At 40.4% G+C, this 121,896-nt stretch overlaps 2 protein-coding genes across 9 annotated transcripts; both read left to right on the top strand.

The window, feature by feature from the left end:
- Window positions 1–22,021: 22,021 nt before the first annotated feature.
- On the top strand, window positions 22,022–42,461 carry ABHD17B (abhydrolase domain containing 17B, depalmitoylase). Of its 6 annotated transcripts, none has more exons than XM_061365323.1 (6): window positions 22,023–22,166; window positions 23,941–24,023; window positions 25,745–25,858; window positions 28,843–29,317; window positions 39,858–40,037; window positions 40,948–42,461. In XM_061365323.1, the coding sequence occupies exons 4-6, from the start codon at window positions 28,851–28,853 to the stop codon at window positions 41,165–41,167; spliced, it is 867 nt and encodes a 288-aa protein (XP_061221307.1). In that variant the 5' UTR covers window positions 22,023–22,166; window positions 23,941–24,023; window positions 25,745–25,858; window positions 28,843–28,850; the 3' UTR covers window positions 41,168–42,461. The 6 variants fall into 6 exon arrangements, with proteins under 6 accessions (XP_061221304.1, XP_061221307.1, XP_061221308.1 ...); XM_061365322.1 differs by lacking the exon at window positions 22,023–22,166 and adding an exon at window positions 22,173–22,393; XM_061365324.1 differs by lacking the exon at window positions 25,745–25,858.
- A 17,686-nt stretch (window positions 42,462–60,147) lies between these two features.
- On the top strand, window positions 60,148–121,246 carry CEMIP2 (cell migration inducing hyaluronidase 2). 3 transcript variants are annotated; one of them, XM_061365327.1, is made up of 24 exons: window positions 60,148–60,276; window positions 80,248–80,584; window positions 85,613–85,753; window positions 86,285–86,846; window positions 89,447–89,616; window positions 90,400–90,588; window positions 93,709–93,878; window positions 96,963–97,172; window positions 97,557–97,762; window positions 98,306–98,375; window positions 101,500–101,628; window positions 103,428–103,516; window positions 105,483–105,614; window positions 106,067–106,102; window positions 106,800–106,955; window positions 110,936–111,113; window positions 111,594–111,809; window positions 112,563–112,771; window positions 113,314–113,499; window positions 114,642–114,861; window positions 115,459–115,557; window positions 116,772–116,920; window positions 118,179–118,285; window positions 119,026–121,246. In XM_061365327.1, the coding sequence occupies exons 2-24, from the start codon at window positions 80,260–80,262 to the stop codon at window positions 119,220–119,222; spliced, it is 4,146 nt and encodes a 1,381-aa protein (XP_061221311.1). In that variant the 5' UTR covers window positions 60,148–60,276; window positions 80,248–80,259; the 3' UTR covers window positions 119,223–121,246. The 3 variants fall into 3 exon arrangements, with proteins under 3 accessions (XP_061221311.1, XP_061221309.1, XP_061221310.1); XM_061365325.1 differs by lacking the exon at window positions 60,148–60,276 and adding an exon at window positions 64,964–65,165; XM_061365326.1 differs by lacking the exon at window positions 60,148–60,276 and adding an exon at window positions 76,654–78,950.
- Window positions 121,247–121,896: the final 650 nt, after the last annotated feature.

Consider the following 121,896-nt stretch of genomic DNA (forward strand, 5'->3'; position numbering starts at 1 on the left):
AGCAAGGAGAAGCAGGCACCTGGCCATCAGCAGTGCCTCTGAGGGTGTTTTCTCCAGCTTTTGATCCTTGCAGTTTCTCTCTGCTGTTCCAGACAGGACAGACATAAGGATGATGCACAGATCATACTATGGTACCTGGAAAATGCCTGAAAAAATACCCCGTCCTGCCTGGAAAAGACACAGTCCCTGTCTCCGGCAACATACCGGAAATATAACAAGGGAAAGTGTAGAGTCCTGCATCTGGGCAGGAACAACCCCAGGTTCCAGTATAGATTGGGGAATGACCTGTTAGAGAGAAGTGTAGGAGAGAGGGACCTGGGGGTCCTGGTGGACGACAGGATGACCATGAGCCGACACTGTGCCCTTGTGGCCAAGAAGGCCAATGGCATCCTGGGTTGTATTAGAAGGGGGGTGGTTAGTAGGTCGAGAGAGGTCCTCCTTCCCCTCTACTCGGCCCTGGTGAGACCTCATCTGGAATATTGTGTCCAGTTCTGGGCCCCTCAGTTCAAGAAGGACAGGGACCTGCTGGAGAGAGTCCAGCGCAGGGCAACTAAGATGATTAAAGGAGTGGAGCATCTCCCTTATGAGGAAAGACTGAGGGAGCTGGGTCTCTATAGTTTGGAGAAGAGAGGACTGAGGGGTGACCTTATTAGTGTATATAAATATATAAAGGGGGAGTGTCACAAGGATGGAGCCAGGCTCTTCTCAGTGGCAAACAATGATAGGACAAGGGGCAATGGGTACAAACTGGAACACAAGAGGTTCCACTTAAACTTGAGAAGAAACTTCTTCTCAGTGAGGGTGACAGAACACTGGAACAGGCTGCCCAGGGAGGTTGTGGAGTCTCCTTCTCTGGAGGCATTCAAAACCTGCCTGGACACGTTCCTGTGTAAACTCATCTAGGTGTTCCTGCTCCGGCAGGGGGATCGGACTAGATGATCTTTTGAGGTCCCTTTCAGTCTCTAGCATACTGTGATACTGTGATACTTCCCTTCATTCTTCATAACCTGGACTGGGGGAGGGAGTACTTAGCACTTTTGGAAAGAAAACATTCAGAAAATTTCCAGGCTGGGGATGACTTTCAGAAAAACACACTTCCAAGAGATGCTTCACCAGTCTTCTGTTTCTTTGGTTAGTTTTGGTTTGGTTGGTTTGGTTTGATTTGGTTTGTTTGTTTTCCCTTGCTAAAATGTATCTTATTTGCAGTGTCATGTAACCAGCAACAAAATCTTAGTTAAAGATTAATCTTAGTTAATCTTACTTAAATTAGGCCTGACAATAGCATTTATACATCAGGTTGAAGTCATACTCAGGGAAATCTGGTACACTCAAACTAGAACTTCCCCCTGCATGTGTAACAGCAAGTGAAGGATCACAGGCCTTTTGTGGACCCATGGCTATGGAATTTGCATTTTTTTCTTTTTTCTTTTTTGTATTACTGTTCAGAAATTCCAGCTTGAGTGAAAAATAATAATACAACCTCTTTTTATTTTACAGATATAACCTTGATGACATCAGGCATGTGTAAACTGATGTCTACTGGAGTCTGCAGAACCCCCAGAAAAAAAAATATTGGTGCAAACTAAGGCAGCCATGCATGAGCTGTTACACAGTAGTTGGTATTGATCAGAGCTAACAGCTGCCAATAGGAATGTGGAGCGGACAGGTGGGGAAGGAGGAAATGGCCTTCACTGGTGGCAGATGTACAGAGGAAAGCTGATAAAATGTCAATTCCACTTAACTGAATGGCTGAAAACTAAATATTTTTGGGGCCAGAGCCTTCCCAGACAGCAGCTGGAGCATCTCTGCTCCAGAACTGAGACATCAAGTGAGCGTGGTGTCAATGGCTGAGATAATAGATGCTCGTGATGGCTGGCAGAGCAGGAGATCCTGAGAAGCCGCATGCCAGCCCCGCACACCAGCCCTGCTGCAGTTGCTGCCACCACTACTGGCCCTTCATGGTGGAAAAGGGGAATGGCATGTGAGGACAAGAGGGCTTATGGAGCAAACATGGCCAGTATTTAACTACCTACTTCACTGAGAGAAAGCAATGATTTGATTTCAGCCCCTCTCACCTGAGATCCCACTAAGGACTGGTGCAAGAGTTACTTGCTTGGCATGGGGAAGCAGCACAGATCTTCCAGCCCCAGCCTCTGCCAGCTGGAGACATTTCTCATGCCAATGTGGGACCTACAACTGCCACAGAGCCTGTTTCAAGAATATATGGAAAGTTTTAAGAGTTATGGATCACCAAAAGTAGTTTCAAAATGTTGGCGAGATGCTGTGTGGGCGTTTGGGTTGCAGTGTTACTTCTGCCTGAAAGCACGAGCTGATGCTGTCGTGTTCATGCTCACATTTTCCAAACCAGAGGTGTCTAAATTCAAAATACATACACAAGGTTCTCTAACTGATGCACCCCATTCTGAAATCTTACTGTATGAAAGGTGCTCAGAAACAAGGTGACATTGCCCTGTGTTGGGAAGAGACTAAGGAGGTCTCCTATAACTGTCTGCTTCCTCCTCAGCACAAGTTTTGGTTGTCTTCCTCCCTGAACTGCTGGCATTATTGCAACTTTCAGGTCTCTTACACTGTACAGTCATACACTGTAAGAGAACACAAAGCAACCAAGAACTCCTTTTCCTGGGCCCCATACTCAGTATTTAAATTATGTTTCAGGCCAACTTTTAGTGGATCAGTGCTTAGGCACCTAATATAGAATCATAGAATAGTTAGGCTGGAAAGAACCTTAAGATTGTATAGTTCCAAACCCCTGCCATGGACAGGGACACCTCACACTAAACCATGTCACCCAAGGCTCTGTTCCAACCTGACCTTGAACACCACCAGGGATGGAGCATTCACAACTTCCTTGTGCAACCCATTCCAGTGCCTCACCACCCTCACAGTAAAGAACGTCTTCCTTAACCCTAACACTAAACTTCCCCTGTTTAAGAGTGAACCCATTACTCCTTGTCCTACCACTACAGTCCCTAAAGAAGAGGCCCTCTCCAATATCCTTGTAGGCCCCCTTCAGATACTGAAAGGCTGCTATGAGGTCTCCACGCAGCCTTCTCTTATCCAATCTGAACAGCCCCAACTTTCTCAGCCTGACTTCATATGGGAGGTGCTCCAGCCTCCTCCTCATCCTTGTGGCCCTTCTCCAAATTTGTTCCAAAAATTCCATGTCCTTTTTATGTTGAGGACACCAGAAATGGACACAGTACTCCAAGTGAGGTCTCACGAGAGCAAAGTAGAGGGGCAGGATCACCTCCTTCAACCTTTTGATGCAGCCCAGGATATGGTTGGCTTCCTGGGATGCGAGTGCACACTGCTGGCTCATGTTCATTTTCTCATCAACCAACACCCCCAAGTCCTTCTCCACAGGCCTGCTCTGAATCTCTTCTCTGCCCAACCTGTAGCTGTGCCTGGGATTGCCCCGACCCAGGTGGAAGACCTTGTGCCTGGCTTGGTTGAACTTCATGAGGTTGGTATCAGCCCACCTCACAAGTGTGTCAAGGTCCCTCTGGATGTCATTCCTTCCCTCCAGCGTATCAACCGAACCACACAGCTTGGTGTCATCAGCAAACTTGCTGAGGGTGCACTCAATTCTACTGTTCTTGTCACCAACAAAGATGTTGAAAAACATCAGTCCCAACACCGATCCCTGAGGGACACCACTCGCTTCTGGTCTCCAGCTGGACACTGAGCCGTTGACTACAGCTCTTTGCATGCGGCCAGCCAGCCAGTTCTTTATCCACCGAGTAGTCCATCCATCAAATTGATGTCTCTCCAATTTAGAGACAAGGATGTTGTGTGGGACAGTGTGGAATGCTTTGAACAAGTCCAGGTAGATGACGTCAACTGCTCTCCCCCTGTCTGTCAGTTCTGTAGCCCCATAATAGAAGGCCACCAAATTGTTCAGGCAGGACATATCCTTAGTGAAGTCATGCTGGCTGTCACCAAGCACCTTGTTGTTTTTCATGTGCCTTAGTATGCCTTCCAGGAGAATCTGCTCCAAGATTTTGCCTTGCACGGAGGTGAGACTGACTGGTCTGTAGTTCCCTTGGACTTCCATTTTCCCCTTCTTGAAAATGGGGGTTATATTTCCCTTTTTCCAGTCATCAGGAGCTTCACCTGACTGCCATGATTTTTCAAATATGATGGACAATGGTTTATCAACTTCATTCGCCATCTCCTTCAGGACCTGCAGATGGATTTCATCAGGTCCCATGGACTTGTGCACCTTCAGGTTCCTAAAATGATCTCTAACCTGATCCTCTGTGGAGACAGTGTTCTCACAGGAGAACGCATAATTGGTACATAAACTGAAAAATCCTGAAGGATACAGCAAGGCCGTGAGAGGCCCGATGAAGCTTAAGCAAGCTAGAGAAGAAGAAGCTGGAATTCACTGAGTTAATGAGAACTGTGGACTGTTGGCAAGCTTTCGAGGTCAAGTTCTCACACCTGTGCTTAACCAATTGTGTGTTAGTCACTAAGGGTCTTCAAGACATGTATCCAATCATAATATGCCAAATCACTGTAAGTGCCTGTGAGAAATGGTATATAAGGAGTTAAATCTTTGTAATAAATTGGCATTCGCTGATCACATTGATCGTTCCTGCGTTGTCCGTGACTCCCGCGTCGACAAATGGCACCTGAACAGGGACCCTCAGATCGGTAACTTGTGGCATGCAAGTTTGAAGGTCTGATCAAAGAAGAGGGGGCGGAGATCCGGTCGAAAGTCAGCGCTGCCCCGGCGCTGTGAAGTCAGATGTCTGCAAACAGTGGAGTAACTGTGGGATCTTGCCCTGGTCAGGTAAGCAGCCGGCACTCGCCTTCCAAAGAGGAACAGGCAGTAATGGAGCTCCTCCAACATATTCTCTCTAAGAGAGGACTGCAACATGATAGTGCCCCCTCACAGAGGCTGTTAAAGTGGGCCCATGATCGTGGCTTTATCCCCACAGAGCAAGCTACCTTTGAGGTTTCTCAATGGGAGCGCATAGGCAAGGCGTTGTGGGATGAGATTAGTAAAGGGACAAAGGAAGCCCTGAAGTATTCTTGTATGGAGATTGATAATTGAGACTTTAAAGGAAATGAAATCGGAACAGGCAGCAGTGGCATCTGTTCTCCAGGCCGCTGCTCCTTCGCAAAGTCAGTCAGAGGCAGGGAAGAGTGCTACCTCTATGGTATTTGCTCCTCCTGTTGTGCCTGGCACGGCATCACAGAAGCCTCCTCGGCATAAGGGGGAAGTGAAATGGCGTTTGCGCCCGAAAGTACAGGCAGAAAGTGCAAACGCGATCACTTTCGACCTACAGGAAGAAGACCCTAAATCGGAATTGGAACCAGACCCAGAGTCTCCGGCAGAACCGGATTTGTACCCTCCCCTTCCTGATCCCAACTCAGACTCAGACGGTTCCGACAGTTCGGCTCGTCGGCAGATGCGAACCAGCCTCAGTAATGGTCAGCTGCGACAGCTGCTGAAGAAATTAAAGTATTGGAGACAAAAGAAACCTCCGAACCCTCTGCTCCACCCTCCTACAATCTAGTAGTAAAGAAAGGGGAGTGGGAGGGGGTGTTGGGCACAGGGTAGGGGATTATGGTAATAACCCTGCTAAAGATCAAAGATGCAATTGTTATGGGGGAATTTTCGGCTATGGGTCCCTCGGCATTCCCGGTGTTTAACACTCCACAGGGGGGAAAGGAGTGGGAGGCATCGGATTTAAAGGCAGTAAAGGAGGCGGGTCAACCGGTAACATCCTACGGGTTAAAATCATCGTATACTCAGGCAATTATTGCACATATTTTTCTGCATATATCTTAGCACCATATATCCATATGATAGCTCAATCGTTGCTTACTCCCCACCTTCAGATATAGGGGGCACAGCAGAGGAAAAGGCTGGATACATGGCTACTGCCTTCGCCACTGCTGTTAAACCCCTTCTACAATAAGGTTAGGGTGATCGTGGGGGTACTAAAGGGATGAGATGTTATAATTGTGGACAGATGGGACATTTTTAAAAGAAACAGTGTACTGTAAAGAAAATTAGTTCAGCAGCCCCCCCCCCCCGGTAGTGTTACTGGTTTTGCAGATAAATGTATTAGATATGACAAATTTGGACACAAGACAATTGAATGTCATTGCTTTGCAACCTGGCTTGCCTAGCCCTTCAATGATACCTCAGGGTTGGGATTTAATAGCAATTGATTTAAAAGACTGTTTTTTCACAATTCCTCTACACCCAAGCGATTGTGAAAAATTTGCTTTCTCTGTCCCAGCAATTAACAAAGGAGAGCCTCCTAAGAGATATGAATGGGTTGTTTTACTTCAAGGTATGGAAAATTCTCCTGTTCTTTGTCAACTGTATGTTGCCTGGGCATTGCAACCGATCTGACAAAAACTGCAAAATTGTGTTATCTATCACTATATGGATGATATCCTAATTGCAGGCAAAGATGTAAACAAGGACCATCTGCTCTACCTGCTGCAATCAGAATTAGCGAAAGCAGGACTGGTAATTGCACCGGACAGGGTGCAGCGTGAAGCCCTTGGAAATATCTTGGGTGGATCGTTTCCAGAACTGAAATTAGGCCTCAAAAAGTTAAAATTACCACACAGATAAAAACCTTGTCTGACGTGCAGAAATTGATGGGTGATATTCAGTAGATCTGCCCTTTGTGTGGAATCACAAATGATGTTCTACCTGATCTCATGCCCCTTTTAAAGGGTGATTCAAAGGCAAAGAAAAAAAAAAAAAGTTCTATTAAAAGCTCAGAATGAGGCCTTAAATCACATCATGACAAAAATCCCTACCTCTTATGTTGCTCAATGGAATCCAGATTTACAGTTTATTCCGTTTATTGTCAACAGTGAGTATTATCCATTTAGTCTACTAGCACAGTGGGATCTTAAAAAGACTGGTTCTTTATGCATTTTAGAATGGATTTTCCTACGTAAAACTGTAACTACTCGGTTAGAAGTATTTGCTCTTTTGGTTATACGAAGTTGTTCACGTTGTCAGGAAATTATGGGCTGTGATCCATCACAAATTTGTTTGCCACTTACTAGGGTATGGTTAGACTGGGCACAACAATCTAGCTCTGCTATTCAGTTTGCTCTGATAGGTTTTGTTGGTCCTCTTAATATACATTTTCCACCTCATAATATGTTTACAATGCTAAAGAATAATCAGTTTGAAGATGTTACCTTTTATCCTAGTAAACCTGTTGTAGGATTAACTGTCTTTACAGATGCAAGCAAAATCAATCACACAGCCGGATATGTTTGCCAAACAGACGATGGTTGGAAAGAGCAGAAGATATTTGGTCATTTTTCCAATTTGCTACAAACGCTAGAGCTAAGTGCTGTTATTGCAGTATTTCAACAATGGCCTGACGCCCCTCTTAATATTGTCTGCAATTCTTTATATGTTGTAAGCATTGTTCAATGTATAGAAAGGGCAATTTTACAAGAAGTCAGTAATCACAGGTTGTGGATCTTGTTAAAAACCTTATTACATCTTGTGAATACTTGTAAATGTACATATTTTATTATGCATGTTCATAGTCATTCAGGCCTTCCAGGAAGCCTTAGTGAAGGCAATAACAAAGTGGATAAATTAGTTGCCCCAGCATGGGCAGGGCCCTCTGTAAATATCTTTCAACAAGCTCGAGCATCCCATGCCTTCTTCCATCAGTCAGCAAAGATGTTAGTTCGACAGTTTGGACTGTCCCTAACAGATGCCCAAGGCATTGTGCAATCTTGTCCCAATTGTCAAGGCCAAGCAGTAGGTATAGGCCTTGGAGTCAACCCTCGAGGCCTCCAGCCTCTTCAGCTTTAGCAAATGGATGTGATTCATGTACCCTCTTTCAGGAAACTGAAATATGTCCATGTTACTATTGACACTTTTTCTCACTTTGTCTGGGCCACTCCCCAGGCTGGTGAGACTGCGCGCCATGTAATCATACATATAGGTGGTTGCTTTGCAGCTATGGCAGTACCTTTACAGCTAAAATCAGACAATGCATCTAGCTACACTTTCTAGATTTTTGAATACTTGGGGTATTTCTCATATCACTGGTATTCCTCATTCTCCTACAGGACAAGCTATTATTGAACGAACACAACAAACTTTGAAACGGTTGCTGGAAAAACAAAAAACGGGGGAAGAAGGACTTACACCAATAGCAGGGATACAGAAAGCTGTATATGTTATGAATTTTTTGCTATTGACGGGAGATTTTAATGACCCCCCCTGCTATAATACATGGTTAGGCATTAGGTGCAGGTTATATGTCTAAATCTCTGGGTATTCTGGTCCAGTACAAAGATTTGGAAAGTGGCATTTGGAAAGGTCCTGAGGAAGTAAAACTAATTGGTCAAGGTAATATGTGTGTAATTACAGATTCTGGTCTGTGGTGGGTGCCAGCTCGATGGGTGAAACACTGGAAAGAGTCAGCACTGCCCCAGGACGCCCCCCTCGTCAGTGATTGAATGAGTTGAAATTTGAGCTTAGGACATCCGTTTTATGGATGTTTTCAGTCCTTCTTAAAGTGAAAGGAGCAGTCTTTTTTATGTTAAAGTAAAAAAAAAAACAAACCAAAAAACCACCACCAATAACACCACCACCACCCCCCCACCCCCCCACCCCCCTCAACCTTCGCCGCCACAGCTGCGAAGACTGAGGACAGAGATGAAGATGATCCTTTTGAGTCAGGCCCTATTGACCCCAAGAAGGAGCCTGTGCACCTCCATCAGACTGCTGTTGCTGCTCCTGAGGTTCTGATGCCTGATAATTCTGATGCTGACCTGGATGGTCCTTTTGACCTGGAGCCTATTCATATGGAAAAGAGCCTGATTTATATCCCCCAGATCCTCATGTTAAATGCACAGCTGTAAAGGGAGAAGTGAGACCAGTGGGGGATGCAGATGTATTGTGTGCTTTCCTGGTGGTGTATGTTCTGCATCAAGACCCGCAGTGGGAAGGTCTCTCGTATGCTCTTATCAGGAGTATCGGGCAGACTGTGATGGACTGAGGACTTATGACCCCATATACAACTCATTTAATACATTCTCTCTGTGATACTCATGTACTAGAAGCTGGTAAAAATAAGTATGTCCAGGTTTCTATCGACCTTTGGAGACCTTTATAAATACTGCTGGCTACTTCTTCCAACATAGGCTGGCCACCTGTGTCGGAATGAGTGTGCATTTTGGTCAGTATAAAAGCCCAAGCCTCATGCGATGTGGGGGAGGCAGAGCCTCTGCGGGGACGCCTGCTAAGGCTGAGCCTGCCACCCCGCACTGCAATGATGCTTCTTGGAGCTGGTTTCCTGTTAGTCTCCACAGGGTCCTTGTGCCATGTTCTGTTCATGGGATTGTGCAGTGAAAGTAATGATTGTCGGGATTTTGTGCTTCAAATATTGTAGTTGTGTGGACTGTGCTTGTGGGATCCCATACGTGTGTGTGTGGGTGTGTGTTGAGGGCAGACGGTGTTCTGTGCATTTTTTGTTGTTGGGTTCATGTAAAGGTTTTTAACGGGTAGCAGTTTAACATTTCGGGCAAGAAAGGGTTAATGCAAAAGTGCCGTTGCCGGCAGGTATTTACTGTTGCTGCTGAAGCAGGCAGGCAGCTGTAGCTGCTGCTGAGCAGGCCGGTGTTTGTAGCCGTGCAAAGCAGGGTGAGCAACTTCAGAAAAAAAAAAAAAAGAAAAAAAGGTGATTTGATAAGAGTTCAGTCCCCATGCTCAAAAACAGCTGCCCTCCGATTCGGCTCCCAGTGCTCCACCGGTGGAAGGACCAGGATGGACACCAGAGCCGAGGAGAGAAAAAACAAAACAAAACAAAATAAAACAAAACCAAGCTTAATATGTTTAAAGTAACCTGGGGATGAATCCAGGACTTGGAGGAACAGATAGATCGGTTGAAACAAGAACTACTAACTGAAAAGGCGAGAGGGGTAGTGCAACCACAAGCCTTACGAGCCGTCACCTAAGCAGCATCAGGGTGGCAGATACAGAACCTATCTACTTCTCAAGAACTGATAACCTGGAGGAGGGGGTGTATTTGTGTCCTCCTGCCTACAGGTCCATGGTGACTGCCTGCAAAGTTTGTCAAGCCTTGCCATGAGCTGGACAGACAAATGGAGGAACCTGATGCCTCAGCTGCAGGAGCTGAATGTGAATACCCCAAGCAGAATGAGATAGAGGAAGAGAAAAAAACAATGATTGCTAAACATCATTTGAGGGCAACTGAAAAGTAACAGCTTGAATATGTGTGTTTGTAAAGTAGCTATTGTTAGAGGCTTTGATTTTGTGTATGAAACCACCTGTATTTACTAGCCAGTTGCTGATAAGAAACTACACCTTGTATTATATGGATTTGTCACTTGTAAAAGAGATGTCAGAGTATGCAAATTTGTAGTAGCTGCTAGAAAATGCTAAAGCAAAAGATAGAAATATTCTAATACAATGGTAGTGTTATAAAGCAGGTAATGGAACAAATTAAGAGGGTGAGAGAATTCCACTGGTAAGAAATTTCTTTGGCTAGTCCCTTGCTGGCATCAGCATCTTCAACATGCTGCTGCACCCTGTAATAGTTACTCTGCTAATGTAAATCTGTGTGTGTGCCTTGCCATAATAACAGCTTGTTATTGGATGAAGCAGGTGAAACTGCATTGACAACAAGGTGCAAGGACTGAGGCTGACTAAATGCCTGCTACCACAGTCAAGGGCAAGACTGGGTTGGCCTCTGTGTTTGCCACCAAGAAGAACCTTTAGCTCCGCTGCTGGCTGCAACCCAGAAGGTGTGGAGCGGTGGGGACACATGCAATGCCAGACCTTGATGTGAGGGATGGCCTCCCCTGTCATCAGAGAGCCATGCAGGAGAAAAAGGGGACAGGCCCAGCAGCCTGTAGTTGGCATATGTTGAAAATATGATCTAGCCCAAATCCCCTGCTCAAGTAGGGTCATCCAAAACATATAAAACCAAAAGGGGGAGATGTGGAGACAGTGTTCTCATGGGAGAATGGATAATTGGTGCAAAAACTGAATAATCCTGAAAGATACAGCAAGGCCGTGAGAGGCCCGAGGAAGCTTAAGCAAGCAAGACAAGAAGAAGCTGTAATTCACTGAGTTAATGAGAACTGTGGACTGCTGGCAAGCTTTCGAGGTCAAGTTCTCACACCTGTGCTTAACCAATTGTGTGATAGTCCCTAAGGGTCTTCAAGACATGCATCCAATCATAATATGCCAAATCACTGTAAGTGACTGTAAGAAATGGTATATAAGGAGTTAAAGCTTTGTAACAAATTGGCATTCGCTGATCACATTGATTGTTCCTGCGTTGTCCGTGACTCCCGTGTCGACACTGCCCAAGGAAGTGGTGAATGCTCCATCCCTGGCAGTGTTCAAGGACAGAGCCTTAAGCAACCTGTTGCTCAAGGTGAGGTGTCCTTGCCCACGGCAGGGGGGTTGGAACTCGATGATCTGAAGGTCCTTTCCAACCCTATGATTCTAAGTGTCAAAAGCACCCCACTGTGACTACCCTAGAGGTCTCTCGCATCGTTGGCATAGAATACCTCAGAAGAAAGTACTTTGTGGACCCTAAGGGGAACTGACAGGCTTTTGGTGTAGCCACTGTGAACACACAGAAGATTAAACAGATATCTACACTGTCCAGCTTCTTGGAAGGTCCCTTTGTTGTGGAATTGCTCTCAGTTGAGGAACAGCAAGTGTCGACTGATACCAGGACAGGCAGCAGTGGCATATATCCCAGAAACTGAGACTCCCTGGCTCCTATCCATGAGCTGATTCATCAACTGTAGAGCCAAGGAGTCATCAGCAATACTCACTCACCTTTTAATAGTTTCATATGGCCAATGCAAAAGTTTGATGAAGGGCGGAGGTTAACAGTAGACTATTGTGGCCTGAAAGAAGTGATGCAGTGAGTACTGGTGTACCAGACATGTTAAAGCTTCAATATGATCTGGAGTCAAAGGCAGCCAGCCGGTATGCTACAACTAACACTGCCGGTGCATTTTTCTCAATCTCTTTGACAGCAGAGTGCAGGCCACAGCTTGCTTTCATGTTGGAGGGGTGTCCAGTACACCTGGAATCAACAGCCCCAGGGGCAGAAGCACAGTCCTACCAATTGAAGAGCTAAAAAAACACTGATGACATCATTGTGTGGGCCAGCAACACAAAAGAAGTCTTTTATCCTCCTCACAGAGTAATTCAGATTCTTCTGAAAGCTGGTTTCACCATAAAGAAAAGTCAGGTCAAGGGATCTGGCTCAGGAGATTCAGTTCTTGGGAATAAAATGGCAGAATGGATGCTATGTGCCTATGGATGTTGTCAACAAGATAGCAACTATGTCTCCACCAGCTAACAAGAAGGAAACACCAGTTTTCCTGGCAGGGAATCCCTTTGTGGGGTTCTAGAGAAAGCGTATTTCATGTTACAGTCAGCTTGTGAGCCCTCTCCAGTAACTCAAAAGAAAAACTGTTTTGAATGGGGCTTTGAGCAACAACAGGACTTTGAGCGTATCAAACAGGAAACATCTTGTGTGGTAGCTCTTGGGCCTGGCTGGACATGCAAAATATACTCTACGCTGCAGCTGGGGCACACAGTCTCGCCTAGAGCCTGTGGCAAAAAACATCAGGAGAAAACTGAGATTGAGCACTAGGGTTTTGGAGCCCTGGGTGAGGATCAGAAGCCCACTACACCCCAACTGAAAAAAAGATACTAGCAGCATAAGAGGGGGTTCAAGCTGCTTCAGAGGTTGTTGGCACAGGAGCTTATCTCCTCTCACCACTTCCACTGCCTGTGTTCAAAGGAAACATCCCCTCACACAACCAGGACTACACAGAGTAAGCAGGTAGTGTTGATCACACAATAAGCTCAACTGCCCAGGAATCCTGGAAGATATCATGGACTGGCCAGAAGGCAGAGGTTTTGGAACACTGCCTGTGGAGGTGGCTCGTACCCAAGGGGCACCACCATACAATGAGTTAGCTGAAGATGAAAGCTGTTAGACTTTGTTTACTGATGGATCCTGGCAGCTAATGAGGAAACTTTATGAGAGAATAAAATCACTGCAAATTCCCAGCAGATATCTGTTAAGGGCTGGAAATTCAAACTGCTGTCAACGCTGTGTTTATTCTTTCAAAATTCATGCAATTTGAAGATAAGCATTCTTTTCAGTGCTTTAACAGCACAAAGTAAGGCTCCAAGTAATGTAGCCTGAATAAGCTTCTAATAACCTGCAAATTAGCCTGAACTTTCCAGTTCTTTCTCTCACACTCCTGATTTGCATTAATTAGTAATGCATGAGGGGAGAAAGACACAAACACTGTAATTTTTATTTCCAGGTGTTCTTTATCGTGATCAACTATTTTTAGTATAGCTAAGGTAGAACGCAATAAACATCAAAAGACTGCAACAGTTTAAGTTGAAGACAGCTTGTTGCTCTTCCAGAGGGAGTTAGCTTCCTTGTTGAAAACCACCTTGCTTCCCATAATACACCCTGACATGACAACTGTGAATGGAAGCCCTGTTACTAAGTGATGCAGGGATAGGCTCAGCAATGCGTAACACACTTGGAATGCAAGAGACCATGCTGCACTGTTTATACCACCATGCATGTGGTATAAACAGTGCAGAAGAACATACCAGGAACTACTTTCACGTCTCATCTAAAGTTTGTCATATAGGCTGCCTATTACAAATTCTGCTAATATTTGCTATGGAACAAGCAAATATGCATAGTTATTAATGGAGCTTTATAAAGCTCTCCCCCCTTCCCATATGCGTATCATCTGCCTCCAGAATACACAACAACCATATGGAGGTGAATTTCTTTTTTATTTTTGTTTTTTTTTTTTAGCAGACAAACTAGAATGCAGGCCATCCCAAATTCAAAGATGCCTTTTAATTTTACTCATTCTGTAGAGCTTTGCATGAAAACACTACCTCATAGCAAGACCTAGAGCCTAGTCATGCGGCATATAAAGACGATATTACTGGTACCTCTTCATCCTTGTTCCAACAACAAATCCCTGCAACTCATCTGATGGTTAGTTCAACCTCTATATTAATACATTGCTTCACAACTGAAAAAGGTCTTCAGAAGGCAATTAATACATGAAGCTCTAAAGTAAAGTAAAATAAAGTTAATGGATTGAAATGCACAGCAACTATCACATTATCCATAGTCAATGAATCTCTATCTGAGATTGTCTGTCTGTTTAGATTATATCTACACAGTCACATTTGAACTGTTCTGTTTTATTGATATGATCACCAACACTTCAAATATCCAGTGCAAAGATGAAGAACATTGACCAAAATGCTGCCTCGGAGTCTTCTGACAGCAAATTAGATTGTTGACTAGATTGTAGCTATGAAGATCACATTTAAGATCCTGATTCAGGAATAAAAATGACTGGACTTTTGAACCTAGTCACCTGTAAGACAACAAATCTTACACAGCGGGTCAAAAAAATCACATGGTAGATTTACTCAGAAGGCAACAACTGGAAGACAGACAACAACTTTTAAGTTCTAATTTCCTCCTTCTAAGAGGCACATACAGCACAACCTCTTCCTCCCCTTCAGCAATTTCCTGCGTTTTTTACTCAATGTTGGCACTTCAAGTACGGGGTGGTGTAGTTAATCACTGGCTCAGTACATCTGAATAGGAGAGAGACTATGACTCTACAATCCTTCTGCCAGGCCGATGATTTAGAAAGTCAATAAAGAATGACGGATTTATGTCAAGCAAGCAAGCTTACAGAGTTTAACTTTGGCTTGTGCTTGCCTTCTAAGTTTATTCTGATCAGAAAAAAATCCCTGATGTTTAAATGATACTATTATTAAAACAAGTTGATAGTTTACTGTTATTTTCTGTACTAAATCCAACACTTCATTTGATCAAAAAAAAAAAAAAAAGTAGCATATAACTTTAAAAAGCTATGCCTACTTGAAGAAGTGAAGAAAGATGTCCCGAATTAAAGATCTGGATAAGCTATTTTTTCACGTTTTTGAAATCATCAAAGAAGTGAGAGTAAATTATTCTAACAAACTGGAAGAGAAACTTTCCTGGTATCTCAGTTCTTAGAAAGAATAGGGAAGTTATTAGTTAAATCAAAGAAATCCCTTTGCTGATTACTTTTCCTATTAAAACTCATTTTTCAATGTATCTTGTACATTGTTTAAACTTTCATATATTCACATTTTCTTCCTTTTGCCCATTTAATAGCTTGCTTTCTTTAAAAAAAAAAAACACAACAACCCACACAAAGACCTTAACGCTTGTCAACTTCATTATTCCCTTCCAAATTTTCTACCTAGCTTTTACACAGTATGTTAGGTCTCATACACAAAGAGGTGGTAGTGTTTATGGTCTGAAATGGACTTCCTGATGTGAGAAATACTCTGACAGTTCAGATTCTGTTTCTGTCACAGCAGACTCTTTATTTACTTTTTTTTTTTTTTTTTAATGCTCATTTCCCTGTTTTAGTCAATAGGTCTTCCCTCCTTTGGGTTTTTTTTTGTTGATTGGTTGGGAGGTTTTTTGCTATACTTTCCTTAAAGGACAAGTGCAACTCATCCAGTGCTTACAGTATGTCTATATATTCTCTGAAGAAATTATAGTTATGCAATACAGACATGATAAACAGTCTTAAAGCATACAGTCATAAAATATTCCATGTGCATATTATATACACACTGTCAGGTCAACTGCACTAACAAAACAGCAACCTCTGTATGCTCACATAACCCAATATTAAATCATGTAACAACCCGCCAAAAGCAGTTCGGAATGCATTAAAGTAAACACATGGACCTACACCTACTAACTTAATACACAAAATAATCCCTAGCTTAAGCTAGCATTAAAGCACTCACAAGCAAAATGTAATGATGGGGTTTCAAAAAAGCCTCACTGTCTGTTTGGAAGTTTCTAATTATGTGAGAACCTATGAGTATTTTGAGTTACTCTACTGAAAGCAGACTCCTGCTACTGTGAACACATTAGTGTTCTACTCTGCTGCAAAGGAATGCAATGTCAATGCCATCCATTAACTTCCTTGTCATAAGCACAGGTGATAAAAAGCACAGGTGATACTGCTTCCACCAAAAATGTTTAATAACTACACTTCTCAAAAACAAAACTCCACAGGATCTCCTGTGAATGACTACATAGGGCAGTAGATCAGCACAGGCTAACAAATGTGAAACAATGATATAAGACATCAGACTTTCAGGGTTCTAATACATATTTCACAACTAAGTTCTCCAAATAGCTTCACTTACATATTGTATCAGTTTTACTTTACATTCCATTTTCTACACAGGTATTTTTTAATCTTTTTTTTCTTAGAAGGATATCTAACATTTTAATCAAAGACCTAAAGTCTTCTTTGTATCAGTAATGGTTATGTACAGTTAGCTAGCATTTAAGGTCCTTTTATGCTTTACTGCTATGGACTTTAAAACACATGAAATAAGCTTTCTCTAAGCCCAATTCCAAATGGCCATCTTGGAGATCAAGATGTTTGGCTTTTTTCAGATCTGTGCCCATGATTCTGAAAACATCCATGCAACTAGCAAGAGAATATACACTTGAAGGGCCAACAGCCAACTCCCATCCTCTTCCCCACAAAGAACTCAACACGTGCATGGTCTCTCCCTCATCATGAGTTAGGTTAGAGTTCAGAATAGATCACAGAATCATAGAACAGTCTGGGTTGGAAGAGACCTTAAAGATCATCTGGTTCCAACCCCCTGCCACAGGCAGGGACACCTTCTACTAGACCAGGTTGCTCAAAGCCCTGTCCAACCTGGCCTCGAATCTATATCTCCCCTTTTTCATCTTAAAGCCATTCTCCCTTGTCCTCCACTACCTGGTAAAAAGTCCCTCTCCAGCTTTCTCATAGGTCCCCTTTTACGTACTAGAAGGCTGCTCTAAGGTCCCCCTGGAGCTTTCTCTTTTCCAGGTTGAAAAAGGCCAACTCTCTCTGCCCATCTTCGTCAGAGAGGTGCTCCAGCCCTCTGATCATCTTCATGGCCCTTTTCTGGACTCAATCCAAGAGGTCCATGGGGGGACCCATGTTGTTATGCTTGGAGGCCCCAGATGTTATGCTTGTTCCTCTTCTCCATACATGAAAGGCTATAACCCAGGCCTGAATGTAATTCTAAATCTGTAATAACAGGGGTGGCTAGAAAGTAGACTTTAGCCTACCAAGCTACGCTATGTCACATCAAGAACAGGAAGTAACCAAACTCTGATACCATTAATCTGATAATTGCAGCTGTGTACTGCTTGTGCTGGGTTTGCATGGCAAGGTTTTGGTAGGAGAAGGGATACAGGGCACGGTCTCTGTGAGAACCTGCTAGAAGCTTCCCCCATGTCCAATAGAGCCATTGCCAGCCAGCTCCAAGATGAACCCGCTGCTGGCCAAGGCCAAACCCATAGTGATGGTGTTTGTGCCTCTGGGGTAACACACTTAAGAAGGAGAAAAAGTCACTGCACAGGAGAAAATTCAGCCAGACAAAGGAGTGAGAATATGTGACAGAATCAGCTCTGCGGGCACCAACATTAATGCAGAAGGAGGGGAGGAGGTGCTGCAGGCACTGGCGTGGAGATTCCCCTGCATCCCACAGTGAAGCCCCTGGTGAGGCAAGCTGTCCCCCTGCAGCCCATGGAGGTCCATAGTGAAGCAGATTCCACCTGCAGCCCATGAAGAAGCCCATGCTGGAGCAGGGAGATGCCCAAAGGAGGCTGTGACCCTGTGGGAAGCTTGTACTGGAGCAGGCTCCTGGCAGGACCTGTGACCCCATGGAGAGAGGAGTCCACACTGGAGCAGTTTGTGAAGAACTGCAGCCCATGAGAAGGATTCATGTTGGAGAGTTAATGGAAGACTGTCTTCCATGGGAGGACCCCCATGCTGGAGCAGAGGGAGAGTGTGAGGAGTCCTCCTGTGAGGATGAAGGAGCAGCAGAGACAGCATGTGATGAACTGACTGCAACCCCCATTCCCCTGTCCCTCTGTGCTGCTGGTAGGGAGGAGGTAGAGAATTCAGAAGTAAAGTTAAGCCCAAGAAGAAAGGAGTTGTCGGAGAGAAGGTGTTTTTAAAATTTGGATTTATTTCGCATTATCCTACTCTGATTTGACTGGTAATAAACTTATTTGCCCAAGTTAAGTCTGTTTTGCCTGTGACAGTTATTGGTGAATGATTGCTTCTTGTCTTTATCTCGATCCACAAGGCTTTTGTTATATTTTCTCTCCCCTGCCCACTTAGGGCATGGGAGTGATAGAGCAGCTTTCGTAGGCATCTGGCATCCAGCAAAGGTCAACCCACCACATTGGTTTACCTATAGCTCCTCTCTGAGCTTCAACTCACTATCACTGACTGAGCACTTAAGATCTGAGTCCCTGAGCAACCTGGTCTAGAGGAAGGTGTCCCTGCCCATGGAGGGGCCTTGGAACTAGATGATCTTTAAGATCCCTTCCAACCCAAACCATTCTATGATTCTGTAATTCTGTAATCTATATTCACTTGTTCTGTTCCTAGTGCCATCTTGCAGTCTTGACCATCAAAACAGATTATTTATCCGTACAGCCAGCTGAAGAAGTAGCTGACATAAACACTATGGTAAAGCTAAGGTTCAAAGTTAATAACCTCTGAAATTTAAGGAAATGTGGATTATCATCTGGGGCATACTTAATGAGAGGAAAGAAATGGAGAAACAGATCAGTCATTTGGGTGTAAATATGAATCACTTTGTGGTTTACCATCTGATTACAATAGAGTTCTAAATGTTCTCATTGAATGCTATTTGCTTTCATCTCTAGAACTTTTCCAGCTTCCATGCTGACTTATGTAATATACTTTACATAAAATGTATATTCATAAAATCTAATGTATATTCCTCAGCTGAGTACCACAAACAGCTCTCCTGGAATATACTATGTAAACCAAACACCCATAAACAAATTCCAAGATTCAGTAACAACACAGTGTGTCAGGGTTTATCCTGTCCTGGCTTTTCCTTCTTCAGCTCATACTAGATGCAGGTTCTCCCAGCAACTGTTGTAGGCAGTTGTTCAAAACAGTAGAGAGGCAGTGTACTTCATTGCAAGAGTGCTTCACCTCAACTAGCCTATCCTAGAGTAATGCTGTAGTAAAGGCTGATCATTAGAGGAAAGACAGATGGAACTTTAATCATGTTTTGCAAGCAAATATATAGTCTTTAAGATTAGAAAATGGATGCCAAGTTCAGTGTCAGACTCAAAACTCTTCAAAAAGAAAAACCCCAGAAGAACTGCATAACAACTGCCAGTAGGGAAGTCAGAAGACTATTACATCAATTTCCTCTGCAGATACTGCTTCACTGAGAAGCAGCAATAACACTGCGAACAAACTGAATTCCACCTGCAGTGCAACCTGAAGCTACTGTAGTTAACATTCAACATTGCTAATGCAGTGCATAAACGCAGCAGGATAAAATTTTTCAGCTATAAAGCATTCTGCAGCCTTTCAAGGGAGTATTACACAGGACAGTGTATAACAGTAGTCAAAGATGAGCCAAATACCTAAAATTAAAAAAGAAAAAAAGAAGTTTAGCTGTGATTTACAGGAGACCCACCTTCTTTCAGCAGCTCAGCAGCTCTTGAGTGTTCTGACCTATCGAGCTAGTGAAGAGGGGAAAGAAAGAATGACCCATTACTGTATCACTCCCTGTGATCAAACTGCTACTATTCATCCTTTCCCTCATTACACCTTGAGCATCTGTGGTGTGTCTGATCATTCCGGAGTAGACAAGGCCACGATGCAAAACTGTGATAATTCAGCATAGTCTGTAGCTAAACTATGACATTAATCACCTAATCTTTGTTAGCCCAACTAAATTTCTCAAATAGCAGAATCAGGTCTAGTCATCAATATAAAGACTTCTGTTTCCCTTAGCACTAGAATCTGTACATGATAATATACTAAAAGAAAAATTACTTTCTCTTTATTACACACTATTTAACCTCCATAACAGGAAGCACCTTCTTCAAGAAGCTTCTTCCCTGTGTTCAGCAATCTCCACATGAACTGGCAGGCACAGACAGAAAAGAAATCAGAAAGGAAATAGACACAGTCCCATATCACAGGCAATGCCTGCAGTGAACCTTGGCTACATTCAACAGCTTTAAAAAAAATTATTTGTGTGCACGGTATTGTGTAGTTGGTTCTACATGATACAAAATATTTAAAAAGGGAATGAAAACAGCCATCTGGGTATTAAAGTAATTGATTTAGTTACAGAAATAATGTAAGAATTCAGTTTCTCTTTGAAGACTTTTCTGACAGACCAACTCTCTAGGATATTTTTGTTTATGTGTGTTTAGGCCAAACAGGAAAATACTCTTCTACTGAGGATCATGCAGTGACTCACTCAACAAATAGCACTGGTGCTGCTTAGAGTCCCAGTTAAGCAGCCTGTTCAACTTGCAGAACCAGTCCTATTTTCTACCTGTCTTCTCTCAGTTATTTCTGACAACCCAGTCAGGTTCAGTTAAAGGGATACTGACATAACAGCAATAGCAAGAGATAAGCTTCTTCTAGGATGCTCATCTTGTGTTTGTTTTACTCATCCCTTTCCATTTAAGCTTTTAAGATAAAACATCCCACTTTTGTTTTGTTACTGGTCAGGCACACCACTTGGCCTTCATCTTCTCCAGCACTGCTATTTTGTTACCACAACTACAAGCACAGAAAATGTTGCAAGAATATATTGCAAACCATTTCCTTTTCCACGCTTAGAAACAAATAAAAGACAACAGTGGTCTTTTTAAACAAGTGTGACCATATCAAACCATGATGCTGTATGTAGCAAAAGCACCGATAAAACATCTAAACCCACTTTTCTATGTAACTACTAGGAAAAGCCCCATAAGACTTTTTTTAAAGCCTTAAAGCCAACATGAATCTTTTTTGAAGTAGTCTCAAAAGAATGAGAAGTGCAACCTGGTATTTACGTGGATGATGGGGTGTCCTGCTCAAACTATGATATGGGGGAGATGTTCAAAATAAATTCTCAAAATCAGGTGTCTGAAATAAGACCACATAGCCAAAAGCTCTGAGAAGACCAAATACCTCCCAAGAAGTCACACGGATGACAACACTGCAGGGAATATTTACTTACTGCACTAAAGTAGGTGTTTATTTCAGTCCTTCTCTTAATAATTCTTTGGCTTAACAAGGACCTGTCATGTCATGAATATGGGTCAAGTATCACACAAAATGCATTTGCTTACATAGCTGCCTCAGACGGGGGTCAGGTGACAGCTGGCTGAAACGGCTTGTTGTGTATTATGACCTTGACACTGCAGTGAACCTTTTCGACAGACCGTGATGCGAGGTTTCTCCACTGCCAAAATGAAGATGTTCCTCGGCTTGCACTGTTGCATGGCTTTCTTTGTGGTCCTGAGGCTCCTCAACACCTTCTGGCCGAAGCCCGCATCGGGGCACGCCATCGATTCAAGGGCACCCTGCACCCAGCAGGCCGCACAGGCTCCTACCTACACTTTCGACATCAAACCCCTTCCGCCGCTCCGCCCCGCAGCTGCTCCGCGGGGTCGCTCCGCCCTGCTGCCGCTCGGCGGACTCACGCTGTTTGCGCCGCTCCCGTGCCCGCGGGCAGCGAGCTACGCGACCCGGCCGGTGCCCTGCCGCGAGGGGTTCAGAGCGGAGCGGGGACCGCCCAGTGACGGTCTGCCCGCGCTTACCTTGCGCCGGGCGCTGGTGTCGTACTTGTCGTTCCTGAAGGCGCGCGTGTTCTGGTACCGCTGGGGCCGCGTGCGCGACACGTTTCCCCTTTCCGAGCTCATTCCCCAGGCAACCGCCACTGCCCGCACCTCCTGCCCCGGAACCGCTCCGCACCTCCCCCGGCCCTTCCGCGTCCCCATTGGCCCGCAGCCGCGTCTCTCTAACCCCTCGCCCCACCACGGTTCGCTGCCTCCCGGCTGCTTCCCTCCCACCCGCCCCTAGGAGGAGCCTCAGCTGCAGGCACGGCGCTCCGAGCTGTGCTCCCATTGGTGTGCTGCGGCCGGTCCCGCCCGTCGCCCCCTTGGCCGCTTAGGTAGCCGCTCGGTCCGATGCAGTCTTTCGGAGAGGTGAGGCGGGTGCAGGTTCTGTAGGCCGTGCGGAGAGCAGCCTCCCGAGGGCCGCGTGTTCACTACCGCGGAGCGCGGCTGCAGAGCTGCGGGAGCCGGTCGGGGAGCTGATAGCTGCCCGCCGTTACTCAGCACAACCGGCACCCATCCCCCCGCTGGCCGGGGCTCGAGGAGCGGCGGTTGGGGAAGCGTGGGGCCGCCGTCTCCCGGAGGAGCGCCAGGTGCAGGTACCGGCTGTGCCCCCTTCTCCTACCTCCGGCAGCAGCGGCACCAGGACCGGGGTCTGCGCGGATTGGCACCTTGCGGTAAAGGGGTGATGGGGAACAGCCAGCGGGGGCCCGGCTCGGTGCTGGGGGGTAGTGTTGCGGTTCGAGGATCCGCTCTCGAGGTGTGGCGGCGAGCCGGCCCCTCGGCAGGTCCGGCCGCTTCTCTGCTCTCCTCTCCTGTTCGCAGTACTTCGCCGCTGTCTGAGGCAGGCGTACTGCAGCTCCCCTATGAAGCTGTGGCATGGGGCAGGAGGAAGGGCCGCGGCAGTCAACGGCTTCCCCTCAGGGAGGGTGGCAGGTGGCGGTTTGGGTCTCTGACCCGAACCGGACGTGGGGGTTGGGCCTCGGGACAGGCTTGGGGGCCCCTGCCCTGCCGGTCTCGGTGCTCCCAGCGAAGGGGTGTCGCCTGCGCAGAGGGCCCGGGGTGAGCGGCCTGACCCGTGTCTCTCGGCTCCGTGGTATTGCCGTGGCCGCCTTTGTTGGGGAAACAGGCGCGCTGACTTCTTAAACGCTTGTTAAGCACTGGTGTTTAGCGGGTCTAAATAGTGCCTCCTCGTAAGCGATGTTGACTTCTGCAGAGTGCTTAGGTACAGGCACCTGAAGACTTCATTTAGTTTTTACGAGCCCGATTTAATGTATTTCTTCAGCTTCTGCTGTTTGAAGTGAGAGTGGCGCTGGCCTTAAAATTGCTCTGGGGTATTACTATTTTAAAAGTTTAAAGTATTTGGCCAGAAGGTAACTAGAAGAATACACGACTGGAGAAACCAAAATAGTAGCATATATGAACATAGGCTTTAAACACATAGCTGCTTCTTAGTGATTGACCGACTGGTGCAGTGAAGCACCAGATTGATGTGTCTGAAATACAAGAGGGGGCTTCAACGCCTGTCAGGCTACAGATGGCTTTAGCAGAGAAGTTCGATGGTGCAGAGTCTTGCTTGGAGTATGCAGAACATTATGTAATCTGACTTAATCACACAGCTGTCTGGCTGGGCTCTTTAGAGGGTTGGTTTGTTCCTTAAGTGTGAAGGAATGGCTAGATTTTTCATGTAGTGTTTGCTGTATTCCCTTTCACTTCTCAACTTTGCCATTAGGTTTTGGGGTATACAAAGCAAGCAGCAGGTCTATCTGTATAGAAGTTTAACTTTATATTGCTAGAATTCATAAGCATAGTAAAGCAGTTTGTTTGTTTAAAAGCAGACTAGCCAAAACGAAGATTTGAAGCTATCGGACTTCTCTGGTTTTATGTAGGTTGCTTTCTCTTTGAAAACTGCCTTAAAAAGTTGCTTCACTGTATTTCTTAGTATGGCTTTTTCATTATTGAATAGATGTCCTTTGTGTTCTTTTCCAGGCTTCCTGTGTATTCTTTCTTAATAATTACTTTAACCCTTTTATGTAATACTTAATCAGACACTGATTTTTATCTTTGTTTCCCCCCACTAAATATTCTGTTACTTTTGCTGTTGAAGTAGTTGGAGGATATTCATACCCTTCTGTTCCATTTTTAGTGTAATGCAGGTGTTGAAATAAATATGGGTACTTCAGTAACGGCTTGAACTCAAGTTTTCATTGCTTTGTGTTCAGCGAAAGGGTGAGTTTCTTTTCTTCTTTAGAGTTTCTTAATTCAGCACTATATAGTGAAACATTATGATTAAAACCCTAAACAAAAAACAACAAAAAAGAACAAAAACAAACAAAAAACCCCAACAATTTGAATACTGTGCTTTTGTTACAGTTAGAGCACCACTAAAATTTACAAACCAGGAGCTATATTTACAAGCCTGACTTTGCTCTTTTGTATAGTTCCTATGAAATAAGTAATTTAATTTCGATTTACAATTAGTATAGTTTATATGTAATGTAAATACAATATTTCTAGGTAAGTGTTTTCAAGGGATGGCTTTTGAGGGTAATACGTAGTGAAATACTCAAAGATGTGAATAATGGGAGCCACTTTCTTGTTATGATTTGCAGAGGGAGGAAGACAGGAGTAATTGCTTACATGAAAGAGCTACATCTGCGTTATCCTAGGAATCACAAAATAAATATTCGAGGTGTTCATTCAGGTTAGGTAGACTTCCCCCCCTCTTCTGTCAGCCTTAATGAAAAGGTTAATTGCTGAAGAATGGATTGAAATTACTGCCTGTGGATGCATTTATCATTTTCTATGTTACTTTTTTATCCACAAGAGAGTTAAAGATAAATTTGATAAAATCATCTGGCCTTCCTTTTAAAAGCTATCCCAGTGGGTGGGTGATAACACTTGCGTTCTGTTTTATTTTTTAACCTTTCTTGGTGCAATAGTAGAAGTTCCACTTTTCCACAGTTTCTTCCAGCGAATTTTCCCACTTAAAATAAAAGTACATTTTCCATAGAAATTAAAGGATATATATATATTTTTATATACATAATATACATCTATACAAAATATGCATATATAAAAAAAATACATTATTTTTTGTGTGTATGTGTGTTTTGGTGTTTTTCATTTTCAGGGCTTTTTTGTTTGTTTATTTGTTGTTTTTTTGATAGCAATTTTGCCAGGATTAGGAACTGTGTTTGCAATTCAAAACAGCGCTGGCTTCTTTATTAGTACCGAAATGATAAATAGAAGGTGAAATAGTTATGTTGTTGGGATGTGTTGATCTCTGTGATGCTACTGTAATGAGCACAGAGATTTACATCATAGGTGCTCAGAAGGTGTTAAGACTATAACTTAAGTATTCACAAGATATCTTAGGCAAATTTAAAGTTACTCATCTGTACTTGTGAAACTGTATCATTAAGGTAATTTGTGGCCAGTATTGTTTTTGCCAGGCCTCAGTAGGAGTCCAGCTAAAACACATATCAAGCCTATTTGTTATTAGAGTGCTTTTTAACACAATTCACTTTGTGATACCTTGCTCACTTTCCATAAGTTATATTTAGACTAAATAAAATAATCAATCTCTTAAGACTGTTGATCTCCAGAACTTTTACCAAGATTAGGTGATGCTAAATGAAGAGGGTTTAGTGACTTTTTACTGGAATAATTTTTGGCAGGATGAATCATTAGGAAATCATGGTATGTTTTTTTCTAACATTAAGAACATTAAAAAACCACTTTTGGGTGTAACATTAATTTTAATACCTCATTGAAACGTCTGAACAGTATACTTTTTCAGGAAAGATTATGCCTGTTTACTTGAAGTGAAATTATGACATCTGGCGGATAACTACCACATGAAATGCTGATTCAGTTGAGCTTTTAAACAGTGATATCAGAATTACTCTGTACACCCTGGGGACTCTCGCACCCTGGTTCCATTACAGATCTGGAGGTTAAGAACACACTCATGTGAATTCAGTGAATGACAAACCAGCTCCAGCATAATGAAAATGCTGTTTGCATTTAGTTGAAGATGTTCTCCTGAGGAAGTTCAGTAGGTGTTTTGTGTCAGATTTGTTCAATTAACGATACTAGAGATCTGCTGTTTTTCTTGGGTCTGCGAGGGAAGAAAGTAGCAAGTATTTGTTTTAAAGAAATGGGATGTTGCTAGCTGTGATTTAGATGGAGAATGACCCTGAAATCAGGATCTGTAGTTTCAGTAGACAATTTCCACTGGATTAAATGGACATTATATGAAGTCTGCATTACTGTGAAGCATAGGGAAGAAATAATACTTCAGCCATGGTCTTCAGCATAAGTCATTTGCCACATGTGGCAACAGCCCATTTTTAGCACATTTAAGCTATCTTGGGGGCACAGTACCACTTCAGCTGATTAACTGTGGTTACTGCAGTACTGCCCTGTGTGTGAATTCCACAGGCCAGTTTCCAGTCTTCTGAAATTACTTTGACAAATAGCAAACAATTTCTCAGTAAGATAATATTTGTAGTGTTGCTGGGTTGTTTATAGTTATAAATAATGCAAACTCCTGTTTTAGTTCTTTCTGAAAAGTGGGTTGGGAAGCAAGTAAGAAATTCTGCAGCTATTGTTATATGCTGGTATAGAATGCAATCTGTTGTTCCTGGGCAGAACAGGCTGTTTATACCTCACTTCTGGAGGTACATATTTTTCTAAATTGTTTGCATAAAATAATATTCCCCCTGTTCCCCTAGAATAAATCGTAGTATCTAGCTTTAGCCTTCAGCTTTCCTGAGAGGTGGGAAATTTACTTGGAACAGATGGGTTTAATAGTTTCTGATAGAAATAGAGGTGTGGTTGAATACTAGGTCTTGCAGAAAAAGCCTGTTGAGGCATCAAAGCAGTTTTTATGTGAATGTGAACTTTCTTAGTAGAGGTGAAAGAAGTGTCTCTTTTGGTGCCCACAGCTGTAAGACAAATAAAGAAGGAAAAAAAGAGTTTTTCCTCTGCATAAGGCAGACCAAGCTTTTTGTCAATCCTTAGACCTCTTCCGCTTGTCCTGACTTGTACGTTAAAATTAAACTTGAATCTTGCCTGAAAGGGAGCAGATGAGCTATTTCAAATTTGAATGACTACTTGTGATGATTACATAAATAAGTGAGGTTATTCTTTCTTTAGCTGGCAGAAATATGGTCATTTAGATCTTAATTTAAGAGATAATCTATCTTTTTATGGGAGGTGATCAGTACACCCTTCCTGTCATCTCTAAATTGGTAGTGTTGGTCACCCATATCTAATGGTCTGTGACTTTCCCTGTTTTGAAGAAAACTGGAGACTTGGGGTGAAAGTACTTGGCTGTAGCAGCCTTTGCAAAAAAAAAAAAAAAAAAACAACCAAAAACAAAAACCCCACAACAAACAGGGATTTGTGCCCTACAAAAAGGAATAGTATTCCAAGAATGCTTATGCTGTTTATCAGACTGCCCTGTTTACTACTCTACAAGTATACTCTGTGTAGCACTGTATGCAGTATGCATTCAGACTCTACCAAAAGGAAGAGACCATTCGCATGTCCAAAATACAGACAGTTGATCTGTAGTCTGTGTTCAGCAACTCTTACAGCAGTGTTCTTGAGACTTTTCTATGAAGAAATTTGTACAAGCATGAAAAATGTGCAAGTTGGAAGACAAACTGAAATATGATCTAAATACCACCATGCATTATACTTAGCAATAAGATTTTGTTACTGAATTACCAAAGTATTCCTGAAAAAACATGGGACTGTGGACATAAGAAATCAGCTTTTTTAGTTCCCATTTGTAAACTTGTATCTAGCAGTCAAAGCTTATACATGAAACTGTTTCTGTTTGCAGTGACCTGGCAGAAACGGAGCTTGAGACGGGTAGATAGGCCTGGGATAGAAAAGTTAAAATTCAGATGAAGTGTCAGATGCCTTAACACTAGAAAAGTAGTGTAAATACCTGTCTGAGGTGTGCTGATTTCCAGCATGGCTCTTGGCAGATTTTATCACTCTTCCTACCTCTGAGAAAAACTACTGTCTCAACAAAGAATTTCCTTCCTCCTTCCCTCCCCTCTTCTCCCTGCTGTAAATTAAGAGAAGGACACAATGTCTGCTTTTCGGGGTGAGTGTATCTTGTATACCTAGCTTGCTTTAGGTATGTGTGTGTTTATGTTTTTTTCTCCTCTCACTCTGTTAGCCAATGCTTTGAATTGGCAGTATAAGTTGTAATGAATTGACAAATATCTGTAATAGAGCATTTGGTTTGGGATGGTATTGTTAAAGCATGGAATAAAAATAGTCATGTCATTAATATAATCTGAATTCCTAAGTGCAATATGGGAAACCTTAGCTAATAATTTCTTTGAAGGGTTTGGAAACATTTATGTCAGCCAGTATGTGAAGCAAGGAGGAGGTTACAGGTGGATTTTAGTGTACTGAGGGTCTATAGTGTTTGCTAAGCCAGTAGGAGCATCTTGTTTTGTCTTCTAAGTTTTGACTTTCATGCACCTTTCATATTTATGATACTGCTTACAGGAGCTCGTGAGTCATGATTGCAATACATTCTCTGTATTAGGAAATGCTGTAGTGATTTTTGGCTGCAGAAACCTGTATAGCTGTAGTATGCTTCAAACACTCCAAAATATTTTTATTGTTCTTTATAAGAACAATATTTGTATTTGTCAAGGGAAGCACATTTCTCTTTAGGGCTTTAAGATTAGGAACTTCATTTCCTTCAAAGAAACTCTGAAACTTAAGCTTGTTCTTTCCTGGATAATCATATTTTAGTTTTAATATCTGACAGCTTTTAGAGTTGTCACCCTTCTTTAATAATTTGCTCATTCTAAAGTAGCTGATGATATAGAATAAGCTATTGTGTAGAAATTTATAAGTATATATTTAAATCTGTGTTTTATTAAATATTTCCACTAAAATCATGTATTCTGGAGAGGTTATGTTCACATTTTGCATGAGTTTTCTTTTTTTTTTTTTTGTATATAGGATTGTAACTAGAAACTGATACCATTCTCTCTTCCTGTTTCAGCCGAGAAGATGAATAATCTTTCATTTAGTGAACTGTGTTGCCTGTTCTGTTGTCCACCATGCCCAGGGAAAATTGCCTCCAAACTGGCATTCTTACCTCCTGATCCCACGTACACACTGATGTGTGATGAGAGTGGTAGTCGCTGGACTTTACATCTCTCAGAGCGAGCAGACTGGCAATATTCTTCCAGAGAAAAAGACGCCATTGAGTGTTTCATGACTAGAACAAGTAAAGGTAACAGGATTGCCTGTATGTTTGTGCGTTGCTCACCTAACGCCAAGTATACTTTGCTCTTCTCACATGGGAACGCTGTTGACCTGGGTCAGATGAGCAGCTTTTACATAGGACTGGGTTCACGAATTAATTGCAACATATTCTCATACGATTATTCTGGATATGGTGCAAGTTCTGGGAAGCCAACAGAGAAGAATCTGTATGCTGACATCGATGCTGCTTGGGTGGCCCTTAGGACAAGGTAGGACATTAGTTGCTATTTTTCTTTTACAACATGCTCTTCAAATGGTTGTACTTAATCTGCATTGGTAGTTTAAACAGAAATGCTGTATTTTAGGCTTAAAGCTGATTGCTGGTGCCTTATGCTGGGGTTTTAATACTGTGAAGGATTATTATAGAGTATTGGAGTACTAGAAAAATTAAAACGAAATGAAATTTATTAAGGTATGTTTCAGTCTTGATTGACTAGATGATAATATGTGTCACAATTTGGGATCTTCTCAGCTGGAAATATCAAAAGATGGAAAAAACTAACAGTCAGTTCCCCACTAACTAAACCACTGGTGTGATGTGGGTGAGGGAAAATGCATGTTCTTTTTTCAGACAATTCCATCACCTGCTGTTTTTTGTAGAGAGGAACTGTGGAAAAGTTGTTATGAGAGAACTTGGTAAAGCTCTGGATTACTGTATGGTGTTCATACCACCTTTGTTCCAGAATTCAGACTAGTAGCTACAGCATTTCTAAAGCTAGGTTTCTGTATTAAAAAAAAAGTTTTTTATCTTGGCAAAATATTGTGTGGGAGAGGTTATAATTGTTCCGTGTAAATACATTATAGTGGGAATAAAATCCAGGAATTTTAATTAATGGTGTAAGCTCAAATAGGTTAAAACTGGACAAAGAAGAAGGTGTAAATTGGAAGGATATTATTTCATCAATTTCTGCATTCTAAGCCTATGGTTTTAGGGAGATAAAATAGTAATATGTAACACTCTGGAGGCATTCGCTCATACGGGTAAGAATCATAGGCACCACATAAATAAACTTGAGTGCCCAGTTCTGAAGTTTGAGAGCATTTTTCAGTATATTTTGTTCCATTTAGAGCAATATTCTTGTGTTAAAAACTACAAAGATTGTTATTTAAAATGTTATGTGATAATAAGAATAGATGTTCACCAAAAAACTCCCATCATATTGTGTATTTAGCACTAAAAAGCTGTGAAAATCTGAATTTAGTGTAGAGCAGGATGTTACGGTTTGATCATTATAACTTCAGCATCTTGTTTAATAATATAATATCATGGATGTGATGTAGTGTAAGAGCATACATAAAGACACTAAATTCTGGAGCCTGGTAGTTGTTGCAGTGAATTTAGAACTTGATCAATGTAATATTAGCAATTTTCCTCTTGCTTTGGAGTGGATTATCACTTTTTGGTGTTTTAAACACACATGTTGTCTTGCAATTTTATTATTTTTTTTTTTGCATTATGACAAATGTGTGATACTTCTTTTTAAAGGAGTATCTTTTAGTCACATATTAAGCTAGGAAGAACACTTATTATCATAAACCTCATACAACCACAGGGGACAGGTGTTCAGCCTCATATTCAAAAACATGTACTGTGTTGTTAGCTTAGGTTTAGGCATTTGTTTTGAATGCAGTGGAAAGTTGAGATATAACTAGATCCAGTCTGTAAACCAAGAGCTGCAGCAGATACATGAGTGACCATGGTTTGTAGTTGATGGGTGATCTGAAAGATAGCCACTTCGTGAAATACCCAGTAACATTGACCAAAACCATAATACCATTTTTAACAATGTGGAGGATGTTCTGAATGGCTTAAATGTACCAGAAAATTGAAGAGAACTAGATGGTGAGACTCAATTCAGTTTACAGGCTCTTTGTAATTAGTCTCTTCCTCCCCTTAACAAATTTCTGATTGAAAACTTAAAAGAAAATGTGATTGCAAATTGAATTCTTGCCTCCATTTTTGAACTGTACATAGTGTACCTTCGCTAATTAAACAAGGTTGTTCATTATAATATCCTGTCTGAACATCCCCTTTGTTGAACAGACATTGTTGTGGGGGGACAACTAAATACCTTCTACATCTGTCTGCTTGTCCCTCTTCATTCAGGAGTGACCTCACCTCAGTTCTATTTGCTGCTTTCATAAAAATGTGTCAAAACCTCCTTCAGAAATATATAATTCTGTAGAGTGTATAGAGCTTGGATTGATCTGCCCAACTTCTGGATTTTGCAAACATTAACTGATTTTTTTTTTCCCATGCTTAAAAAGTGGTTGGTGTTACTGGTTTCTACTGTGGCATTTTCAGCAACTTCCAAATTGGCAGACCTAGTCTTGTCCTTCCATCTGAATGCTCAAGGTGCTGAAGTGCTCCCTGCTACATGACTCTGGATATGCTGGTTTACAGAGTTTGGTTACCAGTCTATGCTACTCTCTCGAGCCCTGAGACAGTGTTCAGCTGTGTTTAAATACTTGCTGAGTATCTAGACCAGAATGCATCTTTTGAGCATTTGACACAGCATTGGTTCACCTTTCTAGTATAGCCTGTTCTGTCAGTGTTACCCTGGCACCATTTTTGCTATTTTATAATGTAAGTATTCTGCAAAAACAAAGTTATTCAGTGGATTGTTTGCAGGACAGATATAAGTCTACCTGTAGCTCCTTTGAAATTCATGTTGATGGGATGAAAGAAGAAAGGGATCCTAGACTTTTAAAGTGTACCTCACAGATTGTGATGAGATGAAGAACAGAATGGAGAAATTACCTTTGTGGAACGAAGGTTGATCACAGACACCCACAGCTCCCTTCATTCCCTGTTCTGCAAAATGGGATCATAGATCCCAGTATTAAAAGGTGTTTCTGGGTAACTAAAATGCTGATGAGGACTTCATTGTATAGTCAACACATGTGCTTTTGTTGGACATACGTTAGTGTGTTAAATTTTGTATCTTGAAGGAAAGCCCAGATGGCCATCTGTAAATTGGTACAGCTGTCCAGTGGAGACTAGGCACCTAGGGTGAAATGGTCTGGAATACTAGTATTGAGGGTGTTAGTGAAATTTGTCCACCACCACTTTGCTGTAAGGGCATGTGAATATTATAATTCGTATAAATTAATATGGAAAGATAACTTGGCAGCAGATGAGAAGAGGTAAACAGCAGATGCAGATTCTGAATTGTACCCCTATTCTTCACCTGTTTTGACTATTTTAATAGGAAGCAGTAGCTATCCATGAGGATGCTGACTGCAAGAAGGCAAGGTGATTCACTGCCATCATGTTTGGGAAAGTTGTGCATCATTGCATCTTCATGTGCATCGGGCTATATAGAAGCTGCAAGTGAGGACATTCTTTTTCTGACTGTCATAGGTATGAAGTGTTGAAATGCCAGGAGTCATTTTAGGGTACGCCTATTTCCTGCTGTCCCAGTCTCTGAAGGCTTTTGATGACACCCTGGGAAGGGTGGAAAAGTTTAACCAGCCCCAGGCAAATGCAGTGCAGGTGGCACTCCTTCAGAAACTTGAAGACTTGTTGGAGTTACTTCATGATCAGATTTACCTTTAAGAATCTAAACAATCTTTTTTGTTGTTGTTGCTTAGCATGAACAATAGAATAGTTGAAAAATTGAAAGGTAAATCTCGCCATCAGGCTGGTGTGTCAAAGTAAACAGAATGTGTGTAATTTGAACAGTTAAATACTGGAATTAAAAAAAAAAATCTAGAAGTGTGAAAAATACATACCTCCAGAAGTGCGGTATAAATAGCCTGTTCTGTCCAGGAACAACAGATTGCGCTGTTAAAGGGAATTCACAAATTATGTTGTGAGTGGTTTTTGGTTTTTGTTTTGGTTTGTTTTTTGGTTTGTTTTTTTTTTTTTTTTTATTCAAAAGTAGGGTGGGAGTTTTTGCTAGAAGATAAGGTACCTTAACTTTGAATAATTGGAGAGAAATCAGGCTTTTGTTTAAATTGAGCTTTTATTTAAGTTGATAAAGTAGCTGAATTTGTAATGAAATCTTGCCATTAAGACAAATGTACCAGCAGCATGGTAAGGTTCAGAAAAGGGCAAACCATCGTGAGAGAGGCAGAGGAGATGCAGTTTCTTTATTCTACCCAAGTGATCAATGGGCTTGCCTCTCATAAGGCATAGTTCCTGTTTCTGCTAGCATTGTTTTGTCTTGCATACATAAAAGAGGAATCTACATCTGAGTTGAGGAAGAGGTATGCTCCGAAATCTTATTATGGCCTGGAATGTTGATAGTTAAAGGTGTGGAGATTGTTCATGCCCTTCATGTTCCGCAATTTGTAGATGCAATTTTGTGTGTTATGTGCATGATGATAAAAGGTCCTGAAATGTGAGTTGAAACTTCCCTAAGAATGTTCCCCCTTGTTCCAAGAAGATCAAGCACTGCTGTCAGTTGGCTAAATGTGTGTTGCACTGGCTCCACAAACAGTAGCCTCTCTGGAGCATCTATGGCTCTTCATTAGCGTGAATCTGAGAGGTACTATTGAAAATGTACCCTTCTGTCATTGATTTTTACAGATGCTTTATTATTGTAAAGTGAGCAAGTCTTCTAGATTAACAGCAGTTCAGAAGTAAAAAGATGAATTGCTTTCTGTCTCTCTTAAATATATCAAGGGCAAAATAGCAGATACTCTTTTAAGAGCCTGTAAGTGTAGTATGGTAATTTCAGCTAGCATTTGGCTGTTGAATGTAACTTAAGTTTAAAACAGACCAAAACAAAAAAAACACTTTTTACAACTAGACATTCATTTTTTAAGTTTGCATATTGCAAACTGATAATGTGATGTATATCCAATGGAAGTGTGTAATATGGTGAATATCCAGTGTAAGTAATGTGTGATGAATATCCAATTAAAATGTTCAAAGTAAGGTCGGATGGTGCTTTGAGCAACCTCATTGGACTAGGTCATCTTCCAACCCAAACTGTTCTATGATTCTGTGAAAACAAAAGAGGAGGGAGGGGTTGAGAAGGGTGGACAGCCACTAATACAATTAAATTGCAGAAAAGGTCTTGTTAGAAAGACAGAAATATAAAGGAAATGGTGAAAGAGTTTCTGCTGCAGAATGTTGTGAAGTCTGTCGCAAAGGAGAAAAAGAAATTTATTTCATTGATCTTTTAGCAGTTCTTTTCCTGGAGAAGCAGAAAAGATCAGTTTAGCGTGTTTAGGATTGCCTCTTTTACAAGAGACCGTCTAGGTCTGATCAGCATACGTAGGCTTGCAGAAGAGGATACTGCCTTCATTATTCGCCCTATGTTCACTTGGGCCCTGATTATACCGAGTGCTCTGATGCTACAGTTACAACACTCTACTGGCTTGCTCATTCCTTTCACCCACCAGTAGCATGTCATCTCTTTCTTGGTCCTTAAGACAGCCAGCACAAAGGAGCAGGAAAATAGTTGCTCCTATACTCCCAGAAGAGATTAACTTGGTTTCCTAAAAGAGCTGGTGAAGCCCGATGGCAACATGTGACTGAGGATGCAAACAGGAAAGAGTTTCCCTTCTGTTTGGCAGTAGCTTAGTTTCCTAGGGATACTAACCTTTTCCTTTAGCATGATGGCAGGGCAGAAGTTTGAGTGTTCAGGCATTCTGTGTGGAGGTTGGCAAGTTTATGTCAATGGAGGTACATCTAGTTATATCAAAAATCTGCTTTTCAAATTCCACGTGCTTTGCAGGCAGGTAGCCTGTAGGTGCATGAACATAAAGAATGAATGAGGTCTTGGTCAAAAAAGAGCTGAAAAGAATTTAAGAGAATTGAAACCTCAGTTGCTGTGGCGAAGAGAAAAATGTTGTGGGCAGCCTTTAAGCTGCAGAAAATACCTACGTGAATTTTATGCCAGATTCAGTCCAGAATAGTTTGTCCCTGAGGAAGAGCGCCTTGTCTGAGAAGGTACGTATTTGCACAGGTGCTTTTAAGATCTTTGTACCAAGGTCCTTTCTAGTGATTATGGCTTAAAGAAAAAAAAAAAAAAAAACAACAAAAAAACCACCCTCACCCCCGCCATAAAAACCCACAACATACAAATCCTCACTATTACAAACAACAAACTGAACTTCTGTCTCTTCTGACACAAGTTAAGATTAGACAATAGTGTTTACATTACCTCTATTGATAGACATAATGAGCTTTCGAAGATGTCATCTGTTTTTATAGCATGTCTTTGAGCTTTTGTTATCAGAGCAGCTCCTAACAGCATATGGCTCTGTAACTGGCATATTCCCCTTCCTCAGGATAGCCTGTAATTCTGAGGCACTGAGAGAACATGTTTTCTCTTGATTTGACTCATCCTCATTTGAGAGACGAGGTGCATAGTCCACTAAAATTTTCTACCAAACTTCTTGGAGTTTACCTGCGGTTTACAGGGCTGTCAAAAGGGAGGAGTAGACAAATTTTGTGACTAGGGAATTTGCCAAGAGTTACCTGTTAAGAATTCTTCTGGTTTATCTTAGAAAGTGATAATTCTTTCTGAAGATAATTCTCCCTGAATGAGGGACTCTTCATTTTCCCTGAACTTTTCAGATGCCAGTTCAAGAGAAGACTGGAGACAGCAGATGCTGGTCTCTGGTTTCCAAACCTTTCCTGAGGTTTTTTCACTATTGTTTGGGTTGATGTTTTTGTTGGTGGTGTTGGTTTTGGCTGTTTGTGATTTTTAGGTTGGTTTGTGTTGGGTTTTTTTTGTTTTCCCAAGTGACAATATGCAAAAGTCTGCTTTGAATCGCCACTTCTGGTGACTTGCCTCAGTATTTTGGTTTCCAGACTGCAGTCATTTCTAGTGGGTGCTGTGAAGGCAATCTGGCTCTGCTGGAGAAAAGACTACGTTAATCCAAATATAGTAAATATTTTTCTTGGGTTACTTTTTGTGTTCAGTTTAGCCTGAAGGATTCGGATCTAAAAACAGCCGGGGGGGGGTGGTGGGGTGGTGGGGTGGGGGGGAAGATAAAGTGGAGATTATATGCTACAAAATATACTTTAAAGTTTTGCTTTAAATTCCTGTGCAATGGCCTGCATCTTGTAAAACTCAATACCCAAGGAAATGTCAGAGTGATAATTTGCATGGTTTTTTGCAAACTATGTTATGTTATAACATGCTAAGCAAACTCCATGTTATACTAATGATGCAAATCTCAGGTACTAATGAGTTTTGTTCAGGTTGTACAAAAGGGATAGAAAGCCATACTGTACTTTCGGAATGCATAAATGTGATCTGAATTATTTTCAATTGGGAGATTAATTGTTGAAGGATAGATTCTAGGCTGTTCATGGGTGTTTCAGAAGAGTTACAGAAATAGTGAAGACCTTACATCAAAGTTTTAATTTATTAGTTTTTTGTTTGTTGGAGTTTTGAGGAAAATATTTGAAAATCATAATGTTGTTTCATTTTCTGAGAACTGTTGTGAGGTAGAGGGCTTGGTTGTAGTTCCAGGCTGATGACTGAGTTTTAGTGTTTTACATGTCTTATGATCCTAGAAACTCTTTCTACAAAACACTGATAGTAATTACATAGTCCTGATACATTTATAGAATATATCTGTATCCGTGCTAATACTTTTATAGCTTCTATGTTTCACTCTAGCAGAACACAATTTAAATAAATATTTAAGTAGACAATGTTAGCTGTGAACAGTGGATTTTGGCACAAATTTAGAAAGCTTATTGGGGTGCTTGGTAAGTTCTGCTAGTGATATTTATATTTTAGTAATACTTAAATGTGATTGTTTTTCTTGAAACCTTCCTAGATGTTTAATGTTTGCTACATATTGATGTAACATGCAGTATATGTTTTCTGGCTTACTGGAAAATGCTTGTGAATTTTTGGGTTTTGTTGGTTGGTAATTTGATTGTCTTGATACATATGAAACATATTTTTTTCCTTAATGCTCCTGATTTTGAGACTTTTAGACTTCACTGACTTTTAGTGTTTGGTGACCTACACAGCCTACAATTAGCCGTATTTGTAAGGTACTGAACAGTATTTCATGATCTCAATCATGAAAAGCACATGTAATAAAGTGGTCCACGTGCCTCAGTGACATATACTTCTGGCAAGGAAACCTTTCCTTCACAGCTGACCAGAGCCACCTCCAGTGTTTGAGGATTTGTTTTCCTTTTGCAATTGCTATCTCAATTCCCCCTTCTCTAGCAAGTGATCCCACCTGCTTGGCTTCCTTACCCTCTAGTTTGTGACTTTTGGCCCCATTGTCCCAGCATCGGGATATCCAGGTGATGGTGTGCTCACCTATAGGACAGCTGAAGTCTTTTCTTATATTCCACAGCTCTGTCAAGGACAGTGATTGAGAACTCTTCATCTTCCTCTGTTTCTTGTACTAATTCTTCTTGTTCAGCTGTTGCCCCCTCTAGTTCTGGCACTGAGCCTTCTGCATCTTCCTTCACTACATGAGTTGCCTTTCCTCTTGCTTATAGTGGCAATTGATGTTGTCATAGATTGGTACTTAGGATCAGCTGCAGTGCCTGCTACTGGCTACTGGCTGCTGTGCTTGTTACTGGGGATGAAGTAGCCCCGTTGTCTGTTGCTTTGCCATCAGGTCCAGAGATGCTTTCCCTTTGAGGGTACTGGATAGAGTTGAGCAGGGCTCTGTAGGTGTAGGCCAAGCCCCAGTATGTTGTGGTTATTTGTCCCGGTCTGGTGTTGCCAGGACAACAACATACCTTGCCTACGTGTTTCAACAGCTTTTCTGGATTTCACATTTGTTCAGGGGTGAAGTTCCAAAGCACCGGAAAGCCCCACACTGGCCCAAGTGCTTGCCTATACTGTCCCACACACCCTGCCACTCATGACTGTCCAGCCTTGGGAAAGATCTCCAGGTGATATTCTTATTTAAGATTAAACAACTATCTTAAGACCTGAACAAAGTGATGGTTCCCAGCAAAAGAAGCAGGCTGGTTTCAAGGGTATTCAAAGTATATTGAATATCTTTAAAATTTTCAAATGCCATTGTAATCAGCCTGGTGGGGGAGTGGAAGGCACAGGAGGATGTCTCCTCCATAGGATGTCCCTCCAAGTGGGGAAAAAAGAGTTGTAATTCCTAATAATTCCCATTACATGCTTCTCAAAGTATGGAGATTATGGTAATGCTGAGAACACATACCAGATCAGTTTCATGATCCCTAATTCTATTGTATCACAAGTGATTATCATAAAGTAAACAAAACAAGAACCTTAGCTTAGGCCCCAAAGCCAATAAACACCAAAAAAACAAATACTGGTTGCAAGTAAGGTGTGACATAAAGAAACTGTGAGACCAAGCACAACAACTCTGAGAGCGAATGAATCAACATTGTGATGAGTGACTATTACTCTGAAACAATGAATGCTTATCACAAATATGTTTAGACAGACTCTGGTCAGATCTGTCGTTATCTCAGCCTTTTGTGCCCCTTGTTGGGCAACACAAAGGACTTTCCTGGTTTAAGCCCATCCAGTAACTCAAAACCATGCAGACGCTCACTCACTCTCCCCTATTTTCCCCGCCCTGCACAGCAGGATGGGAAGGAGAATCAAAACATAAACTCCACAGGCTGAGATAAGAATAGTCTAGTAACTACTACTACTAATAATAAGGGAAATAACGGGTAGAGAATATAACACTGAAAAGGGGAAAAAAAACCCAACAAACAAAATCACAAGAGGTGTGCAATGCTCATGACCTGCTGACCGATACCCAGCCCAACCTGACCAGCAGTTGGTCCCTTCGGGGTGACTCCCACCCAGTTTGTATACTAGGCATGATGTGCTGTGATGTGGAATACCCCTTTGGCTAGTTTGGATCTGGTGTCCTGTCTGCTTTCTTCTGGCTTCCCCTCCTCCCTGGCAGAGCATGAGAGACTGAAGAAGTCCTTGATCAGGGTAAGGGCTACTGAGCAACAACTAAAGCATTGGTGTGTTACCAGCATTGTTCTCTAATTGAAGCTGAAACACAGCAATGCAGCAGCTACTACAAAGTAAAAAAACAACAAAAAAAAACAACTGTTACAGCTGAAACCAGGACAATATATTAGATATGACTTGTATAAATGTTAACTAAATGTTTCATGACTATTTTGTTTATCATGGTTAATTACAGAAAAAAACAGTGTTTTCCTCTTACTAGGAGGCTTTAACTTTAATTTTGTACTGCTTATAGGGCTGTGTTAATTGTGGGTTGGGTGCTAGGTTACATGTCAAATCAACTATGGTAAGAAAGAAGCATATTTGCTATTACATACAATGTGTACTACTCTGGGCACTATCTGGACATGATTTAAGTCCCACTAAATTGCTGACCAGTATTAGCAGCTTGCAGGTTTTATTGGGTATTAGAAGAGTAAAGCAAACCAAATTTTTGTATACTTGGTTATGCTCTGCTTTATAATAACCATAGGGTTAACAAAGCTGTAATCAGTTTTCTGTTGTAGGTCCACTAGGGTTAGCAGTAAAGGCTTTCAATAAGAATTCACAAATCCGCATGTAAGAAAAAAAAACAAACAAACCATATTTCAGTATCATTGAGGCATAAGGTAAAAAAGTTACTGGAACCACAGAGTAAGTAATTGTGTCTTTAAGTCAGGAATGTGCTTGAATATACCTGCTTGTTCTTCTACCAGCTCCTGTTTCATAGTTTGTCACCTTCAGGAAATATTAATCTTCAGAAATGCTTATTTTGCATAATTGTGTAGCTGCAGTTTTGTGTGTTTCAATTTATATGACACTTTGGTTAACATTTTTAAATTTCTAGGTACGGAATCCGCCCTGAAAATGTGATTATATATGGCCAGAGTATAGGAACAGTACCATCCGTGGATCTTGCTGCTAGGTATGAAAGTGCTGCTGTAATTCTTCATTCTCCATTGACCTCAGGAATGCGAGTAGCTTTTCCTGATACGAAGAAGACCTATTGCTTTGATGCATTCCCAAAGTAAGTTTTAGGATTTCTTTTTTTTTTTAATTCTGCATGCATCATTATTATAGGAGTTTTAGACTAAGAAATTAGTAATATGGCAAATTCTCTGAGACCTTTTCCAGAGGTTTAAAAAACAACAGTTGAAGGAAAGGGTATACATCAGGAAAGAATAACATCAATGAAGAACATTTGATTTAAAGGAGTTTACAGAACTTTGTAATCTAGGTTTTTCACATCTGTAACAATTTCAGTGGGTATCTCTTAAGTGTTTAGTTTCCTATATTGAGCCCCTAATACCATTAAATGTAACAAAGCAGTTTTAGTCAAGTGTATTATTAATCTCGGTAACTATGAACAGTCTTTTGCATATTTCTATAAGCAGCAAAGACTGAAAAGCTATGTAGACCTTAACTGAAGAAAATTCCTCTTATGTATTTCAGAACTAATTCCACTATTGGCCATTACAAAGTTGTATGCTTGTCTCAAATAACTACTTGTATTTTTAAGCATCTAACTTCAAAGACATTTTTCCCCATAACTGGTCAAACTTTAAGTGCTAATTTTTTTTCACTTCTGACAAGCACTTTTTTACTGAAAACTCTGAACTAATGTTTTCATCAGTCCTGTTGCTTTTTTTGTTTTTAATGTAACGTGGTAACAAATATCCCTTCTAGATGGATTGCTCTGTTATTCGATCCTAATAGTTTCCAGTAGTGGGTTGTTTTTGTTTCTGTGTGGCTTTACATGTGCTCCTGTAGTGGCTTCCAGGGTGTTGTTAAGATCTGGTTTTCTAATGAGTTAAACAACTTAAGAATTAAATTGTTAAAACTACAGTGTGTAATTAAAAAGTTAAGTCAACCATCTGGTCCTTCAAAAAGATCTAATAAAGCTCACTGTGTTCATAGATGTAATCTTTTTCTTACAGCATTGACAAAATTTCTAAAATAACATCTCCTGTGCTAATAATCCATGGGACTGAAGATGAAGTAATTGACTTTTCACATGGCCTAGCATTGTTTGAGCGTTGCCAGAGACCTGTAGAACCACTGTGGGTAGAAGGAGCAGGCCATAATGATGTGGAACTCTATGGACAGTACCTTGAAAGATTAAAACAGTTTGTGTCACATGAACTGGTGAACTTATAATTTTCTTTGTAGATTTACATGCTTTTTCATTTCATTGCAGAACTGCATGCCTTAATAAATATATAACATAAAACCTGAAGGTTGTGTTTTCAAATCATCTTGGTTGCCTTCATTAAATGTACAGGTAATGATTTGTCAACATAATTAATGAAGGTTTTAATGCCAGTATTATAAACTGGAATTACATGATCATGCAGTCAAGCTTGGCAGTTCATATTACTGTGTGAGATTTTGTCTTCTTAGATGTACAAAAAAAAAAATCACAAGGAGTACTGTATGAAATTGTAATTATAGAAATCAGATGCTGTAAAGGTGTTGCCAAATGCTTTAGCATATCAAAACCAAGTTTAAAAATATTTTTAAACATCTCAAAATGTACTGTGACTTATTCTGTTGCACAGGTGTAAATTAAAAACCAGACTTCTAAGCAGTTGTTCTATACAAATGTAGTAAACATGAAATTTTAGCAAATACGTATGTAATAAGAATAGAGAGTCACTGGGGATAACCCATGCCCTGTTATAGGGGAGGTGGTCAAAATAGCTCTCTCTTTCCATATTTTTCTCTTTTGTGCTTAGTTATACTTTAGTTGTTTTGTTCTTGTATTGTCCCTTACCTTTCACGTTAAACAAATTTACCTACTCATCTTCTCAGCAGTCCTAATCTTGCCAAAATAATGCTGCAAGTTATCATTGTTGTAATGCAAATATCATTCACGTAACGGCTACTGAGGTCACTGAGTACTTTGAAACCAGTAAGACTTACAGAACCTGGAAGTCTTCGTGGACCTTGTAGCTTCAAACATGGTTTGTGTAGAGGTGCAATATTTCATTATAAAGAACCTGGATGCTTATCCAACTTTGTAATAAACAATTTGCTAATATGCAGTTGTCTAATCAGGCTTACTTTTGGATATTCTGTGTAAAAGCTTACTGTTTTCCGAGTATTGTATGGAAACTTTACTAATTGGCTGGGGTGGAGGGCAAGAAGAGAATGTTGACATTTTTTTATTAACTAATAGTAAAATAAACAACAAACTTTGTAAGTTGCCTTTCCCTTGAATGCATTTTGTGTGAATAAAACTATGAAAAAGAAATTAAATTATATGTAGCCGATTTGTAAACTAAGTAATATTCCAACAATACACTGTGCTTCTGATTTCAAGGCCTTATGTAGTTTAATTGTTCTGCTTGGATTTTGTGATTGCAACTATTGTATACTTAAATGTAACTTCAAGTATTGTGAAAACTTTGGATAAGATGTGTTGGTTAACAGTAAACAATATTACACACTTGCTGTTTTCCTCTTTTTAGTTTTTTTAATTTTAAGAAATAGCAACAGTTTCTTGCAATATCAAAAATAATAAGCAACTTCCCCATTTAGTCTAAGAAATCTGAGAACTAAAGCAGAAACCCGTTGTTACAAATTGTTGGCACATTTCTTTATCAGCAGCTGCTGTTGTGATCACCCTCCCATCCCCATGCCTCTTCATGCTATTTTCTGCTATTCAGCATACAGTTTTTCTACTGCAGAACTACTCATAAATGTTCCTCTGTAATGAATTCAAATTTAGCTTTATTTGAATTCATCAGTGACTTTGTCTTGTGCCTTTTGGTTTGTTAATTGAATAGAAAGAAATTTTAATTTGTTCTCAAGCAACTGCGTTCTTGCTTGTCTTTTTTGATCATGTATGCTTGTGTTCTGAAGTTCAGAGTAGTATTCAGGCACAATATTATTAGACTTAAACTTTTAGACTTTTCATCCTAATCCAAGATTTTACAGTTAGAATGCTTAAATAGATATGTAACTTGGTTTTATTAAATCATACCTTAAACACAGAACTGCAATGGTAAGTGATCCAGATTGGCTGATAGTACTGCAAATTGTAGGCAAATGATCTAGTGTCATCACAAGAACTATTCCATTGTGCTAGCGAATATTATGGCACTCTGCAGTTGAAAAGAGAGAAAAGATGGCATAGCAGTTTTACTGCTTTTGTTTTTGTGTTTTGTTGAAGCAGAACAAAAGGCCTGACACACACTTTTTTTTATTTAGTGATGCAGCTGTGCTGGATTATGGTGGTAGGTAGCGCTTCAGGTCTCTTTGAGACCACTTCTGCTTAGTTAATTCTTGCAGTTTGCTCTGATTTTTATTTTATACTTAGATGTTTTTCATCTGAGCTGTTTACTGAAGGAATTAATTATTTTTTTTTTTGGCACCGCCTAGTTTGTATTGAGAATCATATGGCAATAAACTTGTTGGCAACATAAAGTGATTCTGAGCTTTTGCAGCTAGGAGGAAAACACTTGGCATGGTGATTGTCTTGTTAAACCATAGTTTTGCTGGAATTGACAGTGGGCTGTTGTTTTAAGTTATAAATGCAATTGTCTGTTGATAAATAGATAAATAATAGTTGATTCAGCATTCATTAACAAGACAATGTCTGTATTTTAGGGAAAAAGAAAAGAGTATTTTTGTGAACCACAGTCATTTTTTTTGTTGGTTTTTTTTTTTCTTGGAGACAAATATTTGACAGTAAACTTGTCTGTTTCAGTTCTGGAAACCTTGGCAAAACAACTTCAAAACCAGCTTCACTTATTGTAAAATATGAGATTAGCTTCTAAAGGTGGAGTATTTTGGGGCATGTTTTGCTGTCTCACATTCCCAACTACACATTAAAAAAAAAACCCAAACAAAAAAAAACCCAAAAACAAAAAAAAAAAGCTCCCCTATTTACAGTCTGCTTCTGGCAGCATAGAATTCCAGTGAATATTCAGTTAGCTGCTCTTATTATTATCTGCACTAATTATTTATTAGTGGGGGAAAAAGAAATCAAATGTTTACTTTTGGGCTCTTTAATTGAATGACATTGTTTACAGCTAGCTACTTCATACCTTTCACTATAAAGTTGTACAGATACACAGTTTTCTTGTTGTGTGGTAGGCATTGTTAATATTTTAAAACTGGAAATATGGAAAGTTGTGTTTGACAATCTGAGGGAAAAGCATCCTGTGTAAGTAGGAGCTGACTGCTTGAAAACAGCTTTGCAGAAAACCTGATTCCCACCATAGCTGGGGACTGATGAACAACACCAAGCCGATCATGAGCCAGCAGTGCACCCTTGCACCAAAGATGACAAACAACATCCTGGGATGCATTAGGCAGACACTTGCCAGCAGTTTAAGGGAGGTGATCCTTTACTCCTCACTGTGGGTGAAGGCATATGGAGTGGTGGGCTCAGTTCGGTGCCTCCCCAGTTTGAGGAAGATATGATGTACTGGAGCAAACTCAGTGCAGGGACACAGCCATGACTGAAGGACTGTGGAGTCTGTCATAGGAAGAGACATAGAGAGAGCTGGAGCTTTCTTAGCCTCTCGGCCTGGAGAAGAAAAGGTTTGTGAGGGCTATAATTGTGTGTGAGTGTCTGAGGGAGGTGAGAGAGCTCTACTTTCCCCAGTATTCCCACAGAGAGGACAAGGGGCAATGACCACACACTGAAAAAATAGGAAATCCAATTTTAGTACCAGAAAACAGCATTCTTTTTTTTGGGGGAGTGTGGTCAGACACTGGAACCAGTGGTGGAGATCACATCTTTACAGATGCTCAGAATCTACCTGAGCTCAGCCCTGGAAACTTGTTCTAGCTGACCCTGCTCTCCGTGTAAGAGTTGAGCTACATGATATCAAGTGCTCCCTTCCAACTTCAGCCATTCTGTGGTTTTGTGAAGTATGGCCTGCAAATCCTTTTGATGGTTGGTGCTACACCCATTTGTGTGCCACAAGTGACAATTCCTTAGTTACAAGAATTATCTTCACTTCGTGCTGCCTACTTTTGACTTTTCAGCAACAGAAAACAATAAAAAGACTGCTATGGAAAAAGCCCATTCTGTCTAAATCCTGAGACAATCACTGTTAGGTGTGCTGTGGCTGAGACTGACTCTAATACCAAAATTGATACCACAGTGCCATCGAAGGTCACATTGCTAGCCTACGACAAAAGCAAAGATTGAAAAGCTAGATGTAAAGCATAGGCATGATATCCTGAAAAAATCAGAAGTGCTCAAAAGGTCTTAAACATTCTCAAAGGTGGGAATGTGTAATTCACAACTACTGTTATCTTGGGTGCTTGGTAAACAGCAGAGGAGACTGAAGAGATACAAGGTTGTTTGAGGCTGTTTCAATAAAGTTAGTTAAAAAGCTTGTTCTACTTGCATAGCCTTCGTAAGACAAAAAAAGTTCTTTATGTTCTCATTGGAGGAAAAAAGGGTTTTCATGTGCTGCTCTGTGTCAGGCTCAATGCACTTACTTCTGACAACACTTTTTCCAATCATTAAAAGTTGAGCTTAAGTAGCACTAGATTGAAATTTCAGCATGAAGTAGCCTTAAAACTTTTAACATATGAAACTTCTTAACCAATTTACATTGGGAAAATATTAATTTTAAAACAGCCATAGAATAATGTTTCCCAGTGAAGAAATTCCATTTTCTCGTGACAATGAATTCTACCCTACACCTCTCCTTCTCCCTTTTTTATAAATCTTTGTTTCTCAGGTAAGACTGCGTTCTCTTTCGTTCTGTGAAAGGAAGTAAAAACATAGCATATTTCTTGTACAGTGGCAAGGAAAATGGTTTAAGAACAGTAATGGTAAAAGAGTCCTTAGAATCTGATGACTCTCGTCAGCGAAGATGGGGCCAACCTTGAAGAAGAATCTCCACATCAGCTTTTCCCTAGAGGTATTAGTAAGATGTCTTAATTTTATAATTTTTTCAAAATAATTAGAAAACCTCAAAAGGTTTTTTGTGTCCTAGAAGAGGTTTTGTGGTTAGTAAATGAGGCATCATACAAATGGTTGTAATTTTAATGTTTCATATTCAGTTTCTTTTGCTTACAGTGGGCAAACAGTTCTCTAACCTTCAGCACTGAAGAGAAGACATGGAAGAGATTATTGAAGATGAGAAAATCAATTAGCCTTGCTATTATGCTAGAAGCTATGCACATCTCAAGTGGGTAGCTGTGCCCAGTCTCCTAGAACCTAAGGTATATCCATACAAATGGAATCATTTGTATGGATATATATAATATTGTCATATTGAGATCTTTTTTTTTTTCCCACAAAGGCACAGATATTTTGCCCCAGAATTTCTGGAGTCAGGTAGGTAGTGGATTTACTATTTTGTTCCAGAACAGAATTATAGTAAAGATCCAAATAAGTCTTAAGCTAGAACAGTATTTGATCAGTAACTCACCTAGTACCTTAAAGACATATAACAGCAGTGCAAGTCTTTCTCAAGCATCTTAAGCATTGCAAAAGTCCTTGGTGGGGCAAGTCATCTGCTTTTAAACATCTTGTAGTCTAAATATACTTTAAATGTAAAAGGGCTGTAAGCCATCCGAAGGCAAGCATGGACTCAAAATCACCAGCAGCTTTGTCAGAGCATTGCTTATTTGGAGGCGCACGTGATGTGCCATGATCTTGCCTCAAATCTTGATTAAAGTAAGTTTACTAGGTCCATTTGGTAGATGCTGCACACTCTTCAGAAAGGTAGCAGAACTGTGCTAGTCACTGGTTTGAAATGGCCCCCCAGGATGGTGCTATTTTGTTATGTTAATGATGATGTTTTAATTTGTTAAAAACACAGTCACAAAAGATTTGGGAAACCTAAGAGCTGGCAAAAGACATTGTGGTTTTCAGACATTTCTGCTGCCAGAAATGGTATGTAATGGTACTAAATATATAGTTTAATTATTTATTTGGTATTTAGCCAACTCTTTTGTAGTGTGCTGCGCAGAGAAGGGGAACGTATCGCATGATTTACTTAACAGAATTGTTTGTGTTGTAGTATGGTTTATAGTTAGCAACAAGCTTGAATAAAAGTCACAACCTGTCAGAAGTTTTGTGGCCGTTCAAGTAGTGTAACAGAAATTATACTTGGAGCCAGGCAAAGAATAGTCTTGAAAAAGACAGAGAATCCAGCATTCTCAGTTCGCCTATCATAGCAAGTGTGTGATAGATAACCTGTCATTCTGTTCAGGATTCCTGAACCAAAATAGTTGGAGGCATTCAGTTAGGATAATGCATACACTGTATTTCGTGTGTTTTTCTGTAGTTACAAAGGCTAGAAGGTTCTGTTTTAAGAAAAAGTTGAGATTTACTTGTCAGTAGCTAGTCTTTCAGAGGTATGAGATAGAAGGTGTGATAAAACCATTTTAAGGACTGGCAAATGTGAATATGCAGTCCTGGAGGCACCTCCAGAAAAATGCAGATGTTAACTCAAAGCTGTGTCATGACAGATTTTCACTTAGTGATATTAAAGAGATGCATCTTACGTAACGCGTTGTTCATGGATAACAAAATCACATTGTATTTGTCCATGGCTCTCTGATCTGTGACATTTACGCTTCCTTTCTACAAAAATTTGCATAAATAAGTTTGTTTACATGGGTGTTTGGGGAATACCTACTCTGAAAAAGTTCTCATATACGAAACAAGAGTGTTAATGTGTGAACAAAGTATTATGACTTATGGCTGATTATTGCTTCATCAATGCTCAACAGCTTTTCTGGGCCAAGCTGTCCCTCTTTTTCTGGGTGTGGTATGCAAAGATTTGGCCACCCATGAGAATGTATGTGTTTAATAGTAATTTTGTTGTTCTTTAACTTTGTCACTTGTTCTGAATTGTAATCAGTGACTTCAGTGAACAACTGGATTTTGTAAGTAACCAGTAATAACTAAGGTATATGTATGTGTTTGTGTATTTTATTAATAATATAAAATGTAAATATTTCCATTCATCAGTCAATGCACAGAAGACTTTTAGATCTATAGTTGTTGTATAGTTTCATTGGAGTTAATAGTGTGATCACTTATGATAACCAAGGATTTGATTCTTCTTCACAGTGAATGATTTAACTGGCTACTGTGTTTTTCTGTGTTTCCCTTTACGGTTCATAGGATTTTATTTTTCCTGTTACATAGGTCTAATTAAAGAAGCAATTTGTTTTGATGATGGGAGCTGATCTGCTCTGTTAGGCTTCCATGAAACGTGCAGACATCTGTTTCTACATCTACATTTTATATTATTGTAGCTTTTTGCACTAAGTAGACTGCATGCACAGCAACAGATATGAGCACACAATAGTTTTTACATAGGCAAACATATGAATTTCTTATGTGTCAGTTTTTCTGCAATAACTCTGTGACCTTACCCACAATAAACACAGGATTACTTACTCGTCTTTCCTTTAATTGTATTGCACTTACACAGGGGTCAGAACATGCAAACAGATTAGCTATTAATGCTCAGTAAATGCTTTCCTTAATTAAATTCTCTTTAAAACTGCCCTAGCGTGCAGATAAGTTGTCCATCTGTCCCATTATTCTGCCTGCAACAGCGATAGTCAGAGATGCTATTTAGGAATAGGTTGCAGACCTGGGTACTCTCTGTTGTCAGATCTTCTCATACTCCACTGGCATCCTAAACTGCAAAACTAGAAATGTTAAAGGGTACGTCCAAACCTAACCACTTCAACAGTTTTTGTATGTGAATTTGTTTATCCCTGTCTTGAGCTTCTTGATACTGTTGTTCCATGGTTACAAATCCAAGAATTCCATTACTCATTCTGAAATAAATATTTTCTTTTATCTGTTTAAAACCCATATCCTAACAATTTTAACTCCTAAATGAGTGTTCTCCATTTTGCGTTTGCAGGATTTGGTGAACAGTTCTGCCATCATTACCCCTAGCAAATTTCACTCCATTTTTCTTTGTAAAACAAGTGGTCCTCCTCTTTAATTATTTTAGTTGTCCTCTGCTATGTCCTTTCTGAGAAGCAGTAAGTGGAGTGCAGAAAGAAATGGCATTACTGAAAATATGTTCACATATGATAGAGAAGACACAAGTGTATAAATACAGAGTTTAGCACTTGTTATACATTATGGGTCAATACTTTGATAGACACATTTTTATTAACCTTTGAAACCATTAGTGGAGAAAAGGAAAGGCATTTATGTAATGTGGGTGCTGATGCTGTTTCTGCAATAGAATCACTCAGAAAAAAACATTGTTGAAAGGAAGCATGTAAAAAAGGAAAAAAAATTCTCCAAAGCACTTATGTTTTTCTTCAACACAAGTAAAGCAGTAAAACCTTGTATTATTTTGAAGACTAATTTAAATACTCATCTTTAATGTGTTAGTAAAGTTATCTGGTATGTACTATAATACTTTGATGTGATATTTGTGACCAAGTGTGTGCATATACATTGATAATTTCTGTAGTGACTCTTTAACTCAGGGAATTTTTCTAAGTTAAAGAAAAACAACTGCCTTAGTAGCTACATTAATATTTTTGGGCTTACACTTCACTGTAGCTGATCATTCTTCATGCCATTGTGTGTGTTGAAATACCTTTGATACTGACTTCTTGAAAATTGCAGCAGCAGTGAAACAACTAATAAATAATCTCAGACTTCAAAGACTTTTGACCACTAAGTCGCATGCTGCCAGACTGCTTATTGCAATGATTGCTGCTGTAACAATACTCTAATTAATATGCTTTGACATGTAAGGGGCACCTGCAGATACAGGAAGTCTCTACTGGAGTTTAGATTGCCCTATTCTTTAGCTACAGCTTCCAGATGAACACACACCTGGTTTTCACTGCAGATTCTTACATGCTCCCTTTTTTCACCCTTACACTATGTTTAGCTGTTCCTATGCCAGACTCAGAGTCCTATAAGGCAGCACATCCTCCCAGAAATCTTCCAACCTGCTGCCAGAAGTGGATGAAGCTTCACTGGCTGCATGCCATATTCTGCATGTCAGCAGCACAGAGGACCTTGGACAGGAAGGGACTTGTTGCAGCAAATGGTCAGCTATTCCTGCTTTCGTAAGGGGAGATTTGTTGCCAAGGGAAAGGGTAGCAGGAAGGCTAGAGGAAATAGAACACTACAAAGGCATGTCTCTACTCCTAAGTATTTCTCTTCCATTTTGTTATGGGAAAAGAAAATAACAGGAAAGAGAGGATGTGGAAAATATAAAGCCCCACCAGGGAAAAAGAAAAAAGGTTAAGCAGGGGAGGGGGAGGAAATAGGCAATGGGAAGGCCCAAAGATGGGTCTGCAAATCAGATAAAAGGGGCTTGTGGTTAGTTAGAGGGCACAAAAAAAAAAAAAAAAAAAAGAAGTAGAATGAGACAGAAGAAGGAGAGATGCTGGAAATACTGAGAAATTGTGGCAGAATTAGACAAAATGAGAGAAAAAAAATGAGAAGAAGACAAAAGGAGCTAGGAGCTTTTGGCTTTATAAAAGAAAATATTTCTGAAAGAAAATTGCAACTAATCTAAATGGGATTGGAGAAATTAACAGATGGAAAAGTGCCAAATATAATGAAAAGCAGAGGGGAAGAAAAAAAATGGGAAAATAAAAGGAAGCGGAAAGGAGAAGAGGGGGGAAACCTGACAAATTTACTTCTTTTCTTCCAGTTCCTGTGTTTTGTCATATGCCCTTGGGGAGTCTTATTTATTATGATAAAAAAAATTAACTGTAATGATGGCACATCCTTTACTTTTATTCATTGATACCATTACTGTACTAGGTCTAGACCAATGGCCTCCAGACATTTTTGGTCACACACCTCTATCAGTAAAACATCTTTGAGCATGCACCCCTGATAGATGTATATTTATTTACTTACAAATTATATACGTGTACTATTGTACTTATATATACATCATAAAATATATACAAAAATAGAAATTAAAAAAGACATAAAGATGAAACAAACACTATTAAAAAAAAAAAGAAGTTATTAAGGGTAACATATTCCTGCACCCCAGTGGACTGTCTTGCATACAACCTGGGATGTACTCATTCCCCCACACATACTTTGCAGGTCAATGGGCTAGGCACTAATGCAATGTCTAAAGTTTTATGATGAGCTCTCTCTGAATCTATTGCTGACATTTCTGATACCTTGGTGATACCACAAAGTGGAGAGCTGTCTCGTCTCTGTGGCAGTGGAATCTGTTTCCAGTATTGCGCAGGAACAAATCGTGATATAGCTAGTTAGCACAGTCAAAATAAAATGCATGATCATTCAGTCTGACCACACTTGACATTCTCTAGGTTCTTTTCATCTTACTTTTGCCAGCTGCAAGGATGAAAATAACAGTTTTTAAAAAATACGCATGTCTTACTGAAGGCAACGGCCATGACTTTAGAAGTTTCTAGTCCTGCTGCAACCAAATTAGACCTAAAAGTGTTTGCTAAAGGCATTGAGAATTTTCTTCTATTTAAAGTCTTCTGTATTTTTCCAAGAGTCTTCTTGAAGCACCAGCAGAAAATTGGAGTTGTGTAAGTCCTTTGAATTGGACCTGCAATCGTGCTTCCAGTTGCACAGATAAGAATAGATTAACTGCTTCAGGGATAACTTTACAGTTTTCTGTGTTTATTCTTAATTTCGAATATATTTATTTTAACACATTAATGTGACATTCAGAACTTCAGTAATCAGACCAGGCTTGCTTGAGAAGGGTAAGTCTGCAGATACCTGCCTTCATTTTGTCAACTTCCCATGTGCTTTCTTGTGGAAATTCATATAGCAAAAGTTATGAGAAGGTAACAGGTGTAAGATGAGCGTAAGCTTCTATTTAAAGAATATATTTCTATCTCTGTTTAACAGCATTTACATTTAATATTTATAAAATTCATGTTCTTATGCCTAGTAGCAGCAATTTCAAGCAGCAACAAAAGGAAAATATTGATCATTAAATGGAAGTATGATAAAACAATGGATTATTTAAAGGTATTTTTAGGTTAGATTACAACTGAAAGCTTTATAATTTGCTTTTTTCCCTTTGCTGATATAAACCTGAATCACCAGACATTAAGACATGTAATATGCTGAGCTGAAGAATGTGTTACAAGCAGTTTAGCTGATACAGTCTTCAGTTCAGTGGAAACGCTCTAGGTTTGAGCGCTGTAGGAATGTAGTGATTTATGCCAGCATGAACAGTGGCAAATGATATTAGACTCTAAATTAATTTATACTTATATTTCAAATACACACTTGCAGGTTAGTGTTTTCTTCTGACTTACTTATAATTTTACATTTTTTCTTTGAAAGAATCCATCAATGGTATTGACTGTCCTTGTTGATGATTGAAGCAGGGTGGGTAGATCCCCAAAAGATCTGTGATGTGTTTAATCTTCCTGATCATGACCTTTCTGCTGAGAATATCAAATAAGACAATAATTGTTGCAAAACCACCATTGGTTTGCATAGAATTGAATTGAGAAGATTGCTTGTCTTCAGTATTCTTCCCCACGGTGGCATCAGACAGTTCCTCTGTGCTTTGTTTTTAACTCACTTTATAAACACAAATCCATCATGGTTTTCATCTGCTGGAGCAGTAGTTGAAGTTGACTCAAAAGATAAAAGGTTCTGTATCCTGTCAACTGTCTGCTACCCTTTAAGTAGTATTTAATGACTGTACTGTTTGTGAGACAATCCTGGCAGAATGATAGGAAGATAATACTGCATTGTGAAATATAAATGATATTATCAAAGGGATGATAAAAAAAGTTTCCAATAGAGCTGTGTGTAGATAGTGTGTCTGGAATTTAGTTCCAAACAGAATGCATTCTGCAAAGTTTTATAAGAGATCTATTTCCCTGAGGATGTTTATGAGTCTTTTCAACAAGGAAGAACTAGTGAATTCAAGCCCAGCCCAATCCGGTATATTAAAAACATATGCTGGACCACAGAAAGTCGTGAGTTTATCCCTCAAGACAAACTAACCCAGCCTGGGCTGTTTTTTTTTTCTTTACCTCTTGTGTTTTGAACCTGCAGAGGACTCAAAATTCACATTGCCAAGCACCAGCTTCAAAACAGATGATAAAAATACTTCATTTTTAAATGAAATCTGAGGTTGTGATGTAGCCATAGCATTCTACAGAGAATAGAATGTCTAGAGACTGTAAGACAAATATTTAATTAAACTTCAAGCTAATGAAAGCAGCATGGGAGCTGTCAGCACCGAATGTGCTTGAATTTGCACTTTTCCTTATGTGCTGCTACTTGCAGGCCCAATTCTGATATTACACATGCTGGGGCTTAAGTGGCCAAGAACAGGTGCCCAAGGCCACAACAGATGGGCACCTTTGGGTATGTGACAGGGAAGATCATAGCTTTGTAAATCCATGTCTTCTCTGAGTTTAAGCCATTTGTAATCCAGAGATTTCAGCACTGTAACAGGAAGATCAGATACGTTGGTAAGTGTCAGCCACACATCAAGTGGAGCAGTCTCGTGCTTTAGATTTGCCCAGTCCATAGAAAGATGCGGTTTTTCCATCACCATTACCTGAATATTTAGAAGACCCTTAAACCATGAGGAATTTCATCCTGACCTTATGTTCCCTCCAGTTCCTGCACAAGGTTTACTAATCATCATTTTTTCAAGGGCTCTCTTATTCCTAGGCCATGTTCACGTACAGGGGAAATAAAAATGGGAAACAAAAATGGCCTTCACGTGACAGTTCCATTCAGATCTTAAATACTTCTCTAACTTGATTTCTTTCTTTCAAAGACAGGAACAAGCCTTCTGTGAAGATGTTGTCAACTGCATATGAAAAAGTCAGCATTTTACTGACTAAGTAAGAAAAAGAAAGCTTGTAGCTCCTCTGCCTTTCTCATTGAGAAAACATTTGAAAATTTGGCTTGTGAAAGGGACATCATGTATACTAGGATAGAAATTACATTCTTTAAAAGGAGGGAGAAACCTCATTCTCTAGGCAGGCAGTGCCAGATAGCAAGTATCTGTTCCACCCCAGATTTGGATTGGAGTATGGCAAAAACCAACAGTCACCAGCCATAGTAACTGTATAGAGGTACAGTAATTACTAATATTTCCCTTTAAAATCTGGTTACTCAGCTTCTGCATTAGCACCCATGAGACACCTGAGAGTCATTTTACATCTCGTGTCTTCTGTGGTACCAGTCAGAGGTCTCTGTCATTGAGTTGATATGCAGTCCCTATTTTAAAAAGTAATTGCAGAGCTGCAGGCTTTCCAAGGCAGATATTAACATTTCCTGAATATATTCGTATAATATTTTGCAAGAAACCTAAGAAACTGAATTGTAAATACAACAAAAAAAAATGGATTTTTTGGTGGTTTAGAGCAAAAAGTGCTCATAGTGGGTGAGTCTCTGTTAAGGGGCACTGAGGCACCAATCCTCCAGCCTGACAGGGAGTCACGAGAGGTATGCTGCCTTCCAGAGCTAAGGTCTGAGATGTTCCCAAGAGTGCCGCAACTTGTCAAGAGCACAGGCTACCCACTGCTACACTTTCATATGGGCACAAATGACACAAGCCAGAACTTGGCCAGAATCGAGGAAGACTATAAAGCCCTGGGGGTGCAAGTGAAAAATATTGATGCACAGGTTACCTTTTCTTCCAGTTAGAGGAAAGGGTTCAGCCAGACATAGGTGCATATTGTAGATAAACTTCTGGCCTCACGGCTAGTGCTTTAATGACCTCATAGGTTAGGGCTCTAGAAGCCAAGGGTGTCCAAGAGAACTAATTAACATGCAAGTATCTCTTCATCCAAGCTCAAGGTCAGTGCATCCCTATGAGTGAGAAATCAAGCAAAAGGGGCAGCAAATCTGCATGGATAAGCAAGGAGCTTCTGGCAAAACTCAAACAGAAGGATGTTTGTAGAACATGGTAAAAGGGACAGGCCACTTGGGAAGAATATAAGAATAGTGTCAGAGTATGTAGGGATGCAACAAGGAAGGCTAAATTCCATATTGAATTAAATATGTCAAGGGATGTCAAGCACAACAAGAAGGGCTTCTTCAAGTACATCAGTAGCAAAAAGAAGACTAGGGAAACTGTGGACACACTGCTGAATGAGACAGATGCCCTGGTGAAGAAAGATACAGAGAAGGTCAAGTTACAGAATACCTCTTTGCTTCAGTTTTTACTGCTAAGGTCAGCCCTGAAGAATCCCTGGAGGCAAGAGGGGAAATCTGAACGAAGGAAGACCTTCCCTTGGTCAAGGAGGATTGCGTTAGAGATCATTTACTCAAACGTGACACTCACAGATCCATGGGTCCCATTGGGATACATCCATACGTGCTGAGGGAACTGTCAAATGTTACTGTTAATCAACTCACCATAATTTTTAAACATAATAAACAACAGGAGAGGTGTCTGAAGACTTAAGGAAAGCCAATGTCACTCCAGCCTTCAGAAGGGCAAGAAGGAGGACCCAGAGCACTGCCAGTTGGTCAGCCTCACCTCCACCCCTGAAAGGTGATGGAACACCTCATCCTGGATGTCACCCCTAAATATGTGGAGGAAAAAAAGATTATCAAGAGTAGTCAACGTGGATTCACCAAGGAAAAGTCATGCTTAACCAATCTGACAGTATTCTGTGACAAAATGACTGGCTGGGTAGATGAAGGGAGTGCAGTGGATGTTATGTACCTTGACTTCAGGAAGGCTTTTGACACTGTTTCCCATAACATCCTCACAGGTAAGCTCAGGAAGTGTGGGTTAGAAGAGTGGACAGAGAAGTGGATTGAGAACTGGCTGAATGGCAGAGCTCAGAGGACTGTGATCAGTGGTATAGAGTCTAGTTGGAGGCCTCTAGCCAGTGTTGCACCCCAGGGGTCAGTACTGGGTCCAGTCTTGCTCAGTTAATCCATCCATGACCTGGAGGAAGGGACAGCAACTGGGAGATTTGGGAAAGATACAAAACTGGGTGGAGTGGCTGTTACACCAGGATGCTGTGCTGCCATTCAGTGAGACCTGGACAGACAAGAGAGCTGGGCAGAGAGAAACCTTTTGGAATTCAATAAAAACAAGTGCAGAGTTCTTTCAATTAAATTGAAATTCTTTCAATTAATATGACATGCCACAAAGGTGAAGCTACTATACAATTGTGGTGGGTTGACCTTGCCTGGCCACCAGGTACCCACCCAGCTACTCTTCCCACACCCCCTCCTTAACAGGAGAAGGGGGAAAAAATACAATGAAAGGCTCATGGGTCAAGATAAGGACAGGGAGAGATCGTTCACCAGTTACCATCTGGGCAAAACTGACTCAACTTGGAGAAATTGCTTTCATTTATTGCCAATCACAGTAGGATAATGAGAAATAGAAAAAAATCTTAAACAATCATCCCTTCACCCCTCCCTGCTTCCCAGTCTCAGCTTCACTCCTGGATTTTCTGCCTGCTCCCCCTGAGCTTTCAGGGGTATAGGGAAGGGGAGCTGTGCTCAGTTCATCACATGTTTTTGCTGCCACTTCTTCGTCCTTACACTTTTCCCCTGCTCCAGCATGTGGTCCCTCCCATGGAAGACAGTCCTCCATGAACTTTACCAGTGTGGGTCCTTCCCCTGGTCTGCAGTTCTTCACAAACTGCTCAAGTGTGGGTCCTTTCCATGGGGTGCTGTCCTTAAGGAACAGACCTGTCTGTCCTGCTGGAAACCTGCTCCAGTACAATCTTCCCATGGCATCACAGCCTCCTTTGGGCATCTGCCTGCTTCAGCATGGGGTCATCCATGAACTGCAAGTGGAATCTGCTCCACCATGGACCTCCATGGGCTGCAGGGGCACAGACTCACCATGGTCTGCACTGCTGGCTGTAGGGGAGTCTCTGCTGCATGGAGCACCTCTTTCCCCCTCCTGCACTGACCCTCGTGTCTGCAGATCTGATTCTCTCACATATTCTCACTCCTCTCTCCTGACAGATGTTGTGCAGCAGTTTTTTCCCCTTCTTTAATAATCACAGAGGCACTACAACCATCACTGATGGGTTTGGCCTTGGCCAGAGGTGGGTCTTTCTTGGAGCCAGCTGGCATTGACTCTATCAGACATGGTTCTGGCATCTTCTCACAGAAACCACCCCTGCAGCCCCGCCACTACTAAACCCTTCCCATGCAAAACCAGTACAATAATTCACGTGTAGGCTTTGGTTTTTATCTCCTGAAAGGTGTATGAGTTGAAACAGTAACTTCAAAAGTGTTAGACATTAGATAACTGAAATGAAGTATAATACCAAACATCCTGCTAATATCTGTAACTGTGTAATAACCTCTTGTGCATAGCAAAAGATTTGACCTGAAAGTATCCATAGCTTTGGGAAACAACAGTATCCCCCTTTGCCTTTTTTATTAGCAGGACTGTGAATATCTTAAGGGCTTATATTGCAGTTGCTGAGTGCTTCATGGAGAGGACTCAAATCTTCTGACTAGTCCTGCTGAAAACCACTTCCTTTTCTGAAAGTATAAGTGGTTCTCATCATACACATTAAGTTTTTATTTACCAAATTCAATGGTAGCTTTGTTCTTATTTCCTTAGGAGTACAGCATGAATGTGGTTCATGTACAGGTGAAGGTTTAATCTAAAACTCCCATGAAGCTTATCCCTGCAGCAAAAGTCAATGAGAAGCTGCTGCCTTGCTTAGGCCTTGTCTGAACCCATGGAACGTTTTAATCATTGCATTAGCTCAGTACCATTGGTCATTCCTTATGCTTGTAAACAGTGTAAATATACGGTAGGAAAACAGCATGCTTAGTGGAAAACACTGTCCGAACAATTCTTGTAGGCAGGCTGTGTGATACATAAAACCAGCATGACCTTTTCTGTTCAATATCTGTTCCTGTGCAGTCATTACCTCTGATTCTCTAAGGGCTTGGTTGTGTGGGGCTTTTTTATACACCTTCCACTGTAGCATTGTTTTTCTCAGGATTTAGCTTAAATTACAGTAAGTTTTTTCACCCCCATAAAGTGTGTGCTCTAATTCAGAAATGGAGAAAATTGCTTTGAAAGATATCATTCTACCTGTATGCTTAGCTTGAAGTTTCAGCTGAGAATTCATTGTCTAAGAAGTCTTTGCTGTCTGAGTTTTGGACATATTATGTGCAAATATGAGGTATCTTCCCAACTGTAGGTTTTTTGTTTTGTTTTTTGCCCTTTTGGGAGGGGGGCGGTGTTTGTTTTTTTCTTTTTGTTTGTTTGATTGTTTGTGGGGTTTTTTGTTTTGTTTTGGGGGGGTGCTGTTGGGTTATTTTGTTTGTGTTTTTGATTTTGGGTTTTGTTTTTTTGGTGTTGTTTTTTTTTTTTTTTTTTTTGTCCTCTTGCTCCATGTAGCTTGCTTCATGGAATTCTGTGGAGGTAGGACTTAGCTATAAAATGTTGGTGTCAGTCCAACATGTACATCTGGTTTCCTTAGTAAACGTACTTCCGCTGCAATAAAATAGGCAATAGGGGAAGGGAGTGGGACCAAAAAGTAAGAGAGAAACAACAGGTTGGCAGCAAGAGAACTTGAAGGAAAATTAAGGGGTCAGCAGAAAAAACCTTCCTGATCTAATGGTATCTAGCCTTAAGCATATAAAGAATGTCAAGCTTGCAGTGATCTTGTCTTGAGCATGTTACATACTTTATTGGGTATTTTTCCTGTTGTTTTGCATTTTTTTTCCCCTCATTGTTTATCTAAAATTAAATGACACTGTTTGAGGGGACAACAGGGAATTGAAGTTCTACTTTCTTAAAAGGGCTGGTGTGTTGCAAAGGTTATCATTTTTGCATTGTTCCTATTTTGTAACTGACACAGAAAAAGAACACACAATTAATCTGAAAGGTAGTTCCTTCTTAAAAGCATATTGATCTGATTGTGGTAGTATATGGTATTTAAAAGTTGTTGGGAAAACTTAAGTAAAGTTTATTTAAGATTTAATATATTCAAGTTTTTAAGTTTATTTAAATAAAAGTTTATTTAAGATTTATTTAAAAATTAAGAGAACACTTAAGGTTATAAAGAGTTACTCTTCAGAAATAAGATCTTGGCATTAAAATGAATACTACTACATGAACAGCTCCATGTTCAGAGGTGGCCAAGAAAGCAAGAAGGCTTTAGGGATGATTTTGGGAGAGACAAGAATAACAAGAAAGCAGTTTTTTTAAATCCAAGGTGCCTACAGTCTGTAGCCCACTGCAGTTCTGGCTCAGCTGTCTTGTAAAAAAGGTACAGCAAAACTGGCAAAAGAGCAATAAGGATGGTGAGATATTAAACAGCTTCCATGTAAGGGACAGACATATTTTATTACTATGTTTATATTGGAGAAGAGATAAACATGGGAGAATGTGATGGAATGGCATGTAGAATCATAGAATCAACAAGGTTGTAGAAGACCTTTAAGATCATCAGAAGGTAGATAATGAATGGCTGTTGCTTTTAACATAAGAATCATGGGGTATCATATCAAACAAGTAAGTAAAATCTCTGTGGCTAACAGAAAGAGGTATTTCTTCCTACAAGAAGCAGTTATACTGCAGAACTCCTTGTCACAGGGTGTCATGGATGCTAGGAACTTATGTGAGTTCAGAACGCAACAGACTATTTTAACAGAAATTGTTAAAAAGAAGTATATCAGTGGTGACCCAAAGCTGCAAATTATTGGAAGATGGGGAAGTAGTCCGCCAAGTGTTGATGTATGTTACTTAACTTTTTTATACTGTTGTCATCTCTTGTCATCAGCTAATGTTGGAAACAGGCTACTTTGCTAGATGAACCTCTGCTCTGGTGTAGGGAGTTCTGTTTTCATATCATTTTATTTTTGTTTCAAGAAAGAGATCTGCAAAGCCAGTAATGGTCATTGTGCTGTCACCTCAAGCTCTCGTTTTAGGAACTGACTTTAAAAGTGGCATGCTTTTTAAGATTATTGAATATCGCAACCTGAACTTCCAGTTGTTCAAGGTGATACATGCTCTGCAGCACTGCAAAGACACGTCTGAGAATCAAAGGATTCACTTCTGATGGGCAAACAAATACTTCTTGTTTTTACATTTGGCTGTCATTCACATGAGACACTTCAATTCCTGTTTTCTGTAAAAAACAAAAGGTCAGGATGATATCCTACACAGGGAACCCAACAGATAACTTTTCCTGTAACAGTGATTAGCCTTTGTATTGTTCTTTCCCAAAAGGAAAAAGGTTCAGTCAACTATTTGCTGACATACTGTGTTGACAGAAAAACAAAAACTTACTGGAAACAAACCCCTTCAGTTTTATGTGTGCATATGACTGATTTGGTACAAAACAAGGTAAGCAACAAAACTGACTTATTTTACAATGTTACTTTAAAGTGTGTCAAATATGTTTTCACTGAATTTTATAGAAGTTTTTATCAGAGTGTAACTTTGAGGACTGTGGCCTGGATGCGTATTAGAGTTACAAGCCCAAAGCCTTGTACAAAGATTTGCAGTAGCAAATCACCTTGTGCAAGAAATCTGTCTTGCAGTTTTTGATGGAAAATTCTGTTCCAAACTTGGATTTAATGCTATAGAAATGAATGTTACTATGGAGTCCAGCATTGCAATTTACGTGTTGCATTTTCAAAGACATGAAAAGTATTTCTACCTGCATACGTTCGTTCTAGGAGAAAGCATTACCAGCAACTACAGGTTTTCAGAAATTTTCACATATGTTTTGGACAACAATCTAGAAGCAATATAACTTAGTGGGGTTTTTTTTCTTTTGTTTGTTTGTTTGTTTGTTTGTTTTCCAGAGGTATTTATTAATGCTTTTTAATTATGTCATATTCCCGAGCATTTCTAATCACACAAATATTTATGTTGTTTCTTCAATCAGGTAGGTAATAAATGACCATAAACGTAAAGTGCTTAAAATGTATTTCTCTACAGTGGAAGTCAGACTCCACTTTCTCCATCTTTCTCGAATATTAAAATCCATCAATTTTGTCATATATCTGGCTTACTTGTACATACCTGCTAATGTGAATGCAGATCTGAAATCTGTGGTTTAAGCTCTGATCTTTTTCTTGTAAATTTCACAGAGTCTTAACCAATTTCAATCTCTGTTAAGATAAAAATAAAGAGCAAAAAATTCAGGTCAGAAATTTATTGCATAGAAATATTATGTGCATAACTTAAAAGCCATTATACCAAGCAGATAAGATCAAATACAGATGATCACAGATCAAATTGTTTTAACTAAAGTCTGGCAAGCAATTTGTAGGAGATTATGTATTTAACAATTTTAAGTCTGCTTTATGCACTGTGAAATGTCTAATAAACTGTTGCATATAAAATATTTCTGAAAGGTCCGCAGACTGCAGCTCTTGACTTATGAGCATAGCACTCCAAACTCAGCTCTCATGGGACTGACTAGTCCAACAGTTTATATGGTTATATAACCAAATGTTATATATGTATTATACAAATATATTATATATATATAAATAAATAACCAAATGTTATATAACCAATATGTTATATATATATGACAAACAAGCAAATAGGACCAATAGTCCGTATGGTTATGTTTCTGGTAACCTATTTAGCAATCAATTTCCATCAGTACTTCCCTTACATGCAAGCCAAATGGATTATTACAGTTTTCTATCAAAATTTGCATAAATGTTATATTAAAATAAATATTAAACTGACTTGGAAGGTGGACACCCTTCAGAGCAGCCTTCCCAAGGAAGAAGTGTTTAAATACAGAAGTCAATCATGTTTTTATTAACACTAAACAAAAATGTAAGCACAATGAGAAGTGGTGTCTGTGTTTCTTAGTGTGAATGAATGTATTGACCCTGTAGGGAATTGTGACTTTTATTCAGATTATATTAAAATTAATAAAATATTAATATCTTGTATATTGTCTTTCATCAAACTGCATTTAGTAAAAAAGGCAAAATACAGCTTCCTTGTGCCCATATTTGAGTTGTGGGGGAATTTTAATTTTTTTTTATTTTTCCTTTTGTCTCAATTACCTGCTCTCCTTCATGTATTCCTTCTACATATATCTGGTTCCTACCCCATTCGAATTTCTTTTTATATTTATTTTCAACTACTTTTTTTAAAACCCAACTTACAAATCCTCTTTTTGACCTTCAGTGCAACCTATAGTCCTTTCATTAACAGGGATTTTGAAATTCTTTTGCTGATTCACTGTCAGTATCTTATTACAGAGGAGAAAATTAAGAAGCCATTAAAAATTTATCAGGCTTTTTTGTCAGGTTTCAATGATTTTTCATCTTTATAAGACCCAGAATATTGAAATTCTGGCATGTTTCCCCACTATAAAATTTTTGGTTACTGCCAAAGTGAGGGGGTGACTATGAAAGGCATGATTCAGGCAGAACTCAGTATTGGGTCTCTAGGGGAAGCTTTAGGGAAGTTGGTGAAATTTGTGAAGCACCCAGAGCAGATTATGCAGTCTTGAGGCCACGTCTCCAGTCAGCATCACTACTGTGGGTGAAAGTCATTGTCACCCATTTAAAAGACTTTTCACATAAGGACTAAATCCAGACTTCCAAACTCCTGGGTGAATGTGTTTTGCTGCATAAAACAGGGTTTTATTGTTTGCTTTTAATCTTATTAATTTCAGTAACAATAAATGAATTGTTTACTAACTTTCCCCACACTTTTTTTTTTTGTAGACCTGCAAAAAGCAAAAGAATTGTACATGGGTTTCTTCTGACATGCATAAGGAAAAAGGCATGATCCTTCACTGGGCCAGGGAAGATGGTGCACTGAAACTGTTCCTTACTAAAACCTGGTTACTAATTGTTTCTACATTCCCCCAGTATGCATTCTAAACACTTGAGCTGTTGTATTTTGTTAACTGCTGTTAGCTTTGGTTGAAGCACAGTATATTAAAGTAGGAATAGGCTTTTACCAAGAGCAAACCTCCCCTCAGCCTAGACAGCGTTCTCATTATGTCAGGAATTTAACTTGGGGTTTTTTTTTCACCTGATGTGGTAGACTCCCAAAGAGGTAATTAAAAATCCATGTGTTTAGTGTGATAATTTAAAACACAGCTACTATACGGAAAAGGTATTACCACAGAGTACCTGGGACATATGCCAGAAAGGCTTAAATGAGGAAAAGAAATATGCATGTTTCCTCTCTTATCTCAGTAGACCAACAGTCAGATTTTCTGGATTGAAATTCAGAAAATATGACGTAATTTTAACTAGTTACTGAGTATACTTACCACTGCTCCCCCGTCTCCTAGTACCTCTTTTTGTTCAGAAGGACAAAATTTGGTTTTCTTCGTGCTTATTTTGAAATCATTAGACTTCAATGAAGTAGTGACTGTATCGATGACTTCTTTCAAGTCTGTCTGTTGCTACTTTTAAGCTTCGGGTTATACACTTGGCCAAGGTTTTGTCTCCTTAAACCCAAAGCATTGTGATGATACAAGTCATATCAGACAGAGATGTAATGCTTTAGTGTGCCATTTGGGTTTGATATAGGGATTTCTAATATGCAGATAATCTTGAAGTCCATTCTTTCACATACTCAGAGAGTTTAGGCATTGTTTTATTCAAATGTACAACTCTTAAAAATTGTATTTGTAATGTGATAATTTCATTCTATAAGAGGTCAAGGGTTCTTATAGCTGGCAGGTATTTCTGTTCTGCCTAAGACTGACATGTATGTATTGTGTGCGTTTCCTAAGATACACAACCACACACACACATGCATACATATATAATGCAATATATTTAACTTCATACTTAAGGTATGTAGAAGTGGTTCTACTTTATGTCCCCATACAGTAGTCCTAGCAAACATCTACCCAGGTATCACTGTAATGAGCTCTTAGCAGGCTTACGACTTCATTCTGTATACAAATATATGAAGTGTATACTTTCTGTCCTGGACTCCTAACTTTCCAGTGGATAAGTTTCATGTTAATGGAAAACAAAAACTTCTGGAGAATAATATATTTAAAGTGTCCAATTCTATAATTAGTGAGAACAGAAAACTGCGCTTTTTGCTGTTGTTTTGTTTGTTTGTTTGTTTTTAATTGGGCATTTTTTTTCAGTGGAAATGTTTGAAGTTCACATTGAACAAAGGCAAGTTATCTTTGATTTTATTTCAGCCAAAGTCACTGGCAAATATAAAATGTACACAGTTTGAACGTGCATTTGTCTAAATGAGGCAAAGATTTACAATCACAAGTGTTAGAAGGATTGTCCTCATGGGCATTTAAAAAAAAAAAAAAAGAAAAAAAGGAAAAGAAAAAGAAGAAAGAACAGAAGCACGGAGACATGATCAAAGTGAAGATGAAAGCACTTTATTTATGCACCTAAGGGCTTCCTTCACCGAGGTTTGATGAGAAGGGCAAGTTAGGAACAGTCTCAACCCCTTTTGTGCATATACAGACAGGTTTGTTCCAATAAAGCATTACTCTACAGTTTCAGCCCCAAAAGCTATGTCCTGAAGCTCGAGCTGTGCGGTGGGGGTGTCCCCTCTCGAGCCTCAGTCCCCACTCGAGCCAGGGCCGCTCCTTCCATTGCGGTCCCTGCTGCAGCTGCAGCGCGGTGTTAGCAGTTGTGCCACCCTGAACGCCACAGTCGCAGAGACATCCTGCCAGAGAAAGATGCGAGCAGGACCTGCAGGATTCCAGACGGACTGAAACATCTGCAGTTTATTACTTAGTCACTAGATGTCTCCATATGCTGTAAGCAAATGCAGACTGTGCTTACTGGTAAACAAAGAAGAAATCGCTAGAACCAGTTACGTGGGGCACAGTTTACAGAAATAGAAATGTTATCACTTCGTTTCCAGCTGTCTGGAATTTCCCCAAGGAAATAATTTGGAAAACTCTGACTGTATTTCCCGAAGCATTTCATTGAAAAATCTGATCGGGAAGACTTCTTTTCCTCCTTTTTTTTTTTTTTTTTTTTATTTTATTTTTTTATTATTTGTAGTGAGTTTGGCCCAACCTCGACGCACTGGAAACGGTGGGAGGTCCCAAATTTAAGAGAAGCCCGTTGTCAGATCTGCACCAAAGCTGACGGGCTCGGAGGCTGAAGTGCCCCGGAGCTACGGGTCCACAGCAAAGGTAAAGTCACGAAGCTCCACCGTCCCTCCGAGTTTCTAAGCCAGACTGATGTTCTTTGCTGTGGAACAGCTGCAGCCACTGGTCCCTTCAAATTCAGACCATTTTTGAGGTTAGTTTGATTTTACTCCAAATCAGACTGGGGGGGGGGGGGGGATAAAAAGTCACAGCGGAAACAGATTTTTCAGCCAGCTCTTTTCTGAGGTCACAGGCTGTCCGGGCTACGAGTCTTGTAAGTAACAGTAATCTCTTCCCTTTCAGCCCGGCAAGCCTAGGTATGACAACCGTCTCGCGCCTTACTGCTTTCTGCTGGGGTTGCCTCAGACTTACTCCCTGCTGTCGGTACGGGGATGGCACGCCGTGTTTCTTAGCTGTCCCCCCCCGCTTCTTTACCTGCTCTCCCTCTGCGCGGGCCCTCTACGCCTCCCCTAGCAGCACCTGTGCGCTTTACACGTGGACTTTGGGCACCTAAGCCCGTATTTAGTATTTCAGCTGCCATTTAGCTGTTTCCCATGCCGCCCGGGAAGACCCCTGGGCCAGGGCACCGGTACTAAGTGCCCCCTTGGCCCTCCTCCTGCCACCCCTCTTCCCCTGTCCCCCGTTCCGGAGGCGGCACCCGGCCCCTTCCCAGCGGGTTGGCAGGGCGCGGTTGCCGTAGTCCCGTCGGGCAGGGGGTGACCGGGCACCTTCAAGGACAGGCCGTGCCGGGCCGGTCAGTGCAGCCCCAGGCGAAGCGCACGGACTCCGGTCGCACCGGGGCGGGCGGTCCCTGTTCGGCTCTGGGCGGGCTGTCTGGCTCCTCCCCCAGCTCTGAGGCGGGGCCGCGGCGACGGGGCGCAGCCGCCTCCTTTCGGGGCCGGGGATAGTCGCCCCGCGGGGGTTGCGGCCGCTGCCAATTGCGTAAGGGAGGCAGCCGGGGCGGGGAGCGGCGGGAGGTGGCGAGCAGCCGGGCGGCCTCCCGCCGTGTCCGGGGCGGGAAGTGCCATGCCGCCGCCCTGAGCGTGCCGCCGAGCCGCGCCGCTCTGCGCCGGGCCCAGGTGAGAGCGCGCCCGGCCGGGAACAGGAACGGGAACGAGGCCGGCGGTGGGGCCGGGGAGTGCCGGGGCGCTGCGGTGGGGCAGGACGGGATGGCGCTGCCGGCGTGGGAGAGGCTCCAGGGCCCGGGCCGGCCTGCCGCGGCTGTCCCGCCGTCCGCCCGCTGCCGCACCGGCCTCTTTTGTTCCCGGGGCCGGCTGGAGGGGAGAGGAGGAAGGAGGGGTGAGGAGGGAGCGGGGTGGCGGCGGCAGCCGGCGTTGGGCGGGGAGGGCCGGCGGCGGGCGCAGCCGCCGCTGTGCGGAGGAGCAGCCTGCTCCGCCCGCGGCCGTGCGGGCGCGTCCGGGGCGCTGGGCGCTGAGTCGGCGGAATGTGTCCCGGTGGCAGGTGAGGTCTCTGAGCGGTCCCATGGCAGGTGGCGCGGTGGGGTCGCATTGGCAGGTTTCGTAGCTCCAGGGAGCGCTGCTGGTGAGACGCTCCCGGGATCGCGCTAGGAAGCAAGGCGAGGTTCAGGCTCAGTACCTCCTCTAGGACCTGTCGTGTTAGGCATTCCGGAGCGCTTGTGTTATTATGGACTGCCTTTCCTGTGCCCGATAACCGTCAGCCTACTTTACTTGCCCAGAGGCATGGAAGAAACGGCGTGGGAGTTACGTACCTCAGCTCGTCTGGTAATAGAGGGTGTGCGGTGATGAATGCACTACATTTGTGCTACATCGCATCTTAGATGACGGGTGTGTGCTGAAGATGCTATCCTTGTTTATATTTTAAATGTGAATTAGTGGCACGGGTTCTTTAAAAGGAAGAGATTGTATATTCCTGAGTAGTTAGAAAAACGAAATAGTGCCTGCGGCTTGACAAAGAGAATACAATAAGGAAAATAAAAAAGTACTTCATAGTTTTGGCTAGCATCAGTCAAATTTTGCAAATCCTTTTCTGTGATTCATCAACAGTTTATCTATGTTACTGGTGTGAAATGGCCTGCGGGTAGCAGTAGGGAGGAGGGGAGGTTCATCTTTGTTCTTAGGAGTCTGTAGTTCTCAGGGGTGCTTTGTCTACATGGATCCTGCACACTGCCTGCATGAATGTGAAATCTTCTGTCAGATCAGGTTTGCTTGGCCTGCTCCTCCTGCTCTCTCCCTACTAATACAATATCCTGCAAAGTGTGTGCCAGGGGATCAAGGTAGGCAAAGCTATTCTTGAAGAATAACAGTTTTTATTAAAGCACAAGTAATGCCCCAGCTACAAAGGAATTCAGGAAGAAAAGGAATAAAATGGGTGACTGGGGGGAGGAGTGGTTAGGGTTAAGGGTTAGGGATGGGGGTGATGATAAGGGGAGGGCCATGAGGTCCTTGCTACAATGATATTACAGAAATGTCTTTTGAATTTCAGCATCTGATCTGGGTCCTAGCTGTGATGCGTGCTGTTTTGAGATGTGGATAGATGGTTTTTCAGGATATAGGGTTTTAAAATTACGAGCATTATTTTAACCCCAAAGTATTTTTCTGGGGAGAACTGGTGGTGAGATCTGGCTGGGAACTTTTAACCTGTTCATCAGACTTGTTGCTAATGCTTTAGACAATAAGCAATAGAGGATGGTGACCCCTGTGTGGAAAAAGTGTTGTCTTCAGAAGGTGCTGTAAAATCCGCTAAAGGTTTCCCAGCTGGAGCTGGTCCCGCGACTGGAAGACTTATTATTTGCTGCCACACTTCACATTTCTTCCAAGCTGGCAAAGCAGGGGATGGGGCAAGGGAACAGAAAGGTTTTTTTCCCTTTGAGGCATGAATATAAATATATAGGTACAAGGAGCTCTACTAATCCTAGATGCTTGAAGAACAGACTGTGGGACTTCTGTTTTAGAGCTTGGTTTTATTTTTGTTTTATAAGTTTTGTTTGCTTTTTTTTTTTAATCTGAGTTGATACATGTTTGAATAGCTTGGTTACAAGGTTTTACTTTCTTGAGTAATGATAAAAAAAAGTGGGACAGGTGCTTCTCAGCCTGGTTTAAATACCGTAAAACAGCATCCCTATCACCAAAGACCCAAATAGATGCCTACATATCTTGGACAATCTGGATTAGAGAAGTTCTTTAATTGCAGATAACTTACTAATATGCTTTTAATACCAAGCACAATCATTAACTTCCTTTGTCATGTGTCCAGCACATTGCAGAAAAAGCTGTTTAAAAAAAAAGTTTTAGCATATTGTTTTGTGCATTTTGAAGTAAGTCAGTTCAGCTGACTTCTTGGTGTGGAAGTCTTGTTTGCAGAAAATGAGCAGCATTCTGCAGGTTGTTGCTTTTCCTCCACAAGAGGAAAGAAAGATGGGTATTAGATATGACAAGGATATTATTCAGTGTCTCAGCTATGTATATCTTACCTGTTGAGTATGTGGTAGCCCCTTGCTTCTTTACCTGTGGGAAGGCACTTACCACCACCATGCTAGTATCAGAGCTCCACTTCTTCATGCTGCCTTACACAGCAGCTGGGAGAGCTGGTCTGGGGAGGGAACCTGTTCCTTGATGTTTGCTGGGGGCTGATGCTACAGACTCCACAGCTGCAGAAGTGCATCTCTGCTACCCCTGCCCCACAGCTAAAGGAGCTCCTCAGCTGATGATCTGCATCATTTAAGCTCAGCATGAGCCAGCAGTGTGCACTTGCATCCCAGAAAGCCAACTGTATGCTGGGCTGCATCAAAAGGAGTATGGCGAGCAGGTTGAGGGAGGTGATCTTGCCACTCTACTCTGCCCTACTGAGACCCCAACCAGAATATACATTCAGCTCAGGGGCCCCAACACAGGAGAGATGTGGACCTGCTGAAGTAAGGCCAGAGAAGGGCCATGAAGATGTTCAGAGGGCTGGAGCACCTCTCCTATGGAGACAGAATGAGAGAGCTGGACTTGTTCAGCTTGGAGAAGAAAAGGCTCCAGTACTTGGTTCAGCCTTCCAGTACTTCCATGTTCATCTGGAGATAGGACAAGGGCTAATGACTTTTAACTAAAAGAAGATTGGTTTAGATTAGACATTAGGAAGAGATTCTTTACTGTGAGAGTGGTGAGGCACTGGTACAGGTTGCCCAGAGAAGCTGTGGCTGCCCCATCCTTGGAAGTGTTCTAAGTCAGGTTGGATGGGGCTTTGAGCAACTTAGTCTAGTGGAAAGTGTCCCTGCTGCGGCAGGGGGTTAGAACTGGATGATCTTTGAGGCTCCTTCCAGTCATTCTGTGATTCTGTGATCATGCATCTCTGCAAGGAACTTTGTCCCACAGTACTCCCAGTGACTCTGTTCTTCACCTTCTGCGTGCTTGCATCAGTGATTTAAAAATTCAGACAGAAATTACTGGGAAAATTATAACCTAACAAATCTCACTTTCTGTATATTAAAAAATTGTATGATAGGAGCATAGTCTGAAATACATCAGTAGTTAATTCTTTGCATTAGCAAGGCAGCTTTAGAAATCATCCAAAGTATACATCAAAATGTGATTAAAATCTCTTATTATAAATTACAGTTTCTTGTTTAGAATCAGTCATGATTAGACTTGATCCATGCTCAGCTTATTTTTACTTAAAAGGATTTCATTACTGACTTAATGGAGATGTTTCTGGCAAGGCAAATGGGAATGAATTATAGATGTGGGTGTAGAAATCCACAGAAGTATTTTATTGGAATAGTAATACCGAGAAAGGAAATCATGAGGGAGTAGAAAATTACACCTTGAAGAAAGATGTGAGGGAGAAAAGTGATGAATTTGCCAATATGGAGAGGAAATACTGAAGACATTAAAAAATGCATACTTGAGAACTTGTAACTGGTTTTATTCCTTTGTTGTGAAGTAGGTTAACAAAAGGGGTTATACTATTAGTTCTTCTATCTGTTTAGTGAATGGGATTAAGAAGGAAAAGAGTGAAGAGTAGTGTCATACAAAATTTCTCGCTTTACCTGGCAAAATATTGCAGGGCTTGGCTGTTAGGTGCAAAGTTTTTGGAGCTTCCTAGAAAGGAATTTACCACAGTAATCCAAAGTATGAATATAGCCACCAGTTCAGCCGAATGCATACTTAAGGGTGGATTAGAAGGCTTTGTTTTGCTTTTTGAAGACGTGCTGCTATTTTGAGATACCACAAATGCACTGTGATTCCACTGTGTGTTATTAGTGTACATTAAATCACTGTATGTTATTCACCATGCTCTCAATTCTGATAGTTCTGCAACTCCTGTCCTACCTTAGGGCCATAGAGGATGGTGGCATTCAAGAGTACTGTCATGTTATCCTGTGTTAGCTTAGCTGTAGAAACTCTTTTCACAAGCTGTTACCTTTAAGGCTTTGTGCTTTCTCAGATTTAGCTGGTATGTGCCCTGCCCTTCTGCTGGAGCCCACCATTCCTACAGCAAAATGAAAACTGTTCCTGTGTTTCAGCTACCATATGTCAGTAATTTATGCCATCAGGTAAAGGTGTATTTTGTACTGATCACCAACATACATCAACATACAATTGCAGAGGCCGAGCTCGGGGGGAGGGGGGGGGGTGGCCTTTGCAGGAGGAGGTGATTTTGGAGAAGTGGAGGCAGAAGATGACAGTTAAATGAGATCTTACAGCACAATAGAAGATGGCCACAGAGTGTCTGTCCAGTCCATTACCCATGTCTGACTGTGATGAGTAATACATGTCTGGTAAGGATAATGATACTACTGCTTCCAGCTTCTGACAGCTTATGGTTCAAGAAATTCCTAAGGTTGAGGCAGGGTTATTCTATTCTATGTCCTTGCTGCTATTGTATAAATTGTATAAATTCTTAACGTCCGTACTATCCAGTGCTGAGTCAGGTTCAGAAACCTCTTTATGTCTGGTTGCTTTTTTTTTTTTTTTTTAATTAATTTATTGAAGAGGCATGAACAGTCATTTGCATTCTCAGTTTGCTTCTGACTCTATGGACCTGTGTCATATGTCCTCTGTCTTTGTCATCCTTCTCCAGGATGAAGAATCCTCTGGGGGTTCAGACAGCTAAGGGGTGCTGATGTCACAGCTGTTTCCTCACTCGATGTGATTTGGAACTCTTAGATTAATTATCTTTTAATGCAAACTCATTTAACTTGGCTCATACAAATGCAAGATGACTCTAAAATAATGTGGATGTGCAGCTACAGCAGTTCAGTTTCTCAAGCAGCATTGTTTTCTTTGTGGCTGATGCACAAATAAAAACTGCAGAGGCAAACCTTCAAGTAAGCAGAATAAGATGTGGTATATCGTGTATTGAAATTTGGGTTGGACTGAAAAAAATTGCAAGAACTTGAGAGCTTTACCTGAGAAGAAAACAAGGACAAGTACAAAGAACCAGTATGAAGTAGAAATTCATATACTGATATGGAAGACAGCATGCTATGCTAGTGAGTCATGTTTTAAATATAGTTAAACTTGCCAACACACTGATCGTTAAGTAGTTTTATCAATATGGTTAGTTTCTCAGAGTAGTCATGCTTATGTCTGTTGGCCAAAGCTAAGTATGGGAACTGACGCTTTTCCCCACTGCCTGTTGTATTCTGTACTGTCCTATATGCTTATTATCTATTTAGGAGAGCTTTTCCAATTTAATGAGAAAATGGATATCTAATATCACCTTCTAATGTCTAAGATTACCTTCCTCCTCTTGAATGGATTGCAGGCTCTGTTTCCAGTGATCCAAGGTAGTGTCAGAACTGGACTTCACTTCTATGAAGTGTGTTACCATTGCATGAAAATATTAATGCAGTGAAGTTCTAAGCTGCAGCAGGTTTGGATGGGATTTGTGTTCTTCCAGAGACCTCAAATATCTGTGATACCACTTCTTATCATCAATATGAAAAGTAGTTTTAAAACTTTTTCCTGTTTTATTTTTTCCCTACCAAAAGTTCTCTAAGGTGAATGCTGCAAATCCATTACTTTTAAACAGTGGAAGCTGTTGACTTAAGCAGAGCTATTTATTTGCTTAAAAGTGGGCTTGTGCTCAGATGCATTGCTGAGCTGAGAGAGACCAAAGTGTTCTGTAAACTAACCGTCACAATGTCCCTGTGAGGCTAGTGACTGCTATTTTTCTCATGTTACAGGCTTGGGGCCCAAATAAGCCGTGAGTCACACAGCAGGCTAATGGCAGATGCGTGATTAAAATGCAAGTTTCCTCTCTTTATGTTTTATGCAAGTTATTCAATCTTTCATTTCTGAAAATGCGAGAAACAGTAAAAGTTATTACATTCATGTTGCCTATCAGCACATGTGCCATATTTCCTGGTGTACTCTCGGATCCTCTGCATTTTATGTCATTGGTCAATTCACTTGTATGCAAAGAAACAAATGTTTTGTGAATAATTTCTTTCATTGGAACATGCTATTGTTTTAACAATTAGTGAAAAACAGAATAGAGTTCCCCAATTTGTAAGCAATTTATGAAGAATAACTGTTATAAAGAAACAGGGGAAAAATTGAAGTTGCTGGAAGTGTTAGACATAATTTTAGATACACAGACCACAGTTCGATGCTGCGGCTTTTGACTTAACATTGCTTTGTTTCAGTGGGAGAGGTCTGAAGATGTTACAAGCATACTGAAGCAGACTGAAAATAGCTGTCTTGAGGTCAGCTAAGAACATTTGAATGCTTGTAGGGTAATGTTTAGTGTACAAAAACTAGAAGAGATCAACATGTCACTGCAGTTTCTGCAGTTAAGACACATCTCTGTAGAAGAGCCATGGAAATCACTAGATTTCTTCACATGAACTTTCTGAAGAGTTAGGTGTTTCATCTGCTACATCAGATGAGTCAAATGACTTCTGCTGAGCTCATTCACAGAAACAAAAGGTGAGGGACAAAAACCTGGTTGTCATGGGAGAGGGAAACCATATCTCTTGTACAAATCCCCACTTTGCCTCTGATAATTCAGCCTCATCCTTAATGGAGATCTACCAGACATCTTTAGAAGAGACTAGAAACTAAATTAATGGCTGTCCTGCATGCTATAAACCATGAACCTGAGACTGTTTTTACTTGAAGTGCTGTAATTTCATACTTATTCCCAAAGATAAACTCATACTCCACAGGCTACTAGTTACCTGTCTCCTTCTCTTAGGAAGCAATCTTCTTACCATCCTCTAGCCCCTGTCCCAGTGTCAATCCATAGGTAATAACTAAACTGTTTTGTGTATCACCTAAACATATGTAATTAAACTTTCCCACTTCTATATAGGTTTGAAATTTGGTTTTGACCCAGAGAGAGACTTGTGTGCTCAAAAGATTTCATTAGACCAGCTGATGAAGGTTTCTTCTGTCTACGGATCCTGTCTTATACTGTAAATATTATGCATGCTTACACATCTGTCTCTTGATCTGTGGTACTTTGGAAGGACTTGTTTTGGGAAATGAGGTCCTCACTCAAGTAGTTTCCAGTGGTTGCGTATCATGTAATTTTGTGTTTTCTCTGTGCCAAAAAATTCTGTGAAAATTAATAGCTGCTGCACAGGAAACTCAGAAAATCTGGTACAAAAACTTATTTTAAACAAAGTTCTGTAATTCTTACCATGCTTGTACCTCTGTTTCTCACTGACTGTTGCAGTTTGTCCTCTGATTTTCTCCTGAAACTGTTGGGCAAGGGAGGAAACTCAGTGGTGGCATGCAGCAAACAACTAACATGGTGTAAGATGTCTAGAGTTTTTAATTTTTTTTTAGTCAGCTGGGATTTTTCAGGCTGTTACAAGCATTGTTGTGATTTCCAACAGTTACTTAACTGTGTTAATGTGTTTTACTGTGCACAGATTCTTTCCAGCTTTTGTTCACATGGATGGAAAAGTAGGTTCCTAAAAACATCCTGTCTGTTATCATAGTGAATAGGTGTAAGGAAAAGTAGGTTCCTAAAAACATCCTGTCTGTTATCATAGTGAATAGGTGTAATTTCAAGACAAGGCAATGGAGGAAAATGTGGAATCGGATAGGAAAGCATGTGGGCACTCCAGGTGTCTGCTGGGAACCATGAATTTTCTTCATGGTGAGGTTAAGATTTTTTGAACTGGGGGCTTCTGAGGCACTTGAAACATTGTCCTGAAATTAGTATCTTTGTTGTAGTTGACCAGCTTGGAGGCTGGTAAAGGTGCATGTGTCATACTTCAAGGGTTTGCTTTACATCACTTTATGTTCAGTACTTGTAGCTACTTAGGAGCTATTTGATCCTGACTTCTTGTCCCTTTCCCTTGTCTGGGGCTTTTCACTGCTCTTTGATCTCATACCAGACAAGTGGCTGTGCCAGGAAATCAGCAGTAACCATTATGGCACTGTATTGCATGGAGAAATAGTTTTCTTGATGTGTGTGGTTTTCCCCCACCCTTTCTCAGCCTTTTTCTTAATGACGATTATATACTCTGAGATTAAGTGGTGTGGTAATAGGTCAGCACTACAACTGGTAGTATTTGAAAGCCCAGAGCAACAGACGTGTTTTGTTTTTTTTTTTCTTTTTTTTTTTTTTTTCTGGTTTTCCTTTTATTTTTAAGACCTGTGAACTATGCATCCTTAAAGTAAGTTTGAGGCTTGTATGAGACCATCTTAAAAATCTGAACGTGCGCAAGCCCATGGGTCCTGATGAAATCCATCCGCGGGTCCTGAAGGAGCTGGCGAATGAAGTTGCTAAGCCGCTGGCCATCATATTTGAAAAATCATGGCAGTCAGGTGAAGTTCCCAATGACTGGAAAAAGGGAAATATAACCCCCATTTTCAAGAAGAGGAAAATGGGTGACCCGGGGAATTACAGACCAGTCAGTCTCACCTGTGTGCCTGGCAAAATCTTGGAGCAGATTCTCCTGGAAGGCATGCTAAGGCATATGAAAATCAACAAGGTGCTTGGTGACAGCCAGCATGGCTTCACTAAGGGGAAATCCTGCCTGACCAATTTGCTGGCCTTTTGTGATGGGGCTACAGAACTGATGGACAGGGGTAGAGCAGTTGATGGCATCTACCTGGATTTGTGTAAAGCATTTGACTGTGTCCCACACGACATCCTTGTCTCTAAATTGGAGAGACATCAATTTGATGAATGGACCATTCGATGGATAAAGAACTGGCTGAATGGCTGCACACAAAGAGTTGTGGTCAATGGCTTAATGTCCGACTCGAGACCAGTAACAAGTGATGTCCCTCAGGGATCGGTGTTGGGACCGGTCTTGTTCAACATCTTTGTCGCTGACATGGACAGTGGGATTGAGTGCGCCCTCAGCAAGTTTGCCAATGACACCAAGCTGTGTGTCTCGGTTGATACTGGAGGGAAGGGATGCCATCCAGAGGGACCTTGACATGCTTGTGAGGTGGGCTGATGCCAACCTCATAAAGTTTAACTCTGCCAAGTGCAAGGTCCTACAGCTGGGTCGGAGCAATCCCAGACACAGCTACGGGTTGGGCAGAGAAGAGATTCAGAGCAGCCCTGTGCAGAAGGACTTGGGGGTGCTGGTCGATGAGAAAATTAACATGAGCTGGCTTCAGTGTGCGCTTGCAGCCCAGAAAGCCAACCGTATCCTGGGCTGCATCAAAAGGAGTGTGACCAGCAGGTCGAAGGAGGAGATCCTGCCCCTTTGCTCTCATGAGACCTCACTTGGAGTATTGTGTGCAGTTCTGGTGTCCTCAACATAAAAAGGACATGGAACTGCTGGAACAAGTCCAGAGGAGGGCCACGAGCATGATCAGGGGACTGGAGCACCTCCTGTATGATGATAGGCTGAGAAAGTTTGGCTGTTCAGCCTGCAGAAGAGATGGCTGAGTGGAGACCTCATAGCAGCCTTCCAGTATCTGAAGGGGGCCTATAGGGATGCTGGGGAGGGACTCTTCATTAGGGACTGTAGTGATAGGACAAGGGGTAATGGGTTAAAACTTAAAACAGGGGAAGTTTAGATTGGATATAAGGAGGAAATTCTTTCCTGTTAGGGTAGTGAGGCACTGGAATAGGTTGCCCAAGGAGGTTGTGAATGCTCCATCCCTGGCAGTGTTCAAGGCCAGGTTGGACGAGGCCTTGGGTGATATGGTTTAGAGTGAGGTGTCCCTGCCTATGGCAGGGGGGTTGGAACTAGGTGATCTTAAGGTCCTTTCCAACCCTAACTATTCTATGATTCTGTGATTCTGAGTGTGTAGTAGTGGCACAAGTTAGAAGCGGTGAAGGAATACGTGAGTAGACTGGAGAAGTTGCAGCCTGTTCAGTGGCTCAGTGCTGTCTGCCTGCTAGGGTTTGCTGCCCACACAGATCAGATGCTCTGTTGTCAGAGCCAGACTGGCAGGTAATCACTGTTTTTACTTAGATGATGTGCAAATAATGTTTTCTTTTTTTTTTTTTTTTTTTTGTTAAGGTGGTTTAAACTATGTTGGTTCATGGGATCAGTATGAGAACTGCTTGCTTGCTTATATTGTGGGAAGGGGTGCATAAGCAGACATCTGCGTTGTGTGGAGTAGTACTAGTCTAGTACTAGTAGTACTAGTGCAGACAAGTGTGCTGTCCAGCAGATGGGTGGTAACGAGTACATATTGGGCTGAAGCATGTGAAATGCTCTGGCCAAATCTAATCTTAGCCAATCTAAGCGTCCCTGGTAGTGGTGAGCTAGATGCACATACTTACATGTGCCCCTGACTAAAAGCTGTGGTGAATAATGGATTTGTAATTACTGCATAATACCCTGTTGGAGGCTGAAGGGCAAGATGTTTGGGAATACTGATACAGAAGGCTGCCTAAATGGCATGATAAATAACAGGTTTGTACGGATTAGCATCTGTATAACTATTTTGAACTGAGGGCTTCTGAAGCAGTTGAAACATTGTCCTGAAATTAGTGCCTCTATTGTAGTTCACCAGCTTGGAGGCTTGTAAAGGTGTACATGTCATAGTTTAGAAGTTTTCTTGATACCACTATTTAGTAGTTCTGGCTACTTAGGAGCTTTTAAATACTGACTTCTTGTCCCTTTCCCTTCTCCTGGGCTTCTCATCAGTTGTGTATTGTGCAAGAACTTGACTTTTACTGAAATCACTCAGAGGCAAGTGGCAAAGTAAAATACTGCAATTCCTCTGCATACTTACAGTGTTTGTAGAAGTAGTGGTGTTCTTGTGTAGAACTGCACCATCAGGAGGAGATGGTCAGATTATATGCTCCTTTAGGAGACCTCCTTCTTCTGTGGGTTTAGGAGATCCTGGTGACAAGAGCAGTCCTCTCTGGTGTTTTGAATTGCAAATGGTCTCCTAGGGTCTTTGATGTCAACATTTCCATTTCTTTGTGTTTCCGTTGGATGCAGCAAGGAAGTGTTATATGGACAAATTCAGGTGCATGGGAACTTGCAAAGAAATGTGGTATTTGCATGGTTTAAATGGTTTCGATTTGTTTGTCTCCTCCATTTTTCTCTGACTCTATTTGTGCAACCAAATAACTACTCTCCTGGACATAACTGGCCATATAGCCTATTGATGCACTTACATTTGTGGGGTAGAGTCTGAAGCTTCCACAGAGTGGAAGTAAAAAAGTAAAAGAAGTCAGTAATTTGAATCAGATTATCAACAAGTCTTAATTTTAAAGCAAAGCCAGTAGCTGCTTTACAGGTTAGAAAGATCCTTCTTTTGGCTTGAGAATTTCAGATAACACAAGAAGAGGGAAGGAAGTGTTGAAATGGTTACTCCTGTTGTAATGGAAAATTTTATAGCAAATCTTTTAATTGTGCTAAGTATCTCCTGGCTTTGTTTCATTGTTTTTATTTTGTGGTGGGTAAGACACTGGTTTTGCAGACTCTTCTCCACCCGTCCTTGGGTTGACCTGTGTTTACACTTGAGTGGGATAGTTGGAAAACTTTCGCAGTTTGCAAAATGAGGCTTGCAAAGAAGGCGGAATGCTTTGTACAAAACATAATTTTATTGAAATATGACACAAGTGTTTTTGATGTCTTATAATGAATCATTTTTTTTCTTTAAAGGGCTAGCAGTACTGTAAGAGGCCTCAGTAGGAGAAATTGTAAAATCATTTTGCAAAAGTCAAGTTTTGCATTCTGGATTTATTTGATATAGCTAAGCAATTAAAGAACATGTTAACTCTTTGTAGCACGTTATGAGGAACACTCTGTAGTTATTTTGTCAGTGTGATAAATGCCATAACTGGAAACTTTCTAAACAAGTTTAAGGAGTTGAGGATGCAAACCATAAAAAAAAAAAATCTCAGTGCTGGATCAGAATCCTTTAAATTTTGAATCAGAAAGGTATTTAACTATTTCTTTCAGTTTGACATAAATAACTGTCTTTTGGAGTAGTTGAGAAGCTCATTCTCTACTTGGCTTTTAACACCACTTTTAAAACATAGGAATTACTGAGTTTTCACTGCTGGAAGATGACTGGTTGAGTGTAAAATCTCTTACATGTGTTGAATGCAAGCTGTTCCACAGTGCTCATAATGCATTGGGCAGTTAAGTTTGAGAGCACAAGATTAAGTTTGGGAAATCGTTTCTCAAATAACAGAAAGGAGAATGGTGAAAATCAATTTGCTACAACAAACAGGTGCAAGAAACATTGCTGGAGGACTTGGCATGATTTTTGCACACTGGGGGGGCTTACTCCAGTTAATGTTTCTGTGCCTTTATTGTCATGGTGCATGCACCAATGGAGGTGCATTGTCTCCCAGAAAAGGGTAATCCAGGCTTGTTCCATAATAACCACTCTTTTGCCTTGAAACAGTGAACTATCAAATTTTGCAGCATGTGAGACAAAAGGCTTCTTTGCTACTTCTCGGAATAAGATTACAGTTGTCACGTTTCTCTTTCACCAGCATGCCTGGCACTTCAGAGTATAGCTCAGACTTCCCTTTGTTAATGGAAGAGAAAGGGGATCTTTATTTTTTTCTTTTAATGGTAGGTTTTATTTTCCTAATTCATTTTGCTATTTAATACACATGACCAATGCCTAAATCCCATTCAGGATTTAGTTTAGAAAGTTGAGTTTCAGTTAGCAGAAACTTGAGCAGACTTCTCAAAAAATCCCATGCCTCAAAAATGTTTAAAAAAAACCCAAACAAACCCCAAACAAAAAAGCGCAACCCACCCAAAGCTAAAAATCCCATGCCAGCTTTGTGAATACTCCAAACAATACAACACAGTTGACCAGAAAGACTGAAAACAGTCAGATGCAGTTTTGCATCTCTTAAAGCAAACCAGAAAAGCATGGTGAGTTGGAAGTGCTGGCAAGGACTGCCTGGGCAGTGATGTTTTTGTTTCTGTCTTTTTGTGAAGCAACTAGTAAGGAAAGCGTAACAATACCAGTAACTGAAATAAAAGTAGCGCACACTTCTTGGTGATAGGTACAGAAATCTGGAGCAGTCATGTTGCTTCCAACCTTTGTGTCCAAATCCAGGCATCTCTGCAACGAGAGAAACCACAATGTTTATTGAACAAGATGCAGATGACTTTTACAGGACCATTCCTGATGCACCTTTCCTAGCAATCAGATCCCACTGTGAGTTAATGAAGAGTTTTCAGGCTCTGTATGCCTCAGCTACTCAGTGTTGACAAAGGGTCATCAGTGTGAATATAAATAAAATTGTGTTTGATATTTTATGTATTAAATATAAACGCTTTTTAATGCTTACAGTGTGGAAGGAGGACTTGTCTCTTTCAGGTTTTTTTCCACAAAGTAAAACAATGAGGAGTTTGTTCAGCTTCTGCATGCAAAAAAAATACATCTAGGCATTCTTTGCATAACTCTGGGGAGCAAGGGGTTGCTAGCTTTCTCATTCGCCTTTTTTATTACTTGCATAATACAGGTTAGAATCATAGAATAGTTAGGGTTGGAAAGGACCTTAAGATCATCTAGTTCCACCTCCCCCGGCCATGTGGAAACACTGTGAAAAATACGTAGTGGAACTATGAAGAATTGGTGTATGCTGTGTACTGTGTTCCCATACCAGGTGATTTTAAGTTTAATTTTGTTGAAAATAGATACACTGTTGTTTCAAGCTGTTACACCATGGCAAATGATCATTAGCAAGTGAGGGATACTGTGTAAGTAGCCACAGTCTCAGTGGCTGTTCTTCTTAGGATGGCATGTGGCTTAAAGTATCTTTTTTTGTTTTGTTTCTTTTTCCTATATGTACTGTGCTCGGTATTCTGAAAACCTGTCTTTTATTTTTTCCCCTGTATGTGTGTGTTCCAGTGACTTTGTAACATGCAAGACACTGATATCAGGGGGAGCTCCCCTGCTTTCCTCCGGCCTCAGAATGGGAGCAGTCACAGGTCTTCAGGGTACGTCCCAGGGAGAATTGCTCCACTCCGTCCCCCACCGCCCTCACAGAGCCATGCTGCAGCTGAATTTACTTCTGCAAGACAAGAAGCCCGGGCAAGACTCCCACCCTTACCAGTCAGTCAACACCGCCGCCAAGCAGAAGCCAACAGGCATAAAAATACTCTCATTTGCTTTGCCGTTTCTAGCCTCTCACTTTTTGTTGCACTGGGGATTTTTTTGGGAATAGCTTCAAAATATGCTCCAGACGGTAAGTCCTTTTCCGAACAAAATCACCCTAGAAGTTAGAATGATAAAACATCAAGATGAGTGTTAGAACTGCAAAAATAGGGTGCTTGCTGCAGTTTAACAGGAAGGGAAGCAGTGTTTTAGGGCTAAGAAGAGCATAGCAGTAAAGACTACTGGTGAGGGGAAAAAAGCATAAATGTTGTATCAGTGTAATTGTGTTTGTCTGCAGAAGTCTGAACTGTTCACAAATTGCAGGCAAAGTGAAATCCTGTCTGTTGAAGCAGTAACTATGAAGCAGTAAAAGAGTGTTCAAGTAAAAACATTTAAAAATCTGTGACACTTATAAAAACAGTATGTGTTTGCTTTGTTTATACACAAATCGGGTAGAGATCTTTTTGATCTACTAGCCCTGATTTTTTTTTTTCAGCTTATCTTAGAAAACTGGACAACTTTCATGGAATTTGGAAAACCTACCAATTGTTTCAGTGGTTATAAAGCATGAACAGGTGATATGATTAACCACTGATCAGTAAGCGTACATCTATCTGGACAAATACTGCTAGGAGTTGATGTGAGGTGCAGTAGCTAATGGTATAGTTTGGAGCATGCTGCAGTTTTGTGTTGATGTGGTTTGGGTAAAAACACAAGGCAGAAGTTGGGTTTCTAAAAACTAAGCAGGGCTTTGAATTGAAACTGTTGGCTATTGCACCACTATATACTTAGACTCTTCAGTGGCTTTTGGCACAGTAACTCAGAAGATTCTGTTTCCGAAGTCAGTGCAACACAGGCTGAACAAATCAGATAATCAATTGAAGATCTCAGATGACAGTATAAAATGAATGCACACATCCCACCACAGCGCTCTTGGGGGTGGGTTGTAGAGATCTGTTCTTGGGTGAAGTTACTGAGTTCTAATAATTATGAAGGAAAAAAAAAAAAAAAAGTGAGGGAGGGAGTAAATGGAAAGTTACTGCTATGTTGTTTTTCAGATCATGGTAACAGGGACACTTACTACAGTAAGTACTTCAGTTACAGCCCAGTTCCAGAGGAGACTAAAGGATGTCTTAGCCAGTTGACTCTGGGAAGTACTTTTCAGGGGGGAAACCTTTCTGTTTTGCTACCAACACTTTAACTTTTAATTCACTAAAGTTGTAGATTTTAATGATGGTTTTTGGAAGTAGTGGAATGTTATCCTGTGCTGTGGGATATGTAAAATAATGGTCCCTTTATGCTTTAAAAGCTGTGAAGATGTGAAAAAGATGTGAAGGAGCTGGCTTGCCTTTTTGCTTTTTAGTGTAAGTGGTTTTGGGAATGGTTTTGCTTCATCTGCAGTAGCTCATTCCAGAGGCATTGAATTGTGCGGCTTTTTTTGCACTGAGTGCATGGTCAGCACGTGGTTGATGGATCACAGCGGAAAGAGGGGTGAGGGCAGGAACACTGAGGATATTGCAGGAAAAGTTGCTGTCATACAATGAATGGGTTGGTTTTTTTTGTTTATGGTAAGGACTTGCATAAGGGCTAAGGATTTAGCACTAAACTAACTGCTTTCCTTCTGTCTCCTACTACTTCTTGCCAGGAGTTCGGGCCAGTTTTCAGCATTAATTTTTCCATTGACTTTCTGAAATTTCCTGGTGTTCTCCTCTAAAAAATCCCCAACATGCACCTATAGAATCCTTTGGAAACACTGACACGAGAAACTCTTACAGGCACCGAGGAAACTCTGGCTGAAATTTTCATCTTGCAATATTGTTGCAGCAACTCCCCCAAGAGTTTCCCAACAGATTGAAATATCAGTATGCTCAGCTCCAGCTTGGCACATGCAGTACTGCATCCAGTGCCACCGGTTCCAGCCAGGTGTGTTCTTAAGGGCTAATTGGAAATCCATATATTGTCAGTACTCTTAATAGCTGTTTTAAAAGACAGTGGAGGGAATGTGAGACTTGGTAGTAACTATGTGTAAATCCTAAACCTCCGGCATACCTTCCCCAAAGGGAAAATGATGCTTGTCGGCATTTCTGTTCCTGCCTGTCAGCTGGGCTTTTTCCTCCTTGGTTTTATCTTCCTTTCATCATCTTTTTTAATAAGGAGTCCTGAACACTACAGATCCAGGGAGAGCACTGGAAATGCAATTTCCTTCCCCATTTCCAGGGGCTTGTACTCAGGGTCAGGATGACAAGCTGAGGAAGTTTTCGGGGATAAGTTCTGCCTGGCCTTTGCAGCTGTCAGCTGGATCTTGACCAGGGTAAACAGGATTCTCAGAAGATTTAGCTGCCAAACTGTGATAAACTTCTGCTGAGCATAATGGAACACTGATAACTTTTTCCCAGAGGCCTTAAAATCTCTAGGCTTGGTGGCTAAGCAGGTAGATGTTTAGCTACATCTTGAGAACTGTTTCTTGCCTTTTCTTTTGCCAGGTCTTATATCCTTGCTGCAGCATATGGAAGGTTCTAGAATTACTTTAAAATTATTTTTTAGGGTGGGTTCTTTGGTTGGTTTGTGGGTTGTTTTTTTTCGGTTTGGTTTGGGTTTTTTTGGTTTGTTTTTTTTTCCTTCCACCATTAGCAAAAATCTCACTGCCTTCTCTGCCCACCCCACAAGTCTTACTAGAAGCTTTCTCTTATTAAGGAGAGCTGACCCAGTTCTACAAAAGTTCTCTGAAGCAGGGCTTGACTTACAGAATTTTCAGCAGGAGTGGTTATGTTGGCAAGGCCATAACTAGCTAACATTTTCTTGTCTGTGCTTCTGTTTTCATTTAACTGTAATTGTAGGGGCAATGACTGCGGTCAGTAAAATCTAATCAGTAATTTCAGAGGTAACATACAGTGAAGTACTAGATCCTTCATCACAGTATCACAGTATCACAGTATGTTAGAGATTGGAAGGGACCTCAAAAGATCATCTAGTCCAATCCCCCTGCCGGAGCAGGAACACCTAGATAAGGTTACACAGGAACGTGTCCAGGCGGGTCTTGAATGTCTCCAGAGAAGGAGAATCCACAACCCCCCTGGGCAGCCTGTTCCAGTGTTCCGTCACCCTCACTGAGAAGAAGTTTCTTCTCAAGTAAGTGGAACCTCTTGTGTTCCAGTTTGTACCCATTTCCCCTCGTCCTGTCATTGTTTGCCACTGAGAAGAGCCTGGCTCCATCCTCGTGACACTCCCCCTTTATATATTCATGTTTCCCTGCACCACACGGCAATTGCTAACGGAGAATTACAAATACATTTGCTGAGCACATCTAATCTGCTTGCTAAAAAGCTGATCCACCGTGCTTCAGAAGCATGTTTGCATTACAGGAGTGCCTGTTTCTGATGCTGAAGGCTTCCTTGCTGGATTGTTGTGTACACTAGGTAGAGTTTTCTTAGCTATTGCGCTATACCTCTTCTTTCTGACTCAACAGGAAAATTTACAGTTACTAGATCTTCTTTCCTGTGAATCACGCTAAGCAGAAATCATCAGGTTGCTGACTCATGGTTTCCTTGCATTGCCTTTTGCTGCCAGCCAGGAAATATGACTTTCTTCACAGTGCGCGTGTGTGGTGTCTGGGGGAAGGGGCTGCATGAGTCAGGCAAGAGACTTGCATTTTTCCGGTGGGTGCTCAGCAGTCTTGCTGATTGCAGTGCTTCTTGGCTTTCCCTCATGTGTTGAATTTAATTTTCCAAATGCTGTTTTCTTGGGATCCCCCCAAAAGATTTGCCTTTGGTTTTATTTTTATATTGGTACTTGGATGTCTTTTGCCCTTATGCAGTTCTGCTAAATTTTTCCCACTGGTAGTCAAATCTAGGTTTATGTGGGTTTCTTGAGTTGGAAAAGGTTTGAAATGAGGAGAGTAACACCAAAGGAAAAACATTTCTGTCAGCAAAACTAAAGCTGGCTTGTGTTAAACTTGTGGATAGGTTTTGCTTTCTTTAGATTGTGCAAGAATGGGCTATTGCTAATAGGTTTTTGCCCCCAAAGTTGCATAGCGCATGTGAGGGTGTTTTTCTCCAAAAGATAAGATGTGAAAAGGCTATTTTGACTGTTATTCTCAGTCTGGCTGCTAACCTGTTTGTTTTGGCATCTTTTTGTTCGTTCTTTTTTCTTAAGAAAAATATTTTCAGTTTGACTTTTGGCAAGAAAATCCAAGGAATATGCTTCCTGTTTCTGTTTTTGTAGTATGTCTATGCTGCTGCATTACTTGTCTGCTTAATATGCTAAAGATGTGCCTGTTGTGAATATTATATTACTGTAACTTCATCTGAAATCACGCAACCCTCTCACTTCTTGCTGCTGCTTCTCCTTTTCTGGCCTCGTAGTGTTATTGCCTGAGTAGTGCCAGACCTTCAGCAGGGTTTCAGCAAGGACTGCAAGTGTCACTGCTCTCGTGTGGTTTGTATCCTGATACTTAAGCTGCCTTCCTAAGGAGTACAAACTATGAGTTTAGACCCAAATGTCTGGTCTCCCAGGAAACTGCTCTAACCAGTAAGGTATTATACTAAATTTACTAAGGATGTCTTGTCCCTCTTTATCCCTTACCTGCAAACCTGCGTTGAAAGAAGTGATTTGGGTACGTAAAAGCAAGAAAGGATCAGCCTTTCTCACACAGGCAGAGGCCTTGAGGGAGGTGATACATTTAGATGTTTTACAACCATGTTAGTTGGCCTAGGTAGCTGGTCTAGAAGACCTAGTGCTCAGTGTGACCTGTGGATCTTAGTTCTTCCCACTTACCTCTCCTCATCCTTTATTACAGGTGATGTAGAAAATCTTGAAATAATCAGATGGGGTTCAAAAGTATTTATTGTCAACAGTATACGTTGACAGTTCAGCCTGTGATTACCACTAGTTTAATTCAATGTAAGAACACCTTCCACCCTTGAGAGTGTAGCCACCTTTTAGGTATCTTTTTGGCTGCTCAAATGCAAACAGTAGCAGTGGCTGCAGTATTGTAACCACAAGAGGAGCTGTAATCTTTTGTGGGTGCCTGGCTCTTTCTTGCTTGTGTTTATCATAATGCTGCCTTGATTGATACGGTGATGCTTGGTTTTTAAAAGCTGAATTTCACATTGTATTGCAGAGAACTGTCCCGATCAAAATCCTCGTCTTAAAAACTGGAGCCCTGGAAAAGATCCTGAAAAGAGAGTTTTTATTAAAAAAGGGGATTTGTTTCGTCTGAACGCAGACGCTACAGTACACTCCATAGTTATACAGGATGGAGGTATGAAATGGCAAGATCAACATCATGCTTCAGTTTACTGCATAGTTTTTACTTCTGTGATTACATGAAATACGTGTTGGAATTTTATGTTGCCAGCTTACTGAGCAGTTCTCTGCTTTTGCTTTCTAGCCTGCTACAAGGGCAGGAATATCATTAGAAAAATGAATGAGTACTGTAGAGTATTTTCAGTGGAGCATTGACATGCGTTTCTGTAGGATATAGTAAATCAAGACTTGTGTAGTAGCCTTTCTTGTAGATCTGGTTGTCTTCTAAAGGTCACTGTATGTTAGTAATTCTACCAAAATGTCACAAAAAATGAGGAATAAACCAACCAAATTCTTAGGTAATCACAATAGGTAGGAGTTACTTCCCCAGATATTCTTAAACATGCATAAGAGTGTAACAGCTTAATTCATGAATGTGGGAAAAAAAACTGTAGTTTTTCTGTTCTTCTTATTGCAGAACCTGGTTCTGTAAGTCTGTTGCAATTTTGGTTTGACCTACAGAAATTAAATTTTTTTTCTCCTTTAGGGTTACTTGTATTTGGTGATGATAAAGAAGGTTCTAAAAATATTACCTTGAGAACTCGATTTATCCTGATAAAGGATGGTGGAATGCTTCATGTTGGAGCAGAGAAATGCCGCTATAAATCCAAAGCAACTATTATTTTGTATGGGAAGTCAAACGAAGGTGCTGATGTGCCAGAATTTGGCCAAAAATTTATTGGTGTGGGCCCTGAAGGAACACTGGAGTTACACGGGCACCAGAAGTTATCCTGGACTCTTCTATCAAAGACTATGTATTTCTCAGGGCTGGCCTATGGTCATTATTCATTTAAAAAGAATTTTTCCCGAGGACTAAATGTGAGAGTGATTGATCAGGACACAGCAGAGGTTTTGGAAGTGCTGAAGTTTGACACTCATGAATTTTCAGAAGACAGCTTGAAGCTCCAGAACTTACTGAAAAATGGAAGTCCTGGTCGCATTGTTGCTATTGCTGTAGGAGATTCAGCTGCTAAAAATCTACTGGAGGAAACCAGAGTGACTATTCAAAATCTTCTGGGAAGTAAGTTTGTCAGAGGATTAAGTTACAGGTAAGTAGTTTATTTCCCTTTTTGTTTTGAGTGAAGATTAGATCTGATACGGATTCTGCCACCTTTGAGGCATTTGTTGAACTTTGGTGGTGTCTGTTCTTAAAGTCTCTGCAGGATTCTCAGTGTTGTATGTAGTACTGCAGTAGTAGAGTAGTAGTATTCAGTGTGCAGTAGTTTGATATTGGAGAAACTGATAGTTTTAGGTGTGTGTCTGATAGATTTTATAACTTGCTTGTAGTTGCTCTTGTTCAGTGTTCTTAGCAGAAATTCAAATGTATAACAAGGAATTTTTTCTTATTCAGACACACAGAAAAAGCTAGGTGAAGCTTTTAATGCATATGACTATGTTTGGAGGAGAAGCAAATGAAAGGCTAACTGAACACAGGGGGGAGATGCTAATCCTGTATAACAAATGGCATCTTATTTATACTTATGTGCTGTTGAAATGAAAGTGTGTAACCCCTCCACTGATTCTGCAGGGGAACTGATCTGTAAAAGTACTTTGCTACTTAATTACACTTGTAAGGTGTTTCTGCATCTTTTGACCCTTCTCTTCAGTTGGTTAGGTTTTGGATGGTAGGACAGTAGAAGAAGTGTAATAGGAATTACTAAATCAGGAAACTTAACTGCCATGCTGTTCATTCAGTTGTTGGAAATGACTTTTTGCAGTGCATGTTCTGAACTTGGCTTTGTGTTGCACAGGGTTGGAATACAAGTGAAAGGGACATCAACTCTCCAAACTAGGTGTTGGTTCATTCTTCAGCTTTCATTAAGATGGTGTTGGATAACCTGATTTTCCACTATTTCCAGGAAGTCAGTTGTTTAGTTTTTCTGTTCTGCTCTTACCCCTCACTATCCTTCAGCATCTGGGTTCCAGTCAGTTTCCTCCCTCTGCTTTGGCAGAGGCGGACTGTGGCGTCAGTCAGGATGACATGTTCTGACCTCTCTTCTCATCAGGAGCATGTTTCTGTCAGTGGTTGATGTAGGTATGCGGTCATGGGATGGAGAGTGCTTGCAGCACTGCCTCTGAAGCAGTTTGGGCAGAGGTGCTGAGACCTGTGGTAAGTACCAGCTCCTCAAAGCAGTGAAGCCTGTGTGGCGGTTGTTCAGCCACCATGACCTGACCTGGAGGTGTGGGTTTCAGGTGTTCATCTCTGCTCATGACCTCCATGCCAGCTTGTCTGATATGAGGAACTTTTGCCGCCTGCACCTGGGAAGAAGCAGCCTTTCTTCCTTCTCCGCTGAACTGATTGTTGTATCTTTGCATTAGTCAGTAGAAGCTCTTTAAGCACAGAAAATTGTCTTGTTCTGCCACAGAAGATGGGGGAGAAGCTCTCAAGTGCTTACTGAGGAAAAGCAGGGTCATTTTGTTAAGCCTGTAAAGCTAGTGAAGGAGGATTTTGGCATGGAGGTGAATACTCTCTTATCCTTCTCTTCTTCTGCCTCTTCCTGCATGCATTAAATATCTTAATACTTATTTTAAATGCTGGTATGTGAAATGTTCAGCTTGTTTGCTGCTGCTACTGAAAAGCTGTCCCAGTATGTACTGTTCCTATGAACAGGTTAACTCTAAACAGTTTCATTTGGCCTTTTAATCCCAATCAGCAGGAACATCATGAGGGGACTGAAATAAAGGCAGCTAAACTGAAGGTGGTTTAGTATCTGCCTCTGAATCAATCATTAGCAACAAACTACAGTCCAGCTAGCAGACACTGTTTTCAAATGGGCTGAGTGATTCAACTTAAATGATGCAAAATTGTTCAGCTTTTTAATAGATGATCTCAACTGCTTCCTCTACACAATTATGGCATTACAGAGCAGTAAAGGAAAGCAAAATAGTCTTGTTTTCTGAACTTAGTGGCATGTGGCTATTTTGGGTTCTTTCATTTACAAAAACTTGGATGCATTGAGCAGAGCATCCTTGCTACATGCTGGTGCCAGCAAGGCAGGGGGGAACTAAAAGCCCTTGGTCTCAGCCTTCAGAAACATCGAGAGGATGATCCCTCATGCAAAGGTTGTTTAGCAGTATGCGGTTCCTTTCCTGGGTCTGAGCATCTTGAAAGGTTCAAAAGGTGTTGCTTGTCCAGTACAGTGATTGCTGGCAGCTGCTGATGGTGGTATCCATCTCTCCAGACCCGATGCCCGCATGGTATGTCACCTGGGACCCTGGCCACCATGCTGTCAGGGCTGCAGGCTATAGCAGAAACATGGGCATTAGCTCCTAGTCCTTCTGTGCCCCAGTAAAGCTGTGTGGGACTAGGATCCTGTATCACTTCTGTCCTCATCTCTTGCAATTTGCTTTTGGAAAAAATGAATCTTGTTGAATGTTGTGCTAAAAACCTACCTTAAAGTCTTCTCTGTCAAGAGCTCTTCTATTTGCCAATCTGTATGTAGGACATCCAGTTACATTACGCTATGTTTCTTTTCAATGAGGTCTACCCATTTTTCTTCTGCATTTTGGTTACATTTTAAAATGAATTTGGAAGAGCAGACTAAGAATTATTTATGATTTCTGTGCTCCTTCTTTCGTCTTTTATCTGTTTGTGAAGAATTTGTTAAGACCATTGTATTTGAATATTTATTTTTGTTTTTTTTCACAGGCAAGCCTGGGCTTTTGTTGGTGTCATAGGTGGTGGAAATTCTTCCTGTAATGAATCAGTGAGAAACTATGAAAATCACAGCACCGGTGGGAAAGCTCTTGCTCAGAAAGAATTTTTCACAGTGGATGGTCAGAAGTTCGTTGTGAGAGCTTACAGCGAATGGAACGATGGTAGGAAAGTGTTTTGTGAAATCCTGCAGTTGGGGAAGAAGTAAAAAATACTGTGTATACTTTTTTGCTGGGGCTGTTGCTTACAGTTTAATATTCTGAGTCCTGCTGTAAGATGTATTTTCCTTTTTCCTTGCTATGAATGAAGTGTAAGAACACAGTTCTTTTTCAGTACAACCTATTTCTCAATCTATTCGTATACAGGATGTGAACAGCATAACATTGAGTCTTCATTTTAAATATATTTAGATAAAGAGTCTTACAGAAGGCTGAAAGAATTTGGTATTTTTCTTTTAGTAATTTGTCAGTCATGTATTTTAACTCTAAGGTTCTGATATGTTGATTATGATCCTTAAAAGAAAACTTGGTAGAAGCCAAGGTAAAGTGTTTTATTCTGTTGCTGTTTGATGCTGAAATTCAGGCAACTTTTTGCATACCAAGTTGGTAGCTGGACCTACAGATTGTTGCCATATGATATTCATTATTTTATTTTATTTTTAAATTCATAGTTTTGTCTTTTCCTTTTGTTTTATTTAAGGTTAGCCAAATAAGCAGGCTATAATGGTATCTCACATGGGTATGTTTCAGAGCAGGATTGTACTTTAGGGGGCTTTGGAGCTGGTGAAATCGCATGCATATTCTGTTAGTACCTTCTTGGCAATGGTTTCATATAAAGATGAATATAATCTTATATTGTGTTTGCCTTATTCATGTTTTTTGTTTGTTTGTTTTTGTGTTTGTTTGTTTGTTTTGTTTGGTTGGTTGGTTGGTTTTGTTTTTACTTAGGTGTCCCAATTTCAGGCTTCCAGGTGGAAGCTGTAGGTGGAGTGATTCTGAATCTCCTGGATGATGTTAGTGGTTGGAAGCCTGGAGATCGGATTGTGGTTGCAAGCACAGACTATTCAATGTATCAGACAGAGGAATTCACCCTTCTTCCCTGCCCCGAGTGTACCAGATATCAGGTCAAAGTCAAAGGTACGAGAGCAGTCACCGCTTGAAGATCTGTGTGAATTAAGTATTCACAGTAGCACACTCCAGCCAGTTCCTTTCAGTGGGAGCAGTAAAGAACAGCCTTTTCGCCTGCTTCTTTGTGGCTTTTTTGCTGTATACAGGAATGGGTGCTTCTTGCTGAAAAATTGCTCTGTATCATGTCAGGTCTGCCTCACAGCTTACCATACTAACTTTTCTTTCTCATTTCTTCCCAGGCTCATTGAATGCTTTAGTTTTCTTCCAAGAGGATTATGCTTGTTTTCCTTTCTTGGTTCCTTTCTGTCTTTTCACTAGGTTTCTTTATACGTGCTTGAATGGGTGTTGTGGTCATTACCATTTCCTTTGCCTTTAGTGCCCTTCCCATCTTTTGAAGTGTTACCATTACAATTTTTTCTGGAGAAAGAAGATAAAAAAAAAAAAAAAGAAGAAAAATGAAAATGGCAGTCTTTGAACCTGTCTCTTTTCTCCCTCCCCCTTCCCACAGTTCCCTCTCCACACCCCATCAGCAGAATGGTTATGAAATAAGTGGCACTTCTAGGCCTCTGCTCACACAGGATATCCCTGAGTAGTTGCAGTCTGTTTTTTCTTTGGGCGTGATATGTGCAAAATGATCATGCATGTTGTTGACTGTTTCCTTTTTTATTATCTGAGTCATTTTGCTTGACTTCACAAGAGCCTCCCATGGGACTGGCTCCCCAGCTCTGCTAACATCTGTGTTTTCCTTCTGCCATTCCATGCCCACCCTTCGTCAGCACCCTCCACCCTGATGTCCCACCAGCCTCACGTCTTAAGCTGGTGCTGCCTTCTGATGGGCTGCAGAATCACTTTGCAGCAGAAACTAGTTAGTGTGGTACTTTGCAGTTAGTTTGCAGCAGCCAACCAGTGTTCTTCAAGGGTCAGGTTTTGTCCCATTCACCTCTGTTGGGTGCATGTTCCTCTTCTTCAAACTATTCTCCTCTTCCTCTGTTCTTGGAAGTTTTCTGTAAAGGCCCTCAAACTTTCCAGTTCCTCCATGTCTTAAGGGACTGCCAGACTTTGCAGTGTGATTTCATCCCACAGCATTCACTAGTATGGGTGACATGTGTTCTGCTGCATTGTGAAGCCCCAGACATGGAAAAAGTATATCTGAGTTTACCTTATGTATCAGAGAATGCCAGGGTGCATGAAGCCACAGAGCTTATCTAGTGCCATCAAGCATGACACTTGCAGGGCTTTGTTCTGAAGTGTCTTGAAAGGTGTTTGTTATTTAGTATAGTATTTAAAACACCAAGCTTAACTTGAAGATTGGAGTATGAAGTTTAAGAAGGTTTTTGTCACCACTGAATAGTGTATGTGGAAACTCTGTTTTGTCTTGGAAATCATGTGTTGTGAAAAAGCAGCTATTAAAGGATTTTAAAACTGTATATTTTAAGATTTACAATATGTCATGAAATACAAGATTTTGGCCTTTTTTTTTAATAAATGCTATATGAACTATGTACAGATCTTTAAAAGATGTTAAAAGAGATGAACTGTCTTGTCTTTTTTTTTTTTTTTCACCCCACTATCAAGTGTCCTTTGTCACAGTAATGTATACTGTTGAAAAAAAATCCTCAAACCACCTTATATATTAATTCCACAAAGAATGATTTTTCCATGGAATGGCAAACTTGACATACAGGAGAACTTACCAGCTTATGAAATTATTTCTTGTATATTTTTTTGCTAGATTTTTTAGCTATTTTGACCCCTTGGTATTAGGACAACTAAAGTGCAATGTTTCGTAGGAGGCCTAGTTGCTCTTTGCTCTTTATGTGTTTATGTATGCTGGTCAAGTATAGGGAGAAACAATAGAGTAGGACTTCAAGGAAAGGATTGTAGACCCATTTACAGACATCTGTTGTCTTTTGAAACCTTCAGCATCAGGGATAGCATTAATACCACTCATGGTTCTGCTTCATATTGTGGTAATGACCAGTTTAGGCTTGTATCCTTTTGTAAGCTTTGAAGGAACAGAGATAATCTTTATTCAGGGAACCAGTAAATGAAAAAAAAAAAGCCCACCAAACTTAAACAAAAGCCCTCCCAAAAAATCCCAATAAAACAACAACCACCAAAAAAAACCCAACTCAATCCAAAACCAAGCAAACAAACAAAAAAAGAGAGAAAAGTATTTCTAAAATCTAAACACATAAATCCTTTTTTTTTTTTTTTAAGGTTTATTGGACCAGATAATTTTCTCAGTTTGCATAGACAAATAAATTACTGTTTCCATGGAAGAACAGTATAAAACCAGAGTATCTTATTTTCCTAATTTTAGTTTGTGTCTTCAGAATAACTATCCAGGAAAAAGCAAAATTAGTTATGAGGGTAAATCCTTTTTCTTTCAGAGAGGTCTGAATTAAGTCTTTTCTAGAGGTGTTTTCAGTTCTCAATTTTTCTTCAAAACAGATTAAGCAGCCAGCATCTTTTTTCTTTTAAGGCAAATGCACATCTATGTTGCAAAGAATGGTTTGGATTGAAAGGAACCTTAAGATCATTCAGTTCCAACCCCGTTGCCATGGTCAGGGACACCTTCCAGTAGATCAGGTTGCTCAAAGCCCCATCCAGCCTGGCCTTGAACACGGCCATGGTTGGGGCAGCCACATTTCATCAAAAATTTTCTAGATACATTGGATTCATTTAATCTTTTTTCTTTATCCTTGTATGTTCACAAAATGTTGGACTGAAATTAAGATGCACTTGCAAATAAAATTTTTGGATTTGTTTAGGATTAATTGTTTTACTAAAATGAAAAATATGCAGGCAGTGTATTGGTTTGGAAACATGGAGTAGCATACTTGTTTCATCATCCTGCAAGACGCTTAAATGTCAGAGTCAAACACAGCCTGGGATTTGGTGTTAGCTGGGTTAATGTTTATTATTTAACAATTATGTGGGTTTTTTCTGCCTTAGCATAAGAAAGCTGAGACAATAGCATGTTAAGGTATTGGAATGCACAGGTTTTGTTGCTACAGTTAACTTGTTTATAATGTAAGGTTTTCTTGTTTGGTTGTTTTTTTAATTAATGACAATTTTTTTTTTTTGGTCTGCTTTTCCTTCCTGCTTCAAACCGGTTTTGGACAGAAAATCCTCAGTTTCCTCATGTAGGAGAAGTTATTGATGGAGTGGACATGAGGGCAGAAGTCGGAGTTCTTACAAGAAATATCTTAATCAAGGGAGAGACTGCAGATGCCTGCTACCGTGAAAAGGAGTGCCAGTTCTTCAATTATGATACATTTGGTGGACATATAAAGGTATGAAAAGCATTTTAAAGTAGCTTGCTGTCATGTAAAGGTATAGTGAGAACAAAAAGATGCTAAACTTAGAAAAATTAAAGACTATTGATTCATATAGTTGCTTTATGTAGAAATGACTTTATTCTCAGTTTTCCCCAAATGAGATTTACCTTATCAAGACTTCATCTGCAGAATTGGAAGAAGAGATAACAGTGCATGAAATGGTCAGCACATTCCACAAGGCTGTATGGCAGGCATTAAACCTTAAAAGTGATGTCCATGCCTGTGCATCCTGTGACATTGTAAAGTAAAATTTGATCTCCCTTTTCTCCCTTCATTTCCCTGCCTTTCTGCACTGAATCCTACAGATGTGCTTTATCTGAAATTGGGCACGAGGGACACATGGAGAGGAAAGAAACTGGACCATGGTGTTTTTTTATTTAACTTACTTATTTTTTATGGAAAGTACTAATTACTAAGGTTATGTAAAGGAAACTGCTTCTAATTTCTTGTACTACCATAAACATAAAGAAAACTGAGGAAAAGTAGTACTAAAGAAACTAAACTTGTATTCACTTACATTTTTAGATGAAAGGATTAGCAGCAGTCTGTCAGTTCTTCAGTGATGCTGGAAAAAGTTTGAGGCCTTGTATTTTATATGCAAAGGCATTTGTGCTCATTATGTGCTAGTCACAGTTTAAAGCTCTCTTTCTAATATGTTTGCATGCAGATTTTAATTTTCAGCAGTGAGCATAATGGTGGGAAAGAAAATATGCCCTTTCCCTACTGTGTGGCAGCTTTTGTTTTGTGGAAGAGAAGTAGGTGGGCTCAAGGCACTCTTTTGTGTTTAAGATAACGCAATGAAAGAAGATAATAACAAGCTGTGAATCTTGCAAAGCATGACCTTCATTGCCACAATAGCACAAATACAGCAGACCCTTCAGATGTCTGGCAGACAGAACAGAAAACAAACATTTTGGGTCATCAAAGTTGTCAAACTGTTCCCAGGAGACTGTTCTGAGTAGCTGAGTGTCTGCTGCCAAACTTAGACCTTAGCTAAAAGCATTTTCAGTTTATGTTAATCTTGCAGTGCTTAAGCAGGAGGGCAGGCACTAGCAAATGTTAATGGCCTAAGGGGTTTTGATCATTCTGGATTTTCTGATGGTCACTGGGATAGTGGGATAAAGGAGGCTTACTGGCAATGAGGAGAGATGCTTATTTGTAGTTTTATGACTGCATTAGTGCAGTTAAAATGTTAACAGTAGGAAATTTCTGAGATGCCTGCTTCTGATAATCTCCCTGATATTTAGGCATACAAACCTTAGGAGTGCAAGGGAAAGGGGTGAACTCCATGCTACTAGTTTCTCTCAAGGACAAAGTACATATGAAAATGATTAGTTTTAGTAAATACTCACTACAAGTAAGTTAATAAAATAACAAAAAAGGCTTTCTTTCTTAGTTTAGCTACTTGCAGTTTAGCTGTTGCACTTGGTTTCTGTTTTCATAGCAGGTTAGGTGGAAGAAAATACTACTGCTTTCCTATGTTACGGCTACAGCTCCATTATGTTTTTACTTTGTACTAGGGAGTGTTATGTGAAATTGAAGGCAGTTTTATATCTCCCTATATAAAGAAGTTCCTCAGGAGTGCTGTGTCCAGTTTTGCAAAGATGATGTAGATGCACTAGGGTGGGTCCAGTAAAGGTGGTGTATTGGGAGCAGGTGATGATGAGTGAGGAGGAGCTGAGAGAACAAGCCTTGTTTGGTCTGGGCAAGGTGGATATTCCTGCTGTCTTCAGGAACAGAGGAGGGTTCAGACAGGCAAGAGCAATTCTTGGAGGCAAACAGGTAGGACAAGAGGCAATGGGACCAAGCTTCAACAAGACAAATTCCTATTAGATACTAGAAAAATGAAAGGGAGAGAACCAATGAACATCATATGAGCATCTCTCTTTCAGGAGCTATTCCTTGGGCAGTGTGCTGAGCAGCAGGCTTAAAGTTGACCCTGTGCTGAGTTGGCAAATGGACCAGATATGAATCTGGATGTGAGGGCAATTTGGCTGCAACAGTCACTCCATTTATAGCCAAGGTTGATTTAGCTGGTCTGGCTGCCTAGGCAGATGTCCCCTTCCTCCCTCACTATTCCGTGTGCATCCCTCCCAGAGTTGCACGCTCTGTCAAAGTGGACAACTTTCCTTGACAGAGATGTACTGTTCATGGGTCAAGAGTATATGGTAGCTGTTCTCCCCTGCTAGAGCCTACAAACAAGCTCAAGGTCCAGTTGTAGGAGAACGTAGGGTAGTTAAGCTTCCAAGACTGTAGACACATCAAGGTGAGAAGCTGCATTGGGTAGTCTGCCATTGCTTTAATATATTCTCCTATGATGTTCTCCTGGAGAAACTGGCTGCTTAAGGCCCTGGATAGGTGTATTCTTTGCTAGGTAAAAAACTGGAGATCACCGAGAGGGTGGTCAGGCATTGGAACAGGCTGCTCAGGGAAGTGGTGGAATCACCGTCCTTAGAAGTATTCAGAAAAGTATATCACTGAGGGCCTCATCTTCCAGGGTTTAGTGGTATACTTGGCAGTCCTGGGGTAAAGGTTGGATTTGACAATCTCAAGGTCTTTTCCAACCTAGTTGACTCTATGATTCTAGTTATCTCAGGAGGTTCTTTTGAATATGTATTATTCTGTGACATTATTCAGCTAAGCCTGTCCCAGGCTATACTGTGGGCTACATAGTGCAGCTTCAGTATAGGTAGGCCCTGATATGGGTGGCTTTTGTATATTTGGACAGTATGTAAAGGATATTTAACATGCTAGCTTGTAAAGACCAAACAGTAAAGTGTGACAATATATCTGATTAAAATTGCTCTGATTTAGCCACATGGAGATTTAGCTTTTACTCTTCTTTATGAAGGACACTGTTTTGTGAGGCAGGATATTGAGCAAGACAGTAGAGATTGTTCTGTATTTCATTGTGTTGGCCTGTGGTAACTGTACACCTGACTTCTGTACATCCAGTATAAATGATGTATTAACTTAAATTTCCATTGGTTAAAAAGCAAATAGTGGTTATTCATTATTGACTTCTCGTGATACTTTTAGATTTTGAAGAATTTTACATCTGTTCATCTCTCCTATGTGGAATTGAAGCAAATGGGCCAGCAGCAGATTGGAAGTTACCCTGTTCACTTTCACCTTTGTGGGGATGTGGATGAAAAAGGAGGTTATAGTTTTAAGACTTACCTGGAAGGTCTTTCCATTCACCACTGTTTTTCCAGATGTGTGACTATTCATGGGACTAATGGCTTGCTGGTAGGTGCAAGGAGAGTAAAACATACTGTGTTGAAATAAATGTTACAAAGACCTTTTAGAGCAAAAATAGTCCTCTTCCTTCTTCAAGTTCAATTCTCAGAAATGTTTTTTTATTGCAACAACTAAATGAATACATGAAACTAACTTATTTTTAACAAATCTCACCACTTTGTTTTTTTTCGGATTGTTCCAGGCAGCTAAGCTCTCCAGACACAGTAGTATATTTGTAAGGGATAAATAAAACTATATGCTTGAGTTATCTGAGCTGCTGATCTGGAAGCTTCACTCTGCAGCTGTGCCAAGATAGTAAACCTAGAGGGTACTTGTCAAATAAATCTCAGTAATTGCTGTTGCCACTGACATAATGAACTTGTATTTCTGCAGATAAAGGACACCATTGGCTACGACACACTAGGTCACTGTTTCTTCACAGAAGATGGCATTGAGCAGAGGAATACTTTATTCCACAACTTGGGGCTAGTCACAAAACCAGGCACTCTTCTTCCTACAGATAGAAACAGCAGTATGTGTACTATTATTAGGGATAAAGTTTATGGCAGTTATATCCCAGTGCCAGCCACAGACTGCATGTGAGTATTTCAGGGTGAAAAAATAAAAATCAAACCAGCTGCAGCAGCTAAACGGCTGCTATCTCTTGACAATATACAGATGGGAACATTTTTATGTATAATTTAAAGAGTGCAGACACCTTAAATGGAGTTAGTGTTTAGTCTTTTATTAAGGAGAAAAAATAAGTTGTTTTGTAGGAAGACTGTTGTGTTTTGCAATACTTGCTCAGCAGACTTTTAAAGCAGCGTGTTTACTTCTTTAAAAGGAATGCACTTTCTCAAGTCACCAATAGTTTTTCTGCACAAGACTAATCTCTTGTAGAAGTTTATTAAAGCAGTTTATCATAGCACAGAATATCTGAACAGCATTAAATAAAACACTGTGCATTGAATGATTATTTTTGATTTCTAAATGGGGAGGGTGTAATTTTTATTTTATATATGAAGTAATGACTTTAGCCATCAGTTTAGTTTTTTTTCTGATGTGTTTGTTACAAAGGTGAGATATTTTTGTAGGAGTTACACTTTTTTTCCATAATAACTTCTTTTGGAATAATATTTCAGGGCAGTTTCGACATTCTGGATTTCTCATCCCAACAATCATCTTATAAATAATGCAGCAGCAGGATCACAGGTGAGGCATATGGAGGTAATTTAACATGAACTACTCAATGCCACTGGTACTTGTAAAATCTATAACATTTACACTTCCAAAACTAAATACATTTTTATATATGACTGTGTTCTTTTTAAGTTTGGCAGCATACTGGCATTACAGTTTTGACCAGGTGTGCATTTAAGTCTTTGTTGTTGCTGGAACAGAGGAGATCTCTTCCTCTTTGTAGTCAGTAGACCTGCCAATAGTGTCAGTAAGTATATGTACAAATAGATCCTTTTATTTCCAAAGAACTAATACATTTCATATTAAGGCTTTTGTATTTTCTGTAGCTTGTTATGAGTTTACTGTGTGACTGCTTTGGAAGATTTATCCATAGCTGTATTTATTGATATGAAAAATGACTACAAAAAAATGTTTATTGTGTAAGAAACAGCTAAAACACTTTTATTGTCAGTTAGTCATTTGTTTTCCAGTCTGACTGCTGATATGGTTTTGCTTGTTGTGTGTCTTACATTACTGCAAATCATTTGTCATAGCTGCTTGCAAAGTAAAGCTGAACTACTCAGTATGTTGTGGAGGAGGGGGCCTGACGTATGTTCTACACTGGATGAAAGGCTGTTACCTGCATGGTTTTGAGTGAATTGTTTTGAAGAGATCAATGGGAATGGAAAACAGGCAAGATGGCTGTTGTTGCAAAGGCTCCAGTACTGGAAGTAGAATATGAATGTGTGTCATTGTATTCTTAGGCACAGAATACTGTTATTAATAGAACAGGGTTCAAAATGTTTAAATGAGTTAAAGTATCTAAAGTATTAAAATTGCCTTAGAAAGTTTTGTTCTGTGTTTTGTCTTTTTTTTTTTATTTTATTTTGGTTTGGTTTTTGGAGGGTTTTTCGGGGGGGGGGGGGGGCTGTTTGTTTATTTTGCTTTTGGACAAACTTTTCTAGTTGACTGTCTACCACTAGGATGGATCTGGACACCCTTATCAAACCAACCAGTGCTAGGACTCTGGCAGGCGGAGTAGGCATGCCACGACAAATGTCAGCCTCATCCTAAACACAGCTATTCTGTAAAGCCGGTGCTTCTAGTTCCAAAGTCACAGATAGTTTGGAGGTGGGTTTGAGGAAGGCAGATCCAAGAGAAAAGTTGTGCTGTGATGCAAAGATATACTGGTAATGGTTTTCATGTAAACCCGTTTAGAAGTTTACAAAAGCATTCTCCTCTCTTGGCTCTTCATGGCTCAAGCTAGGTGCATACAGTGGGGGAAAGCAAACCTAAGTTTGAGAACAAATCACAGCAAACCTAGGCCAGGTTGGAGAGGGGTTTTAGCACCGTGGTCTAGTGGAAGGTGTCCCTGCCTATGGCAAGAGGTTTGGAACCAGACGATCTTTAAGGTTGCTTCTATCCCAAACTAGTCTGTGATTCAGTGCGATGTTTTTCCATTTTTCCTGCTTTATGTAATATTGCTTTACCTTGTATTAGCATTGCAGGTTAAGTTAAAGCTTCCTTGATGTACTGTTCAAAACCTGCAAGGTCTTTTTCTGCTTCTGTAGTGTATCGCAGTAAATGTCTCTCCTTCTGTTACCAGAATGCGCATGGTCAGAGCAAGCGTTTGTGTGTTTGGCCACTCTTAATATACCTCTGTTGCAAAGGAACTACAACTTCTTATGTTTCAGAAACAGAATACTCCAACGGTGTTGATACAAATTCTGCAGTGTAGAGCTTTTGCTGGTTTAAACTATAACAATTCACAAGCAAATGAAATAATTCCATTGCCTCCCCATCTCCTTTGTTACACAATGAAGCCTATTGTAAGGGTGTATCAGCAATAGATGTTTCTTTTGTTTGAGCTGGAGGGTGGTAGTGGTGGAATTTTAATTTTTTTGAGTGCTTGCAAGTGCTTAAGGAGCTTTTAAGTTTATTAAACTTTTTTCCAAGCATTGGAATATGTTTTGGATGAGAATTACTTGAGTCTGCCAAGCACAGAGCTGTATTTAATTATATGTGAAGTAAGATTTTGGTATTTTTATTAATGGAACATCCACATTTGCTTTGGAATTGTTAATCACTAGAAATGTCAAAGTGTGTCATCATTACGGGTGGGAATATGTTACTGAGAAGCAGATTTTCCAGGACTGATTGGAAAATGAGTGTACTCTGAATGAAATGTATCGAATCTTTGAAGCCAGAATGAAATGGCTTTATCCATGTTTCTTGAACAAGAGGATGATGACTTTTTTTTTCAGAAGATGAGCACTCAGTATACAGTGTTTCTGTAACTACTGTTTAACCCTTTAATCTGCCTTATGCAATGATATTTTCAATTTTATAAGGGCACAGACCATGTGGTCAGGCAAAAATTTTCATGTTTGTAGGTATCTCTTCTGGAGATGATGTCCTGATGTCCTGATGCCATCTCTTGTGAACTCATCTGTGTTTGAAAAGTGGACTTTTACTGGTCTCATTTAGCAGATAAATCTAGCTTCTTTAAAAGCAGGGATGTTGAAGAAGTGGAGAAAATGAACAGATGCTGAAATTATTACTGCATGTTATTGGCACAGTGCTCTGAACTGGCCAGACTTCTTGATGTGCTTTTTTTCCCCTTCTTCTGAAAGCTCTTGTGGGCTTTTTGGCTGTGTCATTAAATTATGAAGTGAGCAGAGATGAACAAACCTTAGATAGACTGCAGCAGTAAGAAGGAGAGGAGGGTTTTCCAGTGTTTTACTGTAAACAGTATGATTTACTAGTAAACAAAGGAAAATCAAGTGTATGTGATGAAATGCAGCTAAAATGCAAAAGTTACATTAACTCTGGTACTTTTCTGGCTTGAAATATTGGAAGATCTTAAATGTGTTGTGTTAAATGGCTTAACTGAAAAGCAAAACACTTTTTATTGCACATTATTCACTAGAATATAGCCTTGCTTGTGAACTTCCACATATTCACTGGCGAGGTGTTTGAAGACTTTGTTTTGAAAAATATATTCCATAGTGCACAGTTGGTTTGAGCTATGTTCTTATTCACTTCCTTACTTAAAGTATCCAAGTTCCACCTAGCATACACTTACTTTGTGATAGATTGGCACTGATAGTAGTATCAGATTTATTTATAAGTAACTTCACTCTTTCATTGCTTGCAGGATGCTGGAATATGGTATTTGTTCCACAGGATTGCTACAGGAGATTCTCATAGTTTGGCCACTGAAACCAAGTCAGAGCTTACACCCCTAGGAATCTTCTATAACAACAGGGTTCACTCTAATTTTAAGGTAATTTATTATCTCATTAAAAAAAATCATCTTTATGTGTAAATATTCTAAATTGGGAATTGTCTTTTACATTTTAAGCTGGTTACATGATGAATTCATGCTGTGTTTGAACTACGTTATTATATCTAGGTGTTGTAGAAAGGTATATAATCATGTGTGTAGTTTCCTGCCATGTTTCAGGTATTAACTTTTTAATATCCTTTTAAGGCAGAACCCAACTAAAATCAACGCATGCTTCAAATGAAATAAATTTTCTCAGAAGTAGCATTTCAGATGCTATTCTCTTACTGATGGCATTGTTTTCTACTCCAGAGAAAGCTGACCCTTGAAACATCAAAGTTTATTATAGCTGTCATTCATCTAATAGCTTCTTGGAACAGCTGTGACTTTCTTCCTGTCTCTAATGTGCAGTAACCTAGGTGTTTACACATGGTGGCAGTCTCTGAATAGAGATTATGCTTCTAGGTTACCTTCAGGAGCCCAGCCATTGGCAACAGGGTTTTTTTGAGGGTTCTAAGCCTACCTACAGGCATCCAGCATTGTCTTAGAATGGAATCATAGTTTTATCATACATACTTTCATGTATGTGGCTTTACTGTAATTTTTTCACATGCAACTAAGTCCTTTAATTATTTCATTTGGAATCTCGCTCCTCTGTGTCTGTGTGTGTGCTTATTTGTATATATATATATATATATATATATATATATATATATATATAAAAATATAATGACATTTACAAAGCCATCTAAATATTAATTTGTGTTTGAAGTTTACGTAGTAAACGTAGTAAACATAGTTTACTACATAGTAGTACTACTGATCCTGAAGTTGTACTACTGATCCTGAAGCTTACTACATAGTAAACTTCAGGATCAGTAGTGGATTTATATTTTTAACAAATGAAACTGATTCTACTTGACAGTTGAGTGTTGGGGATACCAAAAATGATGCACTGCTTCATAGAAGTTGTGTTAATAATGTGTTTGGGACTGCAGGGCACTTGTTCAGATTGGAATTAAAACAGACTGAATACAAAAGTGCATTGTAAAGGAAAAGTTTTTCAGCTGTATGGGTCATACTGTCTTCAAACAAGAGTAGTGATTTGTGTGCTAAAATTCCATGTTAAAAGGGCAAACTCCACTGGTAGGTCTCAGGATCCAGTCTTGTAGGAACATTCAATTGTAATCATAATTTGGATCAGATGTGGAAGTAGCTGCAGGTATTTGTGTATGTTAGTCAGGATAAATGCATATTTTTGCTTCTTTCTGCTTCTGTTTTCTCAAATTAATTCATAGTGGATTATTGAGTTTCAAATTGGTGATTGCTTGGGCAAAAATCCACTTCAGTGGTGAAGGTAATTTATAATTTTAAATACAAAGCATTTTTCACAGTGTGGGATTTGGGTTTTTGGTTTGTTGTTTTGTTTTGTTTTTTTTCCCCCATTAGTGAGAATATTTTGAATTCACCTCAAAACTGGATTCTTGATTTTCCAGAACAGCATCTGGAAATAAGTGCAAAACCTCAAATAGTTAGACATTGTGAAAGAAATCTGAAATGAACTGTAATGATTTTCCATTGCTCTTTTTTTTTTTTTTTTCCTTTTTTAAATCCCAAATTAGTGAAAACAGATGTTTTTTCTCCCTTTAGACAACATGCCAGTTAAGGACAAATAGAAAGATATGGGAGTTTCTAATATGTGAATTGAATGCAATGTAAAATTTAAAGTTTAAAAATGTACTGGTTGCTCTAGCTTTTAGTTTTGGGTTGCATGAATTTTCTTTCCTTGCTTGTTTCAGGCTGGTTTGTTCATTGATAAAGGTGTTAAAACAACTAATGCTAGCGCTGATGATCCCAGAGAATATCTTTGTTTGGATAACAATGCAAGGTAAAGGATATTTTCTTTCAAGTGAGTGAAGAATCACAAAGTTCTGAGATTGCTATTACATTCACATGAGGAAAACTAATTTTAAAACTATAATTATTTATAAATAATAACCGAACAATAAATTAATATATTTCCCCCCCATTTGTTCATCTGTTTTGGGAACTTCAGAGCGTGGAGCTATTACTTCTGAACCCTTGCTCAGGGTAGTTTTCAGCCTCTTAGGAGACATCATTTCAAACATGTTCTACTGTCGTGCTTAAAGTATTTTATGGAATTGCTGCTTTTACTGTCTTTAAAATCTGCTCTTCTGATTTATGTCTCAGTTTTAAATAATTATTAGAAAAAGGCTTAATAGAGCCAAGTAATACATCCGCTTGGCTTTCCTACCAGTGAATGCTTCCTGCCATACCTTTTGGACTTGGAGATCATAGCTCAGTGGTAGTTTTACTAAAGGCTGTTTGCAGAGATGGAGCAATCAACCACATTTTCTTTAGTTTACAACATGAGAGAGTTTATGGAGAGTTTAGAAAAACTCTGTTATCCTGTGCCTGCTTACTCTTAGCCTGAACTTCAAATAAAATTTGTATATTGGTATAATGACAACAAAATTTGTATACAAATAAAATTTTTATATTGGTATAATGACAACAACTGTATCTGTGAACATTTTATTATAACAACTAAGCATGAAGGCCGACAATATAGTTCATATGAGTATCCTTAGTTCTGATTGACCTGTTTTTAGGATGAGGCTAGTTAAATGATAGTTGCAGGTGGAGAGAGAATAGTTCCCAGTTTTGGCAATATTTGGTTCATGATTTGGACAAGAAGTCACTAGTTTGATATTTTAATGGAAAACTTATATAATCCTCACAGATTACGTCATTCAAAACAATTAGACAAGAGGAACGTATGAGGAGCAAAATGAGCTGTGAGAACCTGTAATGGGTTGACAGGGCATCAGAAGAGGATAAGAGAAACTCAGTGCATGAGAGATGGGTTTCATGTTTTGCAGCAGCCAAAGAAGTAATAAGGCACTCTCTAAGTACATGAGGCCACTAATTGTTGTACATGGACCCAAACTAGAGGGATTTAAACATTAATTGAGGAGCCCAAGACTGTCAACAAAAGGAAAAATAAAAATTAGCCATTCTTCCCTTCCTCCCTTGGGGGGAGGCAGGGCAGAGTGAAACTGGAGTACAAAGTGATTGGGATAAAGGTCACATATATTTCTTCATCTGCCTCAAAATGGATTTTTGTAATATTTTTCTTAATTGATTACTTTTTGTTTGGGAATAGTTTTGTTAGGAATAGTCAAGTGAAAGCTTCCACCAGCCTTTAATCAGGTTGTTTCTTCCTGTTGTCTAAAATAGATTCCAGCCATAACTTTCTGTATAAGACCATCTTGATAGCAATGTGGAGTGTCTGGGTTGGAATAGAAAAGTATCTTGAGTGTGCTCAAAGAAGAAGCACTCCTTGACATCAGAAGAGTTTGAAAGAGCATTTAGACAAGCTGCCAGCCTTTTTTTGTATAGTGCATGTCAGGCCTATGTATCCTTCCAAGGAGCTTTAATTCCCTCCGTCAAACATTCACATTAATGCTGCAGTACAAGTTGGGGGAGAGTACTTTGGAGAGAGCAAAAATGAAAAGCAAGGGGATAAAAGCAGGTGAGATGCAGCTAAAGGAACTCGGGGAGATTGAGCAAAAGTCTGTGAGAGTTACTGAAGAAGAGAAGTTTTATGTTCCTGCTTCTTTTTACCCCAAAAAAACTTTCCCTGAAATAGAGAGATTGAGATGCGCCTGGTTTTTGGCTTATGTAATTGCAACCATGAAGCAGAGTGGATTTTGCCCATCAGATGAGCATGAGTCTTTATCTTTCAGGCTTTCTCAGTCCAACATGTATCACATGTGTAAAGCAAACAGTATTCTTATGTTGAGTTGTTTTTTTTTTTTTATCTGTTCCAGGTTTCGACCTCATCAAGATGCAGACCCTGAAAAGCCCCGAGTTGCTGCCCTGATTGACAGATTAATCTCTTTCAAAAACAATGATCATGGGGCGTGGGTCAGGGGGGGGGATATCCTCATTCAAAACTCTGGGTAGGTATCCAGAAGCAAATAGCTGTTGTTAAGAAGCTTCCCCTGAAGCTTTGTTCATGAAAATGTATTACAACAGGGTTGTAAGAAAAGACTAATGCTTACCTCTAAGAACGTCTCAGTATCTTGAACAGCTTTCACACCATTCCACTACTTTAAACGAAACAAGTTTATATGTGATTAGATGAGAGCCTGCCTTAAAAGGCAAAAAGAAACCATGTAATAAAAAGAATTCTAAAAGTTGGTTGAGACAGTAAGTTTATACTGAGGTATCTATGGTAAAATAGGGGTTTTTTTAGCAGCAAAATTTTTATATGCATTAAGTGTGTGCTGGTTCTAAATTCCATTAATAGAAAAATAAAGGCTTTTTTCTGTGCATGGCAGGATGTACTTTTATAGTAGCTTATTGTAGGATAATCCAGAAAATATGACTGAAGCTTTGAACTTTCTTTTAGGTTTGCAGACAATGGAATAGGTTTGACATTTGCTAGGTAAGTACTTTATGTTAATCACTTCTGGTTTTTCTTGTCTAGAATCTTAGAAAATATACATCCATCTATTAAAATTAATAGGTTTACTTAAATAAAGTCATAGTTTTATTTTTGGGCCTAGTTCTATTTCGAGTAGTGCAGCTGATGTTATAAAGGCTGTAAGCTGACACGGCTGCCAAAGCCTGCACTTCACTTCAACCTGTGCTTGGTTTACACCACGATTTCCTTCCTTTTTGCCAGAAGGGATACATTTATCCACATATTTTTGGTATTGTATGATTCCTTAGGCATTTTGTTTTTTCCTCCTGAACAATTGAAAGTGAGTATTGGAAAAGAAAGAAGATGAGCATTTTGAAGGGGGCAGAATCTCTTTCTAATAAAACAAAATCAGGTAAATTAAGGAATAGGCCAAAATTGCTGCCATTTAGGTTATGGCCGGCTGGTTCTAGGACTGCAAAAGTAGGCTGTTAAAGAATGCCACACTACAGAGGGAGATAAAAAATTTATTGCTCAGCTGTCTGCTGGCATTTCAAACAGTTAGCCCGTGATACTGGTAATAATTAAATTTATTTTTCTCTATTGTAAATGAAGTCTAGACTGCTCTGCTTTAGCAGGACTGTTACAGAAGTAGGACTATGCCTTTGTGTGTTCATCTACTGGGGAGGCTGAGAGCTAATCTCTGATGTTGCTTTGACAGTGATGGGAGCTTCCCAAATGATGAAGGTGCCAGTCAGGAGGTATCTGAGTCGCTGTTCATTGGTGAGAGCAAGAATTATGGGTTTTCAGGCGGCCAAAATAAATATGCGGGAACTGGTGGGATAGACAACAAGGCACGCACTCTGCCTAGAAATCGGTAAGTATGTTATGGGTGAGGTAGAAATGGTACAAGAAACTTTCTCTGTTATCAGATATAAACACCCTTTTTGCTTGAGCTGTGGGAGACTAAGGCTCTGTTGAAGGTGTCACCCATTTTTAACGCTTTGTGTACAGCAGTATCACTCTCACCTTTTTGATGAGTCAGTTTTCATCTGATTCTACTACAGGTCAGTTTTCCTTGGCTAAAGTTGTTCTACTTTCTTGAAACCTTAGTTTTAACCAACGTTTGGGCCTGGAAGAAAGAAGGAAAAAGCTTTCAGGTAACAGGGTATCAAGGGTCAGTTCAGGACTAGAGGCTATATTCTTTCTGTGACAAATCCCAGTCTGTGATCATGATCCTTTTCTTTCTGGCTTGCTGTGGGACTCATTTAGCATAGTGCCAGATCCTGCCCCTGACATGAAATAGGCAAGAAAGATAAGGTAGGTATAGTCCACCCTGTTTTTTTGCTGCTTAGCCATTTAGCAAGAATTTGTTAATGTGATGGTGGTAAATGAGGTATAATTGAGAAGAATCACAGAACAGTGGAGGTTGAAAGGGACCTCTTGGAAGTCATCTTGTCCATCTGCCCTGCTCAAGAAGGACCACCTAAAGGTGGTTGTCCAGGACCATGCTCAAGTAGCTTCAGAACATCTGCAAGGATGGAGGTTGCACAACCTCTCTGTGTAACCTGTGCCAGTGCCCAGTCATCCTTACAGTGGAAAAAGTGTTTCCTTATGTTCAGGAAGAATCTCCTGTTTCTCAGCTTGTGCCCATTGCCTGTGGTCCTGTCACTGGGTACCACTGGAAAGAGTCTGGCTGCAACTTCTTTGCACCCTCCCTTCAGAGATTCTTATACATTGATGAGATTTCCATTTGAGCCTTCTGTGCTCCAGGCTTAATAGTCTGAGGTCTCACAATGTTTCCTCTAGTGGGAGATGCTCCAGCCACTTAATTATCTTTGTGGCACTTTGGATTCTCTCCAGCAGCTCCATATCTGTCTCATACTGGGGGCAAGCACTTTAGGTGTGGCTTCACCAATGCTGAGAAGATGGGAAGGATCACTTCCCTCAGTCTGTTGATGACACATCTCCCGGTGCAGCCCTGGATGCCTTTTACCTCTTTGAAGCAAGGGCACTTCTGTTTGCCTATGCTCAGCTTGATTTCCACCAGGATCTGTAACTCCTTTTTACTGATGTGTAGGGTTGTTCCTTCCTAAATGCAGGGCTTTACACTTACCCATGTTGAAGTTCATGAGGTTCCCATTTGCCCATTTCTGCAGCCTGTTGAGTTCTGCCTCGATGGCAGCACAACCCTCTGGTGTATTATCTGCTTCTTGCAGATTTTTGCCCTCTGCAGTCTTGCTATGCTCAGCACTGTCATCTGGATCATTAATGAAGATGTTGAACAAGATTAGATAGTGGCCCCAGGGATGCACCACTAGATACCTTCAGCTAGATTTCATGCCACCACCCTTTGCACCCAGCTATTCATCTAGTTTTCAGTCCACCCTACTGTTCTGTCATCCGTGCCATACTTCATGAGAATCTTGAGAGACACAGTGTCAGAAGCCTTGCTGAAGTTTAGGTAGACTGTGTCCACTGCTGTCCGCTCAGCTACCAGGACAGTCATTTCATCACAGAAGTTTTATCAAGTTGGTCCAGCAGGACTGCTTCTTGATGAATCCATGCCGATCGTTACCACAGAATCGTAGGATCAACTAAGTTGGAAAAGACTTTTAAGAGCATCAAGTCCAACTGTTACCCCAGGACTGCAAAGTCCACCACTAAACTGTGTCACTAAGGCCATCGTCCACATGGTTTTTTGAATACCTTCAGGCATGGTGACTCCACCACTTCTCTGGGTAGCCTGTTCCAGTACCTGATCACCCTTTCGGTGAAGAAATTTTCCCTAATATCCAATCTAAGCCTCCCCTGGTGCAGCTTTGAGGCCATTACCTACAGGCCACACTGTTTCTGATACAGGCCAGGATGCTGTTGGCTTTCTTGGCCTCCTGGGCACAAGCTGGCTTGTGTTCAGGCATCAGTCAGCACCCCCAGGTCCTTTTCCACTAAGCAGTTTTCCAGCCATTCTTCCCCAGGCCTGTAGTGTTGCTTGGGGTTGTTGTGACCCAAATGTAGGATACTTTGCCTTGTTGAACATCATACGATTGGCTACAGCCCATCAATCAGCCTGTCCGGATCCCTCTGCAGAGCCTTCCTACCCTCCAGCAGATCACACTCCCACCCAACTTGATGTTGTCCATGAATTTACTGAGGGTGTACTCAATCCCCTCATCCAGATCATTGATCTCCTCTGTCAGCTTATTCAGCACTCTTAGGTGTAACCCATCTGGCCTCATAGGCTTGTATATGATTAAGTAGAGCAGGAGGTCTCTAACCATTTCCTCCTGATTTATGGGGCCTTCAGTCAGCTCCTCATCTCTGTCATCTAGCTCAGGGAACTGAGTTCCCTGAGAGGGGCTGGTCTGGCTATTAAAAACAGAGGCAAATGTGGCATTAAGTACCTCAGCCTTTTCCTCATCCTCAGTCACTAGGTTTTCCCCAGTATCCAGTAGATGATGAAGGTTCTCCTTGGCCCACCTTTTTATTGCTAATTTATTTGTAAAAATATGTTTTATTATCTTTTACAGTAGCAGGCAGATTAAGTTCCAGCTGTTCCTTCACCTTTCTAATTTTCTCCCTGCATAACCTAGCAGCATCCTTATACTCCTCATAGGGTGACAGTCCCTTTTTCCACTGGTGATAGATTCTCTTTTTTTTTTTTCCTGAGTTCTAGCAATATCTGTTCAACCAGGCTGATCTCCTCTGGTTTGACTTTTGGCACATGGGGACTGCCTGCTCCTGTGCCTTTGATAGGAGAGGACTTGCTTTACTGATTGTTAGCTGAAACAAACCCAAGTTGAACTTTAACTAAACAATACCATACGTATGTCAAGGAGGAACAAGACAATTGGTAAAGAACATTCTTTACCTATCTGGTTCCCTGAACTAGGTACTGTTGTTCACAAAGTGCCTCTCCAGCTCAATGAACTGGGAACCATTCTTCACAAAGTCAGAAGAGAGGCCAACCTAAGGCCATAAAAGGAAGATGAGAAAAGTTCAACCAAAGGTCAACAAAGATACGATCACCAGGGGTCCCAAAGACCCTTGGGACCCTTACTTAAAATAAACTGCGCATATTCTAGTGAGTAGTAACCCATGTTAATTAATTCTGTTAAGAAATTATAATATGTATAAGATTTCTGGGAATATATGTATGAGACAGATGCTTATAAGCAAGAAACCTGTAAGAACTGGCATGCATGTTAGGAGCTATCCCCTGTGCATCCACCACCATAATAAGTAATGCTTGCTTCTTAATGCTACATTGTTATTAAGGAGTTTTATTCTCCTGACTTTTGGTGACACCTTGAGGAGTGTCCAGCCTTCCTGCACCCCTTTGTCCTTCAATACTGTTTCCCAAGGGACTGGCTCTCAACCATTCCTGATGACTTCTTGTCCTTCTTTTCCTTGAAATGGTTTTCAGGATTGGCTCTCCATCACCATCCTGGGGATCAAGCTGAAGCTCACCAGCCTTCAGTTCCTTGGGTGTTCCTTCTTCAACTTAAAAGTCATGTTTGCTTTCCTCCAGTCTGCAGGCACTACTCCCAGTTGCCACGATTAGTCAAAGACCAGGTGGTATTATTCTCCTGCTGTATTTCCAGTACTGGGGAAGGGGCACATTTGCAAAGTGACAGTGATAGCACTTCTAACAGGAAATACCAGAGAGTGTGTGTGGGGGGCTTGATGTGTTAGATAAGCACAGAAAAAGTTTTCCTTTACTAAGATCTAACCTCCAAGTCATTCTCTGAATGTTGCTCTCTTGATTCCTCTGAGAGGAAATGTACTTACAGCGCAGATTCCGGCTTATCATGGGTTTTGTTACAAGATGGTATAAATATTTACTTGCATTAACAGGACATTTCCAATCAGAGGATTTCAAATTTATGATGGACCTATTCACCTTACCAAGTGCACATTCAAAAACTTTGTGCCAACTCCAGACAGATTTACCAGTGCAGTTGGATTCTTAATGAAAAATCCATGGCAGATGACACCAAAAAACAACATTTCTCTTGTGAAGTTTGGTCCAAATGTAAGTTTATTGCAAGTTTTATTTTATTCTTGTAAATGGCTTTCTTCTTGCTGTATTTAAAATAAATATCCAAGGGCCACCCCTAGGTCATCTTTTCCATACATCCCTGCTAGAGAGTTTCCTTATTGGTTGGAAGTCACCAGGGTGTATCCTTTGTCTCTGGAACAAAAAAGTAATTCCAACCGAGATGTAGGGTATGTTGCAATAATAATCTCTTTCATGGCTAATGGTAAAGATGAAAGGAGATTTTGTAAGGTATGGTATATCCTTAATAATAGAATTTTCAGTTGCAAACATTAACACTTCAGAAGTAAGACCTGGCCAGGGCCTGTTACTAAAAATCAAAGTATCTGTTTTTCTGTCCTTTCCGTAAGGTTTTTAATCAACTTTGTTAAATTCCTGTGATTCTACAGGTGTTCAAGTGTGTTAGTCTGTGCTTTGCCTGGGGAGAAAAATAAATATTTTAATTGTTGTTGCCAGGTTTCTTTGAAAGCCTTCTTTGGAAAACCTGGTCCCTGGTTTGAAGAAGGAGATCTGGATGGTGACAAGAACTCAATATTCCATGATCTGGATGGTTCAGTGACTGACTACAAGAATACCTATGTGGGCAGAATGGATAACTACTTGATTCAACACCCCGAATGCATTAATATTACAGAATGGAGTGGAGTGGTTTGCAGTGGGACCTATGCACAGGCTAGTACTCCTGTACCTTTCTGTTTGGGGCAAATCTGCAATACAAACAACTTGTGAGGGGCAGGAGAAGTCTTAGGAACTGCAAAATCAGCTATCTTTAAATTTAAAAATTCTTCAAAGTTTTAAAAATACTTTTATGAACATTACACTTTTCAGCCAGTTGCGTACATCATGTTCCCTTCAGCACGCAAACTGGGACTACAGTATTAAATGCTGCAAGGTAAAATCAAACGTGTATGCAATGCCAGCAGTTCTATATTGTGGCCCTATCCACAAGAACATTTTTTCATTGGAGGTGTTTTCTTCCACTGGAGCTGTCTGTCTTATTTTCACAGAGTGGGGTCTTAAGGGGTGCTTTTTTATTATGGGGTTGTTTTTGTTTTTTTCTTCAATGGAGATGTTAAGTACCACCTATGAATACAAATCTCATGCAGATCTGATTCACGTTCTGGTTCCTGTTCTGTACAACTTTGGCCAAGTACCATAGCTGATTCTATTTTTTTGGTGTTGTTTTTTTTTTTGCTCCCTCTCTCCCTCCCTCTGTTTTTTGTCTGCAAAATGGGCAAAATCTACAGTAGTTTTTTTTTTTTTTTTTTTTTTTAATAGGGCTTTTCTTCAGGACATTTTTGTATTGCATGACTCAGAACATCAGATTGTAACTTTTTGGATAATTACTGATTATTACTCACTATTTCTTTTTGCACAGTGTCCTAATCTTTCCTCTTTTCTTTCATCCTTCTTAATACCATATAGGTTTATGTCCAAACATGGAATGGACAGAATCTGTCCATGACTATTGTACGAGATGAGTACCCATCCAACCCCATGGTTCTCCGAGGTATCAATCAGAGAGCTGTCTTTCAACAGTACCAGCCAGTAGTGATGCTCCAAAAGGGCTACACAATACATTGGAATGGAAAAGCTCCGAATGTCACCTATCTTTATCTCATTAACTTCAACAAGTATGTTTATGTTCTTTAATGTCATTGGTCCATAAGGCAGTACTGAAGTAATGTTCTGCAGAATTAGCATGTGTGAGAGTTTGCCACCATCAGTAAGACTGGATCTTAGGTTGGGGTTTTTTGTGATTACAAATGCTAGAGTATGAAAAGCAAGGATGAAACAGTAGACCTGCACCTAAAGTTAAATTTTATCCGGGACAGTGTCTTTTAGAAAAATCCTTTGGAGAAGAAAGCATGCAAATAGTGAAGTTGAGCAGGATTGGAGTTCAGTAGTTTAGCATACCTGATTTTGTTGTCAGAAAAACTTACTAGATGTCTAAAGTATAAAATGAAGTATATTCTGAGAGTATCAAAATTACTGTAACCTTTAATCAAACTGTATAGAAAGGCAAGAAAGATCTTCTGGTTGAGCATTTAGGAGCTTTTTCTGCTCCTGTTACTTGTATTTTGAGTGATTTGTTTGCTGTGTCATGTCTTCTGAACTGTTCCTAAGGTTAAATCATAGGGTTTTTTTGGTTGGTTTTTTTGTTTGTTTGTTTTAGGAATGACTGGATTCGTGTTGGTCTTTGTTATCAACCAAATACAGATTTTGTTATAGTATTAGAAACCTTCCAAAGGCGGTCATCTGCTCTGTCAAGCAAGGTAGAGCGCTACATGCCTGTATCTTCAATGGTGGAGCTCGAAAAGAATCGATCAGACAAGAAGTTTTACTTCGACAGCAGTACTGGGTAACTCCTTGTAACTTGATAGTGTTGGAAGATGTTCTTTAACCTTAAAATGACCAGTTTGATAGTGTTAAAAACAACTGATTGAGATACCTCATAAGAGTAAAGCTATTGTGAACGAACCCAAAGCTTATTTGAAAGAATATGTGACTTTGAATCTCCAAATTACAGTGGTTGTCATTTTTTCCAAGAGTACCATAGTTGCCACAGATACTCCTACCCCATTCCTGGGGAAAAAGTGTATCTGGCATGCTGCAGAGGAGCGTCTTTCAGGAAGGAACTTAAAAATCTCTAAGGAAAAATTGTGCCTTCTTGTTAACCTGAAAATTCTAGAAATTTCCAAGAAGTTTTCTGTTCCAAGAACATTTTAAGGATGTATCTCTGAAAATCCTAATCCATTTACAGCTTTCTCAAAAGTGCTTAAAAGTCCTACTTTCTGAAAAATACTCATGAAAGAGGCCCCTTCTGAGATGTTTTACTCAAAGCTGACTGTATCTTAAATAAGTCCTACGTACGTCACTTGCGTGTTTAGCGAATGTTCTTTTCTCATTCATAATTTATTTATTTTGATCCTTTATCTGTTACTTTGTAGTAAATGTGCAGGTGAATGTAGCTTTTGAAAAGACGTTTGTTTCCTTTTCTCTAAGAGCTACAGTGGTAAGTCAAATATGTAACAAAAGAATTACCAGTCTCCATGTACTGTGAACATTAATGGCCACTGCCCCCAGCTGCATTTCGAGGCATTTGCAGCAGTACAGGTGCATTGTTCAGTGCTGGTGGGTGAAGCTGAATATCCAAAAAGTTACTGCTGGCTATCTGCAGAGATCTGTGATCAAAGAAAACATGTATGCTCAGCAATTTGGTTTTTGTTTCCTGCAAGCCACTGGTTTGAGGAATGGCTGTTGTTTTCAGAGAATATGCATTCATAATGATGTCTCCTTTAATTGTTAGGAATTTCAGATATATCAGTAGAGACTTCCGAACTCTAATAAACTGTAAATAGCTTTAAGTGTCTTCTACAAAAGTGAAGAAGTGAATACTGTCATTTCTCTTCTTCTGAAAATAATGAAATATAGCTGTTAGGTTTAACATAAATGTGTTCTTTCAGTAATTGACCTAGAATCTTTTTTCCCCCTTTTGTGTAGATTACTGTTTTTATTTCTTCAAGCCAAATATAATAGGGATGGTCACAGTTATTGCTCATCTCAGGGATGTGAAAGGATCAAGATTGTGACCAAAGATTCAGCAAAAGGAATCAGTAACTGCATGGCAAAAGCTTACCCAAAGTACTACCAACGACCAACTGTCATAACACAGATGCCAGTAAAAACTACTGTACCATGTATGAAATGCGGCACAACTCAGGTAAAATAAAACAAGTGAAAACTTTGTGTTTTTACTTATTGTAGTTGGTGTTGCTGTCTGATCGTTCTAAGAAATTCAGTGTTTTGGCACAGAACACTGCAGCTACCAGTTTGCGATGGTCATGTTGTTTATCTCCTGTATGCTGCAAAGGCAGGGAGTTTCTTGTAGCACAAAGATTTCATTTTTTGTTTCTTGAAAAGTGCTGCTTCAGTTCTTACTCTGAGTCCTACAGGGAAGGAACGTAGGTAGGTATCTTGTACTACAGCATTGTCTGTGTGCCATGTAGGTTAGCTTTGCTGCAAAGATGTATATGGTATTGGGCAACCTGCTCTCTTCTTTTTCAGATCTTTGCTTATTATCATGAACTTGAAATTGCATTTTCTGTTTTAGCTGAGAAAAATTTTGAAAGTAAGGAATAAAGTAGGTTACACTATGCATCATGATACTTGTTAGCATTGCTATTTCTATAAATAATACCACTGGCAAATTGATGCATTTGCTTTGTAGCAGTGGGCAGTCTGTTGTGAATTGTCTGGCATGGTAAAGTGTTGAAGGCAGACGGATATGTGTACTTAACATGTTTCATTTGATATCCAGATGGTGTTCACCAGTGACCCTCACAAAAACTACCTCCTTGTGCAGATTAATTCATCTGGTAGAAAAGAGTTAAGCAGAGGTCAGCAGGCATTTATTTCTGTAAGTATTTGTTATGGTTTTGATCTTTCTTTTTAGCAGTTTCTATTACAACAGTTGTACAGCTCTGCATAATGCTGATGTCGCTTTTCTTCACTTCAATGAAAAGTGTTGGTTCATAGTTTAAAATCCAGACAGTCAAAGCCTCAGAAAATTAGGCTCTAATTCCTGTTTGTATTTGAATCTTTTACTGCCAGAGAGAAAATAATAGCAGTAAGGGAGAGTTTAAAATCGTCAGATTCATGTTGCAGTCTGGATGCATATACGTCTATTGATGGCTGCTTTGGGGGAAAACCCCAAACAAAACATGCATACAAAAAAAGAAAAAAAAAGACAAAAAAGACAAGCAAACAAACAAACCCCTAGAAACACAAAACACAAGCAAAGATCTAAACAACCTGTTGGTTAAATCCATGTGCTAACAGATTGGTGAGTTAATGGGATGAATCATTCAAGCAATTAAGCTTTGCTAAAACTCCGTCAAAATGGCAGTTACTATAGAATCCATGGATATTTCTGTATTTATTGTGATGCAGTCCTGATAAGCCTATAGAAAGTAGTTTTATAAAAAGAAGAGTTTCGTCTCTTCTATTCAGATGCAGGAGGCTTGCATGTGATTCCACAATAACATTTACAGACATCTTTGCACCACAAAGCTCAGTCTGTATGTGGCTTTCATTTTGCAGTGTCAGTGCATTAGCTTGGTAGAAATAGTAAAACCCCTGAGTTTAGACAGACAAATAGCCTGTAGGCAGCATAACTGTAGCAGCTGCAAATTTCTACAGGAACGTGTATATACCATATCCAAAGCAGTAAGAGTGCTGTGTAGGAAGAAGCTGGGTTGGAACTGGGCTGCTGCAGAGACAGATTAAGTGTGCCATTGGCAAGAAGTCCAGCTAGTTCAGTATCTGAATTTTAGATATCCAAAGCAGGACCAATGTCTGAGGCAGGTAGTAAGTCACCTGAAATGTATGATCTCCCTATATAAGCTGGGGACTGAAGACTCCAGTGTAATTTCAGAATTCCTACTGAGAGTTTTCCCTCAGGGGGGAAAATGAAGACATGCCAGGGAGAAGCAAATACTTGTAAGGAAATTAGTATACCACAATCTCTAAATTAAATGAAGATTAACACTGAATGCCTTAGAATTGCCGTTGGATTCATTAACTTTAAGAAAGGAAGAAACATTTCTTTTTTCTTTTTCTCCTCCCATTCAGGTCAATGACACTATGTTTTCCTTCAAGGATAATGGTATACTTATCATTATAGTCGATTCCTGCACTGGAACAGTGTTGGGAAACAAATTATTTTCTGGAGTAGACATTAAGCATGTAAATGATTATTTAAAATCTGGAATTCCACAAAGGTATGTGTAATAACCATTTATTTCCAGTACCTCCAGTAAGCTGTAGCTCTGCTGTCTAGTGACCTAGCAAGGTTGAGGGAGATTATTTCTCCTCACTCGGGTAGGATACCACCTGCAGTACTGGACCTGCTTGAGTGAGTCTAGAGAAGGCCACAAATATTGTCAGTGAGCTGGAGCACCTTTCCTATGGAGATAGGCTGAGAGAGTTGGGCTTGTTCAGCCTGGAGAAGAGAAGGCTCAGGGGAGACCTTAGAGCAGCCTTCCAGTGGCTAAAGGGTGCCTACAAGAAAGCTGGGGTGGGATTTCTTACAAGGGTGTGTAATGATAGTACAACAGGGAATGGCTTTAAACTGACAGAGGGTAGATCTAGATCAGCTTTTAGGAAGTTCTTCACTATGAGGGTGGTGAGACACTGGCACTGCTTGCCCAGAGGTTGGGGCTGCCCCATCCCTGGTAGTGTTCAAGGCCAGGTTGGATGGGGCTTTGAGCAACCTGGTCTAGTGGAAGGTGTCCCCGCCCATTGTAGGAGGTCTGGAAGTGGATGATCTTTAAGGTCCATTTCAACCCAAACTATTCTATGATTCCGTGATTTAAATAATAACATCATCTCTGCAATAGTACTGAAAGTGAGAAAAACACATCCAAGTTGAGGGGAAAGAAGAAACACACAAGTGTTTTAACAGACAATTTAGTCTTATTTGAGAAAAATAACTCAAATTTTGAATACTTACGGTTTTCCAGTGTTCCCTGTCTTTCATCTCGAAGAGTTTTTTTTTTTTAACTAAATATCATATAATAACATTAATAACACTTCTTTGCTGAAAACAAGTAACTTTGTTTAATCAGGTCACTTAAGGACACTGACAAGAAGTACATTACTAAAAATCATGCTGTTATCTCCCTGTCTGGGGGGGGAAATTGCTTATCATTGAAGAAATAACAAAAAGCTAATGTTGGAAAAATCAGCATCTAAGTTTGGATCAATATTTAAACTTTAATTTTTTATACAAAATATTGAGCTGTATTTCAGTAACACTTTCCAATGATTTTGAAGTTAAATTTGAAAGTCAATCTAAAAAAAAAATATTTTAGGTACTGCTTTCAGAGAGGGTTGACTATTTCCATGTCATGAAATAACATCTCAGGAGTACTCTTAAGCAAGTAGACTGAGGCCAACTAGCTGTAAAAGCATGTAACAAGATATTAAGGAAACTTTGTGTTTATAACAGGTGCTGTCTCTATGCTGTCTCTGTTGCAGGTCTATTGTTCTACTGAGCACAAGAGGTGATGTAGCAATTCCTCATAATTTATCAGAAGCCTTAATGTCCCTGGGGACAGCGAAACCACCTTATCTTCAGAGCAACGGTTGGTGGAAATTTCATACTTTTCTTCGACCGCCGCCTCGGTCTGTGTGTTTGTGTTGGCGTGGTGGGTTTCTCCAAGGGTGTGTGAAAAGGATGCAGCTGGGGAAGAAGGGTGTCTGCCAGTTTGTACTGGTGTGGGCTGCTGCATTTCAGCCTTGTTTGGGGGGGGTGGAGGAGGGGCTGGGGGAGGGAGAGAATGGGCAGTCATTCAGCAGGTGGGGCAGAAGACATTTACCATTGCCCTGAAGGGCATTCTGTGAAGCCTGTTGCAAGGAGCGAAGTGAGTAGCAGTTCCTTGTGCCTGTGGATTACAGAAAAACAGCTCCAGGCTTTTTTCCCAAAGCCTGTATTTGTGCTTCACCCAGTGAATCTATTTATAAACAACCTCCTGTGCTAGGCTAGTATTTCCTGTTCTAACAAAATTTGAAGATTGAGATGGGAAGCTGTCAGTATATTTGAGGGATGATCACTTTATAGGCCACATGGGGTAGCTCTTGTCCATTCAGAGCCCTGGCACAAGTCTCGACTTGAGAAAGGTTTTGTAACTACTGATAGCTACGTTTCCAGGTTAAGATTTCAGAGTATTTGATACTGAATACTGAAAAATATCTTGCCTTGTGGGGTGTACTTGACACCGAGAGTGGATCAGTATCCTGCATGGCGGGGGGGAGGATTTCAGAGGAGCATGTGGTGTGCTTCGGGCTTGGCTGGTTCAGTAACACTGAGCTGGTTTTGTCACAGGAAGCGTGGCCTTTCTGGGCTTCAGAGGAAACTTTAAGCCATCCTGGATTAAGCTGTTTACTGGTCCTGCTGGGCATGGGCTCGTTCAGATAGAAAAGTATATCCCTTTACAACTGGAAGAGTATGGCTGTGCCAGAGCAATCAGAAGTCGGCGGAAAGACATCGAGCTTCTAAAGAAGGCTACACGATCTCATTAAAGACTAAGATGTACATAAAAGCTGGGGGAAAAATGTGAACTAACTTATTTTTTAATTTATGGCATTTTAAACTATGTTGCTATCCAAGGAATTCACGTTACTGTCTGACAGATGTTTGCCAGCATTGACTGCTTGAATGCCGATCTGCGCACCTTCTAGTTGTACAAAATATTAAAGAATTTATTAGTATTTGTATAAACAGGTTTCAGAGATTTTTCAGATGTTTGTATTTACTGTAAGTTTCTTCTGTTTAATACTCCTTTTGTATGTAAGAAGGTGTTTATAAAAGCCTTAAATTTTTAATAACAGGAATCGGAGTGCATCTTGGATTACTTGAAAGATTAACATTAAAGTTTCCATAAACAGCTTGAATTGGTCATTGTAACTTACACATTTTCACTTAGCTACTTAGGTATTTTCCTGAGGGTTTATTTAGCAGTCAGCTCAGTTACGTTCTCAGTCTGCTTTCCAAGGTGTTAAAAACATTTCCCCCCTGCATGCAGCTAACTGAAGGGGTTTAACTGCAGTAAGGTTTTTGCTTTGCTGTGTCAAAGATGAAGAGTAGGTATTCAAATACCCAGCCCAGGGCTGAGTGAGGATTATGTACCATGCAACAAAGTTTAACATGGCTGTGTGTACCGTCATGATGCACAGAGCAGAAAATTACTACCGTTGTTAATTACCACTTTCTTTACTGTTCACCTCTAAATATACAGGTGCCTGTGAGAGTCACTTCACTAAACAGTACGGGTGTTAAGGCTGCAGTCTTGGGTGCAGCTTGACTGCAGCTCACACTTTTAAAGCTTCTAGCCAGGAGGACAAAGCTGAGATACTGTTGTTGGCAATTTATTATGAAACTAGGCTTCTACTGTTGCAGTCATATTTCCTTCCTCACCTCCATCCCTCCAAAGGCTTTACCTTATAAGTGAATGAGAAGTGCTCTCAGTTCATTCAGGCATGTTATATGCTTTGCCTTAACTTCAGTTCTTTTAATATACTCATGTTGCTAGTTCCTGTTGACTTTTTATATTGGGTCCATTTCATTTCCTTGGTTTTCTTGCAGTTATTTGACCCTTTCTACAAAGAGTATGAAAATCATTTCACTGAAAACTGAGGCACAGCTGCCGTTTTTAAGGGTCCTATTTTTGAAATTATATTTCAGAGACTGTAAAGATGCATTTCACAATAGGAGACACTAGGTGCCATTGAGCTAAAATGTAACCATAGTTCTAATAAAACTGACATAGTTCCTGCTTGTATATGTTCTCATTCATTCTAGCTGGTATAATGTATGTACCATTCAGAGATGCTTTGTGCTTTGAATTCAGAATGGAATGGCTGCTGGAAATACACCTGTCTTCTCCAAAGAAATTGAAAAGCTGTGGGGATTTTTTTCTCTTTGTGTGTGTGTGTGCTTTAAAGGAGAGGAGGCACAGTAGCAAACCTATTATTCTGTTCAATTGAAATATGCTACCTCAGTGCTACAAGTAAACTGCCAATGAGAAGGGAGGGAAACACAACATAAGAGATGAACAAGTAGATGGCTGATGTAATTTTTATTGTAAAACCCAAGCCAAATGGATGATTGTGGATTATGCAGTTGTTTTGAGGCACAGGTCTTTTATAATGTTTAAATAAAAAAAAAGGTGTTTTGTTAGGGGAAATGTGGTAAGTCTTTAAAGACTAGCTATAATGTTACTAATGCAGGTCAATGTGATTTAAATGTTCTGAGTGCAGTAGTGATAGTGTTTGGGGATTAAAATGGTTTTAAGACTTCCACTGTTCTGTGGGTCATGTTCAGCAGAGAAATACTGATGAGGTAGTGACCTTCAGGCATGTGAAGTTTGCCATTATTTATGAGATTCTGCTGTTCTAAGCCATCTTGTAAAAACTGTACTAGAAAGTGTCAAGGGTATTCTGGGGTAGGGTTTACTGGTGGGCAGTTGGACCTGAAGTGTTGTCTTTTGTGTAAATTTGAACACTTGATAAATAGCATAAATAAATTTTTACATCTGACAAGACAATGCTATCTTGGATCTCTTTTGTTCTTGCATCAGGTAATTCTGTAATGTATGCTGTGTGAATTACAGACTCATAGAATGGTTTGGGTTGGAAAGGAACTTCAGATCATCCAGTTCCAACCCCCTGCTAGGGTCAGGGACACCTTCCACTAGACCAGGTTGTTCAAAGCTCTGTCCAACCTGACTTTGAACACTGCCAGGGATAGGGAAGCCACAGCTTTTCTGGGAAATTTGTGCTAATGCCTCACCACCCTCGCAGGGAAGAATTTCTTCCTAATATCTGTTTAAGTTTTAACCCATTACCCCTTGTCCTGTCACTACAGTTCCTAATGAAGAGTCCCTCCCCAGCATCCTTAATAGACCCCCTTCAGATACTGGAAAGCTTCTATGAGGTCTCCACACAGCCTTCTCTTCTCCAGGCTGAGCAGCCCCAACTTTCTCAGCCTATCTTCATACGGGAGGTGCTCTAGTACCTCTTACTGTAAATGATTTAATTTCAAACACCAACAGACCTCTGAATTTTATGGACTGTATCCGACTTTTCAGTCGGAGACAAATTGGTCATGCTAAGGCAGAGACACCACATGGCTGGTGACTAAAGTTACTGGCCTGTCTCCAAAGTCTGTCCTCTTAAAGCCTGTCTGAGCTGCTGA

This window comes from Neopsephotus bourkii, unplaced genomic scaffold, assembly GCF_033783945.1.
Source record: "Neopsephotus bourkii isolate Nb327-2 ecotype Australia unplaced genomic scaffold, CSIRO-AGI_Nbou_v1 NB_1281, whole genome shotgun sequence".
NCBI lineage: Eukaryota > Metazoa > Chordata > Aves > Psittaciformes > Psittacidae > Neopsephotus > Neopsephotus bourkii.

What these genes read in the sequence shown, in the direction of transcription:
- ABHD17B (XM_061365320.1), top strand. Translation starts at nt 28,851, where the DNA reads ATGAATAATCTTTCATTTAGTGAACTGTGTTGCCTGTTCTGTTGTCCA. An exon ending in TGGGTGGCCCTTAGGACAAG is followed by an intron (nt 29,318 to 39,857) that starts GTAGGACATTAG and finishes TTAAATTTCTAG; the next exon opens with GTACGGAATCCGCCCTGAAA. An exon ending in TGCTTTGATGCATTCCCAAA is followed by an intron (nt 40,038 to 40,947) that starts GTAAGTTTTAGG and finishes TTTTTCTTACAG; the next exon opens with CATTGACAAAATTTCTAAAA.
- CEMIP2 (XM_061365327.1), top strand. Translation starts at nt 80,260, where the DNA reads ATGCAAGACACTGATATCAGGGGGAGCTCCCCTGCTTTCCTCCGGCCT. An exon ending in ATAGGTTTGACATTTGCTAG is followed by an intron (nt 106,103 to 106,799) that starts GTAAGTACTTTA and finishes TTGCTTTGACAG; the next exon opens with TGATGGGAGCTTCCCAAATG. An exon ending in TACTTCGACAGCAGTACTGG is followed by an intron (nt 113,500 to 114,641) that starts GTAACTCCTTGT and finishes CCTTTTGTGTAG; the next exon opens with ATTACTGTTTTTATTTCTTC.